Source organism: Peromyscus leucopus, chromosome 2 (assembly GCF_004664715.2).
Source record: "Peromyscus leucopus breed LL Stock chromosome 2, UCI_PerLeu_2.1, whole genome shotgun sequence".
In the NCBI taxonomy this organism is placed as follows: Eukaryota; Metazoa; Chordata; class Mammalia; order Rodentia; family Cricetidae; genus Peromyscus; species Peromyscus leucopus.
The window spans coordinates 115,048,166-115,192,344 of NC_051064.1; the positions used below are offsets into that span (position 1 = coordinate 115,048,166).

At 37.4% G+C, this 144,179-nt stretch overlaps 4 protein-coding genes and 1 pseudogene across 7 annotated transcripts in view; 4 read left to right on the forward strand and 1 right to left on the reverse strand.

The window, feature by feature from the left end:
* Positions 1-5,110: 5,110 nt before the first annotated feature.
* Positions 5,111-35,275, forward strand: LOC114707352 (selection and upkeep of intraepithelial T-cells protein 8-like). 3 transcript variants are annotated; one of them, XM_037202817.1, is made up of 8 exons: positions 5,111-5,397; positions 15,977-16,066; positions 18,974-19,321; positions 19,655-19,936; positions 22,062-22,169; positions 25,347-25,472; positions 31,626-31,751; positions 33,364-35,275. In XM_037202817.1, the coding sequence occupies exons 2-8, from the start codon at positions 15,979-15,981 to the stop codon at positions 33,402-33,404; spliced, it is 1,119 nt and encodes a 372-aa protein (XP_037058712.1). In that variant the 5' UTR covers positions 5,111-5,397; positions 15,977-15,978; the 3' UTR covers positions 33,405-35,275. The 3 variants fall into 3 exon arrangements, with proteins under 3 accessions (XP_037058712.1, XP_037058713.1, XP_028745899.2); XM_037202818.1 differs by having other exon boundaries at positions 31,626-31,687; XM_028890066.2 differs by lacking the exons at positions 22,062-22,169; positions 25,347-25,472; positions 31,626-31,751; positions 33,364-35,275 and having other exon boundaries at positions 19,655-21,796.
* Positions 35,276-47,850: 12,575 nt separating this feature from the next.
* On the forward strand, positions 47,851-66,408 carry LOC114707643 (selection and upkeep of intraepithelial T-cells protein 2-like). The gene is made up of 7 exons (XM_037203336.1): positions 47,851-47,999; positions 50,457-50,537; positions 52,785-53,132; positions 55,079-55,360; positions 57,459-57,566; positions 65,652-65,759; positions 66,362-66,408. Exons 2-7 carry the CDS (start codon positions 50,462-50,464, stop codon positions 66,406-66,408), a joined length of 969 nt encoding a protein of 322 aa, XP_037059231.1. The 5' UTR covers positions 47,851-47,999; positions 50,457-50,461.
* A 35,212-nt stretch (positions 66,409-101,620) lies between these two features.
* LOC114707358 (selection and upkeep of intraepithelial T-cells protein 10-like) lies at positions 101,621-121,299 on the reverse strand. Its single transcript, XM_037202825.1, has 4 exons — positions 121,164-121,299; positions 110,318-110,398; positions 106,463-106,738; positions 101,621-102,851 (listed from the first exon to the last, which is right to left on the reverse strand). The coding sequence occupies exons 2-4, from the start codon at positions 110,391-110,393 to the stop codon at positions 102,691-102,693; spliced, it is 513 nt and encodes a 170-aa protein (XP_037058720.1). The 5' UTR covers positions 110,394-110,398; positions 121,164-121,299; the 3' UTR covers positions 101,621-102,690.
* LOC114707369 lies at positions 115,680-116,156 on the forward strand (annotated as a pseudogene).
* A 22,424-nt stretch (positions 121,300-143,723) lies between the features above and the next one.
* The window catches only part of LOC114707377 (selection and upkeep of intraepithelial T-cells protein 2-like), a 59,490-nt gene continuing 59,034 nt past the window's right edge, over positions 143,724-144,179 (forward strand). For both annotated transcript variants that reach the window (XM_037202819.1, XM_037202820.1), the window contains exon 1: positions 143,724-143,879. The gene's annotated coding sequence lies outside the window, so the exon portion shown is untranslated. The remainder of the gene's footprint in view (positions 143,880-144,179) is intronic.

Consider the following 144,179-nt stretch of genomic DNA (forward strand, 5'->3'; position numbering starts at 1 on the left):
TTATTGTACTTTTGTATGTAGTTTTTCTTACATTAGTTATAACTTTTTTCCTTTTTTTATTAAAATAGAAAAGGTGAAATGTGATATTTTACTTTTAATTAAATGTGATTTTATTTGTTTGTTAATAAATAAAGTTGCCTGGGAGTCACAACTAATAGCAAGCCATAGCAGAAGCCGGGTGGTGGTGGCACACACCTTTAATCCAGATCACATGACAGATGGATCTCTGTGTGTTCAAGGATACAGCCAGTATGGAGACACACACCTTTAATCTCAATATCAACCATAGAAGACCTGGAGGTCTGTATACACAGGCAGTGACAAGGAGGTCATGTGGTTGGGTTTACAACCAATGAGAAGGCAGAAAAGAAAGTCAGTAAAAAGACAGATACACAAGAAGTAGGCCTCTTTCTGAGGGGAAGGACAACAGTGGCAGTGAAGGGTAAGAAAGGTGGTTTTAAGTCTCAGCTCTCAGCTACTGCTCTGACCTCTTGGGCTTTTAACTTTGTATTTGGCTCTGCTTTTCTTATTTAATAAGACTGTTCATCTACAATGTGACAGAACACAAGTTAATATAAATCAGTTAATTTCAGTTATAAGAGCTAGTTGGGAACAAGCCTAAGTCAAGGTCAAGCTTTCATACTTAATAATAAGTCTCTGTATCATTATTTGGGAGCTTGCAGTACAAAGAAAGTCCTACTACAGACTGAGGTACCATTATTGAAGTGACTGGGAGAATTAGTAGTTACAATTTCTAGGCTAAAAGATTTCCAGGAATATTACTTAGCAAAGGCAGACTGTCTTTGTGCATCTTCTAGTACAAGGGCAGCTTGTACTAATGGCCTTTGTGATTATTTAAAGATCTCACTCTATAGGACCTTCCTAGCTCCCTGAAATACCAATCTCTATTTCAACCCCAGAATTCTCTCTGCTAAACTGTACTTCCTCCATTTGACTATAGGTGTTTAAACTATGCACATGACCTCAATAAAGTTTCTGCATGCAATTCTACATTTCAGAACCCAATTCCCAGAAACCTCAATTAGACAAATGCAACACAAACCTTAAAAGGTCTTATTCATAAAAACAAACCTGGAGCCAGGTATTGGGGTGAATGCTGAAAGATCAGAGAAACAAAATAAATCGCATCCAACCTCACCTTGCCAATTTCTCAGCTGAAACTGTTTCCTCAGACTGAAAGCCTCTGAGTCCTCATCTGAATGGATCTCAGCTGAATAGATGCAAAAAGCTAAAAGCTTCAAAAGGCTCTAGTTCCTGGTCCTCACATGTTAAATACCTTTCTGCTTCCTGCCATCACTTCCTCAGATTAAAGGCATGTTTCACCATACTTGGCTGTTTCCAGTGTGGCTTTAAACTCACAGAGTTCCAGATGGATCTCTGCCTCTGGAATGCTAGGATTAAAGGTGTGTGCTACCACTGCCTAAAACAATGTTTAATATAGTGGATTTTCTGTTCTCTGGCAGCCAGATAAGTTTATTGGGGTGCACAATATATCAACCACAGACAGGGTTTTATTGTGTGATCTCCAGTATGGAAAACTTACAGTGACTACCCAAAAGGCTATAAATTAGACAAAGGTGACCTAAATAAATTGAATAATCATGGATTTAAAGTCTTGAAATGTAATTTATCTTTTATTTTATGTCGCAAGAATTGGAAAATTTTTAAATAATTGTTTTTTTTCTGTTCAAATATTCTTTTAATTCTTGCTCTTCGGTCTTGTATTCTAAGAATATCATAGGGCACTGGTTCTCAACCTTCCTAATGCTTCAACCCTTTATATTAATATAAAATTCCTCATGCTGTGCTGACCCCAACCATAAAATTATTTTTTCCTTTTATTTTATTTTACAATACCATTCAGTTCTACATATCAGCCACAGATTCCCTTGTTCTCCCCCCTCCCGCCCCCTTCCCTTACCCCCAACAAACTCCCCATTCCTACCTCCTCTAGGGCAAAGCCTCCCCCAAGGACTGAGATCAACCTGGTAGACTCAGTCCAGGCAGGTCCAGTCCCCTCCTCCCAGACTGAGCCAAGCGTCCCTGCATAAGCCCCAGGTTTCAAACAGCCAACTCAAGCAATGAGTACAGGACCCAGTACCACTGCCTAGATGCCTCCCAAAGAGATCAAGCCAATCAACTGTCTCACCTATTCAGAGGGCCTGATCCAGTTGGGGGCCCCTCAGTCTTTGGTTCATGGTTCATGTGTTTCCATTCGTTTGGCTATTTGTCCCTGTGCTTTATCCAACCTTGATCTCAACAATTCTTGCTCATATAAACCCTCCTCTTTCTCACTAATTAAACTCCCGGAGCTCCACCCAGGGCCTAGCAGTGGATCTCTGCATCCAGATCTCTCAGTCGTTGGATGGGGTTTCTGGCATGACTATTAGGGTTTTCAGCATCCCATCACCGGAGTAGGTCAGTTCGGGCTGTCTCTCAACCATTGCCAGCAGTCTATTTTGGGGGTACCTTTGTGGATTTCTGTGGGCCTCTGTAGCACTTTGTTTCTTCCTTTTCTCATGTGATCTTCATTTACCATGGTCTCCTATTCCTTGTTCTCCCTCTCTGTTCTTGACCCAGCTGGGATCTCCCGCTCCCCCAACCTCTCTTTTCCTCCACCCTCACCCTTCATCACTCTCACTCATGTCCAGGTTGTTCATGTAGATCTCAGCCATTTCTTCAACATTGGGCAATCCCCGAGTCTTTCTTGGGGTCCTGTTTTCCAGGTAGCCTTCCTGGTGATGTAGCAGTCCAGTCATCCTTGTCCCACATCTAGTATCCTCCTATGAGTGAGTACATACCATATTTGTCTTTCTGAGTCTGGGTTACCTCACTCAGGATGATTTTTTCTAGATCCATCCATTTGCCTGCAAACCTCATGATGTCATTGTTTTTCTCTGCTGAGTAGAGAAATAAATAAATAAACTGTGGCACAAATACACAACCATTGTGTATATGTGCTACAATTTATTTATCCATTCTTCAGTTGAAGGGCATCTAGGTTGTTTCCAGGTTTTGGCTATTATAAACAATGCTGATATGAACATAGCTGAGCAAGTGCTCTTGTGGTATGATTGAGAATTTCTTGGGTATATGCCCAAGAGTGGTATAGCTGGATCTTGGGGGAGATTGATTCCCAATTTTCTAAGTACAATGGACAAAGAAGCTGCGTAGGAAATCAGAGATACATCACCCTTTACAATAGGCACAAATGACATAAAATACCTTGGGGTGACACTAACCAAGCAAGTGAAGGATCTATATGACAAGAAATTTAAGTCCCTGAAAAATGAAATTGAAGAAGATGTCAGAAAATGGAAAGATCTCCCATGCTCATGGGTAGGCAGGACTAACATAGAAAAAATGGCAATTCTACCAAAGGCAATCTACAGATTCAATGCAATCTCCATCAGAATACCAACACAATTCTTCACAGACCTGGAAAGAATAATACTCAACTTCACATGGAAAAACAAAAAACCCAGGGTAGCCAAAAGAATCCTGTACAATAAAACAACCTCTAGAGGCATCACGATCCCTTACTTCAAGCTCTACTATAGAGCTACAGTAATAAAAACAGCTTGGTATTGGCATAAAAACCGACATGTGGACCAATGGAATCGAATTGAAGACCCTGACATTAACCCGCACACCTGTGAACATATAATATTTGACAAAGAAGCCAAAAGTGTACAATGGAAAAAAGAAAGCATCTTCAACAAATGGTGCTGGCACAACTGGATATCAATGTGTAGAAGGCTGCAAATAGATCCATATTCTGTCACCGTGCACAAAACTTAAGTCCAAGTGGATCAAGGACCTCAACATAAATCCAGCTACTCTGAACCTGCTAGAAGAGAAAGTAGGAAGGAGTCTTGAATGCATTGGCATAGGAGATCACTTCCTAAATATAACACCAGTAGCACAGACATTGAGAGAAACAATCAATCAATGGGACCTCTTGACACTGAGAAGCTTTTGTAGAGCAAAGGATATGGTCAACAAGGCAAAGCGACAGCCTACAGAATGGGAAAAGGTCTTTACCAACCCACATCTGACAGAGCACTGATTTCCAGAATATATAAGGAACTCAAGGAATTAGACATCAAAATGACCAACAGTCCAATTAAGAAATGGGCTATAGAACTAAACAGAGAATTCTCAACAGAGGAACCTCAAATGGCTGAAAGACATTTAAGGAATTGCTCAAAATCCCTAATCATCAGGGAGATGCAAATCCAAAGATCTCTGAGATACCACCTTATGCCTGTCAGAATGGCTAAGATCAAAAACACTGAAGACACCTTATGCTGCAGAGGTTGTGGAGCTAGGGGAACTCTCCTCCACTGCTGGTGAAAATGCAAGCTTGTACAACCACATAAATAATTCTTAAATTTATGTGGATGAAGAAAGAGACATTGCATATCTTTGAAAAACTCAATATTCTGGTTCAAGAGTAATCTAGCTTGTTAAATTCTAAGAAGTATGGCAGAAGAATGCTTTTACACGGTTCTGTTTGGCTATTGTGGTAGAATCTTGAGGGATGGAGTGGATAATTCTCTTTTTTGTATTTTAAATATAGAGAATTATCAAAAATTATGATTATAGATTTTTGTCTTCCATAATTTTCTATCTACATTTTGTGGTCTTCGTGGTCTATGGCCTCTAATACGAGATAATCACTAAAATTTTCCTATGGACAGTTTGGAGGAGAGGCTGCACAAGTCTTGACCAGGTTCTTCTTATTTTAATTTTTCCTAATTTATTTTATAAGAAAAAATACCCTGACGATTATTTTCCAAGAACTTCTCCTATCCTGAGCCTTTCACATGACTAAATATAGTAGAGACTTCAAGAAAAGAACATAACTAATATCTAGAAGTTTAAAAAATTCAAAAAACCTATGTGAAAAGTTAAATGTTATTTATAAAGATAAACTCCAGAGCACATTACTGTTGATACAAGCAAGAATTCCCCTTGGTATTTCCAGAATTAGCATTTTTTCTGGTGAAACTGTATGAAGAAATATGCCTTGTCTCTGATATCATCATGAGCCAAAGCAGTCATGTTGGAACAGGCATACTGAAAACAGTGGAGAGTTTCTGAGTGAAACAGAGTGTGCTGTTAGAGAGAGTGAGCTCATGACTTTTGTACTGGACAGAACAGCAGTCTTCTTGTTTTCTCTGAATGGAGACTGATTTGATACTGAGAAGGGAAATTTCATCCTGAAGGAAACTAGCTGAAGCTCTGAAGACCAACCCTGATCTAGAGGAGGTGTTGGTGATTCGTGGTTTAGAAACTTTGCTGAACAACCTGAAGTCACTGAGAATATTTGAAGGGCCAGGAAAGAAATTCTCTCTAGATTCTCAAGCTCAAGTAAGTGATCTGGGTGTGGAGAATGGTTGGAGACAAGGGTATTTCCCTCCTTTGTAAGTCTAAACTTAGAGTTTCACAGCTTGACTATCTTCTCATTACAAAGTGATTATATGTTAGGACTAGAATTCTGAAAGGCAGTGAAGTTCTTCAAAAGAGAGGATTTGCTTTCATATCTCATTATGCTGAGAGGGTCCTTTGTGACCTGGGATTCAGGAACAATATCATATCCACAGTTTCCTTCCTCCTTCTTTTTGAAAGCTACTTCTCTGAGAATTCTACACAATGATCATATTTACTCCCTTCCCTCAACTGCTCCAGTATCCAGCCCATTTCCTGTCACCATTCAACGTGTGTCATTTTTCCTTAAAAAAAAAAAAAACCACCAAGTACAATGTGTGCTGCCTTCCACCAGAGCATCTTTAATCCACTGTGTAGGGGCCACACCATGAAAGGACTTCCAACAGTTATAAATTGCCAGCAGAACATAATACTGTTATAGACTTGACAGTCACCAATGTAGGTGTTTCCAGTTTCTAAGATTCTACTCCTGAGATTGAAGTTATACAACTAAATAGCCACTAAAAGATCACAACCAGTATTTTATGTTTATCTTACAGTATTTATATGGAGAGATTTGTTGAGGGATAGCTGACATGCAACAAACTCTGCCAGATAATTAAGGGAAATAATCTGTAAAGTTTGAAATATATATACTGTCATGAAATTGTCACTGTATTTCATTTAATAAGTATGTATCTCTGACTCCCAAAACTGTCTTTGTGGGCTTTGGGGCCATTCCTTTTTCTCCCTTTCTCTGTCTCTAGAGACTTACTAATTTACTTGTGTAATTATTAGCATTTTTACAACCATATATTTGTGATCCTAACATGTGAATCATCTTTATCTGACTCCTTTAATTCAGCCAAATCCTCTAGAGATCAATATCTGACATATATAAAATGCTCATTAATTTTTTATTGATTTTATTTTTATTGATGCATATATTATTGGGCTAGCTATAACTTGTTTGTCCATTCTACTGTCAGTCATATTTTGAGTTATTTCCATCAACTTTTAATATACTATTATTACTAGATACAAGTCTTCTTGTACTTTTATTTCTCTTGTAGTTTGTTTTTAAGAATAGCATTTTTAATAAATTCAATTGTTGAGTTAATTGTTTTGAAAGAGTGGGTGGTATTGGAGGGAAATACCAGAATCATAGCAGTCATTTAGTGATTACAACTCCTATTATGTCTCTTTGTTGACTGTAACCTGCTTTTCCAGGTAGTAAGCCAATCAATACCTACCAACATCATGTGTGCAAACCATATGCTGGAACAGTGTTAGAGAAAATCGCTCATGTTATTTGTCAGATATGTAGAAGGCATGCCATAGCCTTTAAGTATTTTCACATTGGCTGAATAAAGACCAAGTAGGCCTCACACAGCAGGCCCATGTAGGAAAGTAGCAAGATGAGAAGAAAATCCTAGAGATAACTTTCTTTTTTAATTAAGAATATTTTATTCATTCCACATACCAACCACAGATCCCCCCCTCATCCCTCCTCCTGATCCTCACCAGCCTCCCTACCCTGTGGGGACAACTTTCTTAGTGAAAATTTAGTTTTATCTATCTGGCCCATGAAATCCAGTTCATTCCTACAATGCCTAATCAGTCTCAGAAGAGCTTATCCAGGCTGTAGCTATATCCTGATTTCCTAAGAAACACAATGTATACATTTTTTATGATTTTGTATTTTATCTTTTTATTGGTTCTGTTCCCTCTTTTACAGAGGAAAATGTATGAAATTTTCTAAATTTCAATTGCTTATTTTTCAAAAAGTCATGCATTTTGCTTTAATTGTCATACCAAAGAGGCTTTGACTTGTCACATTTTTTGCAGATTTTGTTTTTTAATTATATAAATTTAAATTTATATCTTTGATACCTTTTGAGATATTAATGCTGGAAAGTTTATAATATAATATTTTTGCATATGAGTTCCTCACTACTTAGGCACCATATTTTTCAAAAGACAAATTTTCACTTGAATTTCTTTAGTACTGAAAAAATTGCTTAGGCTAATGTGCCTCCATTTCTGTGTTAATCTATTCCCTATGGAGGCCCATTACTCTTTTGCCAATTCCATAATATTTTCATCATTGAAGTCTTGCATAAATCTTGAAATTGATAGCATGATCTCTGTATTTCATACTTAGAATTATTTAGATGCTGTCTAGCTTTAAAAAATTATTCTTTGCTTTTCTATACACATTGCACATAACTTTATGATATATAAAATATTTTCTCATGTCTTAGAACACTTTAAACTGCTATAATAGAGTACTATAAACTGGGTAATATATGAAGAACAGAAATTTCTAGATGATGGAAAATCCAAAGTGAAAATACTATCATCTGTCAAGAACTTTTTTATGATGCTATCTGTGACTGAAAGGTAAAGGGTAAGAGATAGAAAACAATATGGGGATGGTTTTGTCCTGTTATAGAGATTTCACCCATGATCATAAATCCACTCTCATAATAATGACATTAGTTCATATATAAGAGCAAAGTCTCCATGCTCTAATCACCTGTTTAAACTATTTACACCTCCCTCCTTAATATTGCACCATCATGGCAATTAAACACCAACCTAGAAGTGAAAGGAGACATATAGGTCATCGCATCTGAGAACAAGATTTGTCTATACCATTTCAAGCTTATTTTCATTCAACATATAAAATATCCACATAATATGATAGAATTATACCTAATCATATAGTTCTAGTATCATCATAAATTGCATTGTTTTAAATTCAAATTCAAAAATCATCATGACTTATATACAGGGATGTAATTTACTTTTGAGTTTTAACATAATTTATGAGTTTTCTAGACACATTCTTTCAGATTATTCATGGGTCTAACCATTCATACTGACAGTCACATAGATATCAATTCAGACAGCTTTCATTCTCAATGTCTTTTTTTTTCAATTTTATCTTATTTTTTGTATTTTTTATTTATTTACTTATTTTTTATTTTATTTTAATATTTGTTTGGTATAACTTTATTTATTTATTTATTTATTTATTTATTTATTTATTTATGTATTTATTTATTGCTTTTTTAAAATTTTTACAATACAATTCAGTTCTACATATCAGCCACGGATTCCCTTGTTCTCCCCCCCCCCGCCCCCCTCATCTTCCCCCAGCACACCCCCCATTCCTACCTCCTCTAGGGCAAAGCCTCCTCCTAGGATTGAGATCAACCTGGTAGACTCAGTCCAGGCAGGTCCAGTCCCCTCCTCCCAGGCCGAGCCTAGCGACCCTGCATAAGCCCCAGGTTTCAAACAGCCAACTCATGCAATGAGCACAGGACCTGTGTTGCTGGAGGGCTTCTCTCCAGGTTCCCCATTTGTAGCTGGAGTTTTCCTGCCTTGCCCACAGTCAGGACAAATCTTTGTCACCCACCAGTCCCACAGCCGCTCAGACCCAACCAAGTAAACACAGAGAGTTATATCACTTATAAACTGTATGGCCATGGCAGGCTTCTTGCTAACTGTTCTTATATCTTAAATTAACCCATTTCTATAAATCTATACCTTGCCATGTGGCTGGTGGCTTACCGGCGTCTTCACATGCTGCTTGTCCTGGCGGTGGCTGCAGTGTCTCTCCCCTCAGCCTTCCGCTTCCCAGAATTCTCCTCTCTCCTTGTCCCACCTACTTCCTGCCTGGCCACCTACGTCCTGCCTGGTCACTGGCCATCAGTGTTTTATTTATATAGAATGATATCCACATCATTTCCCCTTTTCTCCTTTTTTTAAAAAGTAAGGTTTTAACTTTAACATGGTAAAATTACATATAACAAAACAATTACCGAGCAAGAATTATAGTTACAATATTAAAGATGTCCTATCTATCTTATATTTGTGAGTTTAAGGTTTTATATCTAACTTATCTTTTATCATAACTGAGGAAATTACAACTATCTAGTTTTCAACCACATCAAAGACCTGAGAAGGAACAAAATGGTACCTGAGAAATGGTAGATGGATGCAAGCAACTTTCGGGAATCTTGCAAAAGTAAACCAAGACAGCTGGCAGCCTGGACAGTCACCTAATGTTTCTCAGCATTGTTGGTGCATTCAAATTGGCTATAGGCCTAGAGTATCTGACAGACCATTTTCAGAAGCAGGATTTCTGAAAGACCATCTTACCCTGTCTTGTCAGAGTACAGTGGTCGCTTTCCTTGTGTCCCACTTGTCCAGAAAGGACAGCATTGCATTTGTACTGTCAGCCGTCAAGGCAAGGGCAGTTCTTTGCCCAGTAGGCCATTTTGTGCCAAAAAGACAAACTTCCAAATGGAAATGTCTTAGAAGCCCAACATTCTCTCGGGATCAATTGGTGCAGCCAGGAGCAATTGTGTCTCACGTCAACAGAATTCTAAGTTATTTAAATGCCATATTCTCTAGGTCTATGAAGTGTTTGAAGATTACCTATCTATCTGAAATATATCTATGTATACCTAGAAGACTTAACTAACATGGCTACAAATATGATTATCATAGATGACTAATTATTAATCTATTTCTTAATTATCCATTACAATTTTAAATGAGTTACATAAACATAATACCTCAAACAAGAATAGAAATATATATACAGTATAACAAAATTAACTTTAAGTTTGTATCAATAAACTAAAATTTATACCAATGTAAAACATTTTAAACATAAACTAAAATCTATACCAATGTAAAACATTTTAAACAAGTTGTTCTTAAAAGTAGGTTCATTAATCTACCCTTTTTTCTTATCATCTCTATATCCTATATATCTATATCAGACCCGGTCCCACTGCCTAGATGCCTGCCAAACAGATCAAGCCAATCAATTGTCTCACCTATTCAGAGGGCCTGATCCAGTTGGGGGCCCCTCAGCCTTTGGTTCATAGTTCATGTGTTTCCATTCATTTGGCTATTTGTCCCTGTGCTTTATCCAACCTTGATCTCAACAATTCTCGCTCATATAAACCCTCCTCTTTCTTGCTAATTAGACTCCTGGAGCTCCACCCGGGGCCTAGCCAAGGATCTCTGCATCCAGATCCCTCATTCCTTGGAAGGGGTTTCTGGCATGACTATTAGGATGTTTGGCCACCCCATCACTAGAGTAGGTCGGTTCGGGCTGTCTCTCGACCATTGCCAGCAGTCTATTGTGAGGGTATCTTTGTGGATTTCTGTGGGCCTCTCTAGCACTTTGCTTTTTCCTATTCTCATGTGATCTTCATTTACCATGGTCTCCTATTCCTTATTCTCCCTCTCTGTTCTTGATCCAGCTGGGATCTCCCGCTTCTACAGGCTCTCTTTCCCTTGACCCTTGCCCTTCATTACTCCCACTCATGTCCAGGCTGTTCATATAGATTGCATCCATTTCTCCATCATTGGGCGATCCTGGTGTCTTTCCTGTTATGTTTTAACGATGTCGTTATTCTTGTGTGTTTGTGCATTTTTTTTATATTTTATTTTATTTTTTATTTTACAATACTATTCAGTTCTACATAATAGCCACAGATTCCCTTGTTCTCTCCCTTCCTGCCCCCTCCCCTTCCCCCCAGCCCACCCTCCATTCCCACCTCCTCCAGATCAAGGTCTCCCCCAAGGACTGGGATCAACCTGATAGACTCAGTCCAGGCAGGTCCAGTCCCTTCCTCCCAGAATCAGCCAAGCGTCCCTGCATAAGTCCCAGGTTTCAAACAGCCAACTCATGCAACAAGCCCACGACCTGGTACCACTGCCTAGATGCCTCCCAAACAGATCAAGCCAATCGACCGTCTCACCTATTCAGAGGGCCTGATCCAGTTGGGGGCCCCTCAGCCTTTGGTTCATAGTTCATGTGTTTCCATTCATTTGGTTATTTGTCCCTGTGCTTTATCCAACCTTGGTTTCAACAATTCTCACTCATATAAACCCTCCTCTTATTCACTAATTAGACTCCCAGAGCTCCACACGGGGCCTAGCCATGGATCTCTGCATCCAGATTCCTCAGTCCTTGGATGGGGTTTATGGCATAACCATTAGGGTGTTTGGCCATCTCATCACCAGTGTAGGTCAGTCCTGGCTGTCTCTCGACAATTGCCAGCAATCTTTTGTGAGGGTATCTTTGTGGATTTCTATGGGCCTCTTTAGCTCTTTGTTTCTTCCTTTTCTCATGTGGTCTTCATTTACCATGGTCTCCTACTCCTTGTTCTCCCTCTCTTTTCTTGATCCAGCTAGGATCTCCCGCAATCTTTCCCTCGGCCCTCGCCCTTCATAGCTCCCACTCATGTCCAGGCTGTTCATGTACATCTCATCCATTTCTCCGTGTCTTTCTTGGGGTCCCATTTTCCAGGTAGCCTCACTGGTGTTGTGAGTAGCAGTCTAGTCATTCTTGTTCCACATCTAGCATCCTCCTATGAGTGAGTACATACCAAAAGTGTACAATAGAAAAAAGAAAGCATCTTCAACAAATGGTGCTGGCATAACTGGATATCAATGTGTAGAAGGCTGCAAATAGATTCATATCTGTCACCGTGCACAAAACTTAAGTCCAAGTGGATCAAGGACCTCAACATAAATCCAGCTACTCTGAACCTGCTAGAAGAGAAAGTAGGAAGGAGTCTTGAATGCATTGGCATAGGAGATCACTTCCTAAATATAACACCAGTAGCACAGACATTGAGAGAAACAATCAATCAATGGGACCTCTTGAAACTGAGAAGCTTTTGTAGAGCAAAGGATACAGTCAACAAGGCAAAGCGACAGCCTACAGAATGGGAAAAGATCTTCACCAACCCCACATCTGACAGAGGACTGATATCCAGAATATATAAGGAACTCAAGGAATTAGACATCAAAAGGACCAACAATCCAATTGAGAAATGGGCTTTAGAACTAAACAGAGAATTCTCAACAGAGGAAACTCAAATGGCTGAAAGACATTTAAGGAATTGCTCAACATCCCTAATAATCAGGGAAATGCAAATCAAAACAACTCTGAGATACCACCTTACGCCTGTCAGAATGGCTAAGATCAAAAACACCGAAGACACTTGCTGGAGAAGATGTGGAACTAGAGGAACCCTCCTCCACTGCTGGTGGGAATGCAAGCTTGTACAACCACTTTGGAAATCAATATGGCGCTTTCTTAGAAAATTGGGAATCAATCTCCCCCAAGATCCAGCTATACCACTCCTGGGCATATACCCAAGAAATGCTCAATCATACCACAAGAGCACTTGCTCAGCTATGTTCATATCAGCATTGTTTGTAATAGCCAAAACCTGGAAACAACCTAGATGCCCTTCAACTGAAGAATGGATAAATAAATTGTGGCACATATACACAATGGAATACTACTCAGCTAAGAAAAACAATGACATCATGAGGTTTGCAGGCAAATGGATGGATCTAGAAAAAAATCATCCTGAGTGAGGTAACCCAGACTCAGAAAGACAAATATGGTGTGTGTGCATTTGGATGTAGGCTTTTAACAGTAGTTTGTTTCCACATTACTTTTTGAAGGTTCCTTAATATTGTTTATTCCAACATTATCCTTCTTTGCCTTCCACCCCCACCTCAATTTAATACCCCCTGCTCTATTGACTTTTGATATCAATGCATTCTAGCTCCTCTCCCTTGAGTATCTTTCCCATGGCCCCTTAGTATTTTTCTGACTATTACAGATGTCCCAAATGAAATACAAATACCTAAAAATCCAAAGCCAATATTCAAAAATGAGAGAAAACATGTGATCTTTATTTTCCTAGGTGTGGATTACCTCACTCAGAATATCTGTTTCTAGCATCATCTATTTACCTGTGCTTTATTTTTCTTAATAGCTGAATAATATTCCATTGTGTGAACATGCCATATTTGAATATGCCACATTTCATTATCTGTTCATTAGCTGATGAATATCCAGGCAGTTTCCATCTCCTGGGTATTGTGAATAGAGCAGAAATGAATATAGATAATCAAGTGTCTCTGAAGGAGGATGTAGAGGCCTTTGAGTACATGCCCCACAGTAGTATAGCTGGGTCATATGATAGCTCTACTTTTAGTTTTTTGAGGAGCCTCTACACTGATTCACAGAGTGATTTCAGTAGTTTTCAATCCCACCAACAGAGAATAAGTGGTCCTTTTTCTGACACCCATGCCAGCATTTGCTGTTGTTTGAGTTTTTGTTTGTTCCTTTGTTTGTTTTGTTTTTATCTTTGCCATTCTGTCTTGGATGAGGTGAAATCTCAAAGTGGTTTAAATTTGCATTTTTTGATAACTAAGTATGCTGAAGACTTTAAAAACATTTCTCAGTCATTTGCATTTTATCTTTTGAGAACTCTGTTCATATCTGTAGCCGATTTTTAAATTGAGTTGCTCATTTCATTGACTCCTTTTTATGTGTGTTGGGTCTTTATATACTGGTGCTGGGCTTTCTTTTAGGATTGCCAACTCTCCAATAATGACAGGAGACTTTTTATTAATCATGAAAGCTTAGCCTTACCTTAGGCTTGTTACCAATTAGCTTTTATAACTTAAATTAATTTATCTATATTTATTTGCCTTCTGCTGTGTGGTTCATTACCTCTCTTCCATTATGTCTGTCTCCCTCCACATCTCACTGGGAAAATCTGCCTTCTCCTCATTCCAGAGTTTCTATCTCTGCTCAGAAGTCCTGCCGATACTTTCCTGCCTAGCTATTGGCCATTCACCTCTTTATTCAACCAATCAGAATAAAAAGCATCATGTTTTCACACAGTGTGATCAACTATCCTACAACAATATACTCTAGAAAACAATTCTCAACCAGATACATCGCTGGCAAAGATTCTCTCTCACTCTGTGGACTTCTTTGTTTAATTTTTTTCTTTACAATACAGAGAATTTTAGTTTGATGAGGTCTTGGTTGTCAGCTCTTGGCATTAATTCCTGGATGAATGAACTCCTACTCAAAAGTCCCTTCCTACACCCAGATTTTATGAGGTACTGCTTGTGTTTTATTCTAGAAGTTTCTGTGTTTCAGATTCACATTGAGGCACTCGGTCCATTTGGAGCTGATTTTTTTGCAGGGTGATAAGTATGACTGTAATAACATTCTTCTACATCTTTCCTCCTTTGCATCATTTGTTACAGATTCTGTTTTTTATTCAGTGTGTATTCTTGGCATCTTTGTCAAACATCAAATGGCTGTAGTTACATGTACTTATTTGGTGGTTTCCTGTTTTGTTCCATTGTTCTATGCTTCTGTTTTTGTGCCAGCAACACATTGTTTTTATTACTATTGATCTGTAATACAGACTGAAACCTGGTATGGTAATCCCCACAGTTTTTTGCTCGGGATTGTTTTGGTTTTGTAGGGTCTTTTGTGTTTTGTGGTTCTATATGAATTTTAGGATTTTTCCTTCTGTTTCAGTGAAGAATATCACATAAAATTATTTTTTCCTTCTCTTCTCTACAATGTGCCATGCATTTTTATAAGTCTCAATGACTAGATATCTGTTTCTCCTTCCTCTGCATTTCTGTGACTGTTTTTTAATGTAGGGAACTTAGATGATTTAGGAGAAACCATAAATAATGGTACATCTTCTAATAATAGAAGAAAAGTTGATTCTTCATGCTTTGCATCCTCATTTCTAATTTAGGGAAAAAAGCAAGTCAGATAATGCTAAGTTTTAATATCTGCCATCTTGAAGGCATATATATATATTTAACAATTTGCTTGCAAGTTGTAAGTGTGATTAATCTTATTACAAGTGTATGTGGCATCCTTTAGTGTTTTTCCAAGATTAGTAAATCTTAACTTTTGTTTCTTTATTTTTTCCCAAATTTCAATTTAAGAAATTGTTCTTGGTGTTTTTTTCTGATAGGTTTGAGAAAGTCATTAGTGTGTAATTCATGCAGATCTTTTCTTTTGTAAAGTTATGTCTTTGTTTTCAATTATCACAACATAGTCACAAAACATTTTCACATTTAAAAGTATAAAAGTTATCAGTAAAATTATTTTAACAGGTTTTAGCAATATTCTACAGATTAAAAATAATATATCTAATTCTTAACAAATGACATTAGTTCATCCACAATTTGGTCTCAATATATTTTTTTAGTCTCATGGATTAAAAATATTTTTTTTCTTACATTTCATTCACATTTACACATGCATGCTTTTAGATTGTCTGTTTTTGTTCCATTAACTTGCTTCAAATATTTTTCTTATGCTGTTTGTTAAATACAACTCCTGGGGGTACTGCTCACTTAGAAAGTTTGGTCAAAAGGTTAAAGTAACCACAGAGTATAAACTAGAGTGATAAAGGAACTGAGAAGTCCTCCTCTGATCAGAACCATGTATGACATGGACAATCTCTCTCTCTCTCTCTCTCTCTCTCTCTCTCTCTCTCTCTCTCTCTCTCTTAACATAGATTTATTTTTAACGAAAACTTAAGATTGTCTCTATAAAATTATGAATCAATTTTGTGTATCTAGACAATCTATACTTCATATCTCATTGATTCTTACTGTGTTCTATTGTCCTTTTCAGATATGATGAAGTCTACATACTCCTATTTTTCTGGGTATCATATATGCTTCACTTTCCTGCAAGTGATAGTAGCATCAGCATCAACTTCTCGTAAGAATACTCACTTTTTTCTTATCTATTGTAATTATGAAAAGGATGCAAAATAGACTTCTACTGTCCAGTTTGTTATTGAAAGAGGTTAACAGAATCACTTCTTTGCAATATCAAGTTAAAAGGTAAAAAAGTTGTCAGCAACTCTTCTTAGGTTCAAGGAATGAAATTAGAGTGCACTACTGTCCCACAAGGTAGAGAACCAAAAAGTAGCAGAAATCTACAAGGTAGAAATCTCTGAGGAGAGAAGAAAGATCTGAGAAAATAAGAGGTAAAGCAGGAAAATGTAAGCTGAAGCCACTGAGTTACTAGAGTCTCAATGTACAATGGTTTGAATCAGAACCACCACATAAGCCCCATCATTGATAGGCACTGAGTGGTGCCTTTTACTTTCTACATTTCTACCAGTTTCTTGTGATGGGAACGGAGAAATGGAGAAAGCAACCATTCTGAAAAAGGTTCCCATTAATTAGTTCTGCCATCAAGATGAACTGTTTTCTCACAGCATCACTGTTGAGTGACCTGACTGACCTGACCTTGGAGAAGGAAGGGTAAAACTGAGCTCAAGCCACCTTTTTCTATCTTGTCCCACTTAGGAGACAGAGACATTGAGAACCCCTCAAGAAGGCCACAACTCAAAGGCACAGGTTCACTAAAAGGCTGAATCTAAATCATACAACTGCAGAATGCTCATTCTTTCTCCCCCTTACACATTAGCAATACATCACTAAAACATGACATCTGGGTACATTAATTGTAGTGTATTTGCCTTCCAACAAAACTTTCCAAGAAACATCGAGAATCAAAGCCAGAATCCATAGGGACAGAGCAAGTAAAACCACACAAATGATCTGGAATTGTCAGGCTAAAAATTTAATACAATCATAATTAATATTGTAAATGATCTAATGGCAAAAATGGAAAAGAAGGAAGAACAAATGGATACTATAAGAATATCTAGAAATTCTTATAAAGTAATGAAAGGAAATCTGATAGATATGAAACACCATAGTAGAAATAAAAATCTTCTTTTATGGGCTCATGAGTAGACAGACTGAAGGGACAAAACTTGAGAAAAAAACACATTTGACTTTGAGCATTAATCATAGAAATGTATAAAGAGAAGAAAGATTAAAAAATTGGAGAGAAAATCAAAGAACTCTGAGACACTCTTAAAGATATGCAGACTATGGTAATACAAGGAGAAGAAAGGCAAAAAGGAAGAGCGATACAGACAAGGCAACCATGACTAAAATTCTCCACAGAATTAGGAATCTCAGAGAACACCAAACAGGGTAAGAGACAAAGCAAACTGAAAAAAAAGTGCACCTCTGCACATAGTATTCAGAGTATAATGAAAATGGAAGATAAAACTTAAAATACCAGTAGTCATGGGGAGGAATCTGTCTACCCCCACAAAAAGAAGATAAAATTACCTTCAATTTTATAGAAACCACACAAGCAAGAAATAAACGAAATAAAATATTTAATGCATGGAGGGGGAAACCCACAATAACTTAGGATTATATATCACAATAGATTAATTATCTTGCAAATATAGAGGATAGATAGACATTATCATAAAAAAAAACAGAAGAGTCTTTGTGATTAGTATCTCTGTCTTGAAAAATATGTTTAAGATTTGTTGGAGAGAAGGAAAGTGACAAACAAACACAGATAATCAAAATTACCAAACAAAGCCTAATTTTATTAAATGTTCTAACATAGGATGTGATTTTCAAAACACTAAAAGCATCTTATTTATCAATTATGAATTATGTAGCAAGGGAAAGAATGGCAGTGCTAGACGGAAGGATAGGGATTCCAGTTCTCCCCATATACACAGTTGCTTTGGAATGCCCTCTTTCAAAAATAAAATAAAAATGATAAAAAAAAAACCTTGAAAACAATCTGGATGCTGCCATAGTTAGGAAATGGTAAGGTTTTAACTTTAGGAGAAGCTACAGATATAACTAACTACCTCTTTGTCTACATTTATGTGACCAGAGGCAATAATCAAAGATCAGAGCATAGTGCTCCAGTCATTGGAAAATGGAGTTGGTTTTGCTCTTCCTAACTCTCAAAGGCTACCCAGACTGCCCTGGAGAACATGAACAACTTCTTATCAATAAACTAAGGGTTTTAGGGGGTAGTTGGTACTGTTGACTGTAAATGACAATTATCCAAACCTTCAGTTGAAGTTGTAGCTAATTACGAATTGATTTTGAAGTTTCTCCTTAAATGACACACATGTGCTAAAGGGTTGTATAATTGTGAGATTCAATAATTGAGAATTGATGAGACTGGATTCATGATATTATGTCATTATGAGAGGGGAGAGATGGTGCATAGTTGGAGGAACTGGACAAGTGGAGAACACCATGGAAAGAACCTATCCTTGTCCTTTCTACTCTCTGTGCTTTCTAGCAACAAAAAACCGTGCTTCACATTCTCCAAGTTGACACTGTTTCATCAGGGCTGAGAAACAGTGGAAAAACCTACCACGAAGTAAAGCTTCTGCCACCATGAGTTAAAATAGTATCTTCTCATTAAAACTATTTTTCTTAGGTATTTTGTCATAGATGGTGTCACAGAAACCAACAAACAGCCTTCAATAGATTCCAGAACTCCAAAATAGTTATGCCAGATAGATTTTTTCCATACAGTTCTTAAGTAACAAGACTTAAGATTGGGGATTCCTACTTCACCAGAATCTATTTTAAAGCTAAGAATAACTTAGCATTAGTTTCCAAAAAACATTGAAAGATGAAAAGGAATGTAGTTAGAGTTGAATATTTAGATAAGGTAGGCCTTATGGGTAGGATTTGATATGTTCTTCTCAGCACTGAATGGCAGCAAAGTCTTGTTAATTTCAGATTTGTTTTCATTTTCAAATTTTCCCCACAGAGAATCTGATGGTGACGACTCCCACTAGACACTTGGTGGCTAGAGTAGGAGGCCAGGCTGAGCTCAGCTGCCAGGTGTCCCCACCACGCAGTGTGGAGTATATGGAGGTGCGCTGGTTCAGGAGTGACAATTCCAAACTTGTTTATCAGTACGGAGGTGGCCATGGAGTGAATGGAGAAGCTGCACCTGAATATGTGAATCGCACAGAGTTTGTGAAAGAAGCCATTGGGAAGGGCAAAGTGGCCCTCAGAATTCATAATATCAGCATTTCTGATGATGGGCTTTACCAATGTTCATTTAATGATAGTGGCTTCAGTGACATGACCAGCATGAACCTCAGTGTGGCAGGTAAGTTGTTTAGGGAATATAGTATATCAGGGTCCTTGTGCCCAACAAACTGAAATACACAGAAATTATCTTGGTGGTTTTTTATGGCTTTTTCATATTTCAAGGTTTTAAAATAGCCAAGTAGTGAATTCAAGTCACATATCTATCTCAAAAATACATATAGACATCACATAGCAATAAATTAGCCTAGCTTGAAAAGAAAGTATAGAAGTCAGTACACTCATGTTATTAGACTGTAGGGTAGGGCACATGCTTGAGACTCCTTTTTTCCCAACCTGACAGTCCAAACTCAGTATAATTACTGTGCTTTTATCTCCTCATCATTTCCATCAGCATTTGGATTGAAGATGCAAATCCATGTTGAGAGTCCGGGTGATGATGGATTCATTGTGGTGTGCTTGTCAGAAGGGTGGTTCCCACAGCCCCGAATGGAGTGGAGAGACAGCCAAGGGGAGGTAGTTCCATATTCTTCAATATCACATTCACAGGATGAAGATAGATTTTTCCACACGAAGATGACTCTTCTTCTCAGAAACCAGTCTCAGGAAAGTATCACATGCTGTGTTCTTAACCCTCTAACTGGTGAAGAGAAGCAAACAAATCTCATCCTAGCAAGTGAGTACTCTGTCATGAGGGATTGTCAACTTGAAGCACAGAGAATAAAGCAGGGAACTAATAACTGTCAAAGGACTATTGCATTGCAGAACATCCTTTGCCTGTGCCTTTTTTTTAATCACTGATACTGGTTTTGGTAAGACAGATGCTAAGTGTACAATATGAGAGGAAAAGTGAACAGTGGAAATTTATAATTAAGCATATCTTAGAGTTCTAGAGACATTTAATGTTATCGCAATAAATGTTTTATTTATGTGAAGTTTGACAAGATGCTTTCGCAATAACATAAAAAATAACCATACTCCATGGGTTTTTATGAATTCTAAATCATTAGGACACATTAATTACTGTCACGTGGTATTCAGTGCTAGAACTAGCATTTTCAATTCCTACAAACTCAATATGTAGAAATTGTTATGACAGTGAAGTGTATAACAACAACAGATGAGAATATAAGTTCAAAATGATCAGTACCATTTTTATGTTATTGAGATAGCATCTTGTCAAACTTCACATAAATAAAACACTTATTGCGATAATATTAAATGTCTCCAGAACTCTTAACAACAACAGAGAGAGAGAGAGAGAGAGAGAGAGAGAGAGAGAGAGAGAGAGAGAGAGAGAGAACAGCAGTAAGAAAAATGTGTAAGTAAAATGAAGATTGTGTGATTATTTGTTCATTCCTCACTCCTAGAAGACATGATGGATGAATGAAAAAATCAGGAAAAGGTTGTCATATGTTTAACAAAGCTACCCTGTGTGAACACTCATATGGAGAAATTAAGTTTCTCATATGAACAGACTGTGTGTAGGTGGGAAGAGAAGGGTTTACACTCTTAGACACTAGTTCATGTTTTTCTACATTAACTAAAAGTACGGGTTTTCTCTCTCTTTTAAAAACCCTGCAGCACACGAGAATTAGGGAACTGACTGAAAAAAAATGTGTTGCTGTGACTAAATAGGGCTCTCTAGCAATGGTTTTTGAATATCATAGCTCACAAGAATGAGCAGGAATCAGAAGTTATGAAGGATGGCACTTGAAAGGCTGAGGCAGGATGATGATGGAATTTGAGCTCAGCTTGTGCTACATATTAAGACATATCTCAAATAGAAAGTGAGTAAGATACTACAAATATTTTTAAAGTAGAGATGAAGGGATGTACTCATACACTAAAGAAATGGTGAAAGACAGTCTTTGAAAAAAGAATAAATAATTCTAAGGTCATAGAACTGAGTCATGAAAGATGAATTTTCAGTCAAAAGAGGGGACTTTTTGGAGTGAGCATATCTTAGAAAAAAAGCTAGTAAACATCTTGAGTGAAATAGCTGTAAAACTTCAGTTGCCATATGAACTCACAGTGGCTGGGAGTGCATCTGCAAGACACCCATCGTGCTCAAGCCATGCACAAGCTCAGGCCACGCACAAGCTCAAGCCACACAAAACCCTAGTAAAGAGTGAAGGAGGTTCCCCTACCTGAGGAACTGTTGGCAAATAATAGCTGCTGAGAAGGGAGAGTTAACTTCTTTAATGGTGTTATTTGTGGTAGGTCAACCATGTGCCAGTGGAAGGTCCTAAGTCCAGGAATACATAGGGAACACAAATTGGACTTAAAGAGTTTATTTTGACAAGGGGGGGGGCACAAAATTGTGTGGGTAAAGAGGGATATTAATGTGGGAGACGTTGGAGGAACAAATTTTATCTCCACGATGAACTTTAGTGCTCAGACTTTCTTGTAGTTGACACAAAATCAGGTCTACCAATGTGCAGTTCTGAGCCAGATACAGGAAGTGGGAGAAGTAGGTAGGAAGAAAAGGAGAAAGGGAAGGGGAGAGAGGAAGGAGGAAACAAAGGAGAAAAGAAAGGAATGAAGAAAAGAAAGAAGGGAGAAAGGGAAAAGGGAGAGGGAGGAAGGGAGGGAGGGAGATGGGGTGGGAGGAAGATAGGGAGACAAGGAGGGATGGAGGGAGATGGGTGAGAGGAAGATAGGGAGGGAAAAGGGAGGGAGATGGTTAAGGATAGGAGGAGTTGCAGAACCTGAAGGGGAAACACGCTCTAGCAGCAGCTTCCTGGTCTGGTGTGGCTCTTTGATATGTGTATTTTAAAGATGTTCTCTTCTTTTTCCAGATGCCCTGTTTGATGAGAACTGCATGAAAAAAATAATTTTCTGTTTCTTCACAACATCAATTGTTTTATCTTTATTTTACCTTTTAACTTTTATCTTCAAGAAACAAGGTAACTGACCCAAGAAGTATAGAATTATTAAGGGATTTCCCCCCTAACTCTAAAGTCACATGTAGAGTTTAGTTAAAATTAAATGACACTCATTTCCCCCTGCTATGCACAGCTTACTTCTTACTTTACAGATGTTGGATTTATACCTTTCAACTCTGAGATTTCTAAAGCAAATTTGGTTTTAGGGATGAAGGTCACTATGAATATTTCCTGGGCTTTTTCAGTTCTACAATTAATTGCTATATCCATTAAACACTACACACTAAAACACTAAGAGGAGCACTAATCAAAACACTGAAAATTAAAGGATGTCATTCTTTTTGTAAGAAATATTATTTCCATCAAATTAAAGTAGATTCACCTTCTGTCCCCTCAAACTGCTGAGTGATTGATGCATGTGAGTCTTATTCTAGGTTAGATTTAATGTGATCACAAATTCCAGAATACAGTTGTTTGGGGACAATGTGTGTGTGTATATGTGCATATGGTATAGTGTGTGTGTGTGTGTGTGTGTGTGTGTGTGTGTGTGTGTGTATGGTATATGCACATCTGTGTGTGTGCAGGTGCTTGGACCTGTGCTTTCACTCTCACAGGCCAGAGATGAACTTTGGATTTCCTACTCTATCACTATCAATTTTATTCTTTAAGAAAATGTCTTTCCTTGAATCTAGAGCTAGGCTGGCAGCAAGACTTTCCCTGAATCTAGAGCTAGGCTGGCAGCAAGAAAGCCCAAATGGTCCACATTTTTCTGCCACACACAGTGCTGGAGTTATAGTTGCATATGCAGACACACCTAGCTTTAGGGTTTTTTTTTTCTTTTTACGTGGGTCCTGGGATTAGAACTCAGGTCCTCATGATTGCACAGCAAATGCTTACCCTCTGAGCCATCTCTCCAACCCCTCAATTATTTTTAATATTGCAGTTTCTTAAGTCTTAGTTTTGAATAAATTAATACGAAAAAGAGACACTTATATAAACCAATAATTCCTTTACAATTAAATTCTTTTCTTTCATTTTATGTAAACTAAATGAATGTACCATACTCTGTAATGATACAGGGATCCAGTAGCTAAAAGAACAATAGTTATTTATAAGAACAACCTTTGGGGCTAGAGAGATATTTCACAAGTTAAGAGCACTGGCTGGTCACCCAGGGCCCTGAGGCCCTGAGTTCAATTCCCAGCACCCACATGGTGGCTCACAACTGTCTGTAACTCCAGTTCCTGGAGATCTAACACCACTTTCTAGCCACGATGGGATCATGCAAGACATACATGTAGGCAAACACCTGCACACATAAAATTAAAGAAAGAGAAAAGGTCTTTTCCAACTCACAAAACAAAATTTATTATTTACTATAGAACAAAATAAAGCTGCAATATGGAGACACAAGAATTCATAGGCTGAGTTAATAATAAAGCAGAGAGTAGCAACTAGATAACTTACTAAGAAATCTAAGTCCAAAGTGATAGAAGGCTACAATTTAACATTAATTCAAAAATAATGTGACTCAAAGGAGAAGTTGAAATTTATTCATTCTATTAGTTTATCTATTCCATAGACTCCTAATTAATAAATCATATTTAGAGGGTACTTCCTTATGCCAAGAATTTTGATAATCACTTCATTGAGTTTATCTAAATTACTGCTAAAAGATAGTTCTGTTACTGTCATCTTATTAGGGATGAGGATATAGTGGATTACACAGATTATAAAGGACATAGCCAAGATGGACCTACAGGTATGTTTGGCTCCAAATTTCATGCCATATTACTATGCTATTACTTTCAGTACTTGGTGTTATTTTAACGTTGGCACAGTGGCTGTGCCTTAATCTACTGCTATTTCAGCCAGCAATTGAGACTTCACAGTTACCAGCCTGATGCTCTGGCAGTAGCCTGGCGGGAATGCTTTTCCTGCAGGCACTGGCTCTGTGGCTGCCAATAAAGATAGCTTTAACTAAATCTTTATAGTTCTATTTATAAATTAGACTCAAGATTCAAAGGCTAGAATGCAATCATGTTATCTTTGAGAGGTTGATTAGCAACTACCTAACCTTTTTTCCTTGCTGGTGTCTCCCCAAAAGCACATCCTTCTGTTCCACCAAAACAAACAAACAAACAAACTAACTAACTATCAAACAAACAAAAAACAAAAAACTCTTGCCACTCCAAATTCCTTCCTACTACTTCCAGTGCATCTCTCTATCTCTCCTGGATGCCCTCTGAGGCTCTGTGATTACTTTCTGTCAATTAGTTGCTAACTCAGCCTCCTGACACAAGGTTAATTTTATTTAGTTAATGCAAATACAAACTTGGGGTTCACAGTGTGATCGAATACCCCAACAACTTGGTTTCAAGTTTCTTCTTTTGCATCTTCTATACTATGGAGACCACTTAGTCATTGAAAGAGTCTATTGCAAGGTGATTGTGGGAAATTTATTCTTTTTTGATATCAGATAATTTTTACACGATATGTTCAATGGTGATTACGGAAACACACACACACACACACACACACACACACACACACACACACACAAATAAGTTCTGGTTCCCTGCCTTCCAGAGACTAAAAGTCAAAACTGTGCTATCTTGTCTAAAATATATTTCTAGTTACTTCAAAAATTTCGTTCATCTTTTTCTGAAAGATGACATAAACATTAACTATCCTATGGATACATATTCAGTAATCTATAGAGAAACACTTGTGTACTGTTTGTTTAGCTTAGGAAGTGAGTCTCTGAGTTGGGTCCTCGCAGGTCAAGGGTAACAGTGTTTATTGACACTGATGAAGGGGCCAGCCATGTCTGTTCTAATAATCTGTGGATGGAACTCAGTCCCTTCACTGCAGCTACTGCTGTTCTCACAGCTACTCTTGTCCAAGATTGAATCTGATAAAGATTCCTAAGAGCCAAGCTGCCTCTAGTCGCTACAGCTACTGATTTTGTGCTAGGTTAGGTTGTTAAGGTCTAAAAAGGAAATTTCTCTTAGCTCTGGTAGTTTGAGAAGTCTAACTGAGATGTCCTAGTCACAAAACAAGCCTGATGCTTCAGTTCTACTTAGAGATGATCATGAATGGGATAACGACGCCCATCTTTTCAGGTGGTTGGTCTTTGGGCTGCTGTCTCATGTACTCCTAAGCTCCTTTTATTAACTCTAACTCTCTCTGTTCTAGATTGTGAATCTACATGTGCACCATGTTTCCATAAATTAGACATACCAGTGATGGCCTTACAATTCCTGTGTTTCATAGCCTTCTCTATAACAATCCTTCTTAAGTATCTGCAATTGCGGAACAAAGGTAAATAGCATTAATGGTGATAGCATATCTTTAATTCTCTTGTTGTCCTAGAGGTATGTCTCTTTGGAATTGTTTAGTTATGTAAAACTTACATCATCCCCAGGAGGATCTAAGTAAAGTATCCAGTGTTTTCAGCTTGTTGGGGACCAGATCCTTTTGCTTTGTCACAAGAAGAAAGAAACATAGCTTCAGGAAATATTGTTGAATCAACTCTCATTTACTTTAAATATTTTCTCACTGTTTAATAATAAATATACATATATGATATACATATACATATATGATTATGGGCAGTGGTGGCGCACACCTTTAATTCCAGCACTCGGGAGGCAGAGCCAGGCGGATCTCTGTGAGTTCAAGGCCAGCCTGGGCTACCAAGTGAGTTCCAGGAAAGGCGCAAAGCTACACAGAGAAACCCTGTCTCAAAAATCCAAAAAAAAAAAAAAAAAATTAACAATTTTTATCGTAGAGTCTGTACTGAAAATATATGAAGTATAAAGAATTTCTATTTAATTTCAATACAGATATTTCACGTACATGCAATTTCACGAGGCTTTTTAAACTATGGAATCTTTCTATGGCTCTATTAAGTATGAAATACGGTAACTATGTAGAAGTAGAGTCCAAGATGAGAATAACACTAAATAAATATGATTTTGACACTTGACAATATATTATTCTTTAAAAGCTTATAGGGGAAATGTGTATACAGAATTGTTAGCGGAAATCAGTGCAGAGCAAGATTGGGTATTAATATGCACATTTTTCCAAATCACAAAAGAGAACTTCAGAGTCACAGTGGTCTCCATAGGAGATTTCTTTCTTCTATTTTTTTTCACTTTTCAACCTCTTGCTAAATAGGCTTTGGCTCATAGAATCCAAAGACCTGTACACTTCTATGATTCCCAAGAAAAATTCTTCCTTAGAATTTATAAAGCTGAGAAATCAATTTTCCTATGCTTTTTTCACCAAAGGCAAACAATTTGCATTTATATTTACAATCAACCCAGAAAGTAAAGCAACTAAGACCAAACTGTGAACACCTTTTCAAATATGTAGCTAAAAGTTTCTCTGGATCAATCTCTCCCACTTGTGGTCCTACAGATACTTATAAAATAGTCACCAAGAGGCTTAATATTAATTACAAGTTGTGTAACCTATGATTCAGGTTTCTTGCTAGCTAGCTTTACAACTCAATTCAACCCATTCCTATAAATTCATGTTTTGCCACGTGGCTTTGTGGCATTATCTGTTCTCTCATATCTTGCTTCTTCTGGCTGGAGCTCATAGCATCTCCCCTAACTCAGCCTTTCTTCTCTTTCTATATCACTTGAATTTCCCATGTGGCTTGATCCTACCCTGCCATATAGGCCAATGCAGCTTTATTTATTAACCCATGGGAGCAACATATTTTCACAGCATACAGAAAGACATCCCACAACACAAGTAACTTCTTATTATAACTTCTGAAGATTCTGCAGGAGAAACATAGGTGGCAAAGACACGATACAGATCATCTCAGCCATTTCAAGAGCTACCAGTGTTCAATTCCTCTTTATTATAGGAAGTTGGACAGTTTTATTGACTACATAACTGTAGTCAGCTGTTGTGGATGGATTAATTAGTTGAGCTGGTTCATATGTTGGTACTCAGATACCTTTATAATCAACTGATCATCATATCAATTTGCATATTTGTAACATTGAATAAGAAAACCCTTTCTATATGTAAGTGTTTAAGTGTGTGTGTGTGTGTGTGTGTGTGTGTGTGTGTTATTACTTTTTTATCAGATTTATGGTTCATAAAAAGGTTTTCTGGCATTCTGAAGGTCTTGGTGCCTTTACACTTTGTTGATCATTTTTATGTGTTGTGCACAAGCATTTTAGTTTCTTGCAGTTCTGCTTAATCTTTCTGCTGTCTACAGTGCCTTTGAGGTCATCTTTAGGAAGTCTTTACCCATCTTTGCTCCTATGTTTTCTTTTGGGAATCTTATCATCCTAGGTCTTAGTTTTACGTATTTAATATATTGAGTTGATTTTTGTATAGGTTACAAGACAAGGCTTTACTTTCACCTGTGTGGACACCCAGTTTTCCCAGAACTGTACACTTAAGAGACTCTCCTGTTCCATTGTGTGTTCTTAGTGCCTTGTCCACTTCAATTGAAAATATATACCTGCATTCAATTCTGTTATCTCTACTTTTTTCCTATAGGTCTGTTTTAATGCCAGTTTCATTCTGTTTCCATTGCTGTCACTTTGTATTTGGACGTTTAAGAAGTGTGATTTTATTTAATTTAAATGCCTTAAAACTTGCTATTTGTTTACATAATTCTTTTGGCTTTTGGAGTAAAGTCTTATAGATTGATGAAATTTTAGGATTGTTTCCCTTTAATATGGGGGCTTCATTTCACTACTGTGTATGATTATGATATAAGACTACAGCCTGTTGTACAAATGTGTTGGAATGTTTTTAGACTCAGACATGGAAATGCACTAGGATTTCTGTCCATGAAAAATATGAATTCTTAATGTTTATTCATTCTAAATAGTGCACTACAATGCACAAATATGGGGTCTAGGGCTTGTAGAAGAGATCATGTAAATTCCTGCTTTGAAGCAAAGCTCCTGAACAGAATCAAGGCTGCTACATAATTAAAATCCAGGACTATGGTGAATTCAGAGCACTCCCATAGTGGAGACTGACAGTATTTATGATGGGTTTATTTTGACCATGATTTCTCTTTCCACTATTTCCTCAATACCTTTTATTGGGGAGCCAGAATGTTCTGTAACTCTCTCTTTGCTGCTGTTTTCAGTCTTTGTGTCTTATGGGGTTCATGCTTTTACTTCTTTAGTTCACATGTTCTCTTTTAGTTACTGTAGTACAAATCACCATTTCTTGCTTTATTTCTTAATTTTAGAGGCACTGAGAACTGATTTTCTCTGTTCAGCCTTCTTTGACTGTCTCTTAACATCATCATCATCATCATTGTCGTCATCATCATCATTATTATTATTATCATTATTATTATTGATTTTTCAAGACAGGGCTTCTCTTTGTAGCCCTTGCTGTCCTGGAATTTGCTGTGTAGATCAGGCTGGCCTCGAACTCAGACATCTACCTGTCCCTGCCTCCTAAACATGGAGATTAAAGGCATGTAGTAGCACACTGGACTAACATTGGTTTTGTTTAATACTGACAATTCTATGATCACAGATATTCCCTGAATGTCATATTCTAAATTGTATATTTGTGTCTCCCAGAATTTTCTCCAGTTGTGTTTATTCACATCCTCTGTATGTAGTGCATTCTGTGTTGTAGATTCATGACATAGTCATATTTTTTCCTTAGGCAATATTACCTAGATCTATTAAGTGTTCACCATTTATTGATTAAAAATGTTATGGCAGGTGCCTATTGTATGAATAGGTATTCTTTTATTTTTGACAATTTGTATATAGTATGTCCTGGTGACAGCTTCCTTGGGTTGAAAATCACTGGATTTCATTGAGCGTTGTGTAGCCTGATGCTTCTATGTTTTCCTAGAGTTGTGAAGTTTTTATTCATTATTTCTTTAAATAATCTCTCTTTTCCTCCCATAATCCCTATTATGTAAAAAATCCACCTGTCTGATTATGTCTCCCATGCAATATAGACTTTATTAATTCTTGTTATGTTTTATTTTTCTCCTCTGTTTTGATAATTCTAAATAATCTCTTCTTCCTCATGCCCCCTCTTAGTTTAAGGGTTGGTTACTGTGTTTGGTCAAGTTTCTTCTGTTGTTGATGCTCCATGTTGCTTTGTGGTTTCCTTCATTATGCTCTTCAGGCCAGGATTCCTGTTTGTCCCTCTTTTATGACTTCTCTCTACTGAACTTCTCATTTTCTTCACAATCATTTCCCCACATATCAACATTCTTTTGTAGTTCATTTGGCCACCTTAAAAATTAATGTGAATTATTATCAGGAAATTAATATGTCTTCATTTCTACGGGCTGTATTTCTAGAATTCATTGTGTCCTTTCCATGGTACACTTTTTCTGACAAGCACAATAAATTGAACTAAACATAGCGTCAAATCTAAATATATTTGCTCATATAATTCTTGTCATCAGAACCCTGAAATGGGGCTCACTAGACTAAACACTGGGTTTCCTGAGAGTCTGGGAAGAATAGAGGTACTTGCCTTAGATAGCTTCTAATTGTATAGATTATACAATCATATTGGTTATTTTTATTTATTTTCTCTAATACAATACATCCTGACCACAGCCTCCCTTCCATCCCCTCTTCTCAGTCCCTCCCCACATACCTCCTCTCTCCCCCAGATCCACTGTTCCTCCATTTCCCTTCATAAAAGATTAGACCTCCCAGTGATATCAACCTCACATGGCATAACAAAATACAATAAGACTAAGCATAAATTCTCATACCAAGCCTGGGTAAGGCAACCCAGTAGAAGGAAAAGTGTCCAATGAGCAGACAAAAGAGTCCAAGGCAAGATACTACCACTCCCATTGTTAGAAGGCCCACAAATCCTCAAGCTAAACTACCACAGAATATATGCAAAGAGCCTAGCACAGACCAATGCAAGCTCTGTGATTGCTGCTCCCATCTCTGTGAGCCTCTTTGAGCTTGCTTACTTGTTTTCCTAGTGCCATTGAACTTCTGACTTCTACACTACTTCATTCCTCCTTTTCTGCAGGCTTATCGGAGCTCCACCTAATGTTTGACTGTGTATCTCTGTATCTGCTCCCATCAGATACTGGAGGAAGTCTCTCTGATGATGAATGGGCAAAGCACCCATCTATGAGCATAGAAGAATATCATTAAGAATAATTTCGTTGACTTTTTTGTTTTTTGGTCAGTCATGTATGATTCTATCCTAGTTAGAGCGTCATTTGTGCATTCCCAAGTTTTTTAATATTGTTGAATAGTTTCTTGCAACTGCGGTTATAGAGCCCTATTTTCCTGCTGTCGTGTGGAGCCTGAGTGAATTGCATCATAGTCTTCCCATGAGACTTGGCAAACAATAATGGGTCAGATGTCTTTCCATCTTACATCATTCTGTGTCTTCTTTCTGAATCTAGCTGATGAAAGTCTCTGTTTTTAAGAGTTTATATTATTATAGTGTTCACTAAAATAATCTTATTATTTTAGGGTTTATAGCTTTAATGACATCAGAAGACTCCTTTTTTCCATTTAATATAACATGTTGCAAATTTTCAAGGAGTGGGTGTGAATATTTTGGAGAACAATTCTGCTTACTACAGTATAGCCTCTAAATATTTATATTTTTCTTAAACACAAAATTCATTCAACTCATTCTGAGGTTCCTCACATTTTCATATATTGCTGCATCAAATAGTAGATACTAATAATAGGATGTAAAATATCTATTTCATATAGTTGTGAGAACTGGTTGAATCAGTCCATTTAAGCAGCAAAACAATGTCTCTATAGATTAAATTATTTTTCTCATCTTCCTTCTTTCTTCTTTTCTTCCTTCCTTCCTTCCTTCCTTCCTTCCTTCCTTCCTTCCTTCCTTCCTTCCTTCCTTTCCTTTCCATTCTTTTTTTGATATAGGATTTCTCATGTAACAGAGGCTGGAACCAATCCTCTTGCCTCAGCCTCCTGAATGCTGATTAGTCATCTATCATCACATTCATCTCTGAAGAATCTTAAGAGGTAGTAAAATGATATTAAATTATATCATTTAACTTCTCTTTGTCTAGTACACAGCTGTAGATGGAAGTTTCTGTCCTGTCTGGTCTTGCAGACTTTCAGTCCTAAATAAACACACAGAGGCTTATATTAATTATAAACTGGCCTATTGCTCAGGCTTATAACTAAGTAGATCTTATGCTTGAATTAACTTATAATTATTGTCTATGTTTAGCCACGTGGCTTGGTACCTTTTCTCAGTCCAGGATTTTCATCTTCCTTCCTCTGTGTCTGGTTGGTGACTCCATCTCTGCCTTTTCTCTTTCCAGCCTCCTCCTGATCTGGTCACTCCACCTACACTTCCTGCCTGGTTACTGGTCAATTAGCATTTTATTAAACCAATAGGAGTGACAAATCTTTACAGTGTACAAGAGCATTATCCCACAGCACACAACCTCATTAATTTTCTAATTTTTTTAAACTTTCTTAGTTTCTATTTCAGATCCCCTGTTTTCTGTATACAATGGTTGGATGGCAAATATGGCAAATGTGGTAGGTTTTCTGGTGGTAATTTTCACTATTACAACCATCCCATTATCATGGATACATGTAAGAGGTAAGTAAACAAGAAGCATCATTATGTTAAGATCAACACAGACTTTTCTTCTCTTGAAGTTCCTGCTTTATAATTTATTATTAACCAAGATTCACTCAGTTTCTCAAGAGAAGAAAAATTAATTCTTAGGCTCAATTTTTACTATATTATACATTATTAGTATTTGAGGTCAATTTGTATTTTTTTTTCTGCTTGAGTTTCTACTTCAAGTGTACAATCAAAAAAGAAAGATGGCTCAGTGGTTAAGAGTACTGGCTACTCTTCCAGAGGACCTGAGTCTGATTCCCAGCATTCACATAGCAGCTGATACCTATCTGTCATGCCAGTTTCAGGAGATCTGATGCCTTCTTCTGACCTTCATAGGTCCCATGTGCTGCACAGACATATATGGAGCCAAGCACATACACATAGAATAATAAAATAAATTTGAAGACATTTTTTAAAGTACTAAGCTTATTTTGTTATCTTACTTATAGCATGCAGAATCCTAATTGTATTGCTCAGATTTTATTACCTCATGCTTCAATAAGTGAACCAGTTTGTTTGATGACATTTTTATAATCTTCCAAAAATACAAAGTTTGCCTCTCCAAAGCTATTTGGATGACATTATTTTCTATACCGATCATTTTGTTCCACTGTTATATATTTCATGAATTTAAAATTACCACACTTTAATCTTCTTTGAACATTATCTAACTCTTTCACTATATATGTAAAAAGAGTTCACTGTTATCCATTTTTATTCAGCCACAAAATTTGAGGTAATAGTTATTAGTTAGAAGTGACACCGATTTTATCATCAAAATATTCCTGATATATTGAGATTCAGTGTGTTTTCATGTATGTTATTTCTCAATAGTTCTTGTATTCAGATGGCAATTAATTCATAGTGTCATATTTAATTTCATTGCTTATCTTACTAGAATATCTTTAAATGAGTATTGAATGACTGATGCACATCAATGAATATTAGAAAAAATTAACAATGTATGAAATCCTGAAGTGTTTGAGCTTATAATTTTACCCATTCCAAATAGTTTCTCATAAGAGCAAAAATTAGCCAAAGATTTTAAAATACACTAACACAAGTGAATCTATGAAATCATTTGAGAAATATTTCTCTAAAGTGGGTATAAGGAAAGATAAAACTATGAATATGTAGAAAATACGCAAAAGTAAATTATTGAAATGTTAATGTAAAAGTATATTGTAGTTGTAAATTAATGAGTATTTAAATGATAGGATGTGAAATCATAGTTGGGCCTCTGAATCTACATATTATACCACCCTAGATTATACCAATGTAGATCAAAAATATTTTTAAAATATTGTACTTGACTAGAATAGCAACCAAGCCACAAACTCTTTTACCTACAATCTGTCCTGACTGCAAGATGTGCTAGGGCAATTGTGGCACAGAACTTGAAGGGGTGAGTAACCAATGACTGGTTTAACCAGAGTGCCAAGCCATGAGAGGGAGCACATGCCCAACACTGCCTGGATCCCAAGAACCAGAGGCTGGATAGCCCAGAGACCTAGGATAGAACAAAAAATGACTGGCAAAAACAGTTAATGAAATGGTTTATAATGGCAATCTCCTTTACTCATAGGTTGGTGCCGTAATGGGAGTGAGAGAAAGACCCAACACTGAAGATTCTCCTTTCTCCACAGCTCTCAATCCCCTCCCCACTGACCTTCCCTAAATTCTTAGCTCCAGCCAACCAGCATCAAGCCTTCCAGCAAAGCAAATTTTTGCTTTAGTATTTCTTGTATCTTGTTAATCACAGGTGATTCTTCAGCCCCCACTAACTAGAACCACAGAATCTTAATTCAAACTAATCGTCCTGGTAGAGTCTTTAATAATCCCCCTGAAATTTCACAAACCAGGCCTCAATCTTCTGTACTGTTCTTAACATTCTTTCTTCCAAGTTCCACAGAATACCCCACTTAGCTCTTAAAACTCAATGGTTCTAGTTCAAAGCCCTTCCACAATCCTCCCAAAAACATGGCCAGGTCTGTCACAACAATGCCCCACTCCTGATACCAGTTTGTCTTATTTAGGATTTCTATTGCTGTGATAAAACACCATGATGAAAAATCAAATTGGGCTAGAAAGGGTTTATTAGGCTTACACTTCAGTATTGTTGTTTATCACTGAAAGAAATCAGGACAGGTACTCAAAGCAGGGTAGGATCTTGGAGGCAGGAGCTGATGCAGAATCCATGGAGGGGAGCTGCTTCCTGGCTTGCTTTCTATTGCATGCTCATCCTACCTTCTTATAAAGCCCAAGACCAACAGCCCAGGGATAGCACTACCCACCGTGGGCTGGGCCCTCCCCCATTGATCACAAAATGAGAAAATGTCTCACCGATGATCTCAAGGAAGTATTTCCTCAGCTGAGGCTCCTTTCTCTAATGACAATAGCTTGTGTCATGTTGATGCACAAAACTATCCAGTATGCATGCCTTGGTTTACTTTGTGACCTTAGGAGAGTGGGTAGATGTTGCTTATACCCCTCTCTATGAAGAAATGTATAGCAACATTCCATGGCTACCAGTAGGTAACTCTATTCATGACCTAGCCAATGAATATCAATAGTTGGTACTATCACAAAAACAAAGATTATGTTGTTAATGAAGATAAGATAACTAATCTACTTAGAATAGTATACTATTCTACTTATTATGGCTTCTGATAAGAGAACTTGAAAGAGAATGATTTATCCTGTTTTCTAACATCTATTTATAGTAAAGAGAAAAATAACATATGAAACAAAACAGCAGAGAAGCAACCAACAAAATTTAGGCTCATGTTCCAGATTCTTCAATGAGTTGTTCTAAGAAAACAGGTTAAGAGAAAAGTCTACAGTGTAAGACAGATGCAAAAGAATGTCCACTGTTGTTTAGATTTTAAGTACCTCCAAAAGTCCAAATGATAAAAGCTTGGTCACCAGTACAGTAATATTGAAGGACAGTGAAATCTTTCAGAAGTGAAGACTAGCAGAGGATCTCTGGGTAATGTGGTCACACACTCAGGAGAATAATGGGAACTTGCCTCCATCTTATTTCTTTATTTTATTTTCTAAGCATTTTGTGAGTGATTTCGCTTTGCTATTTACTCTTTCCATGATGTACTGCTTTCTGTCCAGAGTCCTAGAAACAATGGCCCCACCTATATATTAAGAGAAGAAAATTAACTGAGGTAGGGAAGTGGGGAGACCTGACCTCAAAGTGGGTGTTGCTTTTGGAGTCTGAAAAATAAATATTGTCACCTACCTGCCTTTGCAAATGTGTCTATGACTGCTGCTGCTACCATCCTCTGATGAGATACTCAAGCATCTTTGGCCTTCAAATGTGGACTAAGAATCAGTAATTTTCCATGGAACTTCCAGAACTTCCACACTGTATTGGAACTGCAAAGACATCCAGATTCATGGATTGAGAAATTAGTGGATTCTTTGCCTCTTTATATCCTGTTGCATAAAACAATTTAATACATTGTACTTTTATAATGTATACAACATCTATTGGTTCTATTCTTATTGTATCTTATAGGTTTCATAACAGCCTGTAATGTTTGGGGTCTTGCCAGGGTCCTGACTCAGCTAGGTTCAGGTCCTCAGATGGGGAAGGGGTATCAGCATAAAGAAGAGTCTGACCACCAGATGACTTTCATGCATGGCAGCTCCCAATAGCTCAAGCCAGCTTTATTCATACTTTAAAAACAAACATATTTTTACACCCAACCTAGAATTAACCTCTGATAAAAAACATTTTTTAAACTTTTAAATCAAAACAACTTTTAAATGAAAAACAATGCTCCATATTTTGTTACTTGGCTAAATATTGAACCAAGTACATCCTGTCCTTACAAAGTTAAAAGGTGATAGACATAGGCACACATTCTCAAGAACAATAATATTATTTAAAACTTAACAAATCATATTTACAGAAACAGGGTTGATTTGTCATAAGCTATGGGCATACAGTTAGCTTGTATTTTTCTGTTTCCTTGTTCTACAAAAGGGTCCTATACACCTAAGCCTCTCTATAAAGGGTAAACTTTGATAAGGTACTTGTCTTTTTTTATAATGCCACACCATTCTTAATGTATTTTTTTTTCCAGAATGGGAAGACACAGTTAACATCACCTGTGTTGCTTCCTTTTAGTGCCCATTAACTTGATTGTTGCTGATCCTGTTACCACTGGAACAGAACACTTTCTAGGGTCTAGACTCACAGCAGGGGTTTTTAGATAAGAAACCTGAGAAGCAACAAATATTTAGGGGAAAATATTTGAGAAATAAAAGTGGGGATTCAGGAAATGATTACATTTGTCATATGCATGACTGACAAAGTGAAACTAAAGTCCACCAAGAGAATCATCATCATCATAAGGAAGAGAACAGCATGTATGCCACACTACCCCAGCGGTATTCTGTATTGTTCTGAGGTCCTCTGGTTCTTGCCTAGTGAGAGAATGTCTCCAAGGATCTTGCCTCTCAGAGACTCATTGGACATGCATTCATATGTGTGAAAGTCCACAAAGCTTCCAATTGTGGTTTGACTCAAGGTCAGGGAGTCAGAGTTTATGTTGCTCTCCAAGGCTGCATAATAGGGTGCAAAGGCATGGTTATCAGGTGTCTTATACTTCAAGGCCTAATCACAAGATGCTTTGCCATGGGGTGTGTTACCAGGTGTTTTGTAGGGTCTACACTTGTTTGTACATTGTGCTTTGATCTTGAGAAAGGGAGGTCTTTGCCAATCCCTTTGCTAATATATAAAAACTCTATTAGAAATAAACTCAAGGGTGCTGGATATTGACTCAGGGCCCTCCTGAAGCGATCCTGTGTCTCTGTATTTTTCTTCACCTGTATTTTTAAATATCATTTCTCAATTACTCACTCCCACCTTCAAGGGACCCTTCTATAGGTCAGGGCTGAACCCCAACCCTGGTCCCCTAACACATATACTGATCTAAAACTAGGCCACAAGGCTCCTAAAAGGGTCTGTTGAACTCCATTAGCCAACAACTCAAAAAATAATTACTCTGTACCACTATTGGGCATTGTATTTACCATCATGAAGTATCTAATGAGGAATCGCCCCTTTATTATACGATAACCCTATTTAAACACACACACACACACACACACACACACACACACATACATGTATATATACATGTGTGTATATATACATACATATGTATATATTTTAGAAATTTTCTTCAGAGTTGGGTAATTAGCTTAGTTGTTCTCATGTATCTTTTTCAAAAGGATTTCAGTATTAATTATCTCTCCCCATACTCCCTCCTCTACCCTGCCCTTCCATCACCCACTTCATGGAATCCTTCCTGTTCCATTATTATTCGCCTTTATATGGCTATTCTAGCTCCTCTCCTTTGAAAGATCCCCACTCTCCCATGGTCATTTATAAATTCCTAACATTGCAAAACAAACTTACATATCTGCAAAATGAAAGCTCCCATGCACATATGAGAGAAAACATGAAATGTTTATGTTTCTGTGTCCAGATTACCTCAATAAAGACAATTGTTTACAAATTCATCCATTTCTTCCAACATTCATGATTTTGTTTTTCTCATTTGTATTAGCTCTTTGAGATATTTCCTTGTTTTTTTCAAGACAGGGTTTCTCACTGTAGCCCTGGCTGTCCTGGAACTCACTCTGAAGACCAGGCTGGGCTAGATATCACAGAGATCTTCATGCCTCTGCCTTTCAAGTGCTGGGATTAAAGATGTGCACCATCATTGAGGATGTTTCATACTATATTTTGATCATAATGATTCATTCTCCCTACTCCTTCCAGAGATACCCCCTTTGCTTCACACAAGTTTGTGTCCTCTGTTTTTGTTTTGTGTTTTTTTTTTTTTAACCTACAAAGTCCATATACTCATGGAGGTGTGATCATCCACTGGAACCTGGTATCCTACCAGGAAGTGCACCCTTAGAGAAAACTCCCTCTCCCTCTCCCTCTCCCAGAGGCTATCAATTGCCATACCTCCTTAACTAGGGGTGGAATATTGTGCCTCAGCTCCTCTCTCCATGCTAACATATTTCTGGCTTAAGCTTGTAAAGATCTTATACATATTATTTCAACTGCTATGGATTCTTATGTGCAACTGTCCTACTCTGTCTGAAAAACGTGATTTTTTGTACTGATAAACCACCCCTGGCACTTACAGTCTTTCTGTTTCTTGATTCACAATGAGCCCTAAGCCTTTGGAAAATGGTGTGATATGTATATCTCATTTATGGATGAGCATTCAACACTCTGTGATAATCATCATGTACTATAAAATAGAGGCTTCTATAGCTCTCTTTGAATTTTTGGCTGGGATGTCCAAGAGACTCCCCCAAACAACCTGTTGTTGTTGTCTTTGGTTACTCACCTAAAAGTCACCTAAAAGTCTCTCTTGCTGAAGATGCCATGCACTTAAGGACCAGGGCCTGGAGACCTGATCTTGAACTGACCTGAAAGCTTTCTCCCTGAGGACTACCTTTCATGGCATCAAAAGTCTCCATGAAAGTTTCCTAAGGAGGGAGGAAACTAAGAGTCCTACACAGCTGTGACACCTATGAATCACATCAATAACCAGCAAAAATAATCATAACGGTGCAGTAGGGTACACATATCTTGGTGGTAGTCAATTACTCTCCAATTATACAACAAGAGATAGACCTTTCCTGGTACTAGAAACTTAGCTAACTACTTAGAACTAGTGATGTCATGGTTATTAGAGGAGAATCTACAAGCACTGATTTAATAAAGCAGCATAATCACTAATAACAATCTCTAAAAATTTGTCCTCATATCTACAGATAAGTGTAGTCTTCATCCATAATCAAGGAAAGTTCTCTTTGTGGCAGATTGAGACCATTACAAAAAAAAACCCCAAAACAATCAAAATGCAGAGACATGGAGCTCCAGTCCCAGTGGACACCTGCACAACACTCCCACATCTAAGGCTCAAGCAACATTTTGGAAGAGAGAGCAGAAGAACTGCTAAGAGCCAGAATGTCATTGAGATTGCATCTCTTAGTAATATCAGGAGATATACCCATAGAGTCTCACTTGTGTGACTGCTCATGCTGAACATGTGAGCTGTTCAAAGATGTGAGCAAAACAAAGATGCCATTAGTGAACATGCCAAGCTGTGTGGAGAAAATCCCGAGTCTTCAATAATATACAAAGAACCATGAACAACTGAAGAAGGCTGGGAATGGGAAAGATGTTCTTCCCCAGGTAAGTAAATGCCAACTGGTGGTCCAGTGCCAAATTGTCACCCTAGAAACATACATACAGTTAGCATTATACAGATTCAATAGGTTATGTTTATATATGTATAAACATACAAAAACATTTACATATATGCATGCAATAAGAACTAGTAAAAAATAGGTCACTAATTTGAAGGAGAGTGGAGAGGTAGTATATGGGACATACTGGGTAGAGGAAATGGAGGAGAGAAACATAATTAAATGATAACTATGAAACAAAAGATACAGGGGAAAGAGCCTTCTATGATGACTTAGAGAGATGTACAAATTTATCCATGTAATTATGGGTCATTAGGAGTTAGTTTAATAATATATCTCATTAGCAAAGTAATTATAAGGTTTTTATAGAATCTATGTCCTATCTAGTTACAGATTATTTGTCCCAATATCAACACCTGACATAAATACTACTATTGTACCAGTGGGCATGTATTGCCTGGCAGGTCACTGTTATAGCTCACAGGGATTACAGCTGGTAAAGATTTGATATTACTTTTATTTTCCATAGAACCTCCCAGCTTGATCTTTTATGTGTTCTGTAACTCAAATATGTTATGTCTTCAGCTTTAAGACCTTATTCTTTTTTATTTTCCCCCTTTTTTAATTAAGAAAAATTTTTCATTCATTTTACACACCAGTCAAGGATCCCCCTCTTCCCTCCTCTCACCCTCAGTTTCCCCCTCCCAACCTCCCATGGGGAGGAACACTCAGTAGAGGCAAGTCCAAGCCCTTCTGCCTACCTCAAGGCTGCATGAGGTATCCCATCATAGGTAGTGGGCTCCAAAAAGCCCACTCATGCACCAGAGATGGATTCTGATCCTACCACCAGGGGCCCCCAAGTCAAGCAGACCAAGCTACGCAACTGTCTTGCCATGCAGAGGGCCTAGTCCAGTCCCATGTAGGCTCCATAGCCATTGATCCAACTTTCATGAGTTCCCTCTAGTTTGGTTTGGTCATCTCTGCAGGTTTCCCCATTATGATCCTGATGCACTTGCTCATAGAATCCCTCTTCTCTATGTACCCACTCATAAGTGGATACTAGATATGAAGCAAAGGATAATCAGGCAACAACCCACAACTCCAGAGAAGCTAACTAACATGGAAGACCCAAAGAGGTATGCATGGACTGCCCTAGGAAAGGGAAATAGATGAGATCTCCATGAGTAAACTGGGGATGGGGGAAGAGCAATGGAGGGTAAGGGATAGGGGATTTGAACACAAGGGAATGGGATGATTGGAACAGGGAGGGAGGGGGAAGCAATGAAAGAGATACCATGATAGAGAGAGATATCATGGGGATAGAGAAAAACCCGGTGTTGCCCCAGAGATCAGACTGATGAATACCCTAACTGTTATCACAGAGCTTTTCTCCAATGACTGATTGAAGCAGATGTAAAGATCCACAGCCAATCACCATGCAGAGCTCTAGGAAGCCTTGCTCTTAAGTTCTGGAAGATAACCAAGTGCATTGAATGTTTGGGGATTTGTAGGAGCTCACTGGCCAACAAATCCAAAAGAGGCAATCCATTCCTAGTATTGGGCTTTGCATTTGTTAGTCTGTGGTGTCTAGTAAGGGTATGGGCATTGTTGCTCCATTATAGGGTAACTCCATATAAATTCTTTATATATGTTTGTGTATATATTTTAGGAAGCTTCTAGAGTAGTATGCTTCCTTATGGCTATGTGGAATGGGAAGAAAGGTCAGAATGAAGGATGGAATGCTAGGAGGAAAAACTAACAATAAATACAAATTCATTTTTCATAACAGCTGAATAATATTCCATTGTATAAATATACCACACTTATTTTTACCTTCACCTTATTTTTAATATATTTTTTTCTTTTTATTTTACATACCAACTACAGTTTCCCTTTCCTCCTCTCTTCCCGTTCCCTCCCCCACCTCCCTTCTATTCCCCCCCATCCACTCCTCTCTCTCCATTCAGATGGGATAAGTTCTTCCTTGGGAATCAACAAAGCAGAACATATCAAGTTGCAGTAGTACCAAGCTCCTCCCTACTGCATCAAGGCTGAACAAGGCATCCCACCACAGGGAAGAGGTTTCAAAGAGGCAGCTCATGCATCAGGGACAGGTCCTGACCTATTTCTTGACTGTCATGAATATAACAATGAACTTGAATGAGCAATTAACCCTTTAGTAGGATATCAAGTCCTTTGAGTATATGCCTAAAAGTGGTACAGCTAGATCTTGCAGCAAATCTATTTCTAGCTTCTTTAGCAACCTCCACACTGGTTTCTACAATGCCTGTACCAGTTTCCAATACCGCCAGCAGAGAATCAATATTTCCCTTTTCATCACATTCACATTAATGTTTATTACCATTTATTCTGCTAACCTTAGTCATTGATTGCCTGTAGCAATGAATCTTATATGAGAGCCTAAGAAATGTTCCATATCCTCAATAGCATGTTATGTCAGTCTTATTTAGTCAGTCATATTATTTCATGGGTACAGTGTAGTGGGTAGCCATTCCAGCTTGGATCTGGAAGTTCCAACCCCCATTGAGACTCTGACAACTGTCATGCTGAGGCACCTGGAGACCTGAGAGCTGGATGGGCGAGCGCTCTCTCTGTGCTGGGACCCTGAACGGTGGAGGTGAACTGAGCAGAGCTCCAGAGAACACCGCTGGATTGTGATACACCTTCCCCGGACCCTGCGACCTACCTTTCCCTTTCTGTAAGTTTCCCACTAAATAAATCTTCCTTTTAACTAAGTGGAGTGGCCTTAATAATTTCACCAATAGTACAGCTTCCCTGACATGTATAGGAAGCACTCTCTCATAGCAGGTGTCCTGGACCTTCTACTCTTACTGTCATATTAACTGCCACAGTCACTTATTCTCTGCATTTTGACTAGTTCTGGATCTTTACAGTAGTCATCTGCTACAAAAAGAAGCTTCTTTGATGAGTGGTAGGAGACACACTCATCTGTGGGAGTGAGGACAAGCATGTACAACACAGAGATTACATTGATTTTATAAAGTGGCCATACTAGGTTCTCCTCTTGGGTTATTGACTCACTAGGTAGGGGTAGTTGGCTATGTTTATAGTACCTGGCATGAATTCTCCTATTTTGAGTGGTCCTTAAGTCCAATTAGGTTGATGTTGTTTACTTCCACAATAAAGGTGTCACTATGCTCAAGTCAGTTCTATACCTCCCTCTTCCTGGGGCCTGCTGATCCAGAAGTAGACCTCTCAGCTACCTCTCCAGCTCTGTGTCTGCCTGTGTGGTACCATGCTTCCACCATGATGATGATAGACTAGACCTCTGAACCTGTAAGCCAGGCCCAGTTAAAAGTTTTCCTTTGTAAGGTTTTCCATGATCATGGTGTCTCTTCACAGCAATAGAAACCCCAACTAGCCGGGCAGTGGTGGCACCTGCCTTTAATCCCAGCATGAGACAGCCAGAGGCATGCAGATCTCCGTGAGTTTGAAGCCAGCCTGCTGCTACAGTGTTAGTTCTAGGACAACCAAGGAAACACAAAGAAACCCTGTCTTAAAAAAAAAAAAAAACCCTAAATGACAACAACAACAACAACAAAAAAAAACAGTTTTGTGGGGTTCCATTTGTCTGATCTTATGCTGGAATTACTGGGGTCCTGTTCAAATAGTCCTTTCGTGTGCATACAAACTGAAGCATACTCCATACTTTCTCCTCTAGTAAATATGTGGTATCTGGTCATAAAGTTGAAGTCCTTGATTCTTTTGGAGTTGAGTTTTGTGCAGGCTGAGAGATAAACATCTAGTTTCATTATTCTACATGTAGCTATGCAATATGACCAGTATCATTTGTTAAAGATGCTATCTCTTCTCCAATGTCCATTTTTTTATCTTTGTTAGAAATCAGATGGCTGTAGGAGTGTGGGTCAATGCCTGGGTACTTAATTCTATTCAGTTATCAGTATGTATATTTTTATTCCTGTACCATGCTGTTTTTATTATGGTATCTCTTTAGTATAACTTGAAAACAGGGATGGTGATACCTTCAACATTTTTATTCAAGATTATTTTGCTATTCTTGGTGCTTTGTGTTTCAACTGGAATTTTGATATTTTGTTTTCAATTTCTGAGAAGAATTACAATGGAATTTTAATCAGGATCATGCTGAATGAGTACACTGCTTTTGGTAAGTCAGCCATTTTCACAATATTTGTCCTACCATTCTATGAACATGGGAGATATCTTTCATTTTCCTGTATTTTCTTCAGTTTCTTTCTTCAGGTTTTAATTGTACAAATATTTCACTTTCTTTGGATAAATACATTCTATAACTTTTTTTTGTAACTGTTGTTTGCCTGATTTCTGACTTAGTTTGCTTGCCATTGGTACAGTGAAATGATACCTTTTGGTGGTAAGTTTGTGCCCTGCTCCCTTGGTGAGTTTTTCTTCAGCTTTGGCACATTTCTAATATGTCTTTAGTGTCTTTTATGGATAGAATTAAGTATTCTCCATCTTCTCCTTTTATTTATTTTTTGTCCACTTGGTCTCCATTTTTATCTTATTGTAGCTAACACTTTAGGTTCTATGTTAAATAGTTGTGAGAGTGGACATCCTTGTCTTATTTCTGATTTTAGTGGAAATGTATTGAGTTTTTCTCCTTTGGCATGATATTGGATGTGGGCTTGTTATATATTGCCATTATTATGTTAAGCTGTGTCCCTGTATCCCTAGGTTCAACAAGACTTTTTTCATAAATGAATGTTTCATTTTGCTCAAGGCCTTTTCTGCATCTAATGATATGATCATTTGGTTTCTATCTATTTGCTCTACTTAAATGTTGAATTACAGTTATTGATTTACACATATTGAACCTTCCTGCATTTCTGGAATAAAGCAAACCTGTTTGTGGTGGATCATCTTTTTATGTGTTCTTAACTTCAGATTACAGATTGTTCATTGAGAATTTTTCATCTATGTTCATGAAGGAGATTGATCTACAATTCTCCTTTTTTTGGTTGGATGTTTGTATTGTTTAGTTATTAAGGTAATACTAGCTTCATATAAAGAATTTTGGTGGTTAAGAGCGCTGCTTGCTCTTACAAAGGTCCTGAGTTCAATTCCCAGCAACCACATGGTGGCTCCCAACCATCTGTAATGGGATCAGATTCCTTCTTGCCGGGCAGTGGTGGTGCACACCTTTAATTCCAGCATTTGGGAGGCAGCAGCAGGTGGATCTCTCTGAGTTCGAGGCCAGCCTCATCTACAAAGCGAGTTCCAGGAAAGGTGCAAAGCTACACAGGGAAACCCTGTCTCAAAAAAGAAGAATTGTGATGTTCTTTTTCCTATTTTATATAATAATTTGAGGAGTATTGGTGTTATTTGAGTGAAGGTCTGGCACAATTCTGTGCTAAGTCCTTATGGCCATGGGTTGTATATCTTTTTTTTTAATTGGGAGATCTTTAACAACTGCTACTATCTTGTTGTGGTTATAAATCAGTTTAAATTATTTAGTTCCCTTTGATTTAACATTAGTAAGTCACACATATCTAGAAACTAAGCCATTTCTTTTCTATTTTTCAGGTGAGAGATTTTTAAGTCAGTGCTTCTATTTCATGGATTTTATGCATGCTTAAATTATTTACATCACCTCTATTCATCTTTGCATTTAGACATTCATCTATCTCTTCTATAGTTTTTATTTTAGTGGGATAAAAAAAATTCATGCATCTCTCAACACTTATCAAAAAAGCTTCTTTTTGCAATAGATGATGATTAATACAGAGACCCCAAATCAGGTGATGTGAAGATAATAAGAGATGGTGAAGTGCTCTGATATAAATGGGACATTTCTATCACACTTTCTTTCCCAGTACTCAGTGATCAAAATGCAAGAGAATGTAAAAAGAACATAAGAGCCAGAGGGAGTGGATTATTAAAGTAAAACACTACTTTACATACATACAACACATTACACACACAAACTCACACCATTTGGGACTGTATACACAAGACTGTACAAGATAAAGCAAGCCAAAATTTCATCATGGATGAGTTGGGGGATGCTGAAGTCCCACCTTTAATTAAATGACTATTGGCAACTGATGGCTACTGTGTGTGTGGTAACTGGTGAGAGCTAGTTTCTTTATTAATGTGACCCCAAAGAGGCATCCTATGCTCCCATACCTTACACATACAGTTATCACTAAATGGACTCAGTGATCATGAGAGAAAGAGAAGAGAAAGAAGAGAAGATAAAAGAAGAGAAGAGAAGAGAAGAGAAAAGAGAGAGAGAGTATATGAAGTTGGGAGGAAATTATTATGAGAGATTAGATTATAGTGGATAATCTGTGTAATATGTTCTTAAATTCAGTTTGCAAGTAATAAAATTTTTACCTCTCTGTTCTTCAAAAATATTGTGTTATAATATTTTCTTTGTTGTGTCTTTGTCTGGTATGTATACCACAGAAACACTGGCTTCAAAAAAGGAGTTTGATTTTTTTTCCTTTTCTAGGTGTAAAATAGATTGATAGTCATATTAGTTCTTTGGAGGCCTGGTGGGATTCTGTACTGATTCTGTTTGGTCCTGGGATTTCTTTTTTTAACTAGGAGATTTTTAATTACTGCTTCTGTCTCATTGAGTGTTATAGGTCTGTTTGGGTTATTTATTCTATCTTGCTTTAACTCTTTTTGGAGATATATGTATATATATATCCATTCATTTATTTTAGATTTTCCAGTTTGGTGGATCCCATACATGGCACAATTATTGGTTTACAACTTCTGGCTAGATAGGTCACATTACCTATCTAGAAGAGAACCTAATGCTATTATCTTGATAAATGAAATGCCACAGTGATAAACTAACTCTTGATGACATATGTCTATAATCATAAATTGATGCTTATCTCAACCCCCAGGAGAGAAGCTTCTATTTGCAGTAGATAGTGATTAACACATAGACTCTCACCTGGCCAAGATGTAAAGAATAAGAGACTGAGGAATATTCAACTTTAAATGACACATCTAAACCATCCCCCCTCAAAGCTTAGTGATCATTGTGGAAGAAATGGAGGAGTACAAGAGCCAGAGATGTTACATTAACACAAGGAAACAGAGTCTTCTGGACACTGCAGGACAGTTGCACATATGAACTCACAGTGGTCACAACAGCATGTACAAAACCTATTCAAGTTCAAGTCAGACCAAATCCCTGCATGGAGAAAGATATTTGTTATGAATTTTCTCCCACAGTTGAGCAGTCATTGACAACTGATAGCTGCTGAGAGAGAGAGAGAGAGAGAGAGAGAGAGAGAGAGAGAGAGAGAGAGGAGTTCTCTAAGAGTGTAGTCCCTGGTAAGTCAATTGTACTAGGGTGGAAAACTGTACATACAAAAATATTGGAATGGCACAAATTGGTCTTGATGGTTGTATTGGTTAGATTTTGCAAACTTGACACAAACTAAGACATATCAGGGAAAAGGGAATTCTAACTGTGAGCAAAATCTGTTCATAAGATTGGTTTGTAGACAAGACTATGGTATTTTCTTGATAATTATTGATGTGAGAGAAACCAGAACACTCCATGTTGTGCCAACTCTGGGCATGTGGTAACAAATCAAGGTGAACAAGCCATAAAGATCAAGTGAGGAAACAGTTTTCCCTCCAGGGTTTCTGCTTCAGTTCCTGCCTCCAGGTTTCCACACTGAGTGAGTTCCTGGTTTTGTTTCCATCATTGATGGAGTGTGACCTGGATTATAACTGAAATAAGCTCTTTCCTCCTCATGTTGCTTTGGTCATGGTGTTTTATCACAGCAGTAAAAGTGTTTGTATTTTTAAATAAAGGACACAAAGTTGATTGAGTAGGGAAGCATAATGATCTGGGAAGAATTGGGGGTGAATATGATCAAACAACTTTGTACAAAAATCTCAAAGAACTAAAAAAAACTTTAAATCATTTACATGTGTACATTTATAATGATTTACACATGCATGATAAATTTACTGTGAGTTATATGACTTACTTGTGGAGGTAAAATTACATATTTTCTGAAATATACTTTTATATATGTGTGCATACATGTATAAATATATGCAATATTTTATTAAAAATATTTAGGTAAATAAGTTTCTATATGCATTCATAGTCATGACTAGTCTGTACTTATATATGAATGCCATCTATATTAAATATTAATATACATTTATATATTAAAAACTTGACTGCATATATATAAACATACATATAAATTGTATGTTTCCTAAATTTTCATAACTTCCCTTATTTCTTCCTGAAGTTCACCTCTCCTTTTTCCTTATAATCCTTTGTCCCAGTAGCTATTGCAAATTACCGGTAATATTTTGAATTGACTACTTTCTTTTGTGTCTTCAAGACAGAGTTGCTCTGACCACCTGGAAAACTACTGTGTTCCTTTGCTTAACTGGACTAACTGGTCATTTTTACTTCAAGGTTATTGTTATTTGTTGTTAACTGAATAAAGTTTCATGGAATGCTTTATCTGAACTTAAAGTCATTTACTTGTGTTTCTACAATACCCTCTCCTTACTATGTATAGGTCCAGCATTGAAAATACATTCACTGTAGCTTTTCATTTGGCACTTGGTATATGATAGATGTGAGTCCAGTTTCGCTTTGCTTCTTACCTGGGTGAGGTGAGTCTTGTTAGTACTTGAGTAATACCAGATGTAGACACTGAGCTAAACATAGAGTTCTTTTGCAGGTTGATATACCAGTTCTGTAGGAAGTTCCCTGGCAAAGAAACCTAAGTATCAGACTTGCAGAATTATGGGACCAGACTTTCAGGTTAGGAGAGAGGCATTGGTAGCTAGTTTACCTGATCTCCATCTAAATCTGGCATGCTTGGTGGCTTCAGTAAAATGCTGGAGCATTACGAAAAACTCACACGAGTCAACTGATGCTTTTGTAGGGACAATAAAGAGCCGACTTGGGATTGTCAGGCTCAGGTAAGTAAGGGGATTTAGTAATCTTTTTAGGATATGGTTCTGTCTTCACAGATAATTTCTCTTCTACTTTTTCTTCTTCCTTGTGCCTCCTGGAAGGAATACTGTCTGCCTAGAAACAAGTTCCAAAGATTTAAACAGAAGTACATTTAAGGACTAGTAAACCTTGGGGTTCAGAAGAATGGTTAGTACCTTCTGGGGAAGAAAACTCCTAAGTTTTCTTTATGGAAGAGTTGAAAATTACTCTCTAACACTGAATCTTAGTGGATACTGAGATCAGGTTCTGGAGTGTCATTTGATAGAGGCTAAAGATAATATATTCCGATGATTATTATTTCTCAGCCACATAAAATGAGGCATGTGCCCATCCCATGTTCTTCTTAACCAGAATAATTTCTCTACTGTATCTAGTAATAATTAACAAAGTCAGAAAGGGATAGAATATGTGAGATGTCCCTGTTGAGTTTTTACAATATGTCTTTAAAAACTCAATTTCTAAAATAGGCTAGCACAAAAAGACAAATATTTCATGTTCTCAGTTATACATGAAAATTTAAAAAGTTGTTTTCTTAGAAATAGCTACATAAACATGACTGAAACAGTGGAATTAATTGACATGTCAACATAAAATGGGAAAATTTTTCCAAGGGTTCTATATCTATATAAGTAACTACAGACAACTAACGACTCCTGGGAGGGAGAAGGAGATTTAGACTCTCCCAGAAATGAGCCCCAGTATGTTTGTCCAATGCGAGTGGTCAGCCTTGAAACCATACACATACAAACCAGAAAAAATAACTCAGTATGCTGTGTTTATATATATTTCTACATATACACATGCACATACATACACATATATATGCATGTATATATACATTTTCTTTATTAATGTTGTTATGATAATGTTATTGTTTATTGCAATGTAATGATGTTGTTATATACATATATGCATTTGTATATATATACATGTTCATATGTATATGTGTGTATGTGTATAACAATAATAAAGAAATAGATGCTATTAGTTTGAGAGTGGTGATGTGAGAGAAGGTGGAGGGAAGGGTGAGGGAAAGTAATGTAATTCTATTTCAAATCCAAAATATTTTTTTAAACTTGATATAGTAGAGAGTAGAATCATTATCATTAAAATTTGGAAAGAAGAAGAAAATGGAAAGATATGTGTTCTTTTAAAAATGTGTGATTTTTTTTTGGTCCATCTGTTTGGGGAGGCCCTAACAGTGGAGCCAGGACTGGGTGCATGAAATGGCTGTTTTGGAACACATTCCCTAGGGTGGGATACCTTGCGCAGCCTCAACACAATGGGGAGGGACTTGGTCCTGCCTCAACTTAGTGTGCCAGACTTTATTGACTCCCCAAGGGAGGTCTTACCTCTGAGGAGAGGGAAAGGACTGAGGGATGTCGGGGGTCGGGAGAAGGGGAGGAAGGGGGAACTGGGATTGGTATGTAAAATGAAAAAAAAGCTTTTAAAAATAAATTAATTAAAAGAAAGAAAATAAAAAAGTATGAAAATACAATTATCTAGGAGAGATAGTGGGGCCACTGGGATTACCTGCACAAGACTTGAACAGGATTAGTGCCACCATTTCTATTGTGGAAAAGTGAGGAACTCACAAGACCTCATCCCACTCTGAGGCTCAATAGGAAGCTAATAATTGCTGGGGAGGGGAGGCTACACTTTTTCAGTGGTGTAGCCACTGGTGATCCATGTTCCTGTAAACAGAACTTTACCATGGTCCTGTAAAATATCCTAATTAAACTCAAAGGATTATCCTAAAAATTAAAAAGACATGAAAGTATAAAGGAAAGTATTTGGAAAGAGGAAGATTAGTGGGACTGGGAGGCCACAAGAGAGGGCAATGGCAGTGAATACAAAGTACATACATGTATGAAAATGTCATAATGACATGCATTATGTATAATAGTATATATTAATAAAATATATAAAAAAGACAGATGGAGAAATGTATCAGTAGTTAAGAGTACTTTCTGCTCTTTCAGAGGACCCAGATTTAGTTCTGGCATCCATATACTGGTTCACAAGCATGGTGAACTCCAGTTCTAGGAGATAAAACAACCTCTTCTGACCTCAGTAGGCACCAGGAATACAAATGGTCCATACATATATGCAGATAAAACACACATGCGTGTGCGCACGTGAGCGCGCGCGCGCGCGCGCGCACACACACACACACACACACACACACGTCATTTTTTTTTATTCATTCAAAATTCAAGAAGGATATATCATAAACATTTAGATTTTTCTTAAAATAAGTTATTTAGTATTTTGGTCTTTGATCCAGGAGTCAAATGTAATAGATTTTTCATATCTATCATACACACATCAGGCAAGATATTAGGGTTATAGAGAAATTGGGAATTGAATGGACAGTTAAAATAAATCTAAACTATACTTTCATCTAATGTGTTTCATCATAGGTGTAATGGGAACTACAGGAGTACTTCTTGTCACAAACTGTGTTGTCTTGTACCTCCTTCTGATAGTGGCACTGAGTTCAGGTATGACTCTCACTTGCCCTTATGAATCTTAGCAATGTCAAGCATGCCAGCAAAATCAAGGTACAGTACAAAGAACAGAATGTTGAAATCATTCTCCCTAAAGTTTGAATGTAGCAATGAGTTGAAGACAATCACAAGAGTTTCCAGCTTAGAGGAGCAAGTAATTATGTCTAATCAGCAAATAATCTTTACTTGGGTTTGTTTCAGCTTCCAGGAAGGAAGTGCAAAGAAGAGATAGAATACTTGCCTTGAGGACTCAATATTCAAACTGAATGTACAGGACTTACATATCACCTTTACACTGAGGAACTGGTACAAAAGATGCAGATTAAAATCCATCAAAGCTAAGAATACAGTGCAGCGGGGGTGGGGGGTGCGAGATGAGGGAAGATGAAATGGGCTAGGATAATGAGATTTGCAGGGACATCTATGCAAACCACAAATAAATGCAGATTAGTTGAAGACATTTAAAAGAAAAGACTTAGGCAATGAATGATATAATAGATGTAGAATATTCTAGCAAAAGCTGATTTTCCAATGATAAATTTCACTGATGCACATTTACTTGGGTTTCACTTGAATTAGACTCCTTCCTGGTACTGAAAGTTTCCTTTGGTGACAAGAAATATCCAGTTGTGGCTTTGTCTCCCCCATTATTGGGTGATTTCATTTGGATTGCCTTTGTATATGTATGAAACAACTTTAGTAATCTCCTACTTTTCTGGGTTTCCATATGGCCCCAGAAATGGGCCTCAGTTTTGGCTGTCTCTGTATTTCCTTCCATTTCCTTCCTCTTCACTCCCCATCCCCTTTTGGTCCTCCCATTACATCCCTGTCCACCCACAGCTACATATTTTATTTTCCCTTCTTAGGAAAGTCCATCCCTCCTCACCCCTTAGTTTATACCTAGCCTCTGTGGTTATATAGATTGTAGCTTTCTTATTGAAGACTTAAAGCTAACATCTACATATAAGTCAATACATACTATATTTATCATTCTTGGTCTGGATTACCTCACTCAGAATGATTTTTCTTTTTAGCTCCATCTATTAACCTGTGAACTTCATTTCACATTTTTAAATGGATGAATAATAATATTCCACTGTATGGATGTACAACATTTTCCTTATCCATTCATTCATTGAAAAACACCTAGGCTCTTTTCAATTTTTTAATATAATGAATAAAGGTGCAATTAATATGATTCAGCAAGTGCCTTTGTAGTTAGGATAAAGCATCCTCTGGGTATATGCTCAAGAGTAGAATAGCTAGATCTTCAGGTAGATCTAGTCTCAGCTTTCTGAGAAATGACCACACTGATTTCTTACGTGACTATACAATTTTGAATTCCCACTAGCAATGGATGCTTGTGCCTCTCACTTCACATCTCGCCAGCATGAGCTGTCATTTCTTTTATTGACAAATGTAACTAAAGGGTATAAGATGAAATCTCAAAGTACTTTTAGTTTGCATTTCCCTGGTGGCTAATTATGGTGAACACTTCTTTAAGTGTTTCACAGCCATTTCGGTGTTCTCTTTGAGAATTCTCTGTTTAGATCTTTACCCCATTTTTGCTTGGGTTATTTATTTTCTTGGTGACTAGATTTTTACATTGTTTATGTATTTTATATATTAGCCCTCTATCAAATATGTAGTTGGCAAACATCTTTGTTCAACTTTGCTTGCATAGTTTTTCAGTTTCATGAGGTCCCATTTCTTTGTTGTTCTTAGACCCTGTGCTAATGGTGTTCTGTTCAGAAAGTCTTTCCTGTGCTGACTTCAAGGATTGGAGGATTTAAGACAAAGTGCCAGCTACAATCCTTTTGCATGCATCACAATACACACTGGCTGTTTATTCTCTACTGTCCCTGGAGCCTGAGTTCAGCAAAATTTCCACTACATGACATAATCTCATATTACAATTTCCCCTGACCCAGACTTGCACATTGCCTTAATTTATCTTGAATCCAGCCTGTCTTGAAGTGACTCAACATCTCCAATAGTACCTTAAAATCATCTTGAACCATTTGTAGTAACACTTTCTGCTTTAGTATCTATTAAGTAATTAGTAATTTAAATGCCTTCAGGATAAACAAAGTGACCTTCCATAAAGTATGTGTGGATATTTGAGAAAGTGGGGCGGGGGAGAGAAGACACAAGAGGGTTAACAGAGAGAATGATTTCAACAAAAGGTATGAATATATTTACTAATTCACATTCTTGTCTTTTGATTATTCTCCTTCACAGAAAAATTCACAGTGACTGGATTGTCTAGGCCAGTCTTGGCTTCATTGGGTGGAACCCTTGAACTCAGTTGTCAATTGTCTCCACCACAAAATGCACAGCACATGGAGATTCGCTGGTTCAGGAACCATTATACGCAGCCAGTGCACCTGTACAGGGATGGTAAAGACCTGCATGGAGAAACTATCTCCATGTATGTGGAGAGGACAGAACTCCTGAAAGATGCCATTGGAGAAGGGAAAGTGACCCTCACGATCTTTAATGTGACTGTTGATGATGATGGACCATACCACTGCATCTTCAAAGATGGTGAATTCTATGAAGAGCACATCACAGAGGTCAAGGTCACAGGTAGGCATGGATTCCTACCTGAGACTGTTGTGTACCCATGATTCAAAGCCTATGAGGGTTGAGTGGTTGGAAAACTATCAGTGTTTGACACTTTTTGCATGGTTTGATTAGCAAGATGGCTTCTTTACTATTAATTTTTTAGTTGGATGTCATGAAAGATCAAAAATGAAAATTACTACAATGCAGAGAGTGGTTCTATCAGTAAACACTTTCTTATTATTCCTATATACACTGTTAGGTTTCTAACATATAATCAGCTTCCTTTTAGATTATTTTATTACCCTTTCAAATATCTCTAACAACACTTTACTAATTTTCCAAATGAACTGAATTTTTAAAACATGCTTTTTACTATAAAGTTGGGAGGGTATGGAGGTGGAGAGGACATGGGAGGAATTTCAGGGAAAAAACATAATCACAAAACATTGTGTGAAAATTTTTAATGAAAGAAAGAAAAATATTCTTTTTACTAATAATACTTATTTCCATTTCAATTCCAAATCAATTCACTGACTACTTAGTACTTGATTAATTTTTCTGAACCTTTATCAAAAGTTTTTAGCTACAATCATCACTATCCTCACATACAATGTTATATATGAAATAAAGGCAACTATATAGCATTTATGCTACTTTCCTTACTCTGAATTATTTTGGATGAAAAATAAAAGGAGAGAAGGTTATGGGTTTAAAAGAAACTGAAAAATTATATAAATGTGAGCACATACATGTAGGACTCTAGACTCAGATGAATAATCTTTACTGGCTGTCACGTGACACCTCTGTAATGTAGAGCAGAATTATACAGTGTAGCTCATTGCAACATTTATTGGTCTAATGGGACAAAAAGCTAATCATTGCCATTTTCAATAGTCTAATGAGGCAAAAAGCAACTGTGTTAGCACAGATATATAATATTTTTGTTATTCCAGGGACACTTTACTAGACAGAGAAGGTTTGGTACAGTGCTTTAAATCTCCATTCATTTTCTTTTGCCCTATACATTAGGCATGTTTTAGGCCTCATAAATATGCTGGAAAAATTTCATACATGTTCATTTTCTCTAAATTAACATGTACTTTTCACACTATTAATGTATTATCTATTTTTATATTAAACACATTTTTAATATAATTTTTTTACTGATTCTTTGGGAATTTCACATCATCCACCTCAATCTCACTCACCTCCCAGTCCCTCTGTATTGGCCCTTTATCCTTGTAGCTAGCGCCCCACCCTCACCCCTGCAAAGGAAAATTAAAAAAAATAAAGAACTGAAATATTAATTGAAAAAATGATAACAGCAAGAAAAGCAAAACAATAACAAACGAATACTTTGCTCCTCCATCTTTCCCACTCTTCCATCATCCCTTCATTGGTTTTAGTGCCAATGGGAGCTACCTTGTACCACACAGTATATCCTTTTCTCCTAATAGTTTTACTTTCAAATGTTCCCAAATTATAAAATTACCTGTTATAGACATACACAAAGATTCAAGTAGAGTTCCACAGTTGTGCTATAATGAAATTCATTCTTATAATCTATTTACAGTGGCTCAAAATAACTAGTGACTATGATCAAAGAAAAATTTAAATTAAAAAATCTTTAAGATTCAAAATCTTGATTTCTGTTCACCATAATCCAAAGACATAGATTAATTTCTTAGACTCGGTAAATAACCTAAAAATATGCTTTAAATAAATGAATAAACAAGTGAAACAGGCCTTTTCTCAGCTGATTTAGTTTGGACAGATTGGTGACTGTGAACTATAGCCTTTCCATCTGGCTCTTGTCATTTTCATGAGGCAACCAGAAACGTATAGAGTTTTATTATCTATGTGTCTTTTGAAACTGGGATTAAAACTGAAAAGAGCTTTTATTTTTCTGTCATTTCCTCTTCCGTTTGTACCTAATAATATTGTTTTCCTCTTTTGTTGTCAACTAGTCACAAGCTCAGACATACAGATTCTTATGCATTCCCCTAATACCAAAGATGTGATGTTGGAGTGTCATTCGGGAGGTTGGTTCCCACAGCCTCGTATGGAATGGATAGATAGCAAAGGAGAAGTCATTCCAGCAACATCAAAATCCCATTCACAGGACAGAAACAAATTGTTCAACATGACAATGGCCCTTTTTATTGAAGCAAGTTCCCACAGGAATGTCACTTGCTATCTTCAAAACCGTCTAACTCACCAAGAAGAAAGCAGAAATATTGTTCTATCAGGTAAAATGTGTTTGTTCTTAAGTGACATCCATTGCCACATATATTTATGTATCACTTCTTCCTTGATTTGGTTACTAAGGGCTTGCATTCTCTTGGCCTTACTCATCATCTAGTTTGTTGTCTCTCTTTCTCTGATGTGTTTATTTTCTCAGTCTATAGTCTGGACTATTGTAGATTCCCTTTCTGTTACTGTCATAAAACATCATGATCATAAACAAATTGGAGTGGGAGAAGAGTCTATTTGGATCACACTTCTACATCTTAGTGTTTCATCAAGGGAAGCCAGAGCAGGAGCTCAAAAGGAACTTGGAGGCAGGAACTGAAGTGGAGACCACAGAGGAACACTTTTCACTGGCTTGTTCACAATGGCTTTCTCTGCTTTCCTATAAAACTCAAGAGTACCTGATGAAGGATGGCACCATCCACCTCCAGGGGCCTGGATCCTGCCACATTAATCATCAGTAAAGAAAATGCCTGCACTCACGGCCTAAGTCCAATCAGATGGATGAAATGCCTTAATTGGGGTTTCTCCTTCCCAGTTGACTCTAGTTTGTGTGAAGTCAACAAAACTAATTGGCATATTGACATCCAAGGCTCTAAGGCATAGCTTTTGAGGCCTTACTCTCTTCTGACTTCCTTTATCTCATGGCTTTAAGTAACACCAGAACTCTCACTCTTCCATAACTTATATCTCCTCCTTTTTTCTGCTCTCATCTGAAAACTTATAAGTCAACCCAAAAGTTTAATAAATATAAAATGAGCACAATAAGAACTAAACTCGTGGCTACTCTAAAGTTTGCTTAATTTAGTGCTCTGAAGTAGCATTTCATATTTTCAGTTTCTCAGAACTAAATCACTAAAGTCACCCATGGCTTCCATTTTCTATCACATTCACATATACTAGTTCTACGATTAAAATATACCAGAGTCTCATTATTACTGGAGTCTCAAGACAGCTGTCTGACTCAGGATCCCAGACTGTGGCGGTTCTAATGATCCAGATTTAGTCACATATCCTAAAAAGAAAAATGTGTGTAAAACCTGATGATAAAATAAAAAAGGCAATTTAATTTCACTCTGGTCACACTTATAGAACAAGTCTAAGGATGTCCTCACAGTGACAATATAGGCCTTGAGATTATACAGACATGAACAAACAAAAGCTAGAGTTGAGAGGTTTTGAACAGAGCACTGAATATTCTTCATATCAAAAAGGTTCATGTCTATAAGGAGTTTGGTGAGCGGTGACTCTATATTTGGTGTAGACCTGGAGTCGGGAATTTAAAATGAAATTAGGAATCCAGCAAGTCAGAAAAAATGAATCAGAGAGAAAAAATCAGATTAATAATTAGATCCTTCTTCATCACTTCTCACCATTATCTAAGTCTGAATTATAGATTATGATTTAGAAATAGCATACTAAAACTCTCCTATTTTTTATCTAGTATGTGATGGTATATCCTGAACATAGGACATAGAACAAATTACTTAAAAATACCATCTTGGTTAAGTACCCTGAAATTGCTCCCTGTTTAGTTATAGGTAACTATCTCCAAATTTTTTTAGTTACCTGTGCCCCTGTTACCTTCATAGCCTCATCTCCTAATGTTCACCTTCTCCATCTCATCTATTTACACATCCATATAGATGAGTTCAGCCTTCATATTTTTCCTCTAGTTGTTTCTTCTTACAGAATAATGTAAATTCAACTAACTTTCCTTATCTCCTTCAATTCTACATTCAAATCTCACTTCCTCATAAGTATTACCTTGATAATCATCCTGAAGCATACAACCTGCCTGCCTCACTCAACTGGGGGTCACTATTTCCCTACCAGTTTAACTTTGCTTCCTTTCTTATTAGTCTCATTTTTACCTATTGTGCAACTGTATTATTATGCTGTTCTATATCTCTATATCTGTATCATGGCATGATCTTTACCCAACCCATCATAACTGCTTTTCCACACCTGTCTAGGCCTACTATTCCAGGGAGGTAGACTCTTAAATTGTAACAAGCTTCAGATGAGTCAGCATTGCTAACTAGGTATGTACAATCCAAGTTTTCTCAGTGATAAGATTTGTAACTCATGTTTCAGGTGAACTATTCTCATGGAAATGTGTTTGGATGTGGATTATGAGTATGATAGCATCCGTTCTGATAGCCTTCATTGTGACTTACTGTGTTCAGCAATATCTCATATATGGTAAGTAGGTTTGTGTTGTGGAACGAAAGTAGAAGAAGGGGAATTAGCTAAAGCTATTCAGTCATTGCTTCCCAAGTCAGTCTGCCAAGGAAATCCTAAACTCTCCAGTCACATGTTATGTAGGGATCATGTGGGATCTTACCCACTTCTTAGTCCTATATTCTCTGCTTCTGCTGGTAGAGTTTCTCACAATATTGTTTACAAAAGCTGGTGCTGCCTTTACTTTCATCAAGTTGAAACACCTTTTACCTGTGTTGGTTGATTTCCAAGCTGACCAGGGAGATATAAAGGTGCAACTAGTGTATGTCCCACACTGGAGTAAGCCACTCAGTAGTATCCATTTTTTGATTATTTGGACTCTAGCAATTAACTGTCTACCCATGATCTTGTGAGTAATCCTGAATAAACTCATTTGTTCACTAATCACTTATGTGGAATCTTCTTTCTGTCATGAGTGGCCTGTTCAAGTGAATAAATTTTTGTTTTTTGTCTGCTCAGAAATTGTTGGGGAGGAGTTGCTGTCTAGTGCATACAGTGTACAATTTAAGGTTGATTTATCTAATTGTGATCAGTCTGAGGGTAAGGCATCTGTGCAGGTCAATCTCAATATCAATAACATCACCCATGTGATATGGAATGATGAGCTTCTTTTCTGTAGTGAAAGTTGTGTGTTCACTATGAAGAGTTATAAATCATGAAACCAAGACTGAGATATCTGAGAGAATTTTGGGGGAAGGATGTTCTTACATGTGGACATCTCTCTTTACATGGCACCAGGTGGAATGCTTCATTGATGAATGGGATCTGCTTCATGTTGAGTATTGAGAAGCACCCCAAATGCCTGGTGGACTATATATTGCAGTCTCTGAAAGTGACATAGACTTCTTTCATAAGAAAGCTCTGTCAGCATTCATATGCCTTTTCTGTGAGTGATAAGACATTGAACTGAGGCTCATCTGTCTGCCCAGAAGTAATTTTCTCACATGAGTGAGGTATGACTATACAAAAAGATATAAGGATGTTGCTCTCCTCCACACAAGTCTTTGATTTGACAAGAAAAGAGAATCAAAGGGAGGATGAGAAGATATCAATGTGCAATTTCCTATAGCTGGAAGCAGGGAATGAGTTAGATCTTTGCTGAGGAGCTCTCCCTCAGAACAAAAAAACTTAGAAGTCACTGTAAAAAAAATCAAAAGATGAGGAAAAAAGTCATGAGGTAACAGTGATAGAATATATGCATCAAGTATGATTTCAATATCATGGAAAGGAAAGGCAACAAAATTATGATCAGCTGAAATCTGTATAGCTTAAAATTGGGAAGACTTTAAAACATACAAACAAAAACTGAGTTTCTCAGAACCTGGATTGTGAAACTGCAGGATATGGAAGCAGATGGGACCAATATAAGTTTCACAGTACTAGAGAAACAGTAATGTAACTATCCATCCTGCATAACATGAGGTGATATAAGGACATCAGTCTGGATGGATTGACTCACAGGAGACACTGGAAACACTTAACAGTCTTAAGACAAGATTCCCTTAAGTATCAAGGATTCATGTAGTCAGAAGTTTTCTTTGGTCCCTCCCAGCCCTGCAGCCTTATAGCTGCTTATAAAATAATCATTCAGAGGCTTAATATTATTTACAAATGCTATGGCCTATGATAGGCCTCTTGCTAGCTAGCCCTTATATCTTAAATTAACCCATTTATATTAATCTATATTTTGCCATGTGTTCCAAGGCTTTACTGGTCTGCTGGCATGTTGCTCCTTGGTTGGCAGGCTGGTATCTCTCCCACCTCTGCCTTTCTTCTTCCTGTCTTTCTCTTGGATTTTCTGCCTAGCTATAACCTGACTTGCCATAAATCAGAGCAGCTTCTTTATTAACAAATCATAGCAACACATATTCACAGCATACAGAAAGACATCCCACAGCACTTCCCCTTTTCTGTCTAATTAAAAAGGAAGATTTTAACTTTAACATAGTAAAATTACATATAAGAGAACAGTTATCAAGTAAAAATTATAGTTACATTATCTTGTCTATTTGTATTTGAAAAAATTAAATACTCTATCATCTATCCTATATTGGTGAGTCTAAAGTTTCATAAATAATTTATCTTTTGTCATAACCAAGGAAAATTATAATAATAATTATCTAGTCTTCAACTACATCAAAGACCCCAGAAGGATACAATATTACCTAAGTAAACAGGAAGAACATTGTAAGCAACTTCCAAAAATCTAGAATGACAGAGACAGCTAGCCGCCTGGACAGTCACCCAAAGGTCCTCTGCAAGGTTGGGGCATCCATCTTGAGACAATAGGCCTACAGTCTCTTGTAGACATTTTAGTGAAGCAGGAAATTTTAAGGACTATTCCATCCATTCTGGCAAAGTTCATCAGTCGCTTCTCCCTGTGTCCTGTAGAATGTCTGGCAACTTCTTTTACAAAGTAGGAACCTTAAGGACCATGTCACCCTGTTTTGGCAAAGTTTAGTGGTCATTTTGCCATGGGTCCTGCATGTCCAGGTTATACAACATACTGTCAAGTAATCCAGGCAAGAGCAGTTTCTGGCCCAAATGACTAACTTTTGCCATAAACAAAGCAAAATCCATATGGAGTTTCTTAGATCCTCATCATCTTCTCTGAAGTAGATGAAGTAGATTGGTGCTGCCAGGAGCAGATATATCTCAAATGTCCAGAAAAGCCAAATCTCTTACAACATTTTAAATGCCATGTTCTGTAGGTCTTTGAAGTATTTGAAGATTACCTGCCTAATTGAAATGTATCCATGTATACTTAGAAAACTTAACCAACAAGACTGTAAGTTTGATTATCATAGATGACAAATTATTAATCTGTAGTTCTCAATTATACATTACAAATTATTAATCTGTAGTTCTCAATTATACATTACAATTTTAAATGAGTTTCATAAACATAATACCTTAAACAAGAATAGAAATATATATAGTATGACAAAATTAACTAAATTTGTATCAATAAACCAAAATCCATAGCAATGTAAAACATTTTAAACAAGTTGTTGCTCTTTCAGTGATCTACTCTTCCATCCTATCATATCTATATCCTACATCTATATTATCTATAATATCCTCTTTCTTTTTTTAGAAAGAGATTGACTATGACCAACAACAATTTGTAACCAAACCCAAATAAGGACAAGCATCCATAATCCATTCTTGGGAATTTGGGTGTAGTGTTCTAGGCTACTCTCTGCTGATTGGTGGTGCTAGTAGTCCTATGAAGACAGAAAGAATATTTTAGAGTTATGGTCAAGTCCTGACTTGAATAGTCTATGAGGCTGTATTCTCTAAACCAGTTGCCTTGAATCTTTTCTGGATGCAGGATCATCTGGAGACCTCTAAGGGGTTTTTCCTTGATAGAACCATATTGATCTGGTAGGAATTCACAGCTTCTCATCTTCTGTGGAAACAAAAGCAGAACCTCTTTTCCAAAGCAACATATCCTTAGACAAATTTTGAAGTCAAAATACCTTTAAAGTACATATATTTGTTTAATTCAGCAGCCTTTACAATCACATGTCTTTCAGCAGTTAAAAATCCCAAAGACCTGCCTCAAATGAATGTACCAGGCTGGGCTGACTCTCCACGGGAGACCTTGCCTTGGAGGAGGTGGGAATGGGGGGTGGTTTGGGGAGGGAAGGTTGGGAAGTGGGAGGAGGGAGGACAGGGGAATCTGTGGTTGATATGTAAAATGACCAGAAAAACTATTATATAAAATAAAATGAAAAAATCTCAAAGACAATATAATCCAGATTCTCTGTGTGATTTCCATCTTTACATGGCTTATTACGTTATTTTACTGTCCCTTTAAAGACTCGATTTTTTAAAACTATTTCTTTATATAACTGCATATACTCCTTTTCCTCTCTCTTCCAAGACTACATACATTTTTATTTACACTGTAAACCACTTAGAGTTTTATTCTACCTGAATCTGTCTTATTATGAATCTATAATCCTTCTCTGACAAGGAGAGATTTTAAACTGCTAAGCTGCATGGCTAGGACTAACAGCAGGCTTGGCTGCTTACTGCACCCATATCAGCTTCCCAACATGGTGGAGGTATGCCTACCACCAACTCCAGGAAGCAGTGGGTCTATACTTCCCACTAGCAGCATGTCATTCCTTACATTTTTTGGAAGTTGCTTGTTTGCACTTCCTGTTTAACTAAGTAATATTATTTCCTTCTTGGGTCTCTGAGTCAGTTGAAGATAAGATAGTTATAGTTTTCTTTGTTAATAAATTCAGAAAAGAAACTCACTAAAGAGGTGTAAAGTGTATAAGTTTGAAAGACATCAAAAGATAGTTTTTGATTGGTAATACAAGTTAGGATAGAAAGTGAATTAGGTACATTTTGGACTCACCAAAATAGGATAGATAATGGAATATTTTTGCTGAATTTCTCAAATACAAATGGACTAGACATCGTTGATGTATTTATTGCCTGTATGTATTATATAAAGTTATTGTACTTATTATATATAGTTTTTCTTATATTAGTTATAACCTTTTTTAGAAAAAAAGGGGAAATGTGGTGATATTTTATTTGTGCTCTAACAAATAAAGCTTGTCTAGTGACCAGAGGAAAAATCCAGCCACTATAATAAATATAGAGGTCAGGCAGTGGTAGCACATGTCTTTAATCCTAACATTTGAGAGGCAGAGCTTCATCTGGATCTCTGTGAGTTCAAGGCTACACTGGAACAGAGCCAGGTGTAGTGACACATGCCTTGAATCCTAGCACTAATTAAACATAGAGGTCTGGAGGGCTGTACAGACAGACAGGAAGTGATAGAGCTAGGCATGAAGAGGAAGTGATGTAGCTAGGTAGAGAGAAAAAGTAAGATGGCAGGACACAGAAAGGTATATAAGGCATGAGTATACAGGAACTATCTCTCTTGGGTGGATGATTTCCTAGTGGTAAGAAGTTGTGGCTGGCTTGTTCTGTCCCTCTGATCTTTCAGGTTTCACCCCATTATCTTAATCCAGGTTAATAAAACCATTTAGCAATTTTTGTTACAGATTGGAAGACAATAGAAGAAGGATAGGTATCACCAAGGGAATTTGGAATACAGGAGGTGGTATCAGTACCCTGTTTACCAGGCTGGTTAGAATCTGGTTGCAGAAAACTCAAGGAAAAAGTTAACTCTGCTTCTGGTATGGAACTTCAGCAGCTTGGCTGAGCCCCATAGTGGGATGTGATCTTTGTGAGGTAGAAGAGGTTTTGACAGATTTAGATGACTTAAATTGGTAATTAAATTGGGTTGTTAAAGGGCTAATGCAATGCAGATGTGATAAACACATGAAGTTGTATACAAAAAGGTCTGCTATGTTCACTCAAAGTCAAATGTGACAACTGGAATGCTTAGGGAAATTTTCATCAAAATATCAAATGCTATATACCTGTGAGTTTCTAGAAGGCTTAAAAGCCCGAGAAAAAGTTCATTCGAGGCATAGATGATAAAGCAGCAGATGAAAATTATTGAGGTTGTTATAGAGAAGGGCAATTATCTCTGCCTCAATATGTGATGTATGTTTATCCCATGAAGTAAGTAAACTACAAGTGAAGAGTCTCATCAGCCATCTTTCAATAACCAGATATGGTTGATGAAGAAATGGGTTTATGTTGCTGATTAAGAACTAGTCAGAGGCAGGGAGCCAGCTGCAGCACAGGAGGCTACATATTACCCTGTTTGTTCTTCCGTAAGCATGAACCATGATGAGCAGCACAAAATGGCACAGGTTGGGGACTACCTAGACTAGAAAGATCCACAGGATCCCTGCAAAAACAGCAACCCAGGATGTGGGGACAGATGGCTTATGGGATATGATTGGATTGTTTAGGGCTGGATGGGTAGTCTCTCCTATATATGTATTTGTACCAACATTATTTTTTGTAATGAAATAATTAATACAAATGATGGGATCTTTTCATGCAGTATTTCATCCCAGCTCATGTTCTCTATGTGTTCTTTTGGCTCACTAGAAGCAATTGACTTTTGCTTGAAGTGGACAGTAGTGAGCCTTTAAAGAACCTGTCTACCCTCTGTAAAAGAAATTTGATTTTGTAAGGCTAACTCACAAGTGTCTCACAGATGTTTGGAAAAACATCTGTGAAAACAACAGTTAAGGAACTTTTTGCAAGTCCCCATGTGTAAGTAAAAACCAATAAGAGGACACTGCTAGGAGCCAAAATCATATATTGTCATGGGAGAAATAACTCTTTAGGAAGCTGCTGGAGCCAATGAAGTCCTAAGTCCTCACAAATGACAAAGGCTATATATACTGCTGTTGATTATGTCAAAACTATATGATAATGCCTGTTGCTAAAGACACTACACCCTTTGACTATCTAACATAAAAATCAGAAGAGGACATAGATGGAAGCTCCCTCCCTGACTGCTGGGTTTCATAGCACCAGACAATGCTATGTCAACTACTACTGTTTTGATAAACAGTTGTGAAGTGCCTACTAAATTGTATTCTAAACATGAGTGTTTCTACCCATAGAGTACTTATGCTATTAGAATGGAGAGGAAATTTCTCTTTTGCATTCCCCATGTAGACTTGTAAGTAGCCAAGCTCTAAGAATAAGTGACTTTTGCTGTAACATAGCGACCCAAATTTCAGCCATAATGAAAAAATAATAGACATTTATACAACTTTCTCCAAAGTTTAGAAAATGTCATAATAGTGCATCAAAAGAATATAAGGACTGAAAGAAGGAGTGGAGTGTTCTATGGATATCTCCTTCAATTAGAAACCTTTTTTTTTTCCTGGAGAGTGAAGGAAGGCTCATAACACTTAGGAAGACAAGGAAATTTAAAAGGACCAGGAATCTCAGACAACTTACAAATTTCACAATTCTCATCATCATTATTGGTTATAATATTAGTAAACAAATTCTGGGGAGAAGATATTTTCAGTGGAAGTTGCTTATAAGTTAAGCAAAGAGCTCCAGGGAAGCAACTTTCATGACTTGCCATTCATACTGGGAAAGATCTTTTCGTTATACCCTGAGTCAACCATGTTCCTGCAAGTAATGCCAGGAAACTCACTAGTCCATCAAACTGGACCTGGTGAAATACTTTCTTTGTTCTGTTATAGATGTCATATCTGGGATTGTTATTTGTCACTTTTCACCATGACAAATCATAAAGTAATATACCTCAGAAACCTAAATTAGAACTTTATATGCCCCAGTATTACTGGTACTGGGTGTTACACCCAGAGACTCCAAGTCACCATACAACTGAGATAACTTGTGCATCTCAATTTATTGTAGCCCTACTCACAATTGCCAAGTATGAAATCAGTTTTAATGTCTGTGAACAAAGGAGCAGGTAAAAATATATGAGAATGTGGTATTCATTCGTGTTGGAGTTTTATTCTGTTATAAATAACAGAATTGTCAGTGAATAAACCAGGAAACTGATATTTTTAACTGACATAATTCAGAAATCATACATATATCACAATTTTCCTCATTTGTGGATTGTAGAGTTTACATAGATACAAGAAACATTTTAAATATGTGCAAGGTGAATGGAAAAGCAAGATTATCTGGGAAGGAGATCCTAAATTGAAGCAGAGGCAAAAATCGGGGGGGGGGGGGAGGACGACGACGACAATATGATCACTTTCCTGTGGTTCTGTTTAGTCTCAATCCCAATGATGCCCCACCTTAAAAAAGCTATCCCTTTACTCCTGCCATCTTATATTCTATTTCTGAAACTTTCCCTTTTATAATGAATACAAAGGAGAAAGCATTAAAAATAGCCCTTACACTTATACCCTGATATTCCCCTCTATATTGATTTCCACATTATCCTGGAAATAGTTCCTCTTAAACGGAAGGGGGAAGTTATATAATTATATTATAATCTCAAAAATTAAAAGAAAAAAATTTAAATTGAAACTTTAAAACACACACACACACACAACCCACAATAACTCTTGCTTTCTTGATACATTTTTTTCAAATGTAGCATGTCTCCATACAAATGTCAAATGATAATAACATTTTTTTCTTTAGGTATCTGCTCTGAGAGATTTTCTTATTTGTTAAAGGGCTCAGTGCTACTCATGACTTCAGTGCTTGCAATTATGGGAGTAATGCTCATTTTACATCGAGAACAAAGAGGTATGTAAGCAAGAGGCTGGTCCCATCCTGTAAAAATCTTCTTCAAATAGTACATTAAAACATTTAACAAAAGAGGAGTAATTGTTACTTGAATTTGAAATATAGGGTCAATAAATAGGCCATGAGAACACATGTCAAAATATCTAGATTCCAGAGTTTAAATTTAATACACTTTAATAGCAGATGCAGCTGTTTATTCTGTTCTAAGATAAAGCATTTCATTCAAATTCACAGTGGATTTTTTCCTGAAACGCTCTAACTCCCACATCTTTTTTTAAGGAGCTTGCCAGGCAAAGATTCTCCTTCCTGTCTTTAGCATTAGGCCATAAGAACTTCATCTGGGAAAATATCCATTCTATATCTGGGAGGAAAAAAGAGAAGTTCTAAAGAACCCAAACTGGCATACTCTGTTGGCTCTGTACTTCTGTCCAATCATATTTCCACAGATCTGCCCATGCTTCATCAAACAGAAACATAAAAATGGATATTCATCCTGAGTCATGGATCTTCATTCTAAAGGCTGCTCTTTCATATAGAAATTAGGTGAAATAAATCTGTTATTCTTTTCTCCTATGAATCTGTCTCTTTTGATTTCCTTTCAGAGCTAGCCAGAAACTTGTGGAGGGACAAGGAAACTATTCTCACTTGAAGTTTTTTAGAAGGATGCATTGAATGAATCTCTGTGTCCTACACTGGTGGGTACATGTGTGGGTGGATGGGGAGGAACCAAACTTCCTTCTTCACAAGGATCTAGACTGTCAATGAGTCAGTGGGTCTTGAGCAGATAGTCTGGTGAGGGAGGAAATAGTATAGACATTATCAGGGAAGATGTATAGTAGCTAGGATATGAAGACAGAAAGATGAGGATAGAGAGAGCATGCTTCCAAGGGAATATAATGTTTGACCATTGTAAGATCTCTTCCATTTCACAGATCCTGATAATCTAAGCATGTTCTGTTTTATTATACTATGTATGGTCCAGAACTCTTGAAGAGCCTCTGCACTAAATAAAACATAAAAACATGATCTATCCATGTGCTCTTCAGACAGACTCTTAAGAGCAAGAGCCAGGCTACTTGAGGGGAATGGGTACCTGTCTCCTCTTAACCTCTCCTAGGCTTGACACAAACATGCTCATCTCCAAAATCAAGTAGGTCAAATTTCTTCTAGATTGTTCTTGTACATGTAGGAGGCATGGAGCAACAGGAACCTGAAAAGCAAAGCTATCTTTCATGTGTAATCTAGCCTTGCTCTCAGCTGCAACTGTCCTCACTCTTTCCTTTTTTTCCAGTCACAGTTTCAGATCCTCGTTTTGAATTGGACACTTTGTGGTTAGAAGATATTAGTGTGATCCTGTGTATGCTGATAGGGTACATCATCAAGCTTCTTTCATTTATTTACTTCAGACTATAAGGTAAATAGGATGGGAATGGTGGAAACTCAGAAAATTTGATTTATGTGACTGATACTCAGATGTCTAGAAGGTGAACTTTCCACGTCTTTTATCTTAGTAACTACAAGAAAAGCCTTAAATAGAAGCATGGAGGGAGAGTTTGGTCCTCTCACCAAAGGGGTTGCAACCACAACTCATAGAGTCAAATAAACATGGTTTTTCTCAGTCCTTTGACACAAAGTATTTGATACATTTATTGAAATCTTTTTTAAGACTCAGAGGAACAAAATAATCAAAACAACAGTTCTGCAACTTTGTAAAATTCAATCCTTGGTTTCCTACACATGCATCCATAGATATTGTTAATTAGAAGCACATAGGAGCTAATGTGAAGAGAGCCCATGAAGGGTAAGATAAAATACCTGTCTGTAACATGAATTGCTAAAAGGTTTTATTAATAAAAAACCCAGGCCAGATATTGGGGTAAAAGCTAAAAGATCAGAGGAATAGAACAAACCAACCACAAGTTCTTACTGCTAGGAAATCCTTAGGCCAAGAGAGCTACTTCCTGTGTACTCACACCTTGTATACCTTTCTGTGCCTTGCCATCTTACTTCCTCTCTCCACCCAGCTATATCACTTCCTCTTTTTTTTTTTTTTTTGGTTTTTGGAGACAGGGTTTCTCTGTGTAGCTTTGCGCCTTTCCTGGAGCTCACTTGGTAGCCCAGGCTGGCCTCGAACTCACAGAGATCCTCCTGGCTTTGCCTCCCGAGTGCTGGGATTAAAGGTGTGCGCCACCACCGCCCGGCTCACTTCCTCTTTCTGCCCAGCTTTATCACTTTTTTTTTGTCTGTCTGTACAGACCTCTAGACCTCTATGGTTAACTAGCACTGGGATTAAAGATGTGTGCCACCAGGCCTGGCTCTGTTCCCAGTATAGCCTTGAACTCACAGAGATCCAGATGAAGCTCTACCTCCCCAGTGCTAGAATTAAAGGTGTGTGCTACCACTGCCTGACCTCTATGTTTAAAACGGTGACTGGCTTTGTCCTCTGGTCCCCAGGCAAGCTTTATTTGTTAGAATACAAATAAACTATCACCACATTTCCCCCCTTTTTTTTTGTCTAAAAAGAGGTTATAACTAATATAAGAAAAACTATATACAATAAGTACAATAACTATATACAATACATACAGGCAATAAATTCATCAACAATGTCTAGTCCATTTGCTTTTGACAATTCAGAGAAAATACTCCATTATCTATCCTATCTTTGTGAATTCAAAAGATTGTATCTAATTCACCTTCTGTCCTAATTTGCATTACCAACTGAACATTATCTTTTGATGTCTTTCAAACTTACGCACTTTACACCTTTTTAGTGATTTTCCTTTCTGAATTTGCTAACATAGAAAACTATAACTATCTAATCTTCAACTCCCTCAGAGACCCAAGAAGGAAATACTATTAACTGAGTAAGCTGCAAGTGCAAACAAGAGACTTCCCAAAAATGTGAGAAATGACAGAAACAGCTGGCTGCCTGGACAGTCACCCGAGGTTCCTCTGCAATGTTGGGGTATCCATTTTCGGCCTACAGGCATAACATATATGACAGACTCATCTGTGAAGCAGGATTTTATAAAGACCCTTCCTACTTTGTTGTGGCAAGGATCAGCAGTCCTTTCTTTTGTATCCTGTTTGTCAATTTTGGACAGCATACTACCAGCAGTCAAGGCAAGGGCATCTTCTTGCCCAGTGGCTAATTTGCCACAAAAAGGTAAATTCCATATGAAATATCTTCACACCCATCATATTCTTTGAAGTAGGTTGGTGCTGCTAGCAGCAGACCTGTCTCATTGTCATACCAAAAGAAAATATCTATATTATTAAAACATCTTAAATACCATAATCTGCAGATCTCTGAAATGTTTGAGGATGACCTGTCTCTAAAATATATCTTTTTGACCTTGAAAACATACCTAATATGACTACAAGTTTGATTGTAATGACTATTAACTTGCATTTCTTTTATCCTAATTAGTTGGTAATAATAACTTTCAAGGACTAGCAATTTGCATTACATTGTTAAATGAACTATAGAGGTAAAATACTTTGAACAAAATTAGAAATATATGTACAATATTTTCTAACAAAATCAATCTCAATTTGTATCAATATACATATTTGTATACAATACACAAAAATCCAATCCAATATAAAATATTTAAAACTAGTAGTTGCTATTAAAAGTAGATTCAATAATCTACCATTTTATCTTATTATATCTATATCCTTTCTTTTTTCTTTCCAGAGTAGATTCAATAATCTAACCTTTATCCTATCATTTATATATCTTTTTTTCAGAATAAATTTAATAATCTACATCTTGCCAAGCGTTGGTGGCACATGCCTTTAATCCCAGCACTTGGGAGGCAGAGGCAGGCAGATCTCTGTGAGTTTGAGGCTGGCCTGGGCTACAGAGTGAGTTCCAGGAAAGGCACAAAGCTACACAGAGAAACCCTGTCTTGAAAAACAAAACAAAACAAAACAAATATACCTCTTATCTATATCCTCTTTTTTTTCCAAACAAGAATCCCCAATCTAATTTCTTTTGTTTAGCTTTTATCCTGATCTTTATCAATTAACAACTTATAATCAACCATCATAAACAATAACAGTTATCCATAACCCATTAAATGACCAAAAACCCAACCACCCCACCTCTTGGGAATGTGGCCATTGTGATCATAAAATTATTTCCTGCTGACTGGGGGCAAAGACATCTGTAGGAGATCCTGAAAACAAAAAAAAATTGGGTTCATTGTCAAGTCCTGGAAGAGGTAACTGTATCATTTGTTGACCAGTAGCTGCATGATATGAAAATGCAGGGCTTTTCTTGCTTGAGTGGTCTGTGAGGCTGGATCATCCCATCTAGCTACCTCATAATTGTCCTGAGCAGTTTGTAATCAAAAACCGATCTTTAGGTGGTTTTTGTCATCTTAGTGATGTTATCCTTGTCCTGATAGAATCGTCATTGTGGGGCCTCATCATCTTTTTGGAGACTTCAAAGTTGCTGTTAGGCACAATTATGGTTTCTTGCAGAAAACTGAAAGCAACTCAAACTCAAAATCATGTACAGGAAGCTAGATGAATCCTTTTATCTACGATTAGTGACTACTCTCTATGACCATTAATATCATGACAAAAGTTTAATATATATATTAAAATTTTTGATATAAAATTGATACCTTAAAAAAGTTTTAAAGAGTCAAAATAGAACCAAAGAATTATGAGGTTAGTGGCAATAGAATAGTCCCTTAATTTTGGTTTTTCTTCTGTCCCATATCAGGTGGCTCTTCTGACATGATACAGAGATTTTACATTTACTTTTTATTAAGTATGCTTGGGTTTACAGAAGAAGAGAACCAAAACTCCAACTCCAAAGCCAGCTTTATTTTTTAATTGAACTGGGACTACATAAAGACCATTTGCATCATGTGTCTACAGAAAACATCAGAAACAAACATTTAGGAAGAATTATGAAATTTATTCCTGTTAGATAAGTGATATACCAATAAGCCAATTTACTCATTTTCTTGGGACATTTTTTTCCTGGAATATTTGTCCTTTTTCTTCAGATGTCTCATTTGTCCAGTCTTCTTCAGCTTCCTTAGATTCATTCTCCTGAAAGACAAAAACAACCTCCCCCAATCCCAATTTTGGGGAGGTTTTCATTTGTCAAGTTATATCTGATTAAATGAAAAGCATTTGTTAGTGGTATAAGTTACTTTAAGTTGAATGGTCATATTGGTCAATGGACTATCACCTCTTCTAATTAAGAGGCCTCTCTTGTTCAAATTGAATCCTTATCAATTTTGATGGCATCCATAGCTTTTCTTCTCCTGTAGAAACAAAAGCAAAACCCTGTCCCCAACATAATACAAATCCCGATTTCTAGTGTGAGATCAGCCCATCTTTAAAGTATACAAGCTGATTTAATTCTGTAGTGTTTTATATTATCTAGTGTCTTTCCATAGCTGTTGTTCCTTTCTCATTAGCACAGAGAAAATTCAAAGTTAACAGAGCATTATGTAATCTATTTCTGGGAATTGTTGCTACCCCTCTCTGCTTATTTAGCATATCCTTCAGAGTTTGATTTGATCTTTCTATGACTGCTTGGCCTGTATAGTTGTGTGGTATACCTGTAATATGATTTATATTGTAATAAGCAAAAAACTGTTTCATTTTATCAGAGATATATGCTGGAGCATTGTCAATTTTAATTTGTACAGGTGTATTTAGTGATGGCCATAACTTATAGCAAATGTGTGATTATAGAATCAGCCTTCTCAGAACTCAGAGCAGTTGCCCATTGAAATCCTATGTAGGTATCAATGGCGGGGTGTACATATTTCAATTTTCCAAATTCTACAAAATAAAACACATTTATCTGCCATATTTCATTCCTCTGAGTACCCTTTGGGTTACATCCTGCTGGTAGTGGAGTTTGATTGTAAAAAGAACAAAGGACATTTCCTTACAATTGCTTTGGCTTGTTGCCAGATTATAGAAAAATCCTTTCCTAATCCTTACTATTGACATGATTTTTTTAATGAAATTCTGAGGCCTCCAGCACATTTCCTATCAATAGTTTATCAGTTTTGTCATTACCTTGTGCTAGAGGTCCTGGCAGACCTATACAAAGAATCAATGAAACAAAGAGTTCGATCTTTGAGCAAAATCAGCAAGATTGACAAATCCTTATTCAAACTAACTAAAAGACACAGGAAGAATATCTAAATTAGCAAAATCAGAAACAAAAAGGGAGATATAACAACAGACACTGAGTAAATCCAAAGAATCATTAGGTCATACTTTAAAAATCTATACTTTACAAAATTGGAAAACCTAAAAGTAGATTTCTTGATAGATCCCAGTTAACAAAGTTAAATCAAGATCAGATAAATACTTTAAACAGACCTACAAACCCCAAGGAAATAAAAGCAGTAATTAAATGTCTCCTTTCCCCCACCCCCCAAAAAAAATAAGTCCAGGACCAGACAGTTTTAGTGCAGAATTCTACCAGACTTTCAAAGAAGAGCTAACACCAATACTCTTCAAATGATTCTACCAAGTAGATACAGAAGGAGCATTGCCAAGTTCAGTTTTTGAGGTCATAGTCACCTTGATACTGGAAACATACAAAGATTAAGAAAAGAATAGAATTACAGATCAGGTTTCTTTATGAGCATAAATGAAAAATACTCAATGAAATACTTGCAAACTGAATCCAAGAGCATATTAAAAGGATTGTCCACCATGACCGAGTAGACTTCATGCTAGTGATGCAGGAATAGTTTAACCAAAATAAAAATTAATCAATGTAATGCACTATATAAACAAATTGAAGAAAAAAACACATTATTCATCTCATTACATGCTGAAAAAGTCTTTGACAAAATACAATACCTCTTCATGCTTTGTAGCCTCTTTATTTCTGTTACTGATCTGCTAAGAACCTCAGAATTTTACTGACTCTGTTAGCCACATCCCCTATGAGTGGCTCATTTCTCCTCTGTTTCTGTAAGAGATGGGTTACACTTTATTTTGGGACAAAGTTATTGAAACCAGACATTTTGCCTCTGAATAGTACTATAAGCTGCTACTCTTGATAAACATCCTACCTACCTTAGTTACAGAGTCTAATTGGCACTTTTAGATGAATACTCTTGATGTCATGTGTTGTTTTTCTGTTACATATAACTCGAATGGTTCTTTAAGGAGGCAATTTTTATGACTGAGACAAGCATTAACTCCTTTGGTTTCAGGGCACCATTTTCAATATTGCTTGATGCTCAAATTGTTTAGAAATGAGTTCTAGATTAATTAAGCACTAGAACAGAGAAAATTAATATTTTAACCTGCTGTATTAAGAGTTATAAGAATCCCCTCCCTGGGGCTCCACACAAGGTCTCATAGCTTAGGCAGCTGTACTAGAAGCCAGGGTGGTCCTAGATAACCCAGGGAAGATACTACCCACCACCACCTGCTAAATCCCTTAAAGCTTGTCCAACAATCCCAGACTGCACTCTTACCCCTGGAACCCATATCCTGGCCTATTACTTTGGAAGAAGTTTTGGGCATTATAAGATGCCAGGCTATAACTAGGGAACCTAAGACAAAATCCACTGCCTACTATCACTCCTTAAAACCTGCCCAATAATGCCAGACTGCACCCTCCCACCCCTGGATCCATGTTAGTGTCCACAGCACTGGCAAACATATGGAAGCCATGCTGGTCCTAGGATTCCAGGTAAGACACTGCTCACAACCCACAAAATTATTTAAAGCCTGCCCAACAACCCCAGACTGCACACACAACCCTGCCTCCTTAACCCCCCACTACTGGCACCATATTCTTGTCTAGAGCTTCAGAATAAGACTTCTGCTTCACCACAGGTCATATTTTGGACCCCAGGTCTACAATTTCAGAAGATGACTTTAGTTTTACTGGAACACAGGCCATCAGTTTTAATGGGGCACAGACTGGATCTAGGGACTCCAGCACTGATAGCTGTGCTGGAGGCCAGGCTGGTCTTAGGGACCCCAGAGACATAATGAGATCTAGGGAACATAGTCTGAACCCATTCTCCTTGATTACATATCCTAGTCAACAATTTCACAAGAAGACTCTGGCTTTATCAGAGACCAGGCCAGATCTAAAGACCCCTAGACCCAAAACCCCAGAGGGGATGCCCTACTGGACCTGAAGACTCACTAGTTACCAGAACACTTGACCATTTCGGTCAGAAGACCAGAGAGGAAAGAGAAACCAAGGAATAAAACATCTATCTAACAAAGAAAAGCTCAGAAATCAACACCTAGACCTATATTCATTCCAAATCCAGATGCTTAATGGCAATGTAAGAACACAATCAAAAGAAAAGGAAATATGGCATTATCAGTGCCCAACTAACATACAGCAGCAAGACCTGTTTTCTCCATCTATGGTGGTTAACAATTTGCTGGATATATTAGTCTGGGCTGGCATCCATGATCTCTTAGAGTCTGCAAGACATCAGTCCAGGCCCTTCTCCATTGAGAAGTCAAGTATGATTCTAATAGGTTTGCCTTTATATGTTAAACATGTAAACACAGCTGAAGCACAAGAAAACAACCTTAAAAATTACTTTATGAAATTGATAGAGGTTCTTAAAAAGGATATGAACAAATCCCTTAAAGAAATTGAGGATAAGACTGTAGTGGATAGCCATTCCAACTTTGATCTGGAAGTTCCAAGCTCCATTGAGACTTTGGCAACAGTAACACCTATGAGGCAGGGCAAGGGGAGGCTCCTGGAGACCCGAGATCTGGATGGGCCAAGGCTCTCTCTGTTCTGGGGCCCGGAACAGTGGAGGTGGACCAAGCAGAGCTCCAGAGAAGCTCTGTTCCGGGTCTCCGGGTGCTTCCCCTGGCCCCGCCTCATAGGCGTGACAGTTGCCAAAGTCTCAATGGGGGTTGAAACTTCCAGATCAAAGCTGGAATGGCTACCCACTACATCTCCCCCTTTTTGTCTAAATAAGAAGGTTCTAAACTAATATAAGACTATATACAAAGGAATGGTTATCAAATATTGTCCAGGAATAAGGAGGGATAATGACCTAGATAAGATGGAACTACAACCAATGCAAACAATATCAAGCAAGAAACACATACTAAAATCCAGAGAAGTATAGAGCACAGGTAAATGGCATGTTATAAAGATCATTCCAAAAGGTGTCCTATCCTAAAGAACCTGAATCTAATACTTAATATGTTCTATCTAAGATATTATATATACTAAGTTGTAACTATAACTGCTAGACTTTAATCCCATCAAAGACCTGAGAAGGAACATAATGGTACCTGAGAAATGGTAGATGGATGCAAGCAACTTTCAGGAATCTTGCAAGAGTAGACCAAGACAGCTGGCAGCCTGGACAGTCACCTAGTGTTTCTCAGCATTGTTGGTGCATTCAAATTGGTTACAGGCCTAGAGTATCTGACAGACCATTTTCAGAAGCAGGAATTCTGAAAGACAATCTTACCCTGTCTTGGCAGAGTACAGTGGTCGCTTTCCTTGTGTCCTGCTTGTCCAGAAAGGACAGCATTGCATTTGTACTGTCGGCCGTCAAGGCAAGGGCAGTTTTTTGACCAGTAGGACATTTTGTGCCAAAAAGACAAACTTCCAAATGGAAATGTCTTAGAAGCCCAACATTCTCTCAGGATCAAATTGGTGCTGCCAGGAGCAATTGTGTCTCTCACATCAACAGAATTCTAAGTTATTTAAATGCCATATTCTCTAGGTCTATGAAATGTTTGAAGTTTACCTGTCCATCTGACCTATGTATCTGTAAATCTGGATAACCTAACTAACGTAACTATAGAGATAACAGGCATAGGTGACTATAAATCTATAAGTCTTATCTACCGAAATAATCTAAGGACTAAGGCTTCATGTAAACAAGGTAAACAGTCTATAAGCAAATGTATGGTAAAGAATGATGACTTCAAAATTGTGACAATACACAGGATATTTATAACAGAGGTAGGAATATATAGTGCAATATGCAATATGACAATAATCTTAAATATATATCGATATACCGAATAACCTAAACAGAAGTAGAACATACATAAAGTATGACAGATATAAATTTATATTTGTATCAATATAAAAATATTTCAAATAAGAGTAAAAATATATGTACATTATAACAAATATAGTTCTGTATTTGTATCAATATACAAATTATCTTAAACAGGAATATAAAAATAGTTTACATTTGTATCAACATATAAAAATCCATAACAGTACAAATTACAGTGCAAATTATCTAAGGTTGCTATTTTACTAAATTTGTTTTCTAGTATATATAATGATCTACCGTAATATCTTATACCTATCCATTCCATTTCTTCTTCCCCCTTTTGTTTTTAGAATACTGAGTCTAATATTTTCTTCCACCCCCAACCCTATAACCATCATCAATAACCCTGAGAATTATGAAACCTAAGGGAGAAGGGGCGTTGTTTTCTTAGAATCGCTTCCTGCCATTTAGAGGGTGATGTTATCTCTGTTGGGTACTGTGAGAAAGCTCAGATAGTTAAATCTCAGTTAGACTAACTGTAGGTTCTGCAGCAAGATTTAGAGTAATGGGTAAGATTGTCTGAAATTCTGGCAAGAAGTGTAGTATGATGATGATTACCATGGCATCATTCTGGATTGGGTAGAGTTGTTGTTGTTGGGGCCCTATCTTCCTCTGGAGACTTCTGAGATTGCTATTGGAAAAACTTATTTGTTATCAAAAATGGGAGGTTTGGATTTAAAAAGGACATAGCATGTAAGAAAGGATTCTGAGAAATCAAGAGTAAGCATGGAGAGAATTAGAATTTAGAAGACCATGGTCCCTTTTTATTGGTTTCCTTCTGTCCCACATCAGAGGGCTCTTTTGATATGGGACTGAAGAATCTCTCAAACTTTTCTTTTAACAATATGCTTGGGTTTAGAGAAGGAGTAAGCCAATTCCATCTCCAAAGCCAGCTTGGCTTATTATTGAATTGGAACCACAACTTTTCTAGATTGATAGAGAGATAAGATAGATGTTAGACAGTGAGATTTTATCATGTGTAGATTGATACCAATAGATTCTTTCTGCTGTAAACATCTGGATATGCAAGGCCTTATGATTTTTGGAAGATGTGTATTTCCATTATCCTGGAAAGACAAAAACAGAACTCTACCCCAACCTTTGATTGTTAAATTTTTCTTACAACTTTTAGAGATGTCACATTGGTGGATGATCTTTTACTACTCTTCATCAAGGGTTTTTTTCATGTTTGAATCAAATTTTTATTAATTTTGTTGGTATCCATAGCTTTGCTTCTCCTGCAGAAACAAAGGCAAAACCCCTTCCCCAATGTAGAACATATCCAGGTTTCCATTCTGAGGTCAGCACATCCTTGAAATAAACTGGTTGGTTTAGCTCAGGAGTTTTGTAAGTCGTCCAATGTATCTCCTCAGCTGTTGTTGCTTTCTCATCAGCACTGAGAAAATTCAAGGTTAATAAAGCACTATGCAGTCTATTTCTAGGAGTCATTGTTACCTGTTGCTGTTTATTTAGCATATCCTTTAAAGTTCGATTGGATCTTTCTATGACTGCTTGGCCTATGGGATTGTGTGGTATACCTGTAACATGCTTTATATTGTAATAAGCAAAGAATTGTCTCATTTTATTGGAGACATATGCTGGGGCATTGTCTGTCTTAATTTGTACAGGTATTCCCATGATGGCCATAACTTCTAATAGGTGTGTAATCACAGAATCAGTCTTTTCAGAACTCATAGTAGTTGCCCATTGAGATCCTGAATAGGTGTCAATGGTATGATGTATATACTTTAATCTTCCAAATTCTGCAAAATGTAACACATCCATCTGCCAAATTTCATTTCTTTGTATATCTTTTGAATTGCTCCCTGCAGGTAATAGAGTTTGGTTATAGATGGAACAAGTAGGACATTTTTTCACAATCTCCCTAGCCTGTTGCCAAGTGATGGAGAAATCCTTCTTCAAACCTTTGCTATTTACATGGTATTTCTTGTGACATTCTGAGGCTTCTAGCACATTACCTATTGGTAACTGATCAATCTCATCATTACCTTGTGCTAGAGGTTCTGGCAGACCTGTATGGGATCTGATATGTGATATATATATATCATATATATATATGATGTTCCCTTTTTCTGATGATTTCCTGCAATTGTATGAATAATGAAGTTAATTCTGTATTATCAGGAATAGATTCAGCAGTTTCAATATGTAAAACAACTCTCTCTGCGTATTGAGAGTCAGTGACTATATTGAGGGGTTCTGTAAATCCATCAGTACCACAAGAATGGCATACAGTTCTGCCTTTTGTACAGAGCTGTATGGACTTTGTACCACTTTACTTAAGTCTCCTGATTTATATCCTGCTTTTGCTGATTTATTTGCATCAGTATAGAATGTGAGGACTCCAGAAATTGGCTTTTGTCATGCAATGTGAGGAAGGACCCATTCAGTCTTCTTTATGAATTCTATTCTCTTGCTTTTGGGATAATGGTTGTTAATCTCTTCCAAAAAGTTACTGCAGGCTCTCTGTCAGTATTCATTATCTTTTCATAATGATGAAATTTCCTCATTAGTTAAAGGTACTACAATTTCTGCTGGGTCCATTCCTGTCAACTGACAAGTCTTAATTTACCCTTTTGAATCAAATCAGAGATCCCAGTGAGGCAATTTTTTTTTTTACTTCTTCAAACATGCTTTCTAAAGTATCTAACTTTGGATCAGCTAATAGGATATCATCCATATAGTGATAAATTATGGATTGTGGAAGCTTTACACGAATTATCTCCAATGGTTTCTGCACAAAGTATTGGCACAATGTAGGGCTGTTTAACATTCCCTGTAGGAGGACCTTCCATTGATATCTCTTGACTGGCTGAGAATTATTAAAATTAGGTACTGTGAAGGCAATTTTTTCTCTATCATTTTCTTGTAAGGATATGGTAAAGAAACAGTCTTTTAAGTCAATAACTATTATAGGCCATTCTTTGGGTAGCAGAGAGGGCAATGGCATCCCAGTCTGTAGGGAGCCCATAGGCTGAATTACTTTATTAATAGCTCTCAGATCTGTCAACATTCTCCAATTACCAGACTTTTTAAAAAAAAAAATAACAAATACAGGAGAATTCCAAGGGTTGGTAGATTCTTCAATGTGTTGAGCATTTAACTGCTCTTGAACCAGCTGTTCTAAAGCTTGTAGCTTCTCTTTTGTCAAAGGCCATTGTCCAACCCAGACAGGTTTATTAGTTAGCCATTTTAAATGTAAGGCAGTTGGTACTTCTGAGAGTTCAACAACAGTCATGCCCTGTTTGTGAACAGCCTGAATGGTTGGTGACTGATTTTTATAGCATGTCATGATATTATTCCTAGAAACATGCATTGGTCTGTATTCCTTTTCTGAAAGTGTAGGAATTTTAATCTGGGTATTCCACTGTTGTAACAAATCTCAGCCCCAATGATTACTATTGCTACATATGGCTTCAACCTTCCTCTCTGGCCTTCTGACCCTATGCATTCAACCCATCTAGAACTCTGTTTTATCTGAGATAGGGTGCCAATCCCTAAAAGTTGGACATCTACCTCTTGAAGAGTCCAATTTGGATGCCACGATTTTGGTGTAATTAAAGTCACATCTGCACCTGTGTCTACCAGGCCCTCCAGAACCAGGCCATTAATTTGAATTCTAAGCTTTGGTCTTTGTTCATTTATGGAAGTCTGCCAAAATATTTGTTTTATAGTGTTCTTTGTAAACTGTGATCTATCTATCAAAGCTGTTTTATCATCCATTGCAGTATTGGTTTTTACATTAGGCATTGGTTTATTCAGTTGTCCTGGAGAAGAATTTCTTCTACAGTGGCTGGGAATGTTCATACTACGTTTGATTTGGGGGCCTGCAAGAGGCCCCCTGAGGTGTTTCCCGCCAGTAAAGGGTTGCCTTGTATATCTATTTTTGATTTGCACTCACTGGTCCAATGTCGGCCTTTGCCACATGTTCTACATAGTCCAGGAGGTGGTTGGGGTCTCCTGTTTAGGCTATTCCTAGAAGTAGTATTACTTCTAGGAGTACCCCATGTACAGTTTTTACTTATATTACCTGGTGTACCACACTTAAAATGTTTGGTACTACAGGGCCTTCTTTCACCTCTGGGATTTGTCTCTCCTATCCAAGCCTCATTACTGTAGTTAAGAGACTGAACACCATTAGTATATTGAATCCATTCTTCCAAAGGAGCTGATCTGATCTGATCTTTAATGGTGTAAGTATTTTTTTGCGTTCTGCATTAGCATTGTCGAACACCAAGGACTCATTTAATACTTTTCTTAATTCTTTATCTGACACAGCTCTTGTTATAGCTGTGTTCAATCTTTGTAAAAAAATCAGTGAAGGGTTCATGCGGTCCATGAAATATCTTTGTGTATATCTCAGTTGATTTTCCAGGTTCTGGAATTTTTCCCCAAACATTTAGAGCTGCTGTACGGCATAGAGATATTGTATGCTCATCATAAGTGGCTTGTACATTCCTGTCAGTGAAACATCCCTCACCAAGTATTTGATCTTGGGAGATCACAAAGCCTCTGATTTTACCTTGTTGTTCTAAATTTTTTGCCTCTTCTCTCAACCAGCTTTTCCACTGTAACTGCTGGCTATATTCTAGAACAGCTGAAATTAACTGATGCCAGTCATCTGAAATGATTCTATGTGAGGTAGTCCACGAATTTAACATCTGTCTTACATATGTGATGTGTATCCCATCTGTAACTACTGCTTCCTATATATTTTTTAAAGTCCCTTGTTGAAATTGGTTGTAATGTATATTTATTATATGGCTCAGGGTATGTGTCATCTGCTGGCTTCTCGTGGATGATAACAGGATAAGCCATTGTATGGGAGTCATTTGGAGATGTTACAACCTCTATGGTCTTGCCCTTCTGCTTATTAGGTCCCTTGTCATGTTTACTGAGAGTTTCTTCTAGGGCTTGCAAACGAGCACCTAGGGTCTGTTCTAGGGAGTGAACCTCCTCTCTGGCAAGGGACTCCAGATTTCTCATGGAATCATAGAAGTTTTTATGTTCCTCAGAAACACATGATTCCATAGACCTTATCTTATCAATTAATGATAATCTTCTTCCTTACATAGTGTCTGGAGAGTTAGTGTTCTGTCCATTAAATATTCACATTTATTATCAATAAGATCAATTTTCAGTATAAGCCTGTTTTGTAAATCCTGATCAGCAGATTCCAGAGAGAGAATCTTTTTCTGTAAGTCTTCATTGCTATCTTTTAAAGCAGATTCTAGAGGGAGAATCTTTTTCTGTAAGCCTTCATTGCTATCTTTTAAATCAGATTCCAAAGAAAGAAATCTTTTTTTTGTAAGCCTTCATTGCTCTCTTTTAAAGCCTGTATCAGTCCCAATAATGACTCATCTTTGTTCTTGTTATTAAACCAGTGTTTGAACACTGTGTGAATTATTACGATGAATGCCAAAATGGTACAGGCCAGATATGCCTTAGGAATGTCGTATATTTCCAGGAAGATGTCATTCATCATACAGGCAAAAAGGTTTTTAAATTCTTGTGAGGTAATGTTGTTGGCCATATTACAAGAATTACTCAAAATTTGTTAGTCAATTTTAAGGTGTAAAATTATTAAGTATCTTTACTTGAAACAATATGCTTACCTTTTGTGGTTTCTGGGCATGTAGTAGCACTTTCAGCCAGCAGGTGGCATTGGTACAGCTCTAAAGCAGGGCCTGCTGGCGATCTTGGCTGAAGTTGAGAAGGCAGAAACCTGAGCCAGTACTGAAGGAGCAGAGGAATGCCTCTTTCGCTGGTCTCAGGGCTAAGCTAGGGAACTGAGACCAGACTAGCTGCTTCCATTTTCAGGAATGGAACCATGTAGGCATTCCCTAGTTATATGGAACTTTGAAGGCGGGTTTAGGTACCCACCAGCCAGGGAGGAGAGGGTGGGAGCCATCCAGGTCTTTGGAATTGGCCCCGTGTGAAATTATTAAGGCCACTCCACGTAGTTAAAAGGATATTTATTTAATGGCGTAACTTACAAATTAAGGGATAGGTAGATCGCAGGGTCTGGGGAAGGTGTACTGCAGTCCAGCAGTGTTCTCTGGAGCTCTGCTCAGTCCACTTTCACTGTTCAGGGTCCTGGAACAGAGAGAGCGCTGGCCCATCCAGATCTCAGGTCTCCAGGCACCTACCCTAGCCCCGCCTCATAGGCGTGACAGTTGCCAAAGTCTCAATGGGGCTTGGAACTTCCAGATCAAAGCTGGAATGGCTACCCACTACAAAAGACAAATCAGAAAAATGGAGAAGATAATTAATAAATTCCTAAAAGAAAATCAAGAATCAACAACAACAACAAAAAAAATAGATAATGGAATTGGTTCAAGACCTGAAAATGGAAATAGAGGCAATAAAGAAAATAAAAAACTGAGAAAATCCTGGAAATGGAAAATCTAGGTAATTGAACAGGAGCTACAAATTCAAGCATCACCAACAGAATATAAGAGCTGGAAGAGAGAATCTCAGGTGTTGAAGGCACAATAGAGAAAATGTATTAATCAGTCAAAGAAAATGTTAAATCTAAAAAATTCCTAACACGAAACATCCAGAAAATCTGGGACACTATGAAATAGAATGGATCAGAAAAGAAAATCCCCTCACCACATAATAATCAAAATACTAAACATACAGAACAAAGAAAGAATATTCAAAGCAGCAAGGGGGAAAAAAAGGTTAAGTAATTTATAAAGGCAGACCTATTAGAATCACACTAACTTCTCAGTGGAGACCCTGAAGTTCAAAAGGGCTAGGACTGATGTCTTGAAGACTCTGAGAGACCACAGATAGTAACCCAGACTACTATAACCAACAATATTGTCAATCACCATAGATGGAGAAAACAAGATATTTTATGTCAATATCAAATTTAAACAATACCTATCCACAAATTCATCACTAAAGAGGTACTAGAAGGAAAACTTCAACCCCAGGAAATAAAGTATACTCACAAAATCATGGGCAATAGATAATCTCACAACAGCATAGCCTGAAGAAGGTAAACACACACACACACACACACACACACACACACACACACACACTACCCACTACCACCACCACCAAGAAAGTAACAGGAATTAATAATCATTGGTCATTAATATTCTACAATATCAATGGAGTCAATTCACCAATAAAAAGACAGAGGCTAACAGATTGGATATGAATGTGGGATCGGTCATTCTTTCACATATATGAAACATGCCTCAATATCAAAAACAGGAATTACTCAAAGTAAAGGGTTGGAAAAAAAGTTGGAGACTTTAAAACCCAACTCTCATCTTTGGACAGGTCATCCATACAGAAACAAAATAAACAGAGAAATAACAAAATTAATATGACTCAAATGGACCTAACAGATATCTACAGAACATTTCACCCAAGCACAAAGGTATTTACCTTCTTCTCAGCACCACATGGATTGGAACCTTCTGAAAAATTGACTACATATTCAACCACAAAAAAAGTCCCAACAAATATAAAAGTGGATGGGGGCTGGGTTGCAGAGAAGGCTGAGGGAAGCAGGAGCGGGGGATGAAAGGGGGATCTGTGGTTGGTATGTAAAATGGATAAAACATTTCTTACATAAAAGAATACAATAAAAAGAGTGAAAAATTGAAATAACCCCCTGTTTCTTACATACCATCATGGATTAAACTGGACTTCAACAACAGAAAGCCTGTAAACTCATGGAAACTGAATAGCTCTCTACTAAGTTACTACTGGTTGGAGAAAGAAATAAAGAAAGAAGTTAAAGACTTCCTAGAGGTCAGTGAAAACCAATGCACAACATACTCAAACTTACAGAAAACAATAAAAACACTGCCAAGAGGAAATTTTATAGCACTAAGGGCCTTGATGAAGAATTTGGAGATCTCATACTAGCAACTTAACAGCACAAATGAAAGCTCTAGAACAAAAAAGAAGTGGACATACCTAAGAGGAGTAAATGGCAGAAAATAAACTGAGGGCTGAAACCAATGAAATAGAAACAAAGAAAACAATACAAAGAATCAATGAAATAAATAATTGGTTCAAGAAAATTTAAAAAAACCTTATCCAAATTAACTAAAAGGCAGAGAGAAAATATCCAAATCAATGAAGTCAAATAAAAAAGGGGACATAACAATGGACTCTGAGGAAATCTAGAGAATCATCAGGTAATACTTCAAAAATCTGTACTGCACAAAATTGTAAAATCTAAAAGAAATGAACAAATCTCTTGATAGATACCACTTACCTAAGTTAAACAACATGAGATAAACAATTTAAATAGACTAATATCCCATAAGAATTAGAAGCAGTCATTACAATTCTTACAACAACCACAAAAACCCAGAGCTACATGGTTTCAATGTAAAATTCTACCAGACTTTCAAAGAAGTGCTAATACCAATACTTTTCAAATTATTTCACAAGATAGAAATAGAAGGAACATTACAAAATTCTTTCTATAAGGCCATAATCATCCTGATCCCCAAACCACAAAAAGACTCAGCAAAGAAAAAGAATTACAGAGAAATTTCACTAGTGAACATTGATACAAAATACTCAATAAAATAATGGCAAACTGAATCCAAGAACACATCGAAATGATCATTCATTCACCATGACCAAGTTTGCTTTGTCCCAGAGATGCAGGGATGGTTCAACATACAAAAATCTGTCAATGTAATCCACCATATAAAAAAACTGAGAGAAAAAAAAAAACACGATTACCTTATAGGATGCTGAAAAAGCCTTTTACAAAATCCAACACCCTATAATGATAAAAGTCTTGGAGAGATCAGAGATACAAGCAACATACCTAAGCATAATAAAGGCAATATACAGCAAGCTGATTGCCAACATCAAATTAAATAGAGAGAAAATCAAAGCAATTCAACTAAAAACAAGAAATCTAGGCTTTCCACTCTCTCCATATCTATTCAATATAGTACTCAAAGTTCTTGCTAGAGCAATAAAACAACTGAAGAAAATTTGTAAGACAATTTGCTAAACAGTGTTAGTAATAAAAACCCAGCACCAGGTATTGGGTAAAAAACAGAGATCAGAAAAGCAGAAAGAAGCCAGCCACATTCTTACCACTTGGAGATCCTCAGCCTAAGAGACCTACTTCCTGTAGACACACACACACACACACACACACACACACACACACACACACACACACACCTATATGCCTTTCTGTTTTGCATCTCACTTTCTTTCTCTGCCCAGCTACATCACTTCTTGTCTGTCCATACAGACTTCCAGACCCCTAGGGTTAGTACTGGGATTAAAGGAAACTGCCACTCTGTTCCCAGTGTGGCCTTGAACTCACGGAGATCCAGACAAATATCTGCCTTCCGACTGATAGAACTAAAGGAGTGTGCTACCATTGCCTGACCTCTACATATAGTCAGAATGTTTCTCTGGTCCCACCAGGCCCCTGCAGCCCTGGGGCCCATTTATAAAAGAATCACTTGGAAGTTAACATTATTTATAACTGCTTGGCCATTGGCTCAGGCTTATTACTGACTAGCTCTTACACTTAAATTAACCCATAATTCTTATATGTCTTTAGCCACATGGCTTGGTAACTTTTCTCAGTTCTGTCTTGTCATCTTACTTCCTCTGTGTCTGGCTGGTGACTCTTGACTCTACCCTTCCTCTTCCCAGAATTCTTTTAGTCTGCTCATCCATCTATACTTCCTGCCTGACTACTGGTCAATAAGCATTTTACTAAACCAATGTACAAGAGCTTTATCCACAGCATGTATGTTTACCATAGTGGATGGATTTTTCCTCTGATCTTCAGATAAATTTTATTGGGGTGTACAATATATTGGGGGACACAATATGTCACCACAGAATTCAAAGGGATAGAAATTAGAAAAAAAGAAGTTAAGGTATCATTATTTACAGATTATGTGATAGTATACATAAGCAACCAAAAAACTCTACCAGGGAACTCCTACAACTGTTAACAGCTTTAGACAATGGCTGGATACAAGATTAATTTAAAAAATTAGCTAGGTGGTGGTGGCTTGTGCCTTTAAACCCAGCACTTGTAAGGCAGAGGCAGGCAAATCTCTGTGAGTTTGAGGCCTGCCTGATTTACAGAGTGAGTTTCAGAAGATGCTCCAAAGCTACACAGAGAAACTCTGTATCCAAAAAAAAAAAAAAAAAAAAGAGCCGGGCGGTGGTGGCGCACGCCTTTAATCCCAGCACTCGGGAGGCAGAGGCAGGCAGATCTCTGCGAGTTAGAGGCCAGCCTGGGCTACCAAGTGAGTCCCAGGAAAGGCGCAAAGCTACACAGAGAAACCCTGTCTCGAAAAAAAAAAAAAGAAAGAAAGAAAAGAAAAAAATCAGTAACCCTCCTATATACAAAGGCTAAGATGGCTGAGAAACAAATCAGAGAATCAACGAACTTTACAACAGCCTCAAATAACATAAAATATCTTGGTGGAACTCTATCCAAGCAAGTGAAAGACTTGTATGACAAGAACTTCACATCTTCAAAGGAAGAAATTGGAGAAGATATCAGAAAATGAAAAGATCTCTCATGCTCGTGAATCTGTATGATAAACATACTACAAATAGCCATTTTACCAAAAGCAATGTACAGATTCAATGCAACTCCCATTAAAATCCCAACACAATTCTTTAGACTCCTTGAAATACCAATAATCAACTTCATATGGAAAAGCAAAAAATCTAGGACAGCTAAAACAATCCTGTACAATAAAAGAACTTCTGGAGGGATCACCGTCACTGATTTTAAGCTCTACTACAGAGTCATACTAATAAAAACTGCATGATATTGGCATAAAAACAGACAAATGACTCAGTGGAATTTAATTAAAGACTCAGACATAAATCCACACACTTATGGCTACTGGCCAATCAGCATTTTGTCAAACTAGTGTGCAAAAGCATTATCTCACAGCACTAGTTTACCATGGAGGTCTGGAGGTCTGTACAGACAGACAGAAAGTGACAGAGCTGGGCAGGAAGAAGAAGTGAGAAAGTGAAGAGATAGAGAAGTGAGTAGCTTGGCTAAGAGAGCCAATGAAAGAACAGAACAGCAAAGCATATAGACGTGGCAGACAGGAAACAACTCACATTTGGAAGCTGCAGAGTTGGTGAGGTAGCTGGTGGTTTTCCCTATTTCCTGAATCTCTCTAAGCCTTTCACCCCTATATTTGGCTTTGTGCTTTTCATTTAATAAGACTATTTAGAAATTCATCTACATTAGGTGGTACCATCACTCTGAAGGTGGAGATGAAGAAGGGCAATGTCAGAGCAGACAATGGCCAGCCTCACATGATACAAGATGCCAAAGAAATGGTAAGTAACAAGCCATGGGGTGATGTATAGATTAATGGATATGGGCTAATTTAAAAGTAAGAGCTAGTTAGTAATAAACCTGAGCCATCAGCCAAGCATTTATAATTAACATTAGCCTCTGTGTGATAATTTGGGAAGTGACCTCCAGGTATAATCGGGCATATGGGACAGAAAGCTCCACTTCATGTTACACTACCTAGATGTCCCTCAATGGAGGAATGGATAAAGAAAATGTGGTACATTTATACAATGGAGTATTATTCAATTGTTAGAAACAAGTATGCCAAGAAATTTGAAGGCAAATGAATGGAACTAGAAAAAAATCATCCTGAGTGTGCTAATCCACATGAAGAAAACAAACATAGTATGTACTCACTAGTAAGTGGATATTAGCTATAAAGTTAAGGAGAACTATGCTACAATCTACAGACCCAGAGAGACTAGGTAACAAGGACAGTTCATGGGGAGACACCCAGATCTCCCTAGGAAGTGAGAAATAGAAGAGACTTCATGAGTGTACTGAGAGTGAGTGGTATAGATGTAATTCTAAATGGTCTTATTAAATTAGAAACATAGAGCCAAATAAAGAGTTAAAAGCCCAGAGATTGAGCAGTAGCCAAGAGCTGAGACCACCTTATCTTACCACTTGCTGCTGTCCTTCCCCTGAGAGAGAGACTTTCTTCCTGTGTCCTGTCTTTTTATTGTCTTTCTGTTCTGCCTTTTCATTGGTTCTAAATCCACCCACATGACTTCCTCATCACTGCCTGTTTATACAGACCTCCAGGTCTCTATGGTTGGTATTGGGATGAAAAGTGTATGTCACCTTGATGGCTGTGTCCTTGAACACACAGAGACATTGCCTGCCATGTGATCAGATTAAGGGCATGTACTACCACTACCAGACTCTTTTTAATGGCTTGCTCTTAGCTCTGATCCGCAGTCAACTTTATTAACATACCAATAAAATCACATTTCAGCACAAATAAAATATCACCATATTTCCCCCTTCTATTCTAGCAAAAAGAAAAAAGGAAAAAAGTTATAACTAATAAAAGAAAAACTACATACAATAACTATATACAATATATACTTAAATAATGTCTAGTCCATTTGCATTTGACAAACTCAGAGAAATTAATTCCATTATCTATCCTATTTTGGTAAGTCTAAAATGTACCTTTACTTTCTATCCTAACTTACATTACTAACAGAACTATCTTATAATGTCTTTCGTATTAATACACCTACACCTCTTTAGTGAGTTTCTTTTCTAAAAATCTTAACAAGGAAAATTATAACTCTAACTACCTAATCTTTAATAACTATAACTAAAATCATAACTATCTAATCTTCAACTCCTTCAGAGACCCAAGAAGGAAGTAATATTAACTAAAAAACCAGGAAGTGCAAACAAGTGACTTCCAAAAAAATGTAAGTTGACAGAAACAGCCAGCTGCCTGGACAGTCACCCCAGGTGTCTCCACAGCATTGGGGCATCATCTTCAGCCTATAGGCTTAGCATATCTGACAGACTCATTTGTGAAGTAAGATGTACATAAGGCCAACAGTTCGACCTCACATTTGGTGAGAGTAGTCCATGTACCAAAAACACCTGAATTCCACTAGTGTCCTGTCATGATTCAGGATTTTAAATTCTGGAAATTGTTGATATTTTTTTAATTCAGTTTTCCATTCTTCTTGGCTTGTGGGTGGCTTCATCTCTTTTATTAAATGCCAGTCTACTATTGAGAGGTTAGACTCCATCAACTTAGCTACTCTTTCAAGAATAACTGTTTCAGCTGCTGTTCTACTGCACATCAAAAGCCATCAGTCCACTGCCTGTACAGATGCCTTTGAAGAAAGGTGCACTGTACCTTTTCCAGATTGCAAAGGTCACTTCAGGGATGGTGGCATTTTGTCCTGGGCTCAGAGAATGCCTGTTGCTAAAGCCACAACCACACTTTTCTTGGCAAGAATTGGTAGTCCTTTGTTTCATGTCATGTCTGTCCATTGTGTCCTGTTTGTCAGCAGTTAATTTGAGGATACTTTGTTGTCCAGTAGTTAACTTTTGCCACAATGAAAGTTAACTCCATATGCAGTTTCTTCAATGCCCATATTTTCTCTGAAGTAGATTGGTACTGCCAGGAGCCGACATGTCTCATAGTCATTAAAAAAGAAAAAAATTTCTAAGTTATTAAAACATCTTGAATGCCATATTCTGTAGATCTCTGAAGGGTTTTAAGATGATCTATCTAAAATATATCTCTTCGATCTTGAAAACATACCTAATATGACTACCAGTTAGATTGTAATGTCTAACTATTAACTTTCATTTTTTTATATCCTAAGTTGGTAATAATAACATTCAAAGATCAGCAAATTGCATTACATTGTTAAATGAACGGTATAAGTACAATATGTTGAACAAGATTAGAAATAGACGTATAGAATTTTCTAACAATATTAATCTCAATATACATAATTTGTATACAATATACAAAAATCCAATCCAATGTAAAGTATTTAAAACTAGTAATTGTCTTTTAAAAGTAGATTCAATAGTCTATCTTTTTATCTATATTTTTACTATATCTTCTCTGTAGTTTCAGAGTAGATTCAATAATTGACCCTCTATTCTATCATTTCTATATATCTCTTTTTATAAGAATAAAAAAAGCAAGAACCTTAATCTAATCTCCTTTGCTTAGTCCTTTTCCTAACCCTTAACAACAACTTGTAAAAAAGCCTCCTAAACAATGAAAATTATCCCAGATCCAAAAGCGATGAAGAGAGCAACAACCACCTGCCCCATACCACCTCTTTGGGAATGTGGGCATTTTGTTCATAAAATTACTTCCTGTTGGATATGTGTGAAGGCATCTTTATTCTGAAAAGAAAAAATTTGGGTTAATTTTCAAATTCTAGGAAAGGTAGCTATATCCTTTGTTGTCCAACTCTGTGCATAATGCCGTTCAGGGCTTATTTCAAGTCCTTATCCAAGTAGTCTGTGAAACTGAATCATCTCATTTAACTATCTCAAAATTGCTCTGAGCAGTTTGCAGTCCAAAGTTCATCTGTAGATGATGTTAGTCAGCTTAGTTGTATTATTATTTCCACGTGGAATTGTTGTTGTTGTTGTGGAGCCCCATCTTTTTCCTGGAGACTTCAAATTTGATGTTAGGCCTGGCCGTGATTTCTTGTGGAAAACTGATAGAGACACAAACATAAAGACATGTATAGACAGTTAATTGAAGGCTTTTTTTGTAGAATTAGTTAGTGCTCTATATGAACATTAATATCTTAACAAAGTTATATATATATATATATATATATATATATATATATATATATCTTGTAAATTTTGATATAAAATTCATACTTTAAGAAAAGTTTAAAGGATCAGAATAGAATCAAAGAACTGAGATTAGTAGTAATATAATAGTCCCTTAATTTTTTTTTTTGTTTTCTCCTGTCCAATATCAGAATATGGCTCTTTCTTCTGGCATGATACAGGGAGTTTGCATTTCCTTTTAACAACATGCTTGATTTTAAAGAAGGAGAGAGCCATTCTCCAGCTCCAAAGCCAGCTTTAAATTTTAATTGAACTGGGACTACAAAAAGACCATTTGTGTTAAATATCTTTAGAGAAAAGCAGAAACAAACATTTAGGAAGACTTATAAAATTTTATAGATGATATACCAATAGGTCAATTTACTCTTTTTCTTGGGACATTTTTTAGATGATTTGTCCTTTTTCTTCAGTTGTCTCATTTGTTGAGTGTTCTTCAGATTCCTTAGCCTTCATTCTTCTAAAAGACAAAAACAAAAACCTTTTACCAAGACTAACTTTGGGGAGGTTCCCTTTTGGTAAGTTATATCTGATTAAATGAAAAGGCATATGTTAATGGTATAAGTTAGTTTAAATTGGATGGTCACGCTGGTTGATGAACTATCACCTCTTCTAATTAAGAGGTCTCTCTTGTGCAAATTGAACCTTTATCAATTTTGATGGTATCCATAGCTTATCTTCTCCTGTAGGAAAAAAAAAGCAAAGCCTCATCCCCAACGTACCACATACCCTGGTTTCCATTCTGAGGTCAGCACATCATTAAAGTATATAGGCTGATTTAATTCTGTAGTTTTTTTCTAGGATCCAATGTCTGTCTGCAGCTGCTGTTCCTTTCTCATTAGCATTGAGAAAATTCAAAGTTAATAGAGCACTATGCAGTCTATTTCTGGGGGTTTTTGTTACCCCTTTCTGTTTATTTAGCATATACTTTGGAGTTCTGTTTGATCTTGCTATAATTGCTTGGCCTATAGGATTATATGGTATACCTGTGCTTTATATGGTAATAAGCAAAAAACTGTTTCATTTTAACAGAGATATATGATGGAGTATTCTCAATTTTAATTTGTGTAGGTAAACCCATGATGGCCATAACTTGTAGCGAGTCAGTAATTACAGAGTCAGCTTTTTCAGAACTCAAAGCAGTTGCCCATTGAAATCCTGAATAAGTACCAATGGTATGGTGCACATATTTCAGTTTTCCAAATTCTGTAAAGTGAAACACATCCATCTGCCAGATTTCATTCCTCTGAATACCTTTTGGATTATATCCTGCTGGTAATGGCGTCTGATTATGAAAGGAACAAGTAGGACATTTCCTTACAATTTCTTTGACTTGTTGCCAGGTTATGGAAAATCCTTTTTTAAGGGTTTCTTTACTATTGACATGATGTTTTTTATGAAATTCTGAGGCACCCAGCACATTTCCTGTCAATAATTTATCAGTTTCATCATTACCTTGTGCTAGAGGGCCTGGCAGACCCGTATGGGATCGGATGTGAGTTATATATAAAGGATGACTCCTGTTCCTGATTATATCTTGTAACTGAATAAATAGTGAAGTTAATTCTGACTCATCAGTGATAAATTCTGTACTCTTGATATGTAATACCATACTTTCAGCATACTGAGAGTCAATAACTATGTTGAGAGTTTCTGAAAAATCCATTAATACCAACAGAAGAGCATACACTTCTGATTTTTTAACTGAATTATAAGGACTTTGAACCATTTTACTTAAGTTTTCTGATTTCTAACCTGCCTTTTCTTGTTTGTTTGCATCTGTATAAAAGGTATGGGTTCCAGATATGGGTATTTCCTGTACAATTCAAGGAAAATTATAAGATCAATTCTATCACTTTTGGGATATTTCCTGTTAATCTCTCCCAAAAAATTATTGCAAGCTCTTTGCTAAGATTCACTTACTGCCCACAATTTTTCAGTGTCCTCCTTAGTTAAAGGTAAGACAATTTCTGCTCAGTCTATTCCTGCTAATTGATGAAGTTTCAATTTTCCTTTCAAAATCAAGTCAGAGATTTTTTTTCCACATAAGTTTTTAATTTTTGACTCTATTTATTCGGTAAAAATGTCCATTCCAATATAATATCTTCCCTCTGCATTAAAATTCCTGTAGGAGAATGCCTAGAGAGTAAAATAGCCAAAATGCAATCCAACTTTGGATCAATATGATCCACGTGCCCTTCGTGTACTTTCTTTTCTACCAAGGCCAATTCTTTCTCAGCTTCAGCTGATAATTCTCTTGGACTATTTAAGTCCTTGTCACCTTCTAAGGTTTTGAACAAATTATTAAGTTCATCATTTTTTACCCCAACAACAGTTTGTAGATGAGAAATGTCTCCAAATAATCTTTGAAAGTCATTAATAGTCCACAATCGATCTCTCCTAATTTGCACCTTATGGGGTCTAATTTTTTGTAGACCTGTTTTATAAGTAATTAATAGACTCTCCTCTCTTTATCTTTTCAGGAGCAATTTGTAATCCCCAGCAAGGCAAAATTTTCTTTACTTCTTCAAACATTCTTTCTAAAGTGTCTGCATTTGAGTCAGCTAGTAAAATATCATCCATATGATAAATTATAGATTTGGGAAATTTTTTACATATCATTTCCAATGGCTGTTGTACAAAATATTGGCACAGGATTGGGCTATTCAACATTCGCTGTGGGAGGACCCTCCATTGATATCCCTCAACCGGTTGAGAATTATTATAAGTAGGCACTCTGAAGGCAAATCTTTCTTTGTCTTTTTCTTGTAGGGATATTGAAAAGAAACAGTTATGGTGGTATTTTATTTGTACTGAAATGTGATTTTAATTGTATGTTAATAAATAAAGTTGCCCGGGGGTCAGAGCTATTAGAGCCATAGCAAGAGCGTGGTGGTGGTGGTAGCTGCAGCAGCGGTGGCAGCGCAAGCCTTTAATCCCAGCACTTGGTAGAAGAGCTAGGTAGATCTCTGTGTGTTCAGGGATACAGCCAACATTGGAGACATACACCTTTAAGACCTGGAGGCCGGTACTTACAAGCAGTGACGAGGCAGTCATGTGTTTGTGTTTACAACCAGTGAGAAGACAGAACAGAAAGACTATTTAAAGACAGACACACAGGAAGTTGCTCTCTTTCAGGGAAGCTAGGAGCACTACAGGAGGTAAGATTTTAGCTCTGAGCTCTGACCTCTTGGCTTTCTCTCTTACATTGGTTCTGTGTTTCTTGTTTTAATAAGACAGTTGGTTACATCAACAAACAGTCTTATAAATCAATAACTATAAGAGGCTATCCTTTAGGTATCAGAGTAGGCAAAGGAATTATGGACTCTAGAGAGCCCATTGGATGAATTACTTTGTTAATTGCTCTAAGGTCTGTTACCATTCTCCATTTACCAGATTTCCTTTTAATAACAGATGCAGAATTCCAAGGACTGGTTGATTCTTCAATATGCTGAGCATTTAACTGCTCTTGTACCAGCTCTTCTAAAGCCTTCAGTTTCTTTGTTGTTAAAGGCCATTGCTGAACCCATACAGGCTTGTCTGTTAACCATTTTAAAGGTAGCGCTATTGGTATCTTTGGGAGATCATCACTTGTTGTGCCCTATTCTTGTACAATCTGAATGGCTGGTGACCACTCGTTAGAATAATACCTTCTAATATTTCTCTCAGAAACATGTTTTAGTTTATGATTTGTTTTTGAAGTTGGAGGGATGATAATCTGAGTATTGCATCGTTGTAACAGGTCTCAACCCCATAAGTTCACAGCTATGTTAGCCACATATGGTTTTAATTTTCCTCGCTGTCCTTCTGGACCTATACATTCGAGTCATCTTGAACTTTGTTTCACTGGAGATAATGTTCCAATCCCTAACAGCTCAACGTTTACCTCCTGAAGAGGCCAAGTTGGATGCCAAAATTCTGGTGCAATTATGGTCACGTCAGCACCTGTGTCTATCAGACCAGATAACAAAATATTATTTATTCTTATTGTTAATTTTGGCCTTTGTTCATTTATAGAAGTTTGCCAAAAAACTTTCTTTATGGTTTCTCCTGGATTTTCTGTTCTCTCTGACTCAGCTGTTCCATCACCCCAAGCAGCCTGGTTTATTCCAATAGGCATTTGGTTATTTAATTGCTTTGAGTAGGTGTTTCTTCTATGATGGCAGGAAAGGTCTGAACTGGATTTGCTGTGGGGGCCTGCCTGAGGACACTCTGGGAGTTTCCTGTTGGAGACAAAGGATTACCTTTTCTGTCCCTTGTTGATCCACATTTGTTGGTCCAATGTTTACCCTTACCACACCTTCTGCATACTCCAGAAGGAAGGGGCATTCTGTTGCCATTGTTCCTTGAAGAAACATTATTTCTAGGAATGACCTGTTTACAGTCCCTTTTTAAATGTCCTTGCTTTCCACATCCAAAACATCTAACATTCCCCAAACCTCTTGAAATTGCTTCTCCTATCCACATATCATCATAGCCATGACATTCAACGTTAATCATGTCTCTAATCCAATCTTCCAAGGGTGCAGATCTTGCCTTTAATGGTCTGATTATTCTCTTGCATGCTGCATTCACATTCTCAAAAGTCAAAGATTCTATTATTATCTGGCTAGCTTCTGAATTCAGGACCATTCTATTTACTGCTGAAGACAGTCTTTGTAAGAAATCTGTGAAGGATTCTTTTGGGCCCTGTATAACTTTTGTGAATGACTCAGTTTTCTTTCCTGCTTCCTCAATTCTGTCCCCTGCCTTCAAAGCTGCCATTCAACATAGAATTAGGGTTTGGTTATCATATAAACCTTGTCTTTGTATTTCAGCATATTGGCCTTCTCCAAGAAGCTGATCCTGGGAGATTTTCACATCTCTAGCCCTCCCCTGACTTTCTATGGTTTTAGCCTTATCTCTGAACTACATTCACCACTGCAGTTGTGCTCTGGGTTCTAGCACAGCATTTACCAGCTTTTTCCAGTCCTGAAGAATAATCCTATTACAAGTTGACCACGAGTTTAACATTTGCTTTAAAAATGGGGAATGCATGCCATAAGATACTATTGCCTCCTTAAACATTCTTAAATCTATCATGTCAATAGGAGTCCAATTATTTTGTACATTCACTTGACCAGGTAGCTGCTGTACAGTTACTAGATAAATTAAGTTTAATTGTTTGGAAACAGGCTTTCTTTCCGTAACCTTATAATCCAATGCTGAAATAATTTCACCCTTAAATTCTTCTGTTTGAGTCTGAATTTCTCTAATTCATTTTGATGGGTTTTTCTAAATCTTTTATCCTAACCCTTAAATTTACTATCTTTTTAAATTGTAGAATAAGGATAAGTAAAGTAATAATATGCATAATTGGTATAATGTACATCCCATCAACATTAATCTTCTCATATAATTGTGCCATTTTCAGACTGCCTAAAGTTTTTATCAAACAAATACTAATTACCTTCTATTGTACATATAATATCCATTTTTTAATGTGGAAAAAAATTGTTTTCTTTTAAGTAATTTTTCCCTTTAAAATATCTGATATTTTAATTGACTTACCAAGTCTGCATAGAACAGTAGAAATCTGAGGGAATTTCAAAACAGCTACCTAGTGTGGTTGCTCAGAGAGAGAGAGAGAGAGAGAGAGAGAGAGAGAGAGAGAGAGAGTAGCCACACATTCTGGCTAAAAGCTGAAATCCAGCCATGTGTTCCCACTTGAGCCAATTTGGCCTGAGCTCCAGCTACCTTAAGTTCTGACCACGCGAGTTAGTGATTCAGCCACAAGCAGCTATGGTTGAGTGCAGCTCTAACTGCACGCAGCCAGACTGGTAGCCCCGGCTGGGTCTAGGGCCTGTAAACTCTGGCCGAGTTGGGGACAAGCTAGGCTGAACCGGACTGAGTTGTGCCCATAACTACCAAAGGTTTTTTAGTGAATTCTTGCCCCACATTGGGTGCCAAACATAGATGTAATTCTAAATGGTCTTATTAAATAAGAAACACAGAGCCAAATAAAGAGTCAAAAGTCCAGAAATTGAGCAGTAGCCAAGAGCTAAGACCACCTTGTCTTACCACTTGCTGCTGTCCTTCCCCTAAGAGAGAGATCTTCTTCCTGTGTCCTGTCTTTTTATTGCCTTTCTGTTCTGCCTTCTCATTGGTTCTAAACCCAACCACACGACTTCTTTGTCACTGTCTGTCTATACAGACCTCCAGGTCTCTATGGTTGGTACTAGGATTAAAGACATGTGTCACCATGCTGGCTGTGTCCTTGAACACACAGAGACTTTGCCTACCATGTGATCAGATTAAGGGCGTGTGCTACAACTACCAGACTTCTGCTTAATGGCTTGCTCTTAGCTCTGATCCACAGTCAACTTTATTAACATACCAATAAAATCACATTTCAGCACAAATTATATATCATCATAGAGTGGGGATATAAATGTGAAATATGAAGTTATGGGCGGGACAAATGAGAATAATGAAAGACACTACTGAAAATGGATACGTTTTGGGGTCAGGCAAAAACCTGGCACAAGGGAATGTCCCAGGAATCTGCAAGGAAGAGCCCAGCTTAGACTCCTAGTAATAGCAAATACATAAACTGAACTTGTCCTGATGTTTTTCTCTTAAATTAATAAAATTGCACCACAGTTTTCCTTCTTGTCTGTGTTTAAATTACTTTATTGATGAAACTAAGAACCCAAAGAATAAAAGCAAGATTCTTTCTATTTTAATAGGCTTAAATCACTTTGGATGTCTATTTTCTTTCTTGGCACTCCTGGAGACCTTTTCTAAATCTGCTTTATTGAATGTCCTTGTAAGAGTTCAAAGAGAGTTAGATATAGTAGGTGGATAAATGAAAAAACTGTGGGGTTAATTTAGTCTTGTTAAGTTATAGAAGATGCTTCCTTAAAACAGCTTTCAGTGAGAATCCAGCATTAAAAGTGAGAAATTAGACTTTATCCAGGGGCAAAGCTCAACATGGTAATATGGCACTGTGGTGGAGATGGCTGATAGAGCCCCTCATATTTGAGGTTAATATCACAGAAAGTATGAAAGAAGAAACAGTGAATGCTATAAGGAAGCCCTCAGTTAAGGTCTCAATCTTCCCATCTCAACTAACCTAATAAAGATGGTCTCCCACAGGCAAGCCTATATGCTAATTTAATGAACAGTTAGCAAGGCCTATGTGAATTCTAAAATACCCCTCCCCAATCTGCTTATGGAAGTAAAGAAAGATAGCAGTAATCTAAGCCTCTATTTTCCTCTTGTTTTACCAAGTGAAGATTAGATTTATGAGGATGCATGTAGAGAGACAGGAGACTCATCCTTGGCGTTCCCACTCCCACTGCTTCACTTACTTATGGTTTAGGGTCCCAAGTAGAAGCAAAATGAGCCCAGTGAAAAATACCATGATCACAACCAAGATTATGCATACATCCCACAGCCAATTACTGTACAGTGGGTATGCAATGTCCAAAATAGAAGCTGAAAAAAAAAGAGAAAGAAATATTAAGCCTAGTTTAAAATAAGTAAAACAGAGACAGGTAAATATGCATAAATTAAGAAGCCAAATCACAGGCTCTTAGTCAACAAGAAAGAAGAAAAAGAGGCTTTGAGTAGACTTCATTTGGGGGACAAAGGTTAGGCCACCAATGCAAGGTTTTATGACATAACTTTACAGTTTTAAGGGTGTCAAAGGTTTTGTGTAGTTTAGTTTGAGCCATGCATATAAATTGTAAGATGTTGTTATTCTTACTCATTTATCCACAGATAGTTGAGAACATCCTCTTGTTTATTTTTATTCTTTGGGTTCAGAGTTTCCAAAGCAAGATGTTGCATAAAAAGCACAAAGAAATACATTGGTCTAATGAGCAGTTGGTTAAGTCAACATTGTCTGCCATTGCAGCTCAGTAGAACAGCAGATTCTAGTATGCAGCATACCAAGAATATGATCGTAACATTTGAGAGCTCAAAGTCAATCCATGTAAGTAATAAATGGATAGGTGTATTGCAATGTGATATGTGAAATTAAGAATGCAAAGGATAGGTTATTATAGTTGTAATTCCTACATTTGAGTTTGTGTTAGAAATTCTTAACAAGCCAAAGTGGAAAACACAGTAAGAAGTAGAAATTAGATTAGAAAGCTGAGATCAGTAGTCATCAAAAAATATAAAAGAATAATTAAACAAAGGAGAAAAGGAAGCATTTGATGCAATAATAAGAATATTTCAGACCATAAGGAACATTCTAACAGAGGACATTATGGTGTCCAACAGATATTTATTATGAAAAACAAAGGTACTTTCACAGAGAGATGTATGTGCACATGTGAATGCACACACACACACACACACACACACACACACACACACACACACGCGCGCGCGCGCGCGCCACATGTACAGCTTGTGCTGCCTTTGTATTACTGGATGGGTGTCCTTCATTGGAGGCAGTCAGTATACCAGAAGCCACAGCCTTAAAGAAAATTGACTCTCCCTCTCCCAGAAGTTATCAGCTACTAATACCTCTATAACTAGGGGTGTGATTTCATGCACAACCCGCCTATACATGATGGAGTTGTCTGGCCTGAGTCTGCACAGGTCTTGTGCATGTCATCTCAAGTGCTATGAGTTCATATGTCTAATTGCCCTGCTGCATATGGAAAACACTGTTTCCTTGTAGTCATCCATCACCTTTTTTCTTGTTTTCTGCAATGATCCATGAGCCTTTGGAGGAAGGTGGGATTTAATAACCAGCTTAGGAATGGCCATCCAGATGTCTTTTATGCTCTGTACCTTGAGTTCTGTATGGATTGTCATCTACTAAATATAGGAGAGTCTCTGATGAGGACCAACTGATGCACAATCTGGGCCCATGCCACATGTGATAGATGTGTACACACTGCATCTTACCTGATATACGTAGTCCAGCTCTTTTTCATTATGTTTGTTCTGCTGTTTAATGTCTCCACTGAGTTGTTGCTTAAATTTCAACTATGATTAAATCTATATAGATGTTCTACTTGGTCTTTTGAAATATTATCATATTTTATTATCAGTTTTTCATTGTCTGTTGACCTTTTAAGTTCACTCTTCTATTTTAAATGCAAACGATATATTTCATATGCTTAATATATATATAAAGAAAGTCCAGACAATCATTGCTAATTTTGATAACTCTGACAACTACCCCTCAATATGCCAGGGGAGAGCCCATCAATTGCCTTTGTCTTCAAATTTTGCATGGAATTCATACAGCTGCAATCTTGCTAAGGAGAAGCAATTTCTAAATTCGATCCATTATTGCAAAAATTTTCCTATTTTTTATTTTATGTGTATAAATGCTAGAGACCATAAGAGGTCTTCAGAACTCCTAAAATTGTAATTATAGTGAGTTTGGGGCTGCCATATAGATGCTGAAGTAGAATCCAGATCCTTTTCAAGTGAAGCAAGTGCTCTTAACCAATGAGCCATCTCTCCAGTCCCTGAATTCTACTCTTCATAGTATTCCATGGGACATACTGTTTTACTTGGTAATTTTTTTTACAGACTATTTCAGTGTTCACTACTTTGGGCTCCTCAGATGAATGTGGATATATCTAGTATACTCCTCCTTTATGAGGGTTCTAAGAATTAGAATTAGTCCATTTAATCCTGATGTGGACTTTAAAACCAGGGTATCAAGATCCCAACAAAACCATAAAAATAGATGGATGAGGGGAGGGAGATAGGGAGAAAATATTCATATATATTTATATTTTCTATTATGCAAAGTATTGTTCTTGCTTTCTTGGTGGCCAAAATAACTTTAAAATTACATAATTGTGTAAGTGTTGGATGGGAAGATGTATTGTAATCAGAAATACTGGTTTAGGACATTCAGTGTATTTCATAGTGATAGGTAAATCTAATTATCTTATTAATTAAAAACCAGGCATCACATAATAGGGTAAAAACCTGACAGATCAGAGAAGCAGGGGAGCAGCCACCAGGGATGTCCTACTTCTTCTGTTCCTCTGACCAAAAGGGCTGAGATCCTGTCTCAGTCCCAACTTACCACTTCCTGTACCTCTTTCTCTACAGTTCTCCAAACCTCTATAGTTAACTAGTGGCTAACTCCACCCTCAGACTCCAAGCAAGCTTTATTTGTCAGAACACAAACAAAATATCACACAACACTCTAATACTGGAAGTTAATTATACCTTCCATATCTTTATACACTTTGCTATTTTTTTCATTGACTCTTTGAGAAATTTCCTTTGAGTTAATTTGTTTAGGAGTTGTTTTTATGATTTTTAGTGAAATAGATGGAATGAGTTGTATTGATAGCCATTCTGAAATATATGTTAAATCAGAAGAGGTATATCTATATCTGATGTCTGATTTAATTTAGTCTTATGGATGAGTGAAAATCCCTTATAGTAATTAATTCTTTCAGCTTACTTTAATTTTTTTTATAAAATACTTTTTCCCAATATCCACAAGGAAATGAAGTTCTTATCTAAATTCTCAGATATTGCCCTACATACAGTGTATGTTGCAGTATGTCCATACTTTCAAATACTTTGTAAATAGACACCAAAGATGATCAAACATTTGCTTTCAGCAGTCTCAGAAAAGGAACATGAAACAAAAAAAAATGTACTTTTTTTCCTGTTAATTATGAGAGGGGACCTCTAAACCAAAAGTTTTTTTTAACTATTTATGAAATGTTGGCTGAGTGTAAATGACATAAGTGATAGGTAACATTAAAAATGTGCTTTGTAAAAGAATGTCTGTGCATGTGGGACTGAATAAAGCCAGACTTGGAGAAATAAAGCTTTTCATTGCTAGACAAGCAGCAGTAACTATGTGTATGAAAATATCAGCAGCCATGATGGAAGCCTAAAATTTGAGAAAATTATACTTCTAAGGACAGCATGTGAAGCCACCGAGATGTCACTGAAACTCTGCCTGCTACTTCTGCAACAAAGACTACACAGCTTTGTCTACATAGTGCCAAGATGAGAAGGCACTGGGCAAAGGCAAGGTGAAATGACAGATCCCAGTCTAGTTGCACTCACCTCTGCTCCTGAAATTCAAATAGAGAGGGAGGAAGGCAATATACAAAAGTAATGGTAAACACTCCCAGGTAAGCTCATAGCAAAACCTCATTTTATTCAAACCTGAAAAGGAGTCAGTAAGAAGATTTAGGTGGCTAGGACTTTGAGAATGCATTGGAATAACAAGAGAAATACTGAATATAGGTAGTGTCTTGAAAGTCTCAGTGCTGTATCCATTTGTTCATTTAACCTATGTCAGGGCTAAAGCTTCATAAGCAAGGTTTTTAGGGCTAGGGTTAGGATTACAGTTGGGAATTTTTAGTGAAGACAGAATTTAGGATTGGGTGAAGCTAAGATTTATGGTCATTTAAGATGAAGACAGAGCAGGCTTAAAAACAAAATCAAATAATAAATATCTTCTCACTTTACTTGTGACTGTGCAGCCTGAAAATATGACTTGGATGCTGTAGAACCTAATTAACTACAGCCTTGTCTAAATGCTTAAGTGCCTAAAGGTTGTAGGATTTGCAGGTGGAGCCTGTGTCCCTGAGTGGCTCTTCCTCCAATTGGTGCAGGTGGAGTCAGTGCCTCCAGGGGTTGCTGATGCCCCGGGGGTGTGGGGTGGGGGGTGATTGGAAGGGGAGAACGCTGCTGACAGGCTGCTGTGGGAGGGATGGGTGGGGGAGTGTCAGGGATGTGCCCCAGGGCCTAAACAGCAAGGCTCTCCAGGCCTGAGCTCCCGTCACTCATCTCTTTCTCCAATCTGGTGCCTGACAGTTTCCAGCAATATCTCTAAAAGCTGAAAGGACTCGTGGAAGAGAAAAGGTCTATTATGATTCCGATTCCACAAACACCACAAGTGAAAGGAAATCATTAACGATGCCTCTGAAGGAATCCTGAGACCTTGAGAGGAATGGTGATGATAGCTCCTCCATAGCCCTGAAGAACCACACAAGGAGGAAGGGTGGCAGCTTAACCTGAGGATCTCTGAAGATTTTGAAACCTCCTTTGACAAAGAGTATTGGGAAGCACTTAAGTTCTGGGGTAAATAATTTTGTATGCCTCACATCTGAGTATTGGGTTTCAAAAAGAAATGGTTTCAGAACTCTTTACCTTTTACAAATTTTTTTCTCCATCTGAGACAACAAAAAACAAGAATTCCTCTGAGACAATGAAGAACAAATATAATGCTTAAATATATTACAGGACATGGAGGTCTGTTTGACATCAATGACATATACTCTGGTTTGAAGAGGACATCTGAAAGAGAACAGAAGCACTTGGTTTTATAAATTGGATATGCATTTCCAATTAAGAGATTCACATTACAGGCTTAGTCCTCAGTTGGCAGATTCATTCACTAAGAAGTGTCTGGATCATGAGAGCTCCGACTTTGTCAGTGGATTAATCCATTGATGGACTCATAATTTGATGGAATTTTTTTGAAAACAACAAAAATATTAATCAATGGGGCTGAGCACATAAAGTAGGTTGTAAGGGACATGCTTTTGAAGAATATATCTGGCCCCTGTCCCACCTCTAACTTCTCTTTCTTGGCCATCTTGTGAGTTGGTTATTATTTGAAACTGAGATAATCTAGGTACCTAAAGTGAAGGAAGATTAAATATTCAAGAAATCTGGGGACCCTTGCTACAGTGCCTGGAAAGAAGAAGGCCACTGAAGCAGCTATGAAGAGGAGAAAGGTCAAATATGGAAACACTGAGGCAGAAGGAAATTCTGAATTGAGCATCATGATGGTCAGAGCCCATTCAAGAATAGGAACTGAGGATTGCTGATTTCTCAGCATCTGGACCTATCTTTCTGCCACATGTGGTTTGTTGCTGGAAAGAAGAGAGAGAAATCCCTGAGATGAGGTGTAGTGGATTGCTTGTTCTTCAGTCTCTTCTCTGCAAAGTGGGTTACTTGAGCAGGGCCTGAGAGTACCAGGACCAGCATACAAAGTGTTAGGATCACTATATTCTCCCTGTCTAGTTCAGATTTCAGTGCTCTGTTTATGTCTACCAATCCCCAAATATGTGGGTAACACTATTTGGCTTAGACGTACCATTTGTGGTTGAGCACCCCACAAACACCTGTTCTTTACATTTTGACCAATTGTGAGTTCCTGTGTTAACCAATATCCAATGTACAGAAACTTCCCTGAAATGATCTTAAAGCTGCACTAGTCTGTGGGTAGAGAAATTCCAAATCAAAAGGCAGTTTGATACTATGTCCATTTAGAAAAATAATAGTAGTTTCAATTCTGGGGCCCTTATGACTTACCAGTACCAGGTACATAGTTCTTCCTGTGGAGCAAGCTTTAAATCAAATTAGAAAGTGATTGGTTTCCCATAACATTCATGCTACTATTATACCTATGGCATATCATGCCCTGCTGGTTTCTATTGCAGTTCACAGGATGCACAGGTGGATAAGATAATTAATCAAATTTTTCTCCCAAATATTCTTACTTTTTAGAGACATTTGTGTCTCTCAATCTGACTATCAGACTATTGAAACAATGTACCCCCAAAGAAATGAGAATTTCTTCTGGAATTTCATACAGGGAGAAGGAAAAGATTCTAGTACAAGGAGAAACTTGTCTCCCCTACATAGATATTTCACACAGATCTAGCAACTTGTCAGACTCCCTTGTAGGATAAAACTGAAATCCAAACAATGATGGGTCAGTTGTGGTAGTGGGCTACAACACCTTGACCAGGAATTCTCAGCTTTTATCTGGGGCTTATTTTAGCCAGAATGGTCTGCTTTTACTTGCAGGGTTCTTATTAGCACGGAAGAAATTGTACAACTGGAAATTTTGTGCACAGTAGCTCATATTAAATTCCAAAAACTGTACATGGGACAGTCTGCATGCTATTTGTTTTGAAGGATGCAAATTGCATACCAGGAACCCTCACACAAAGAGACTCACCAAAACTGAATGGACAAATCTTTGACTATCAGCTGAAACTGTAATCTCACTTTAGGTTCCCGAAGATTGATTTGAGGAATCACAGGGTCTCTTTGCCTCTTTTCCCAATGTTTTTCTCTATTAACTTAGATGTTTTAAATGGTTCCTTGGCATAGAGTTTGACCCCAGTTTTAGTATCAGGTTCTTCTTCCTTTGACCATACGAGTCTCAAGAACTGAATTAATGTTCAAAGGTTTTTTTTCTCTTTCTCTCTCTCTTTCTTTCTTTCTTTCTTTCTTTCTTTCTTTCTTTCTTTCTTTCTTTCTTTCTCTCTTTCTTTCTTTCTTTCTTTCTTTCTTTCTTTCTCTCTTCCTTCCTTTCTTTCTTTTCTTTTTGAGACAGGGTTTCTCTGTGTAGCCTTGGAGCCTTTCCTGGAACTGACTTTGTGGATCAAGCTGGCCTCAAACTCACAGAGATCAGCCTGCCTCTGTTTCCCGAGTTCTGGGATTAAAGGCGACTGTCCAAAGGTTTTCTAACTGCTTATCCATCTTGCTTCCCTTGCTAACAAGGTAAAATATCATGATTATTCTTTCATCCAATTCTGTCCTATTATGGGACTAATAACTTCCAAATCTTGTTCTTCCCCTGAGTCCAGTTTTATTAACTAACAGCCTTCATCGACATCTATAGTACAAAGAACAGAATGAAGTACAGCCTTTAAGCACACATTTCCTTCTTCAACAGCACTCTTGCATGGATAATTAAGTTTTATAATCCTGCCTCTCTACTTACAGGTTGCATTAGACACTTTTATTACTATAACAAATGTCTTAGAAAAATGTTTAAAAGACAAATGCCTTATTTTGGCTCATGATTTCAGATGGTTTATTCCAAGGTTGCCTTGGTCCTTGGTTTCAGGGGCACTGATAAGGCAAACACCATGGAGGGTAACACAGGAAGGGTAGAACTGCTAGCTCAGAGTCCATGTACACTGCTCTGAGATACAGAGGATTTTTTTGTCAATACTGTTTTGTCATGCAAGAGGAGTCACTATTACATCAAATCCCCTGCAACTGGACTCATGAGAACATACGGGCATATTCACCAGACTGTCATAAGGCTGCCAGGCTTGATTGTGGTTGAAGCTTTATCTTTACTTTTCTTTCCAAAATCTGGGATGGGACTGGAGGCTGTTTCCTGGTTCTCACTTTGTAATCTTCTTGTTTCGATGCCTTTCATACCCCTATCATCTCTTTCATGCTTCCTGGTACTTTGTTTTTGTATTTAGACTATGTCCTTTCCCCGTTGTCTTGACTCCTATTATCTACAAAGGCACCTACAGAAAGATGCTAACCTTCCTTTCACCTCAGAAGTTATATATGTTATTTTCCAGAGGAGACAAAACAATAATTTTAAAGGAAAAATAATATTCAAGGGCACAAATCTAGAAATAGAAATCTAGAAATTTATGTGGAAGTCATATAGCTTTTGAATCCTTAACATACAACCCAGAATGGGAGCTCATTTTCAAATTATTTCAATATCTCATTTAAGATTTATTTTCATTGTATGAGTGAGAGTGGATGTCTGTGAGTGTGCATGTGCACATGCCTGTAGGAAAATGTGGTGTATAGAAAAGGGCACTGGATCCCATGGAGCAGGAGTTGCAGGTGGTTGTGAGCCATCCAGTATAGGTGCTAGGACTCAAACAAGCCCTCAAGGACAACAAGTGCTCTTAATCTCTGAGACTTCTCTCCAGCCCCAATACCTTCCTTTAAAATATTCTCCATAACATTCAGTATTTTTCTGATTTCCAGATACTCAAATAGGGCAGCTCTACAGCAGTTTGTAGCTTGTAACATAACCTCGAAGTTATTATTTCATTCAATTCTCTTCTTAATTTAAATTCTTGAATAAAACAATTCATCTTTGATAGAACCAATTTATAAGAACTTACCTGAGAGGACAATGCTTCTCTTTTTCTCTTGATTAGTAGTTACATTGTAAATGGAACAAGTAATTGGACCATGTGTTCTGTTCTTCAGAAGAATGCTGCTCTTCAAATACAATAATCCATCCTGAGAGTCAAATTTTGGTGAGTGTGGAATTACATTCCCCTTGCTGTCTCTCCATATCATCTCAGCAGGTGGGATCAAACTTCCTGAAGTACACTCCACCAGTACCCCTTCTGCATCTGGAACCTGAATGTTAATCTGTATATCCAAGCTCATACCTAGGAAGAAGAGAAAGATGATATTATGATCGGTAGTGTGGATTCAAGAAAGGAGAAGTTTGTAGAAGGGCTCATTCTCAATATTATGCTACCTGTGTCCCATATGTGGGTAGTCACAATTAGGGCAAAAGCAATACTTCTATGTAAACACAAGCTAGAAAGAGACAAAAACACAATCAGAAAAAAACTGATAAATCAGATTTCATGAAATTTAGTAATTTCTGTACATCATTATGGGCAAAAAGAGAAAGCCACAAACTAGAAGATATCAATAAATTCAAGACAAAACCAAATTTAATTAGGTATTCCCATCTCTACACTAGCTACTTTGCCATTTATACCACCATATTTTGAGCATAGATACTGAAAGAAATTCTTTAGAAGGTTAGACTACTATGAAAATAAACATAGTTTTTAAAACAAATTTTTAAAAATAATATATTAATGCATTTAGAGCTCTTGCTGTGAAAACTCTAGGTGATGTGGTAATGAAGAATTATGTGAAAACTGAAACAACTTCATTGCTGAAGACCAACTCCAAGAGTGGATAAACTATAAAATTACTTCCCAAAATAATTAAAAACCCAATAAAATAAGCATTCACTGGCTGTTCAAAACAGGGAACCAACTAGGTGCAGAGAGATACTCAATGCATCTGCTTCTGTAACATTTACTTATTGTGGGAAGGAACTAATTATTTTATCCCCTTTAATAATTTAAGGTGATGATTGATGATCAGAATTCTCAGCCCAAGTGGGTAAAGATGAGGTTAGGTCAAACCATCTCATATCAGGATGAGTACAAGAAGAGAGAAAAGAAGCAGTGAGCAGTTTGGAGGCCTGTAGGAGCTGGGGGAGCACTTCAAGAAGGGAGCTTATCATCTGCCTTTGCAGCAACTGTACTACAGAAGGGGATGCTGTGGATTGTGCTCCTGTGAGGGCCAAATCAAAGTAAAGGGAAGTTTTCTAGGTACACACAGAGGTGTCAGTACTCTCTAGAAAGCTCAATCAATTCAATAACGTGCAATCAAATTACAAGGGATGATGCAGAGTTACATGTGACCTGATAGATCACTACTAAAATTTTCATACACACATTTATACATATGTGAAGTTTCATATGTAATAGTTTAAATTATAGTATTGAATTTATGTACAATATCTTGAAATAATAATAAATCTTTCATTATTATTTTAATGGTATATGTTTCTTTAACATATCTTTCATTATTATTTAATGGTTCACCATAATAGTTCAGTAGATCTATATACGAGAACACAGGTAAAGTGATTTTGAGTGATCACAAGACAGAATTCTCCACAAATATAAAAGTAATAGCAAAATATTCATATAAAATTACTTAAAACTCATATTTTAAAAGTAATTTGCAAAACATGTACATGGTTCATTTGAAAGTATTGAGAAGAATACTTGGATGCATAAGTGTTTTCATATACATATCCCTGCGTGCATTTCTGTACATATACACCTATATGTGCATATTTGTTTTACACTTGGTGTGCATATGTGTATTTCTTTGTATATAATCTCAGGTATTGATATATAAATTGCAAATTATTTTAGCTTCATTTGTGATATTAATTCATGATTTTATAACTATGTAAAGGATGACATTTCACAATGGATCTATTAGATCTTTTAAAATTTATGTCCTCAGGTGAAGCTACTACCCTCTCATCTAACAAATACCCCTTTACAGAAGATGGAGACCATCCCAGAAACTGTGGCTAGACATATGTATGGATCAAACGATTGTGGGGAGCCCAACCCAGAAGCTACATTTATATTATAGTTTCTGCTCTACAGCTCAGGGAACATAGCAGAAGCAGAAGGTGGAAAGATTGTAAGAGCCAGAAAGCCAGGTCTGGACTGAGACAGTCTCTCCTAGAGATGACTAGTAAACAAGACTGGAACAGTGGTAATATCAACAGGCATATTAATGTTGAAGGAGGAAATTTTTGAGTGATCCAACCCCAGACAAAGAAGTACAAGCAACTAATGATTGCTGTGAGAAGGTGCCCATTCATTGGTTGTCCAATGCAGAATGATCAGTCCTAAGACAATATGCATACAAGTAGCGGAAAAAAACACTCAACTGATTATATTTATACATTTGTGCATGGCAGTAATAATTAAAGAAAAAGAAGCTATCAACTTGAGATTAGGGGAAGGACATAAGAAGAACTGAACACAGGATATCCGGGAGCACCTGGAGGGGAGAAAGTGATGCAATTCTCTCCTCATTAAAAACATATTGCAGATAATATTGCTATTTATGACATTATAGTCATGTAATTTCTTTCATTTCTTCTCCCTCTGACCCCTCTCATGCACCCCTTGCTCTCTCTTCAATTTATGGTCTCTTTTTCTTGAATTGTTGTTACAAATATTCCCCTTTTTGTTGTTTTGTTTTGTTTAGTTGCTGTGTTTTTGAGATGGGGGTGTCCTGATGTAATTTTGGTTGGCCTGGAACTCTTGATGTACACCAAGGAAGCATTTAACTCACAGAGATCCACCTGTCTCTGCCTCCCAGCTTTTAGGATTAAAGGCTGCTTCTTCGTTTTTTTTAAAGATTTTATTTTATGTATATATATGCCTTTATTCCAGAAGAGGGCAACAGATCCCACTGTAGAAGGTTGTGAACAACCATGTGGTTGCTGGGAATTGAACTCAGGACCTCTAGAAGAACAACCGGTGCTCTTAACCGCTGAGCCATGTCTCCAGCCCCCGCTTCTTCATTTTATTGATAATTTCCTTTGCTAACAAACTATTTAATTTCATGAAGTCCCATTAGCCTATTGTTGACCTTCCTATGCTACTGTATTGTGAATACAGAGACTTTTGGATACAGTAAATGATAGTAAAAGGTCAGGGAACAATGGGGAAGAGGAAGCAGAGAAAATGTAAGAGCCAGGTGATAGGGAAAACTGCTACAAAATGCTGTCTTAAAGAATGACACAACCGCCAGGCGGTGGTGGTGCATGCCTTTAATCCCAGCACTCCGGAGGCAGAGGCAGGCAGATTTCTGTGAGTTCGAGGCCAGCCTGGGCTACCAAGTGAGTTCCAGGAAAAGGCGCAAAGCTACACAGAGAAACCCTGTCTCGAAAAACCAAAAAAAAAAAAGGATGACACAACCATTGTAAACACAATCTCACAGCAGCTTCAGTAGCCTGCAATGGACCTTCATAAGACTGAGCCTGTCATCATCATTCAGAAAATTACTCATACCCATGAGTGATGGTCTTATATCTCCATCAACACTGAACTATTGGCTACTGATGGATTTTAAGGCAGAGACGGTCATTGACTTCTATTGTTTGAGTCCACCATGCACCAACAGATAGTCTCAAACTTGTGGGCACACAAACAATCCTGATTAGAATCAGTGGGTTATAAAACAAAGCAAAAAGCATGATTCTGAGGAGGGGACATGTCAGGAAAAGAGGAGATGACAAGAGTGAAACGGGAATTAGAGAGGGTTGGGGAGGAGTATGCAGAATGCCTTGTAAGCTTGTGTGAAATTGTCAAAGAACAATAAAATGGGGAGGATGTTTCTACCTTGGGTGAGTATGGTGATCTGTAAGAGAAGAAAGGCCATGAAGAATCCAGCTAAACACGAAGCTGCAGGCTGCATCACACCTGGGAAATGAAATTGTAATCATGGCAGTAAGAATCATGACAACACAGAGAAACACAAAAGACCATTCTAAAAATCTGTCTTGTGAGAAAATTCCCCTTGCAAGGAAGTCTTAATGACTACCGGCAACCCCTTGAGGCGATCTCTTCTAGCATCCTATCTTGTTTTTTACTTGGCTCTATGCCTTCCAGAGATTAATCTCACTGAAGGGAGCACTATTCATCCATAAAGAAGAATGAAATCCTGTCATTTTTAGCAAAATGGATAGAACTGGAGGACATTATATTTCACAAAACAAGTCAGACACAGAAACCTAATTACATTGTGCATGTGTGGAACCAAAATCAACCTAGAAAATTACTTCTGAACAAAATCTGCCAAAATAGTTCCTTCAGAAAAACCAAAGACACACAATCACCACTTCATATCACATATAAATATGACCCATACAAATCAATAATATGAATGTGAATGATAAGACTATAGAGATGTTACATTGTCTTACAATGATACATTTAATGAAATTAGGACAAGAAGAAATGTATTAAACTATGAGTAAAACAGCAAAAGAAAATGTTCAGTACAATTCCATTAATGTATTCATATCTTATTTTTCCTTATTGAGGTGTTACTGACAAACACACACACACACACACACACACACACACACACACACACATAGTAATTGTATGCAACACAATGTCCTGATACACCCTGATCTTGTGAAATGATTTCTATAGTCAAATTCTTAAGATATCTATCAGCTAAAATACTTACCTTTGTGTGGTGATAAGAAAATTTAAAATCTACTGTCTTAGAAATTGTCAAGTATACACTATTATTAAGTATAGTCATGGTGCTATGCAAAAGGTTCCAAAACTTACTCATCCTGATTAGCTGAAAATTTGGTCATATGCTTTGCCCAGTATTGCCCAGCCCACACAGTATCATTTAACGTACACTATTCTACATTCTACCTATATGAGTTCAGCTTTTATACATTATGTGTGTAAGGAAGATCATGAATGTTGCTCTGTGTTGGATTATTCCACTTAGCATAATGTCATTGAGGTTCATTAGTGTATCACAAATGCTGGGATTTTCTGCTTTTGAAGATAGGACTTTGTTTCAGTACACATATATGACATATTTCCTCATTTATCAACCCTCAGTGGATGTTAGGTGTTTTCCATTTCTTGTCAACTTGTGAACTGATTCATGAACATTGAATGTGGGTATCTCAACATATTGATTTTACTTCTTCTGGATCCCAGAATCTCTTGATTTTCAAGCACACACATCCATGTGTTTAGAACCAGCAAAGTTATATGTGGTAGATTATAGTCATGATCTTTAAAAATTATTTTTGTTACTAAGGAAAATTTTGGCTTCTACTCTCCCTGTAAAATACAATAATTAGCTTTCTCTTATTTTAGCTATACTTTAAAACAAAATGATTACATTCTTCATTATTATCAGAATCACATTCTTCATTATTATCAGGCACTCAAAATGATGAACAGTATATATTTGTCATGGTGGTCCTCAGTACACTTCTATCTGTTTCTCTTTACTAATTTTAAGCTAATGAAAGTTAATGGGAATATACTATCTGAAGTAATAAAGATCTACAATATATTTCTTTGCTTAAGTACTTAAAAATATCAAAGAAATGAAAGGGAAATAAAAACAAAATATCTTGACAGAATAAAATGACTCTGAAGTCAAGAATAAAGAGAAGCATACTGTGCAGAGCATATGACCATGCAAATGAGCAATGACCATGATAGGCCATTTAAAAACTGCTTTAAAGTTTCTCACATCCTTCACCAAAGAAAGTAGAGGACATATAAATAAAGACAACCAATGTAGAAAGAATATCATCTGACTACATAGGGCATCTGAGCATCAATCAGCTGTGTCCCTTTTATTAAAACAGTCACTATAAGATGTGCTATGGACAGATGACAGTCAGTAGGTCTTTCTGTGAGAACTCTGAGGAATGGATGTACCCAGCAGCTTATTTTTCCACTCTGACACGTACATTCCATTTCAAGAGAAATCTGAAGGTGGCACCCCACCTCTGTGTAGGATTGTTTGTTTAAACTCATCTTTAACATTAGGGTTCCACCAATAATGCTCAAGTAATTATGAGTTTTAGGTTGACTTGACTCTCCCTGAAAATAAAACATGAAGCAATATTGTTATTTATTGTATGATCTGGGAAATTTAAAGTGGCTACAGTGAAGAAATCCCCAAAGGTGTCATAATGATATGACATAGGGAAATGCTGTGGACTATGTTCTGAGTCTTTGAAACTAGAAACTAAGGGACCTTACTTATCTTGATATAGTTTTAAAAACTTGTCTTAAAATTATTATAAATATCATTTGTATAAGAAAAAAATCTTTGAAATCTTAGTCTTTAATTCTGGGGAACTAAATATTTTTATCCATCACCATGAGAAAACAAAGGTATCAGTGGCACATAAATATTGTAAAATGTAGATGTAACAGTCTTATTAAATAAGAAACACAAAGCCAAATGCAGAGTTAAAAGCCCAAGAGGTCAGAGTAGTAGCTAAGAGTTGATACTAAAAACCCTTTCTTACCCTTCACTGCTGCTGCCGTCCTTCCCCTCCAAAAGAGGCCTACTTCCTGTGTGTCTGTCTTTCTATTGACTTTCTGTTAAAACACTGTTATGGATTTTAGTTTATTGATACAAATTTAAAGTTAATTTTGTTATACTGTATGTGTACTTTTACTCTTGTTTAAGGTATTATGTTTATACAACTCATTTAAATTGTAATAGAACAATTAGTCTTCTATGATAGTCAAACTTATAGTCATGTTAAGTTTTCTAGGTATACCTAGATATATTTCAGATAGATAGGTAATCTTCAAACACTTCAAAGACCTACAGAATATGGTATTTAAACTGTTTAAAATTTAGACTTTCTGGACAGTGAGACATGTCTGCTCCTGGCAGCACTGGATTTACTTCAGAGAGGAGAATAGACATCAAAGACACTCTATATGAAGTTTATCTTCTTATTGACAAAAATAGCCATTTGGGCAAGAAACAATTCTTGCCTGGACTGCTTAATTGACTGGACATGCAGGATCCATAGGAAGGTGATCACTGAACTTTGCTTGGCAAAATGGTCCTTCAGGTTCCTGCTTTGCAGAGGAAACTGCCAGACATTCTACAGGACACAGAGAAGAGTGACTGTGAGAGATTCTAGACCTGTGGGCTGAAGACAGATGCCCCAACTTTACAAAAGAACTTTGGATGACTGTCCAGGCTGCCAGCTGTCTCTGTCTACTCTCACAAGACTCTCAAAAATTGCTTGTGTCCTTCTCCCATTTCTCAGGTAATATTATATCCTTCTGAGGCCTTTGATGTAGTTGAAGCCTAGATAGTTATAATTTTCCTTACTTATGGTAAAAGGTAAGTTATATATGAAAACTTGGGCTCAAAAATATATGATAGATAGGATATTTTCTTTAATTTTGCAAATACAAATAGACTAGTTATTATAAATAGACTAGATATTGTAACTGTAATTCTTGCTTGATAATTGTTGTTTTTTTTTTTTTTTTTTTTTTTTTTTTTTGGTTTTTCGAGACAGGGTTTCTCTGTGTAGCTTTGCGCCTTTCCTGGAGCTCACTTGGTAGCCCAGGCTGGCCTCGAACTCACAGAGATCCGCCTGGCTCTGCCTCCCGAGTGCTGGGATTAAAGGCGTGCGCCACCAACGCCCGGCTGATAATTGTTTTATTATATGTAATTTTACTATGTGAAAGTTAAAACCTTCCTTTTTGAAAAAAAAAAGAAAAGAGGAAGTGCTGTGGGATGTTCTGTATGTTAAATGTGTTGCTCTAATTGGTTAATAAATAAAACACTGTTTGGCCAATAGCCAGGCAGGAAGTATAGGCAGGACAAGGAGAGAGGAGAATTCTGGGAAGTGGAAGGCTGAGTGAGAGAGACGCTGCCAGTCGCTGACATGACAAGCAAGATGTAAGGTACCGGTAAGCCATGAGCCACATGGCAACTCATAGATTAATAGAAATGGGTTAATTTAAGATTGAAGAACTAAATAGCAAGAAGTCTGCCATGGCCATACATTTTTTAAGCAATGTAAGTCTCTGTGTGCTTACTCGGTTGGGTCTGAGTGGCTGTGGGACTGGAGGGTGAGAGATTTGTCCTGACCATGACCCAGGCAGTACTGGAGAAAACCTCAGCTACAGTAAAAGAAAGAGGAAATTAAATAAATATAGAGAATATGAAAGTATATATAGAAATCAATAGGAAAACTGCTTAATATAAATGGGCACAAAATGGTATTCTTCCAGGTTCAATAAAATTAAAAATGCATTAGATATTTTCAGAGTTTAAAGATATTATGTCGGTATAGCTGAGTAAATATAAGGTAGTCACAGATGGTATAATACTAGTAATTCAATTTACAAAGACAAATTACCTTTATATTAAATTGTATATTCAATAAAATTCTTACATAAAGTAATCAAAAGATTTTAACCTTTATTTTTATTTTATAAGTATGAATGCTTTGCCTACATGTATGTCTGTGCACCTCATGATTACAGTGCCTTTTTGGGCCAGAATAGGAGATTAGAGTCACTGGGACTGTAGCTACAGATAGTAGTGCTCCATCATGTGTGCTGGGAATTGAACATGGGCTCTCCCGAAGAACAGCAAGTGCTCTTAAACATTAAGCCATCTCTACAGTCCCATGCTGTCAGAATGTTAAGAGCAATAGAGCTGCTTAACCTCAAAATTATTTGAAAAAAAAAAGGAAGTAAATCTTGACCTATACAACACAGATGAAATTTTGGTTTACTCTTCCAGAAATAAAGGCGATGTGTCAGAGGGGAGCTGTGGAGGTCAACCAAATAATCACTTTGAAACACTTTAAGTTGCAGCATTAAAAGGTGACATTGGTATTGAGTTATAGTGGAACAATGCCACATATCTCCTTCTAGCCTATATAATGAAGCGTCAATTAAACCAAGTAACACTTGAAAACCTGTAAAAATAATTCAGAATGTTTTTAAACACATTACATAGATATATAGTACATACAGCATATACATATATGTCAGGAGTTTTACATTTTAATATTTTTAAGTTATAAACTAGAAAAAGTTCAGGATATAATGGTTTCAAGATAGAAGATTTGGGGGTTTTAGGCATATTTAAAAATGATATAAAGATAAAAATAAAGATAATTAAAACAAAAAGAAGGGAAGAGAGAACTCTAAGATGACTGTGGAACTGGAAACCACCCCTACCTCTAATTCTCTACCTACTGGAGAGGAAAAAAAAAACACTAATCAGGAAGTTACTAACCCAGAGAATCATATTAAATATTTAAATAAATTAAACATGATAAAAAGCCAAACTCAGCAAGCAAGCCTTCAACTGATCTCTAAGTTTGACACTGTGGAAGACTTTAGGACCTTGTACAAACTTATTCAGTTGTATAGTAATTAATTGCCTTACTGTGACTAATGATTTTTAATGATAATATGGAGCCTGTGTGGAAAGATGAGATATAAACACAGAGACAAAGTGAGCTTGATCACTTTTGGCTAGACTACGCTATACCTTATTAGAGAATCTTCTGATGACTCTAGTGAGGATGTATGTGAAGCTCTTGTTAATGGCAGAGCTAATGGTGATAAGATAGCAATATGGAGTCCTGAGTGTGAAAACAGAGAAGCAGGCACACACAAATAAAGTGTATAAAAGGAAAGCTTAGGACTTGCTTCAAAGATAATGGTTAGTTATCAGTTCCAATAAGGCACTATGAAGTGTGGTTATTGTTTATTTATTTATTTATTTATTTATTTATTTATTTATTTATTTATTTATGGTTTTTTTGAGACAGGTTTTCTCTATGCAGTTTTGGTGCCTTTCCTGGATCTCACTCTGTAGACCAGGATGGCCTCAAACTCACAGAGATCCACCTGGCTCTGCCTCTTGAGTGCTGGGATTAGAGGTGTGTGCCATTATCACCCGGCATGTGGCAATATTTTATTTGTGCTCTGACAAATAAAGCTTGCCTGGGGGTCAGAGGACAAAGCCAGCAACTATTTTAAATGTAGAGGTCAGGCAGTGGTAGCACACACCTTTAATCCTAGCATTCAGTAGGCAGAGATTCATCTGGATCTCTGTGAGTTCAAGGCCATACTGGAAACAGAGCTAGGCATGGTGGCACATACCTTTAATCCCAGTACTAGTTAACAACAGAGGTCTATAGGTCTGTACAGACAAACAGTAGGTGATAGAGCTGGGCAGAAAGAGGAAGTGATGTAGCTAGTTGGAGAGGAAATAAGATGGCAGGGCACAGAAAGTTATCTAAGGTGTGAGTATACAGGAAGTAGCTCTCTTGGGCTGAGGATTTCCTAATGGTAAGAACTTGTGGCTGGCTTGTTGTATTCCTCTGATCTTTCAGCTTTCATCCCAATATGTGCATCCGGTCTGGGTTTTTTTTTTTTTTTTTCTAAAGAGACTATTCAGTAATTTGTGCTACAATGAAGAGCAGCTCCATCATTAAAGATAGGTTTGCTGTTGAAGAAGACACCCTCTAAGTATCCTCACAGGAGAGTATTGTCACAAGCAATTGAGATTGGGGGCTGAAGCAAAGCCTCATCAGAGCAGAATAACTACACTGAAGTTTCATTCCATGTAAATGTTGCTAAGATGTAAGAGAAATTTCATTCACCTTTGTCTTTTACTTCTGTGTTGATTTTTTTTCTAGAGTGTCCACTATCTCTCAATCAAAGAATTACAGTATATGTCATCTCTAGAATCCACAAATGTGCTTCTGGCATGCTCTGCAACAGCTGATAGGAATTATCATTATAATCACATTTACCTTTCCACAGCACTAAAAAAGAATGTGCATTTATATTACCTTAGCAGGAAAAAAGATCTGTTTCTGTTCCACTCCATGCAGTAACATATTTTTGCTGATATAAGAGCCTCAGTACAGTTTTCTAGGAATCTTTGATTTCTTTTCATATTTTCCTTGCTGTACTCTTGCTGATGGCTGTAGATTTTAATTTATTTCCCTATTTGATAACATTTAGTGATTCTGATTTCAGTTTTTTATTTGTTTTGCTTTTCTTTTTTCTTTGTGGAACATTGGTGAAAGATCCAGAAGTATTACAGAAAGGTGGAATAAACACTGAATTTGTGCAAAAAAAGGACTGGAGAATGAACAAGTTTAAAATTACTGACATTTATTCAGCTGACTTTATATTTTAAGACACAAGCATGAAACCGATCATGGAACATATACCTCAAATATACACACAGAGGGAAGATGAGAACAGGGAAGGGGGAGGATGTTGAGCTGTAAATTGAATGGGTTGACTCACACATGAAACCATAGAACTTTGACGATTGAGGAAGGAGAATTGCTAAGAGTGTGAGCCCATCCTGGGATACATAGTGAATTCCAAAGCAATCTAGACTATCTAGTAAATGCCTATCTCAATAACAACAAAACAATTTCTTTAAAAAATAAAAATGAAGTCATTCAATACCTGGCAAGAATGGTTAGATGATATAGAAATGTAAGATATAGATATGATATTATAAAAGGGTAGATTATTAAATCTACTTTTAAAGAGCAACAACTTGTTCAAAATGTTTTATGTTGATATGGATTTTAGTTTATTGATACAAATTTAAAGTTAATTTTGTTATACTGTATGTATACTTCTACTCTTGTTTAAGGTATTATGTTTATGCAGCTCATTTAAAATTATAATATATAATAAAGAAATGCAGATTAATAGTTATCTAGGATAATCAAATTTATAGCCATGTTAGTTAAGGTTTTTAGATATATAAAGGTATGTTTCAATTAGGTAGGTAATCTTTAAACACTTCAAAGACTTACAGAATTTAAAATGTTTTAAAAACTTTGACTTTTCTGGACAGTGAGACAAGTCTGCTCCTGGCAGCACCAATCTATTTCAAAAAGGAAGATGGGAATCAAAAATGCTCTATGTGGAATTTGGTTTCTTTATGGAAAAATTTAGCCATTTGGGCAAGAAAATATTCTTGCCTGGACTGCTTGACAAAATGTTGTATCAATTGAACATGCAGGACCCATGGAAAAATGACTACTAAATTTTGCCAAAACAAGGGAAGATAGTCCTTCAGGTTCCTGCTTTACAGAGGAGACTGCCAGATATTCTGCAGGACACAAGGAGAAGCAACTAAAAAACTCTAGGCCTATAGGCTGAGGATGTATGCCCCAACATTGAAGAGAAACTTTGGGTGACTGTCCAGGCAGCCAGCTGTCTCTGTCATTCTAGATTTTTGGAAGTTGCTTACAATGCTCTTCCTGTTTACTTAGGTAATATTATATCCTTCTGGGATCTTTGATGTAGTTGAAGACTAGATAGTTATTCCCCTTGGTTATGATAAAAGATAAATTATTTATGAAACTTTAGACTCACAAATATAGGATAGATGATAAAATATTTTCTTTAATTTTGCCAAATGCAAATAGTCTAGATATTGTAACTGCAATTCTTGCTTGATAACTGTTTGATGTATATAATTTTACTATATTAAAGCTAAAACCTTCCTTTTTGATTAGATAGAAAAGGGGGGGAATGCTGGGGGGGCTGTCTTTCTGTATGCTGTGAATATATGTTGTTCCCTTTGGTTAATAAATAAGCTGATTTGGTCTCTGGCAAGGCAGCTTAGAGGCAGGCAGAAAATCTAAGAGATACAGGAAAGAGAAAGGCAGAGTTTGTGCAGAGCTGCCACCAGAAGAAGCAAGATGTAAAAGTACCAGTAAACCATGAAGCTATGTGGCAATGCATACGTTAATAGAAATGGGTTAATTTAAGATACAAGAGCTAGCTAGCAAGAAGCCTGACCCATAGGCCATACAGTCTGTAAATAATATAAGCCTCTATGTGTTTCCTTGGGACCAAGCAGCTGCAGGAAGAGGGAGGGAGAGATTCGTCCCTACTTCAGGGCAGGGCAGGATCAGAGAAACCTTCTGGCTACAGTTTGATGCCATTACAATAAGCAGTTTATGAATAGTAAACCATCCCCTTTTAATTTCCTCTCATGTTCTAGCATTACACAATTAGAGCTGTTTAGTCAAAAAGGCAGTCTTCAGTAAGCAACACAAACATTGGCTTCAATGAAGTCATTACAAAGACCTTTTGGGGCTGGAGAAATACCCGGTAATTAAGAACACTCACTGCTCTTCCAGAAGACTGGAGTTCAGTTCGCAGCACCCATTTCTAGTGCTCACAACCCCATACTCACTACAGCTCCATCTGAGGGAACCTGATTCCCTCTTCTGGCTTCTGTAGGTACTAGCATTTGCATGGCATACACAAACACAGACAGATATGCACATAAATAAATCAATTATTTTTTTTAAAGAATTGTTTAAAAAAATGTCGCTTCTCCATGGTGAGCTCTTTTCTCTCATTACTCCTGGACTGGATCATATCTGTATCTGAATCTCTAACAAATGGTTTCCATGAATAGAGCATGGTTTATGTTACAACATAGTTATCTTGTACTTCACTAACTAATTCTGGTCAAGACTTCACAGGAAAGAAAAAAAATGTGTATTCTTTCCTTTTAAAACAAATTATAATCCTCTACTTAAATGAAAGATTTGTTTGCAAAAGTGACTTTAATACTAAATGTTTATTTTACCACTGTGTTAAGTTTAAATGTGAACACTTCTGTTCATGTTGTGAGTTGTGTTCTGACTTATTGAGAAATTTTGCATATATTTATTATAGTCATGTATAATTAGCATGGTTGACCAAGGTTTGCTACTGGTAAGGAAGCTTCAATAATCAAGTGAACAAGGTGCTCTATCCTATGGATGTCAACCAGCCTTTATTTAGAACAACTCTATTATTTGTTTAATGAGCCAGCCATGATGGAGACAGGAAAGTTTATGAGCTAGAAATGGATATCCCCTCCTCCATCCTGTCTTTCTCCTGAAACCACTGGTAGCACGGCTGCCATTAGTAAGGAATAAACATACACAGATTTTTCCACTATTACTTATTATGTTGGAGCACTTCTGCCACACTGAGAAGAGCAGTTCATCTTCACTGAGTTAGATAATTAACATAAAACCATATCTTGTTGAAGAAGTATTATAGGCATGCTCCCCGTGATCACTTCATGGTACACTAAATTAAAAATCTATAGTTAAAATTATCACAGCTGATCAAAAAGAATGCTGTTATAAGGAACATGCTCCTGTTTATAATACAGATGTATGCCTACATGTAAGGCTGGAATGTGTCCTTTCTGTCATCATCAGATTGGTCCATCACTGACTCCAGCATCTTGGATTTCTAAGAAGGTAAAACATTGAACCCAAGGGAGGCTGGTTTAAAGAGTTTGGATGATGTGGGAAAATAAGAATAAATCATTGTCTTAAAGAGAAGCAAGCATCTGAGTTTTCTGTTTTCATTAGTGCTGTAATAACCAAAAGAAGAGAAAGCAACATGTGTTCTGAAACTATCTTTGTTAGCATCTATTTGCATTTGAGCTGTGAAACGAAAAGTATTGATCTTCACAAGCTTTCCCCAACTGCCTTCCCCAAACTTTTCTTATTATTAAACAATACACATTAGAAGCCAATGTACTAGGAAAATTAGAAATAAAAAAATTACAGACTAGACCCTACAAATAGTCACTATCACACTGTAAGCAAAGTATTAGATTACTCACCCAAACGTGATTTAATCAATTCAAAATGTCAGCATGCCCTTACTTCCTCCAGGTTCCCAGAAACAATACCATGGAAGCCAATGCTTCTGTGTGATGAGAAATGAGAAGAGCAGAGCTAAACTAGCAGCCAGCTCAGTCACAGTACATAATTCAAATTAATAAACCTGAGCCAAGCCAAGGCAAGTTGGCACCAGAAACAGGAAGTCTTTATGAAATCAGTCTAGCTGCTCTACTCCTTCGTGAAGGAAATCCCCTCACTTAACATTGCACAAAACCAATTAATTTTTTTCCTTTCAGCTTTATTGAAGTATTATTAGTAAACTAAAACTGCCTATGTTTAATGTATGCAAGTTAATATTTTGACATATAAAACCTGAATTGCTGCAATCAAGCTAGTTTGCATATGTATTACCTCAAATATGATGCATGTGATTTTTTTCATAAGTATTCATGAGAACTACCTAGTAGGCATTTTTAAGGCAGTATGTTGACTGAAGCCAGCTTGTATATTATATCTCTAAAGTTTAATCATCTTGCACAGCTAAAATGTTGATTTGTTATCACCTCATTTCTGCTTTTTCCTAGTTCTTTCCAAACAGGGCAAACACTGTTCTCTCTATTTTTACTATGCAAATATGCAAAAGAATATTTGTCTTTCTATGTCTGTTGTTTACATCACATGAGATGCATTAGATGTTAGACATAGAACTACAGGATTTAAAATCTTCCTCTGTGTTTTGTCTTTCTTCAGTCCCATCACACCTTGTTATTCTGGTATTTTCCTTTTTCAGCTTGAGAATATTTACTCTGTGCCAAATGAGCATAATCACAGCTAAAGTAGCTTTGAGTCTTAGAAGAGACTTTGAATTCAGAATTTTTAATTAATATCAGTACAGATAAGAACTTGGAGAGTCTGGAGAGTGACTAAATGCATTCTGTATTATGGGATAGTCTTTAACCTTTGGGGTCCAAGGGTGGGGTGTTATGATTTAAATATGAAATGCCTCTCACAGAATCATGTGTTGAACACATGATCACCAAGTCATGTCTCTGTCTTGGAAGCCTCTGAAAAATTCTGGAGCTGAAGAAAATATATCTCATGATGCTTTTTGTCCCCATCACCTCCCTGTCCCACCTACTGCTTCCCAGACAAGGTAGGGTAAAGAAGGTCCTCAGCAACCATGATGTTTTGCCTCACAATGGCCAGAAACAGAGACTAGAAACCATTGCCTGACTCCTCTGATGCTATCAGTTAAAATAAATATTTTCTTATTTAAGCTATTCAGTTAAGTATTTTGGTCATAACAATAATAAGTACCTAGGGATAATTAATGAAAATTGATAAGTAGGATATACCTACCTCCTACCAGGACAAAAAATTAAAACCATGTTATTATCTTGATAGACTAATAAATAAACATTTGACAAAATTCAACCATGTCTTTTTTATTTAAAAGTTTTTTTCCATTGTAAATACCAAGAACAGTTCTCCCCCACCCGTCCCCCATCCACTCCTCAGAGAGGGTAAGGCCTCCCATGGGGAATCAATTAAGTCTGGCATATCAAGTTGAGGCAGGACCGGTCCCCTCCCTGCCCTGTATCAAGGCTAAGCAAAGTATCCCTCCATAGGGAATGGGTTCCAAAAAGACAGTTCATGCTCTAGGGATAAATCCTGGTCCTGTTTTCAGTGCCCCACAAACTACCCAAACCACACAACTGTCATCCACATTTAGAGGGCCTAGTTCAGTCCCATGCAGGTTACCCAGCTGTCAGTCCAGAGTCAGTGAACTCCAAATAGTTGGGGTCAGCTGTCTCTATACACTTTCCCATCATGATCTTGACCCCTTTCTCACATAATCCCTCCTCCCTCTCTTTGACTGAATTATAGGAGCTCCACCAAGTGCTTAGCTGTGGATCGCTGCATCTGCTTCCATCAGTTACTTCATGAAGGTTCTGTGATGACAATTAGGGTAGTCATTGATCTGATTACATGGGAAGGCCAGTTCAGGGACCATCTTCACTATTGCTTGGAGTCTTAGCTGGGTTCATCCTTGTGAGTTCCTGGGAATTTCCCTAGCACCAGGTTTCTCTCTAACCCTATAATGGCTCACTCTATCAGGATATCTCTTTCCTTGCTCTCCCTCTCTGTCCCTCCCGCAACTCAACCATCCCATTCCCTTGTGTCTCTTGCCACTTCCCCTTATCTCCTCCCCCTGTTCCCAATTTACTCAGGAGATTTCTTCTATTTCTCATTCCTAGAGGGATCCACAAATGTTGCTCTTTGCATTCTCCCTGTTACCTAGCTTCTCTAGGGTTATGGATTGTAGTCTATTTATCCTTTGCTTTGCTTTTAATATCCACTTATGAGTGAGTACATACCATGTTTGTTTTTTCAGGTCTGGGTTATTTCACTCAGGAAGGTTTATTCCAGTTCCATCCATTTGCCTGCAAATTTCATGATATCCTTGTTTTTTACAGAAATATTTCACTGTGTAAATGTACCACATTTTCTTTATCCATTCTTTGGTTGAGGGACCTCTAGGTTGTTTCTAGGTTCTGGCTATTAGAAATAATGCTGCTATGAACATAGTTGAGCAAATGTCTTGTGGTATGAATGTGCATCCTTTGGGTACATGCCCAAGAATTGTATTGCTGGATTATGAGGTAGATGATTCCTAGTTTTCTGAGAACCCACCATACTGATTTCCAAAGTGGCTGTACAAGTTTGCACTCGCACCAGCAAGGGAGGAGTGTTCCCCTTACTCCACACCCTCTCCAACATAGGCTGTCACCAGGGTTTTTTATTTTAGCAATTCTGACAGGTGCAAGATGGTATTGCAGAGTTGTTTTTATTTGCATTTTTCCTGATGGCTAGGGATATTAAGCAATTCTTTAACTGTCTTTCAGCCATTTGAGATTCTTCTGTTGAAAATATTCTGTTTAGATCTGTACACCAAATTTTAATTTGGATTATTTGGTATTTTGATGTCTAGTTTATTGAGTTCTTTATATATTTTAGAGATCAGCCCTCTGTCAGAAGTAGGGTTGGTGAAGATCTTTTCTTGTAGGAAAAAGATCTTTCTGTAGTCTGCCATTTTGTCTTATTTACAATGTCCTTTGCCTTAAAGAAGCTTCTCAGTTTCAGGAAGTCCCATTTATTAATTGTTGCTCTCAGTGTCTATGCTACAGTGTTATGTTTAGAAAGAGACCTCCTGTGCCAATACATTCAAGGCTACTTCCCACTTTCTCTTCTCCATGAAAACACAGGCAATAGATAATATCACTATGGCAAAACCCAAAGACGGGAAACACACACTAAGATCACCACTACCATGACAAAAAATAACAGGAATTAACAATAACATCTTTTAATATCAATGGACTCAATTTGCTAAGAAAAAAAGATATAGGCTAACAGAATGGATATGAATACAGGATCTATCCTTCTGCTACATACAAGAAATATATCTCAACTTCAAAGACAGACATTACCTCTATGTAAAAGGTCAGGAAAATATTTTCCTAAGAAGCAAACTGGTGTAGCTATTCTTATATCTAACACAATAGACTTCAAATTCAAAGTAATTAAAAGAGTTGGAGAAGGATATTTCATATTAATCAAATGAAAAATCCATCAAGATGAAGTCTCAATTCTGAACATCTATGTCCCCAACACAAGGGCACTCACATGTTTAAAAGAAACACTTGTAAAGCTTAAATCATACATCAAACCATACATTAATAGTAGGAGAATTCAACACCCTGCTCTCAGCAATGGACAGGTCTGCCAGACACAAACTTAACAAAGAAACAAGGAAAACAACAGATGTTATGACTCAGATAGACTTAATAGACATCTACAGAATATTTCACCCAAACACCAAAGAATATACCTTCTTCTTGGCACCTCATGGAGCCTTCTCTAATACTGACCACATAGTTAGTCATAAAGCAAATATCAATAGAGACAAAATAATTGAAATAACCTTTTGTATCTTATCAGGCCACCATGCACTAAAGTTAGAGTTCAACAACAACACAAACTACAGAAAGCCTACAAACTCTTGGAAACTGAACAACTCTCAACTGAACCACTTCTGGGTCAAGAAAGAAACGAAGAAAGAAATTAAAGACTTCCTAGGATTCAATGAAAAAAAATCCACAATATACCCAAACTCATGGGACACTATGAAAGCAGTGCTAAGGTGAAAGTTCATAGCACTAAATGCCCACATAAAGAATTTGGAAAAAAAAAATCTCACATAAGTAACTTAACAGCACAACTGAAAGCTCTAGAAGAAAAAGAAGCAAACTCACCCAGGAGGAGTAGATGACAGAAAATAATCAAAGTCAGGACTGAAATCAATAAAATCAAAACAAAGAGAACAATACAAAGAATCAATGAAACAAAGAGTTGGTTCTTTGAGAAAATCAATAAGATAGACAAACCCTTATCCAAACTCAACGAAAGGCAGAGAGAATATCCAAATTAACAAAATCAGAAATGAAAAAGGGGACATAACAATAGACACTGAGGAAATCCAGAAAATCATTATGTCATACTTCAAAAAGTCAACATTTCTTAATGTTAAAGAATATCATTGTAAATATTACACAAGGAATTTATCATGAATGTCATATGCAAAGTTGTTTTCTGTTTTGTTTCTCACAAAAAGAAAGGGTTTTCTCTGGAGTAGGAAATTTGTAGATCCAGTTATCACTTCTTCCTGAAATACATTCATCCCTCTGTTTCCATAAGATGATGGTCCTAGGAATTCCATGTCTACTCAGAGATATTCAAATTCCTTTATAAAATAATACATTATTGGCATCTAACTTATTAAAATCTTCCCAGTGATTTAACTTATCTTTGATTAGTTGTGGTAGCCTATACAATGCAAATCTATAAAACAGTTGTTATACCATATTATGAGAAATAATACAGTTCTTATGAAACCTCAGCTAGCTCCCCTTAGGAATATATTGTTAACAAAGTAGAAGAATAGACACATTATAACTCATGGTGCTACATTTTGTCTTCTACAAACAAGAAAATAATATCAGTACATTTTCATATGCGTATCACAGTTTTGTAATAATATTTGGTTAAATGCTGTTTACACCCAGAAATGTCCAAGTGTAGAGTCAAGGGGTATAAAAAGCTGCATCTATTTATGAGTTTAAAGCAGCCCTTATATCTTAGATAAAGAGAAGGAAAAACTCAGGGAAGGGGCAGACTCTGACTCCCCAGCCACAATAGTAAAAACAGTGGGAGAGATTAGGAATTTCACAAATTAGATTCCAGGGTGAGGATGTAATGTCTCATCAACCATTGAGAATGGGTTCTTTACCAGCAGGGACTCACAGGACTCATGCTTAGATAGTATCTCAGTTCATAAATGTAGTTACTCCCAAACTGAGGACTTATTGGTTTACCCATTTGTAGTGTGAACCAATATCTTACTTGTGCTCCTCAAGTACTTCCCAGGTTAACTAGTAATTAATGAAGAAACTTCTAATAGACATATCTGCAAACCCTAAGGCACAGTCTCCATCAGTTCCAGACAGAAATGACCAGAACCCTGGAGGGACTAAAAACAATTCAGCTTTGGTGTTATTTGCAAACGCACAAGAATAGTTAAGTCTTTAAAGTCTTGTGAAACAGAGAAGTGTCTATGCAGGAAATTATGTGGTAAAACCTGTGAGTATAAAATTATGATAAAAGAGTGGTATCTTGTTTAACATTTCAGACTGGTGTTGTAGTTTCTACTGATAACAGCTGAGATTAAATTGTAGATTATCAGCAGTTTGCTTCACTGTGCATATACATACATTGATTGGTTGTAAAACCAAATGGAACCTTTCACTCTCCCTTCTTTTCATCCACCCTACTTGACTAATCAATCACCCTGTGACCACCTCCAAGTCAATTTCTTTTAGAACGAGTATGTATGACATCTGAAATTTTAAATAGATTTCCAGGAATTTAAACAGGAACTGAATCTCCACAGCAGCTGACTTTTGATAAATTATTCCCAAACAGTTTAACCCAGATGTTGTTATAGAGGGAACACAATGTTACTGATGCAGCAATGGTTTGCAACTTGTCATTTTAAGAGTGGTGCACTCTTCTTAAAACCATACTTATTTGCCACTAAACCACTTTATGTATTTCAGGTAGAGAAATGGCTTACTTAAGAAAATCCCTATTGTTACTAGGAGAAAAAAAAATTCCCCAAGTGCCACTGGCCTCTTGATACATCACTACACTTTTCCTGTCTTCCTAGTCTATTTTCTGTTGATAGAGCAGAATGCATGAGTGAGTCTAGGTACTTTGCAAAGGGGTTTATTTAATTCACAGTTTTGGGAGCTGGTAATTATAAATCAGAGATCTGCATCTCTATCTGTTCAGTTCTGGCAAGGGCTCTACGAGGTGTGTCATCACCAGTAAGGGAGTACTTGTGAGAGATCACGTGATGAGACTGGGATGAGGCCAGCTTGCTTTTCAAAACAACTTACTTCCGTGGGAATCCAACCTTTCTGTGGGTGGCACACCGAATGTCCTAATTATCTTCTACCATGTCCCAACTCATAAGGAGTCTCTGCCTCAGCAACCTCCAGCACACGGACTTTGAAGGAACACTTATACTATAGCCAAACCATAGAACCATCAAAAGGGGAAAGGCATTATAATGTGTTGATATTATTAGGTATATTTTTTCCAAATTCTTTATGTGGGCATTTAGTGCTATGAACTTTCACCTTAGCACTGCTTTCATAGTGTCCCATAAGTTTGGGTATACGCTTTCTCAGAAGTCAGATCAAGAAAAAAAAAATGCCTCATCTTTCTTTGTTATTGACACTACCCAGCGAACACAATATTTTTTTTTTCTTGATCTGACTTCTGAGAAAGTGTATGGGTTTCAAAATCTTGACCCTGCATCCTGGCTCTTTGCTCTAAAGTAGGAGAGGAAAAGCCGTGGTACTCAGTGACACCCACAAAGGAGGTTATTTCCAACTGAGTCAAATTTTCTTTAATGGAGTTTATCAGAAAGCCTCTCCACAGAAATTAAATTATGATTGTGGCCCAAGGTGCCCAAGGTAAGGTATGTGGAGGAATAGTTAGGATCAAGGCATGGCCCATCTCAGAGAAAATGGAATTCCATTTTAAAAGTAGGAACTTCCACTGAAAAGAAAGTACAGAGGACCTAGGAAAGTATCTGGGCCAGACCTGGGTGGTGCTGTAGTGACTGGGAGGAAAGCAGAAGCGATCATTGACAATAATATTTTGTCATTGAGATGGTAAATGTCACTCCCAAAACATGTATGTTAAACGTTTGATCACTAACTTCTAATGCTATTAAGAAACAGTGAAACCTTTATGGGTGGTGTCAAGTTGAAGAAAGTTGAGTTATTTAGGTCATGCCCATAAAGAGGATATTGTGATAATATTTCACTTTTATTTTGGCCCCCTCCTCCTCTACAACTGCAACTTCTTATCCTCTTTCTCTTTCTTTCTTAATCCCTTTCTTTTTTTTTTACTTCTCAATGGCCATAAATTTATAAGTTTTACTCAGTATTAAATGTTCTATCCACACATCCCACCCATTGCCTCAACAAAGGGACTAAATCACTGAAACTAACTGACAACAAACTGAAATCTCTGAAACTTTGAGCTAAAGTAAATATTTCCTCCTTCTGAGGATTGAATTTCTCATCTCAAATTTTCTATAAACACAAAGTTAACAAATATCTCCATTCTATTTTCACATATTCTGGCTTATTCTTTCAATTTACACTTTCCTTGGACTGGTCACTACCTAGTTTAATTGGTCCTGATAAGACCTGGAGGGTAGGAAAGGAAAGCGACTGGACTGTGAAGTAATTACTTTTTAATATTGCTGTAGCAAAAATCTTGCAAAAGGCAACTTAAGGAAGGAATAATTTTACTTTAGCTCACAGTTAGATGCAGTCCATCATGGTGGAAAGTCACAGCAGTGGAGGTGTGTAGCTAGTTCTCCTTACCTCCATACATCTTGGAAGAAGAGAAAGCCAGGTGAGGTAGGACATAGGGGTAGGTTATTAAGCATCCACAACCCAGCAAACTCACCTCCTTCTAATACAGCTGTCACCAGTTAAGAACTAAATGTTCCAATACAAGGGCCTAGAGGAAATGTTTTTTTTTATAGGTGTAAACATCTGGTTTTTTTTTATAACAAATAACAAAGTTAACAGCAATAAAAACAAATCATCTAGTACAGCATATAATGTATTTTATTAAATTTACACAATGATATATATATATACATATATATATACATATATATGTACATATATATGTGTATATATATATATATATATATATATATATATATATATATATATATATATACTGTTTATATCATACAGTAATCCAACAACAGGAATATCAAAACAGGAATCCAAACAACTACTACTCATGCACAGAACATGCATATATTGGTATTTTAAAAATGCTATTTTACACAATACTGTTTACCAAAAACTTCTTAAAAAATTTAAAGCCCTTCTAAACAAGTCAGTGGCCTAATGAGGATTGGAATGCACTACTGTTTAGGGCAGAGCTTAGGTGGCACCGTGCTGAGTGAGCAGTTTTGGGCTTGGAGTCATGCCCATTAAGGGTGAATGTCTTTGCACCAAAGGACCAACATTTTATCTCCAAGGCAAGCCCTCTAAGGGACAATAGTACAGCTAAAGCCTAAATTCATCAGTTTTAAAAATTGGAGCAATCTCAGCAAAATTAGGAAAATTTATTCTTTGATTTTAAAAAATGCAATACTTGAGTAAAGAAAAGTTAGCTGCTCTTGTAGAGAACCAATGTTCAGTTCCCAACACTACTTCCAGCAGTTCACAACCACTTCTAACTCTAGCTCCCGGTTATTCAGTGTACACACACACACTCACACACACACATACACACACACACACACACACACACACACACACACTAAATAAAATTAAAATAAGTTAAAAATATTTTGTATGGTAGGGGAATTTTATACTTTTAGTTAAAATCAAACTAAGAATCAAAAGTGTGAGGGGAATGTTTTCTCCAGGAATTATGGAGAATATGGTTTATTTCTGAACACAAAGCAGAAAGCAAGTGGCAATCTTCCATGGTAATTCTAGATTGTGGAACACTGCCAGTTTGGAAGCTCCTGAAAGATTATTAATTAGAATCTGGAAACACAAAATAAGCATAAAATGCTTACAGTAGCTTGAGACATAAGAGCTGAATATTACAGAATTGTGCAGGAAACTTATTGTTGATATGGCTAGTTGTGGCTTGGATATTTCCTCTTTCTCAGTGTCCTTCTCAAAGTGTGTTGAACCCTAACTGGTTCTGTATTTGGAAGATGTATAAAACCCTCCTTCAAATTTCTCTGCAGGTTGCAGAAAGAGATACCTACAATCTGTGAATAAACCCATCAACCTCTAATGTGTGCTGCCTGTAAGATGTGCTGGGGCAATGGTGGCATCCCAATATGGAACTTGTAGGAGTAGTCAACTAATGTTGCTTTGACTTGAGGTCCACACCGTGAGAGGAAGACCATACCCTACATTGCCTGGATGGCCAGGAAATGGAGCCTAGATAGCCCAGAGACCTAGTGTAGAACCAAATATGACTAGCTAAAAACAACAAACAAAAAAAACAGTGAAGTGATTATTAATGATATTCTGCTATATTCATAAATCTGGGCCTTGTCAAATTGTCATCAGAGATCATCCTTTAGGTAATAAAGAAGGCACAGGAATTCCAGGCTATAAAGAGCTCATTGGCTGAATCACCTTATTAATAGCTCTAACATTTGTTAACATTCTCCATTTTCCAGATTCCTTTTTAATGACAGCTAGAGGAGAATTCCAAGGACTGGTCAATCCTTCAATGTGTTGAGCATTTATCTGCTGCTGGACCAGCTGTTCAAATGCCTGTAATTTTTTTTTATGTTAAAATGTTGTTCTACCCACAGAGGTTTGTCAGTTAACAATTTTAAAAGTAGGGCTGTTGGTACATTGGAAAAACCAACAGTTATTGTGCCCTGCTTATGTACAACCTAAATGGTGGATGACTGTTCATGATAATACTTTGAATATTTCTCTCAAAAGCATTTTTTATTTTATGCTTTGTTTCTGAGATTGGAGTAATGTTAATCTGTGTTTTCCATTGCTGCAACAAACCATGTCCTCATAAATTCATTGCTATCTTACGTATCACTTTACATTTTTGTATCTGTCCATCTGGCCCTATACACTTGACTCACCTTGTACTGTGAGATAAAGTTCCAATCCCTAAAAGCTGTATATTTACCACCTGAAGTGGACAATCTTGGTGACAATTTTTGTTGAGATTATTGTTACATCTGTAACTGTGTTCAATAAACATACAATTTCAATGCCATGTATTTGTATTTTAACTTTGGTCTTTAAACATTTATAGAACTTTGCCAAAATACTTGTTTTATGGTCCCTCTTGAACTTTTTGTTTTATCTACTGAATCTATTCTGTCCTTGATTAAATCCAGAGCTGTATGGTTTTTAACAACAGGCATGAAGTCTTTTAATTGCTCTGTGGATGAGTTTCTCCAATGCTGACAGTGAATGACTGAACCAAATTTAGTATTGGGGCCTGTGAGAGGCTCCCTAAGACATTTCATGAAGGCAAAGGGTTAAATTGCCTGAATACTGTTGATCTGCATTTGTTAGTGCAATGTTAGCCTTTCCTTCACCTTCTGCTTGGATTATCTCTTCAAAAAGCTTTGTTTCTGGGAGTACCTTGCCTACATCCCTTTTCTATTTTTTAATTTTTTTGAGACAGCATCTGGCTCACAAAAGGCGAATACATATGATATGAAACTTTTGCTTCCTTGAATCTCTTCAAATCTAACATTCCTATAGGATCCCAGTTAATTTTTGAATAGACTTGGGTATGTCTATCATGTGGTGGTTGTTCCTGAATGGTAATTGGAAAAATTAAAGTTGGTTTTCTAATAACCTTGGGCTGTTCCTCTTCAATTTCATAATGCAATGGTGTGGTAACTTCTGCTCTAAACTCCTCTGTCTGTTTCTGAGGGTTTTTTTTCTTATTTTCATTTGTAGGTCTTTCTAAGTCTTGTATCATATCAATAGTAAATCTTTTTAAAGCTAGTATCTTATCAATCACATTTTCATATTTGGCAGTTATCAAACCACTTTTTAAGTAAAAAATATAAATTACCAAACTGATTTCATTATAATCAGAATTATGTCAATCCCAGCTAAGCCAGTTAACCCTTTATTTATTATTTTTTCCATTTTCAAGACATCTATTGGAGCACGATTCAAAGTCCTAACTCCTTGCATTGTGATCTTTCCCATTCTTAATGTGGGATATATTTTTTCTTTTTTAAACTATTATTTAACTCTCTCCTTAAAATTTCCTTGTTGTCTCACCAAGTCTGCTGACTTCTCAATTTGTCTATAGCAGTCATTGGTGAGCTTGGAGTCCCTTCCACAATTCTTGAGCATGAGCACACTCTCTGGAGTCCTCTGAGGAGTCCCTGTGAGCAGCATCAGTGCCTGGAGCAAAGCCTTGTGAGAGCAGTAGCCAACTGTGGCAGTGATAGTTGGCATCATGGCTTCTCTGTTTGTGTGGTTGTGCCCCATGTTGGGCATCAAATGTTATTTTTCTGTCAATTTCACAGCTGCACCTGGATCCACTGACATTTTAACTATCGTCTGTACCCCAAGGCTCCATAGTCAGCACCCCACTGCTCAAATCATAGCCTGGCAGAATTTCTGGCCCTGCTAGAAGCAGCTCAACTGTGTCTGACAAATGTAGGTTTTAACTAAATCTCTATCATTCTATTTACCAATAAAGACTCAGGAGTCAGATGTTAGAGTGAAAAACTTCTAGCTCACAGAAGCCAAGAAGCAACCAGCTGATCTTCCATTTTAGCCAGAGACCCAGCAAGAGAAGAGTCTCTTCATTCATCCCAAACCAAAATCACAGTGAATCTGTAAGTCATCCATTTCTACTTCCTGTGTGCCTCTTTATCCTTTTTCCTGGCTCCTCCATCCTTTCTGTGACTAATTCTTGTCAACTAGTTGCTAGATCCACCCCCTGATACAAAGATAATTTTATTAATCCAGACTTAGAGTTTCACAGTATGACCAAATATTCCACAACACAACATCTAAGATTTGACCCATGATTTACATGTTTTGGTGTGAGTTCTTTTGTCATAGGTACCTTAATCATCTCTGTATTTCCAAATACACAAACTTGTCATATCTTTTTTTTTTTTTTTGGTTGTTCAAGACGGGGTTTCTCTGTACAGCTTTGCACCTTTCCTGGAACTCACTTTGGAGAACAGGCTGGCCTCGAACTCACAGAGATCCGCCTGCCACTGCCTCCCAAGAGCTGGGATTAAAGGCATTCTTAATATACACAAGCCGATTTTCCAACTCATTTCTTATAACTGGTCAATTTTGTCAAACTGTTTACCTCTGTACTCGATGGCTCAGTCAGTGTTGGTTGAATGATTAGACAAAAGACAAAAATATGTGAAGATCCAGTAATAGCCATGCCAAATCTAATTCCATCAGTATTTGAGATGAGAAGTCCTGACAAAAGTGACTATCATCCAGGCTATTTATGTTTGTATTCAAGAGAGAGAGACAGAAATGGAAAAGATAAAAGGGACATCCTGGCTAAAGAACCTGTTACCAAGCAAGACAGAAACAGTCCTTTTCTGAGAGCTATTTCTATAGTAATTTTTTTTCAGAAAGATAGACTTCCACTGTTTTACTGTATGCCTTGTGTTTTTCTTTTTCCACTCATTGCTTGGCAAGCCAAGATTCAGAACTCATTTAAGGAAGGCCAGCTCCTAATTCTCTGTGCTACAGTGGTAGGCAGCAGACCCAGGAACAGGGACTTGGGGTTGTTTGAGTAGCTTTATATTCCAATGCAATTTAAATCCTCCCCAAGAATTGCAAATTTCTTAGTTCCTGGGATGAAACAGAAAATGATTTTCTATCCCAGTGTGGTATCTTTGTTCACTCACAAGACAATTATTTTATTGACAATAGATATTTTTATTCCCTTGGCATCCAGGCCACTCTGGCCAAGGAAGTAGGTAGATAAAATGCCAATCTTCACCTCTTCCTTCTCCAAATTTATTCCCCCTCTCTCATCCCCAGATCTGTAGCAGACCACCTGTGACACATCACCCTCCTCCCATCCCCATCTCTAGTGAATCACATAGACCTTCCATTCCAGATTTCCTTTTCTCAAACTCATCCCATTATCCCAGCTCCCAACTCTAGAAGACATTCCACTCAGGTCAGAGAAGCAGGTAGGATAACTATGGATCTTCACTTTTCCCTCTACTCCTCCAAATCTAATCCCCTAGTCTCAATCTCACTCTGTAGCAAATTAACTACTACAACCACCCTCTCCTCTCAGGCCCCAACTTCAGTAGATGAAATAGGCTTTCTCCAATCTTCCTTACCCTACTCATCCCAGTATTCCAGCACCCAACACCAACAGGCATTCCCTGGGAACCCAAAAGTCAAGCACAAGGGAATCTCCCAGGAATCTACAAGGATGACCTTAGCTAAGACTCCTAGCAAGAGCAGATACATAACAGGAACTGGCCATCTCCTGTGACCAGATAAGACTTCAAGTGGATGGAGTGGAAAACCAACCCAGCCACATAACATTTGACCTACAGTCTATCCTATCTATGGGATACGCTGGGATAAGCGTGACCTAGAGATTGAGAGAATGTCCAACCAAATGACTAGCATAGCCTAAAACCCATGCTAGAAGAGCAAGCCCACCCCTTACATTTCCTGGAGCATCAGGACCCACAGGCTGGATAACCCAGAGACCTAGGATAAAACCAAACATGAGTATAGAAAAAAATGTCAATATAATGATGCTTAATGATATCCTGCTATACTCATAGACTGGTACCTAGCCCAGTTGTCATCAGAGAGGCTTCATCCAGCAACTGATGGAAACAAATGTAGACCCACAGCCAAACATTCAGCTGAACTTGGGGAGTCCTGAAGACAGGATGAAAGGATTGTAGGAGCCAGAGGAGTCAAGGACACAACAAGAAATCCACAGAATCAACTAACTTGGGCTCATAGGATCTCACAGAGACTGAACTGACAACCAGGAGCCTGCACAGGACTAACCTAGGCCCTCTCTATATATGTTACAGTTGTATAGCTTAGTCTTCTTGTGGGACCCCTAACAGTGTGATCGGGGCTGTCTCTGACTCTTTTATTATTGGGGAACCTTGCCCTGCCTTAATACATGGAGAGGTGCTTAGTCTTACCTCAACCTGACATGCCATGCTTTGTTGATATTCATCGGAGACCTGTCGTTTTCTGAACAGAAATGGAGGGAAAGAAGTTTGGGGACTAGGAGGACAGGAGAACGGGGAAACTGTAGCCAGGATGTTAAATAAATAAAAAATATAAAAATAAAAACAAACAAACAAAACAGAACAAAGATAAAGAAAACAACAAACCCCCAAACCACTTTACTCCTCCATCTTTGCCTCTCCATTCATCTTTCTGGCATTTGAAGCTGCTGTGTATCATGCAATATATCCTTTTGTCCAAACAGCCTTCCTTGCAAATGTTCATTGTAGAATGTGTTTTTGGTCAGGTTCAAGGCCTCTGATCTCCTGCATACCATCAACACTGGACCACCATGGAAACTTCCCAGACATCCCACTGTTGCCCTGAGTCATGTACACCATGTTGCCATGGCTCTAACAGGACCAGTCTCTTCATGCACTCTAGCAGGTCATAGATGGGGTAGATGTTGGGGTGTGCCTGCTTAAAGCCTATATGTGTACCTGAGTAGCTGCTGAGTTGGTAAGTCTGAGCCACTGGGCAAGGGGTGGAGCTGGATCTTCCATGCCCATGGTGAAGGGCAGGACTAGCTTTCCTGTGATAGCGGGGTATGATGGGGTCCATTATCCCCAGGCCAGTTAGGGGCAGGGCCAGCCCAACAAGGCACTTGTACTTCAACACTGTCCAAACTGGACCAGCAGGATACAAGAAAGGCTACTGCTGAACTTTGCCAAGACAAGATAGGATAGTCCTTGCAAATTCCCTCCTTCACAGGAAAGTCTATCAAATACACTAGGCCTGTAGGCCAGAGTTGGATGCCCCAATGTTACAGAGGAATTTTGAATGACTGTTCAGGAAGCCTGATGTCCCAGTCACTAGGTAAAATTCCATCTTTCTGGGATCTTTGTTGGACTTAAAGATTAAAGAGTTAAGCTTATAGTTTTTCTTAGATATGATAGAAAGCAAATTAAGACAAAAGGCAGCCTACAGAATGGGAAAAGATCTTTAGCAACCCCACATCTGATAGGGGACCGATTTCCAAAATATATAAAGAACTCAGGAAACTAGACAGCAAAATATCAAATAACCCAATTAAAAATGGGCTACAAAACTAAACAGAGAATTCTCAACAGAAAAAATCTCAAGTAGCCAAAAGACATATAAGGAATTGTTCAACATCCTTAGCCATCAGGGAAATGCAAATCAAAGCAACTTAGAGATATCACCTTATGCCTGTCAGAATGGCTAAGATAAAAACACAGATGACAGGTTATGTTGGAGAGAATATGAAGAAAGGGGAGCACTCCTCCACTGCTGGTGGGAATGCAATCTTGTATAAAAACTCTGGAAATCAGCTGAAGAGAGAGAGGAAGAATTATAAGAGCAGAGGTATCAGAATCATGATGGGAAAAACCACATAGATGACCCAATCTAGTGGGAGCTCATAGAATCTGGACTGACAGCTGGGGAGCCTGCATGGAACCAAACTAGGCCCACACAATGTGGACAATTGTGTGGCTTGATTTGTTTGTGGGTCTGCTGGCAATGGGACCAGGATTTATCCCAGGTACACAAACTGGCTTTTTAGAACCCATTCCCTATGGTACAATGCCTTATTCAGCCTTGATGTGAGGAGAAGGGGCTAGGTCCAGCTGTAACTTGGTATGCTAGCCTGTGTTGACTACTCAAAGGAGCTCTTACCCTCTATTGGGAGGGAATAGAGAGAGATAGGGGTAGGTGGTGGGAAGCAGGAGAAGGGGAAGGAAGTGGAACAGAGGTTGGTCTGTAAAGGAAAGAGAATTTTTTAAATAAATAAAAGAAAAAGAAGGCAAATTAAGTATAAAACTTTAAACTCATGAAGAGTATTTTCTCTAATTTTGCCAAATCAAATTATTACTAGGTCTTAACAGCTCCCTCAGAGGAGGGGGAGAGAAGGCACAGTGTCAATGACACAGACTTGTTTATTCAGTAATGAGAAAAGCCTTATATAACCTCCTCTCCTCACCCTGGCTGTGTCCTGATCTGGTGACATTGCATGGTCATCCCTCATTAGCTAGGCATGATCTGGAAGTCTGGGCAGTGAGTGTTGCTAGGCCCTCAGGCAGACTCTGCACAATCAGTAACTCTAGACAGAGCCTTTTGCTAGGCCCTCAGGTAGACTCCAGGTTAGCTCATAAGAAAGTATGTTATGTACATGCCTTGGAAACTGGTTTGAGCCAATTTCCTTGATGCTATTGGCCTGTCCTACTACATATTACCCACCCTTTTATTTTATTATGTGGGTACTCAGCAGGAGCAGGAGTTCATTGCTCCAGCCTTGTTGACCCTGCCTGTGGGTGGTTCAGCAACTGGACTATGCCTGTCTTTGGTTGGCTTGCCAAACAAGCTGTTACCCATTGTTGACTATCAGCCCTTGAAGAGTGTCCATCCCTGAGAAATCACCCCTGGTAGGGAAGATCAGGCAGGAACCTTTTGATTTTCAGAAAGCCAGACATGCATAACCTCCTGTGGAGGCCTATGAGTTGGATGTCTAAGAGCCATTAACACCTGTAGAGTCTAGAGTCATCTTAGTGGCTGCCCATTGTTGCCAGATGTGCTGTAGGAGACACTTAAAAAGGAGAAAGATTAAAACCACCCCTCCAATCAAAACGTAAGTGTGAATCCAGGAGAGATCAAACAACCTTTTTATATTATGCCAAAAACTTTTCAAAAAATAAAGAGTCAAACAACATAACCTCTGCCCTTGTCTGATGTAATTGGCAATTTTTATGTGTTAGTTGTAATGAATAATATAGAAACTTAGCTGACCATGGGCCCTTAATACATTTAGCTAGTTTGTGCTGAATGTGCTAAACTAATGTTCCTCATCTCAAAAAACATCATATAAGTATCGCGCACTAACTGATTGCACCACTGATAGAAGAGAAAGTAGGAAGTAGTCTTGAACGCATTGGCATAGGAGATCACTTCCTAAATATAACACCAGTAGCACAGACACTGAGAGAAACAATCAATCAATGGGACCTCTTGAAACTGAGAAGCTTTTGTAGAGCAAAGGATATGGTCAACAAGGCAAACCAACAGCCTACAGAATGGAAAAAGGTCTTCACCAACCCCACATCCGAGAGACGGCTGATATCCAGAATATATAATGAACTCAAGAAATTAGACATCAAAATGGCCAACAGTCCAATTAAGAAATGGGCTATAGAACTAATCAGAAAATTCTCAACAGAGGAAACTCAAATGGCTGAAAGACATTTAAGGAATTGCTCAACATCCCTAATCATCAGGGAAATGCAAATCAAAATGACTCTGAGATACCACCTTATACCTGTCAGAATGGGTAAGATCAAAAACACTGAAGACAGCTTATGTTGGAGAGGATTTGGAGCTAGGGAAACTCTCCTCCACTGCTGGTGGGAATGCAAGCTTGTACAACCACTTTGGAAATCAATATGGTGCTTTCTCAGAAAATTGGGACTCAATCTCTCCCAAGACCCAGCTATACCATTCTTGGGCATATACCCAAGGAATGCTCAATCATACCACAAGAGCACTTGCTCAGCTATGTTCATATCAGCATTGTTTGTAATAGCCAGAACCTAGAAACAACCTAGGTGCCCTTCAACTGAAGAATGGATAAATAAAATGTGGTACATATACACAATGGAATACTACTCGGCAGAGAAAAACAATGACATCATGACGTTTGCAGGCAAATGGATGGATCTAGAAAAAATTATCCTGAGTGAGGTAACCCAGACTCAGAAAGACAAACATGGTATGTACTCACTCATAGGAGGATACTAGATGTAAAACAAAGATGACTAGACTGCTACTCACAACTCCAGGGAGGCTACCTAGAAAACAGGACCCTAAGAAAGATATAGGGATTGCCCAATGACAGAGAAATGGATGAGATATACATGAACAACCTGGACGTGAGTGGGGGTAATGAAGGGCAAGGGTCAAGGGAAAGAGAGCTTAGGGGAGCGGGAGATCCCAGCTGGATCAAGAACAGAGAGGGAGAACAAGAAATAAGAGACCATGATAAATGAAGACCACATGAGAATACGAAGAAGCAAAGTACTAGAGAGGTCTACAGAAATCACAAGGATACCTCCAAAATAGACTACTGGCAATGGGTAAGAGAAAGCACGAACTGACCTACTCTGCTGTTAGGATGGCCAAATACCCTAATTGTAATGCTAGAAATCTCATCCAATGATTGAGGGAACCGGATGCAGTGATACACGGCCAGGCCCCAGGTGGAGCTCTAGGAGTCCAATTGGCGAGAAAGAGGAAGGTTTGTATGAGCGAGAATTGTTGAGACCAAGATTGGAAAAAGCACAGGGACAAATAGCCAAACGAATGGAAACACATGAACTATGAACCAATAGCTGAGGAGCTCCCAACTGGATCAGGCCCTCTGGATAAGTGAGACAGTTGATTAGCTTGAACTGTTTGGGAGGCATCCAGGCACTGGGACCAGGACCTGTCCTCAGTGCATGAGCTGGCTGTTTGGAACCTGGGGCTTATGCAGGGACACTTAGCTCAGCCTGGAGGAGGGGACTGGACCTGCCTGAACTGAATCTACCAGGTTGACCTCAATCCCCAGGAGAGTCTTTTCATTTTGTTCAAGTTTTTTTTTCTGCATCTAATGGGATGATAATTTGGTTTCTATTGATTTAGTCTATGTATATGTTGGTTATATTTAAAAATTTATAAATATTGAACCTACCCAGCATTTCTGGAATAAAGCAGACCTGTTCATGGTAGACCATCTTTTTATGTGTTCTTGACTTCAGAGTACAGATACTTCATTGATAATTTTTGTCAATGTTCATGAAGGAGATTGATCTATAATTCTCTGTTTTGTTTGGATGTTTGTTTCATTTAGGTATTAAGGCAATAATGGCTTCATAGAAGAATTATGAAGTTCTCTTTCCTATTTTATACAATAATTAGAGGTTATTGATGTCAGTCAGTTCTATGAAACTCTGGTAGAATTCTGTGCTCAGTCCTTCTGGCCCCAGGTTTTGTGTGTGTGTGTGTGTGTGTGTGTGTGTGTGTGTGTGTGTGTGTGTGTGTGTACATATTTAATTTGGGCATCTTCTATCTTGTTGGTGGCTATAAATCATTTTAAATTATTTATTCCTTTTGATGTAACATTGGTAGGTCATATGTATCTAGAAACTAAACCATTTCTATTTATTTAATTAGCTGTTTGGGTTATTTATTCTAGCTTGCTTTAACTCTTTTTTTGTGGATTAGCACACTTTTTTATTTAAGAATTTTTTTCATTTTACATACCAACCATTGTTTCCCCTCTCTTCCTACCCCCCCAGTCCCCTATCTCACCACCTCTCTAGTCCTCAGAAGGGTTAGGCCTCCCTTGGGTAGTCAGCACAGACTGGCATATAAAGTTGGGGCATTCCACCATATGGAATGGGCTCTAAAAAGCCAGTTCATGCACCTGGGATAAGTCTTGGTTGCGTTGCTGGGGCACCACAAAGAGATCAAGCCACACAACTGTCATCCACATTCAGAGGGCCTAGTTAGGTCCCATGCGGGCTCCCCAGCTGTCAGTCTCGAGTCTGTGAACACCCACTAGCTCGGGTCAGCTGTCTCTGTAATTTTCCCCATCATGATCTTGTCCCCCCTTGCTCCTATAATCCCTCCTCCCTCTATTCAACTGAAGTCCAGGAGCTTGGCCAAGTGCTTGGCTATGAGTCTCTGTATCTGCTTCTATCAGTCATTGAATGTAGGTTCTATGATGATAATTAGGGTAGTTAGCAATCTGACTATGGGGACGGCTAGTTCAGGCACCCTCTCCACCACTGCCAGGATTCTTAGCTGGGGACATCCTTGTGGGTCCCTGGGGACTCCCTAGCACCAAGTTTCTCCCTAACTCCATAATGACTCATTCTGTCAAGATATCTCTTTCATTGCTCCCCTTGCCATCCCTCTCCCTACTCAGCCATCTCAAACTCTCTCGTTCCCATCCCCCATCCCTTCCCCTCTACTGCCCCCTCCTATTCATCCATTTATTTTCGATTTTCCAGTTTGATGGAATACCATAAATGGCACCGTTACTGGGTTAGGACTTTCAGCTGGATAGGCCTCGTTCCCTAGAAGAGAACCTACTGCTGTTATCCTGATAAATGCCACAGTGCCAAACTGACTCTTGATGATGTACATCTATAACCATAAATCAGTGCTTGTCTTAACCCTCAGGTAGAAGTTTCTATTTGCAATAGATAGTGATTAACACAGAGATCCTCAACTCATGAAGGTGAGAGAATAAGAGATTGAGGAATGCTCCGCCTTAAATGAGATATCTAAATATTTCACCCTCCTCTCAAAGCAGGAGATCATTATTGAAGAAATGGAGGAGTACAAGAACCAAAGATATTATATTAACACAAGGAAATAGTGTCTTCTGGACACAGCAGGACAATTGCACACATGAACTCACAGTGGTCACAACAGCAAGTGGAAAATGTATGCAACCTCAAGCCAGACCAAATCCCAGCATTGAGAAAGAAGTTCGGTATGAAATTGTCCCCCATACTTGAGGAGTTGATGACAACTGATACTGCTAAGAGAGGGAGAGGGAGTCTACTCTAACAGTGTAGCCCCCAGTAAGCCAACCATACTTTGGTGGAAGACTGTTCTTACAAAAATACTTGAACAGCACAAATTGGTCTTGATGGGTGTATTAGTTAGATCTTGCAAACTTAACACTAACCAAGGCATATCAGGGAAGAGGGAATCCTAGCTGAGAAAAATGCATTCATAAGATTGATCTGTAGGCATGATTGTGCAGTACTGTCTTGATTAATTATTGATGTGAGAGAATCTAGAACACTCTGGGTGGTGCCAACTCTGAGCATGCAGTAAGAAATCCAGGTGAAAAGTCATAAGGATCAAGCCAGGAAGCAATTTTCCTTCCCAGGCTTCTGCTTTAGTTCCTGCCTATGGGTTCCTGCACTGAGTTCCTGCTTTTGTTTCCATCATTACTGGAGTGTGACCTGAATTGTAACTGAAATAAACTCTCCTTCCCCCATGTTGCTTTTGGTCCTGGTGTTTTATCACAGCAATAAAAATGTTGTTTATTTTTTAAATAAATAACACAAAGTTGATTGGGAAGGGAAGGGCAATGGATCTGGGAAGAAACGGGCATGAATATGATCAAAACTATGTACAAAAATCTTAAAGAGCTAAATGAGTATATATATATATATATATATATGTATATATATATATATATATACTTTAAATATATAAATTTTAAATTTAGATGTGTACATTTATTGTCACTTACACATGCATGATAAATGCACACATACTTATATGACATATTTGTGGAGATAGATTTACACATTCACTGAAATATACTTTTATTTGTATGTGTGCATACATGTATCAATATCTGCAATATTTTACAAATATATGTACATAAGTTTCTATATGCATTCATATTCATAGCTAGTCTATATATGTTTGTTATCTATGCTAAACATTAATACATGCACCTATATATTAAAAGATTTGACTGTACATATACACACATACACTTAAATAGATATCATATATGTTTCCTAAAGTTTCATAACCTCCCTTATTTCTCTCTGAAGGTCATCTCTCATTGTTCCTCACAATTCTTTCTCCCAGCAGCCACTGCAAATTACTGGGAGTATTTTGAATTGACTACTCTCTTTCGTGACTTCAAGAGTTGCTCTGTCAACCTGGAAAACTACTGGGTTCCTTTGTTTAATTGGACTAACTGTCGTTTTGCTTCAAGGTTATTGTTATTTCTTGTTAACTGAATGAGGCTTCATGGAATGCTACATCTGAACTTAAAGCCATTTACTTGTGCTTCTACAACACCCTCTCCTTACTATGTATAGGTCCAGCATTCAAAATACATTCACCATAGCTTTTCCTTTGGCACTCAGTATATGACAGGTATGGATCAGGTTTTGTTTTACTTCTTCCCTAGGTAAGGTGAATCTTGCTAGTACCTGAGTAATACCAGATGCAGTCACTGAGCTAAACGAAGGTTTCATTCATACTTGATAAACCGGTCCCATAGGAACTCCCCTGAAAAGATACCTAAGTATCAGACTTGCAGAATCATGGAGGCCAGACTTTCAGGTTAGGAGAGAGGCGTTGGTATCTGATTTACTCGATCTCCATCTAACTCTGGCATGCTTGGTAGCTTCAGTAAAACTGCTGGAGCATTACCAAAAACTCACACGAGTCAACTGATGCTTTCATAGGGACAACAGAGAGCTAACTTTGGATCATCAGTCTCAGGTAAGTAAGGGAATTTAGTAAGCTTTTGGAATATGGTTCTGTCTTCACAGATAATTTCTCTTCTATTTTTTCTTCATCCTTGTGCCTGCTGGGAGGAATACTGTTCCTCTAGAAACACATTCCAAAGACTTAGACAGAAGTATATTTAAGGATTAGTAAATCTTGGGATTCAGAAGAATGAGGAGTTAGTGCCTTCTGGGGAAAAAAAAACTCCCATATTTTCTTTATGAATCAGTTGAATATTACTCTGTAACATTAAATCTTAGTGGATACTGAGATCAGTTTGTGGAGTGTGGTTTG

What these genes read in the sequence shown, in the direction of transcription:
- LOC114707643 (XM_037203336.1), top strand. Translation starts at nt 50,462, where the DNA reads ATGGGAACTACAGGAGTACTTCTTGTCACAAACTGTGTTGTCTTGTAC. An exon ending in CAGAAATATTGTTCTATCAG is followed by an intron (nt 55,361 to 57,458) that starts GTAAAATGTGTT and finishes CTCATGTTTCAG; the next exon opens with GTGAACTATTCTCATGGAAA. An exon ending in TCAGCAATATCTCATATATG is followed by an intron (nt 57,567 to 65,651) that starts GTAAGTAGGTTT and finishes TTTTTTCTTTAG; the next exon opens with GTATCTGCTCTGAGAGATTT.
- LOC114707358 (XM_037202825.1), bottom strand. Translation starts at nt 110,393, where the DNA reads ATGCAGCCTGCAGCTTCGTGTTTAGCTGGATTCTTCATGGCCTTTCTT. An exon ending in GATCACCATACTCACCCAAG is followed by an intron (nt 106,739 to 110,317) that starts GTAGAAACATCC and finishes TCTTCTTCCTAG; the next exon opens with GTATGAGCTTGGATATACAG. An exon ending in GAGAAGCATTGTCCTCTCAG is followed by an intron (nt 102,852 to 106,462) that starts GTAAGTTCTTAT and finishes GTTCTCTTTCAG; the next exon opens with ATGTCCTCTTCAAACCAGAG.
- LOC114707352 (XM_037202817.1), top strand. Translation starts at nt 15,979, where the DNA reads ATGATGAAGTCTACATACTCCTATTTTTCTGGGTATCATATATGCTTC. An exon ending in AGCATCAGCATCAACTTCTC is followed by an intron (nt 16,067 to 18,973) that starts GTAAGAATACTC and finishes TTTTCCCCACAG; the next exon opens with AGAATCTGATGGTGACGACT. An exon ending in TCTGCAATTGCGGAACAAAG is followed by an intron (nt 25,473 to 31,625) that starts GTAAATAGCATT and finishes AAACTTTCTTAG; the next exon opens with TTTCTATTTCAGATCCCCTG.